The sequence below is a fragment of the Chenopodium album genome, chromosome 3 (genome assembly GCF_948465745.1).
Source record: "Chenopodium album chromosome 3, dcCheAlbu1.1, whole genome shotgun sequence".
Taxonomy (NCBI): Eukaryota; Viridiplantae; Streptophyta; class Magnoliopsida; order Caryophyllales; family Amaranthaceae; genus Chenopodium; species Chenopodium album.
In genome coordinates this window covers 72,551,646-72,659,618 of record NC_137836.1, presented here as the reverse complement: position 1 = coordinate 72,659,618, position 107,973 = coordinate 72,551,646, and the positions used below count along the sequence as shown (strand labels likewise).

Genomic DNA, 107,973 nt, shown 5'->3' with positions numbered 1-107,973 from the left:
TCACTGTGTTCCTAGTAAGACAAAGGTAGGGTATGGTGCTATTTTGTCTACTATCTTTGAAAATGCTGGAGTTGTTCTGAAAGGCAGATTTGGGGCTCTGAATGAGAAGCCAGAGAATGTGATCAATGAGGAAACCCTTGCTGGGTTAAGTTTGGAAGTAGTACAAGGAAAAATTCAGAAGTTAGAGAAAGGAGAGAAAAAAAAAAGAAAAAGTGACAGGGAAGAGGAAGGAAAAGGCTATGTCAGAGCAGCCTGTAAGGAAGAGCAGGAGGATTTCTGCCAGTGGAGTTCCTCAAACCAGCATGGAACAACCACTGGAACTGGATGTCGAGGAGAATATCCTTGAAGGGCAAGTTGCTGAGTTAGCTGATAGAGTGGAGAGGGTAGAGAGTCAAATGAAGGACTCTGCTGGAAAACTTCACAAGGCTCTACAGGAACAAAAGGAGGAGTTCCTGGTACAGCTCAAAGGGGTTGAAGAAAAGTTGGAGGCCTCTGCAAAGCAAACAAAGGAGGACTTCAACAAGATCCTGGAGTTCCTTGAAACCTAGCCTACCCCATCTCAAAATCAGCCTAGCTTTTTCTTTCACTGTCTTAGTTATGAACAAATTTAGTTTTCGTGTTTAAGTACTTGAACAATTGATTTTGATTGTAAATTTTTAAATTGTTCATCTGGATGCTAAATATTTTGGTTTTTAATGAAAAGTTGGAACTTTTGCTTATACTTGTGTGTTGTGTATATTTTGAACGCTTATGCTATAGAGTAGAACTTACTTAAGGTTGTTTAGCAGCGCTGCCTTTAGTTTCCCACACTCGATGAATTGCTTGTGGGGCTGTTGGTAGATGTTTAATAAACTTGAAAATACAGGACTTTTTGATAATGCCAAAAGGGGGAAAAGAAGAAGCAAACATGGAGGCTGAAGTTGTTCTGGGTTCCAGTTGAGAAAGTATCATAACTTTCTCAGTTTAGTTTACTTAGCTTACTTTTTGACTTTTCGTTTTTGTTTTATTTTTGTGTGTTTATTTTCTGTCAATAAATTTAAAATACAAAAATACGACCTTTTATTTTGTTTTAACTTTCTCAAGAGTTTGCTTAAGTTTGTCATCATCAAAAAGGGGGAAATTGTTGATATGTACAGGTTTTGATGATGAGGAACTTGAGTTACAACAAACTCGACTCATAAAGATATTTCAAGTATTTGTGCAGCTTAGGTGAAATTGATCTTGGAGATGGAAGAAGTAACTAAAGCTAAGAAGACTTGAAGGAGTTCTTTATCAAGAAAGTTATCCAATATAAAAGAAGAGTTCCCTAACAGGAACTGAGTTCCCTCACAGGAACGTTCCTTTACAGGAACTTGAAGATTGTTATCTAAGGTCTTTGGAGGAACTTAGTAAACGTGGAGCCCAAGTAATCCTACCAGAACAAGAGTGCAGCGCAACAATATTTTAGTTAAGATTTTATCTTCTAGATTCATTGTTAAATATGTTAAGTAGGATATGCATGAAATCTATTAAAAGCGTGACAATTAGCTTGGCAAATAAATTAAAATCGAAAAATATAAAAGATAGAAATAGGAAAAGATTTTCTTTAGATATTTATCTTTTCTAAATAGTTTGTTAAAAAGATATTATACTTATTAGCTGAATATTTCTATCTTATTTTCTGAAAAGATTTTCTTCAAAAAGATTTATTTAAAAACCGTGTTTTTAAGATAAGGTAAGTTTTACTTATTTATCTTTAACAAAACCTACTTTCTATACAAGTAGTACTTGTATAAATAGTAGAGAAAAATAGGAGTTTAGGTTTTTTGTGAGTTTTATGCGTGAAGAATTTACAGAGCTACAATAGTGTAAGTTTGCCAAGCTTTTCACATTGTCATATTAGTTTCGGGTTTCATGCATAGCTTGCCTATCATATACTAGGTGTTTGTATTTGTACTTGGTTGGGGTTATTTGGGTGAGTGAGTATTTTTATTATTGCATACAGTGAGAGAGCTTCTAGTGTGAAGGGAGAAGATTTGTACTTTGGGAGTGCGAGTGAGTTTGAGTGTGGGACTCAAACTGGGTAGAACAAGGTGTTGTTCTGTAGCAAGTTCATTCTGGAACTTGTGAGTAGAAGCTTAATTATAATAGGTTGTAACTTGGTATTTGCCCTATTATAGTGGAGATATTTGTGGTTGAAATCCCTAAGGTAGGGTCGAGGTTTTACTTCTAGTTGGGCACTAGAAGGTTTCCTCGTAAAATTCTGTGTGCTTTGCAAGTTCCTATTTTGTTATGTTTTATATTTGCAAAATTAGTATTTAGGAACTTAACTACAATTCACCCCCCCTCTTGTAGTGTTCATCTCAATTAACATATATATATATATATATATATATATATACTTGACCTAAGCTAAATACAATTGGGATTGATTTCTTTCTTACAATAAGCTAATTTTAAATAGACCTAGAATTGATCTAATCCGGAAAGACACAACTTGATTCATGTCTGAACAAAAAACTTTTTTATTTAAATATGATTCCTGATTCGTACTTGCTTTGCATTAGAGTCGATAATCTCTTCATCTGAATAGAACTCAACCTGAATTTGAATTGAACAACCATTTACCAACTATAACTACAAGTATATCCTTACAAACTTGACAAGATTTAAGATGTTAGCTTGTATGTTTAGCTTGCCCCGATCAAATTGAAAACAAGTCATACAAGGGTAGTTGTTAAACTAGTCAACATTGACCTAAATTGAGGTTGAAGTAAATGAATATAATATAGTTGTTCTATGTTAAATAAATGGAGAAACATGTTTATCAAACCCCTATCAATCCAACATTGATAAGAGTTATTGATATTTTAAGTTGCAAGCTTGATTAAAAACAATTCAATTAATCTAAAGCAAATGTGTACTCCTTTCTTATAAGGAAAAAGCAAATGTGTATTTTTAAAATAGGAGCAATAGGTGGAGATTTTATGTTACTCTTCATATCATATATAAAGCTGGAAATGCCTAAGTCATACATATGATTGTCATCATCCTTTTACAAAGTAAAAGATCAGTCTTCAACTCTTCATTCTTCAAACAATACCCCAATTTTGCAAATTTGGTCGGTCTTAAACAAAACGCGACTCTAAAGTCACAACAATGCAATTTTGCAAATTGCAACTACCCACTACGGCACTACTAGAGACATTAGCTGTGTTATTGACTAGTTTTTCATGTTGAACCAATATTCGCAAATGGAGTCAACTATATAATATAGCAATATTGAGTGCGATTTCTAAACTACTTTTTTTTTTTTTTTTTTTTTAATCACATAGCAACACACGTGTTGACAATTAGCTGATAGTTGTAGCATATAATATTAGTTGACTTAACTAATTAGTAAAATTATTTTTTTTTTTTTAAAAAAGTCCATTTGTTGTATGCATGTTCTATTACTTTGTATTTTTCTCCGTTTTTTTTTATCCAACTTTTATTCCTAAATGATATTTACAAACTTCAAAAAAAAAAAATATTCCGTGACAAAGAAAATAAAAGGAAGTTTTTCAAAAAAAAAAAAAAAAAAAAAAAAAAGGAAGTGCATAGCCATGTTTAGTAAGGAGTATTATCTTAAATTTATCTTAGTATACGTAGTAATTTTTTAGTTTAACAACTTTTTTGATAGCTAGAAAAACAATAAGCACCGATTTTTATACAACTAACTTTTACATGTAATAAGTGTTCGGTGTTCCATTACATTGTTAATACTCCACTAGCCTACTACTAGGTACAACTACTACTCCGTATTATTTATTTTTGTGTCAAAAAAATTATTAATACTCCTCGACGTATTAACATTTTTTTAATTGAATTAAAATTAATGGTTAATTTTTAAATTACTACCCAAAAATATAACTATTTTCGAACTAACTACCTGTTTAATTTTTTATTTTAAATTACCACCCTTTAAATTAAATAATGTTCACATTACCACCCATTTCAAAAATCCGGTGGATTTTCTGTTAAGTGACCCTTTTGACTGATTTTTCCCCGATTTTTCTCTTTAAAAACGCTCTCTAAACTTTAATTCACATTTCCTTCACTAAATTCTACCAAATTTCAAAAAGAAAAATGTGAACGGAAGTTAGGAGAGCATTTTTAAAGAGAAAAATCGAAAAAAAAAAAAAACAGTCAAAAGGGTCAAGATAAGCGTTAGGTGGGGCCCATAGATGAAAATCCATTGGATTTTTGAAATGGGTGGTAGTCTAAATTAAACGGGTGGTTAGTTAAAAAATAATTATATTTTTTTAGTGGTAATTTAAAAATTTTCCTTTTTATGAATATTAATGAATATTCTAGTTAAAATTATTAATAAAATATAAAAAGTCGATATAATTCACGTATCGCACCATCCGCATGTCCATTGACGAGATAAGTGTGATCGCTAAACGTTTTACAGAGTAGCAGTTTTAAAACTTCTTAAAATCGGGAGTTTAAAAAAAAAAAAATAATAACGTGAAAGATCAAAAAGCACAAACGGCAGCGTAGTTTAATGGAGATTGGAGAGGCAAAGAATTAAACAGTTTCCAATAAATTCCCATTAAACCGGGTAACTGCCATGTGCCAGTTAATTTCCCCGCACGAAATGCTCCTTTTAACCTCCCACTCGCCATTTCAGCGCGTCACATTTAACTGCTTTCTTTTTCATAATCCTACGGCTCTGATTCAATATTTCAGATCGATCCAACGCCTCAGATTAACAGGAGGAGAAGTAGCATGTAATGTGGGACCCACAGGTTAATTTAGCCAGTTGTCGGTTACTGTTTAGAGAGACCTTACTGCTAAAGTGCTAAGCATGTTTTAAGGGAGCTTCTATCACGTGCTTAGCTGCTGCTCCCTAATCATTTTTATTTTTTTAATTTACTAATTTTAGATTTAAATAAATTATTAAGGCAAAAGTTAATGAGCGGATGAAATCTTAAAGCCCTCTACCAAGTGTTTCCTTGCTTTTATGCTTGTTTGTTGTTAGACCTTTATAGATATTGTGTCTTACTTGCATATTAGCTCCCCTCCAACCCAACTTGATGCGCTAAGGACTCGTGGTTCGGACCCGCTTGTGACCGCTTTGAAGTATCGGCCGTCACAAGCCCCGACCACCCGCACTCCGTCGCCCAGATAGACGTGAGTGCTCCTGAGATTCTATTGCCCGCTTGTGTTGCTTTGTGCTCACAAGCCCCTCTTCCGCTCAAGGCTAGCGTTCTTGCCGCCAAAAGGCTAGAGCGCGCCGCACGTTTCGGGGTCCAAACTCCCGGACCGTGACAGCCCCGAGGGCGTTAGATAAGAGAATTAAAGTGTAAATATTAGAGTAAAATTAACATTAATTACACCGAACGACGCGTGATTTTGTCATAAATTCCTAACTTAATAACATTTCAACCAGTATAATTTATCCTAATCTAACGCCCCGGGGCGCTCGTTAGCAAAATCGAATTATTAATACTCGTATTAATTTATTTTGGCTGCGTTTGGTCAAAGCATTTAGAACAACTTTTATGAATATGCTTAAATTGTTTAAATAATTGAAATTGGTGTTAGGTCTTTATTAGTGTGGATTTTTTAATAGGATGGATTATGTGGTCAAATTATCACCAAACTTTTATGTTTATTAATAGAAATTTCATCAAATTTATAATATTGTTTAAAGTGTGTGTTGTCTAGTTAGGAGTGATTGGTCTAAATCTCTAATGCATGGTTTGATTAACTGGTTTCTTCAAGGAGACAGTTGGGATTATGTTATGCAAATCTATGTTTTGATTTTAACAGATCTGATCTTGTCCTTCTTGTTTACATAACATGTTAAAACAAATATGTTTAGGAGCTATACATTCATTGGCCTCCATATAGGAAAGTCTCCTACTAATCTACAATGGTGGAACATCGTCCTTAACTATATTGTCATGTAATTTTATCCCCAATCATTAATGTTACAATATTATTCAATAGTCAATATCACGTATACAAAAAATGATAGGAGCTAAATGAATTTTATTAATACGATATGAATTATTGAAAAGACATGATTGCATTGACACCATGACATGGACATACATTAGGCTCATTTCTAAAATTAAATTGAGAATATACTCGTATATATTACCATCATACATCATCTTTATTAAGAGTGAAAAATCAGCTCAAGTGGTTAGAGTTTTCCTTCTGATTTCAAGATATATTGGAACCAATTGTCATCATACGTCCTTGTAGATCTCGAAATACCAAATAAAATAAAATAAAAACATCACCGCCATTACATTTGCATATTAAACAAATCGTTGAAAAAATACTAATCATATCATATAAATTACATAAATATCACTTGTTATGTCGCATCATATTCGGTAGCATATTAATTTGCTTTTCGCTTCATTCCTTAAAATAAAATTATCCTTTTTTGAAATGTGCCTTTGAATTTTGCCTAGTTTCCTTTTCCTTTAGTTAAAATTGTGTATGTCATAATTTTCATGTATACACTATATAACTTAAAGGAACAACAATAGTAAAAACCTAAGATTAGATAATCAAAGTTGTCAATATTTGAACCAAAAGGTAACCCTTTTTAGACATAGAAAATGACTTTCATATTCTAATAACACCTAAATCCAACTTTTTAGTACCAAAAATTAACCAAATTTAGCAACTAGTACAACAATACCAGCTACCAATTACCATCATCAACAACAAATTTTTTTATCCAAAATATCCTAATATCTAAAATAATTACTCGTATGATTTTCCAACGTGGCCATCCATATTCCAAGTGACCAAGTTCAACATTGGTTCTTGTGGGTCCCATTTGATCACCATTATTCACAAAACAACATTCTCTCAATTTCAAAAGGTCTACCAACAACAAACTCTTATCATTATCTTATTGTTCCTAAATGATAGTAATTAAAAGCTTAATATCGTATTCTGTCTTAAACGATTACATCATTATCTTTCGTGACTTATTGTCGAAATAAAAATAGAGGACACTAATAATAATAATAATAATAAAAAAGTTCTCAATTGCTGAAGTTGAAGTCTTGACCTTTCTATGCTTATTACATCCTTCCATTTTTGTCGACCTTTCCATTACCTCCTTCCCTCTTTCTTTTTTTCTCTCCTTACTTTTTTCCTAGTTTTTCTTCCTATCTGAACTGAATCTTTGTTCAATAATCCTTAACCCTAGTAAACTTCAAAAAGGTATGTCAATTTAAACTTTCCATTTTTGTTAATTTTTTTCCTGGGCAGTTTTTTTTTTTTGTTTCTTCATTTGGCGGGTGTTGTATATGCTGTAATATTTGTTGATTTTAGTGATTAATTTCATAAAATATTTTGTACCCTTTGCAATTTTTGTTCATGTTATTTAAATTTATTGCTTTGAAAAGTTAAATGTCTTGATTTCCTCATATGGGTATGTAGAAAATGACTAGATATATGGATGTTTGATTGGATTTTTATTAGTTTTTGTATATAGTTAATTTTTAATTTTCTGGGTTATGTTGATTTCAATGTTATTTTTAATCTTTGACATACAGGAAATTTGATCGTGAAAGTTACAAAAGGAAGTACAAACTTTTTTGTATACAATTTTTTGTAAAAGTTTGTGTCCAATTTCTGTTTGAGCAGTGATTGGGTTGAAGGATCATTGGAGATACTCGAAAGCGAATCGGCTTTTTTAATTTGGTGGGTCTGTTTATTGCAGAATTGGGCTGCTATAAATCATAGAATTGTTGATTTTGGTTTGGTATAATCTGAAGAGGGGGAGATTTCGATTTGCTGATTTTAATGGTATTGGGTTTTGCCAACTGATATGGTAGTGATGAAGAATTTGGTACATGAATGACGTAGGATGAGCTAAGATTTTAGTGAAATGGAGTTAAAAGGGGATGTTGATGTACCTGAGGAACGACCATCTTCGCCGCTGTGGGTTTTGCACCAGATATCTGAGGAGGCAGTTAGGGTGGCAAATGAATACCTGAGTAGTGCAAACACATCACCAGTTTGGACGGGGCACAAACGAAGTCAGAGTGAAGTTGTAAACCATACACATCGGCGAAGTAATAGTTTCCAAAACTTGAAGTCTCAGATATCAAAAGCTTGGCGGTGGGGTGGGAATACACAGTACGAAAATGGAAAGTTTAGTTTCAATCCTGAGGTGCTGGCAAACCAGAAACGCCAGTGGTATCAACTTCATACCCAAGTATGTTTATACTGTATAATAATTTTTATTATATGAAAAGTCTTTCTGTATGTATATGATAATTATTTGCTTTATAAAATAGATATGGTTGCTATGTGATGCAATATATGAGGCTTTTCTTTGAAGAGGGAACTAAATAGGTGTAGACTCTAAAGATTTTGCTCCAAATGGGAGGGTAAGGGTCAAAGATTGGAAACCGAGGTCTAAAGAATGAAACCACTCTATATTTCCATACCAGCTGTCAATTTGAGGTCGAAGAAAATTGAACCACAGGTGGGGACTCAATCAATGGGGTTACCACACTTGATTTTTATTTCGCAAGTATATATGACTCTTGCCCATTTTTATTCACGCTGCATTTCAATAAGTCCGTGACCACTTAGGATCTAAGAGCATTTATGGTGGACTAGTTGCTATAATGAGCTTATTCTGAAAGCAAGAATACCCATTTAGTTTAGGCTAATATCTGTAAATTATGGTATGAGCTGTATGACAGATTATTATTGGTGCAGATGATTATGCTAGAAATTAATTTAGTTTTAGTGACTTATAAAAAAGTTTTTGTGTTGTGCATTTTCAATTGAATTTGATTTCAGGTTGATGTTTTATGAATTTCGACAGGGAAATTTAAGGTCTATATTATTAGTATTTATAAGTTTATATTGTCATATTACATGTTTGCTTTGGAGTCCTTTTTCTTGTGGATGGTCCTTGTAAATTGTAATTGGGTGTCCATTTCCATATTTGAAGTATTGTAATTGCTGCTAACTAACATTAGCTTTTAATAACATGAAAGTCTGGCTTCTTGTGTCTGCATTGTTGGTTTTTTGAAGACTCAAAATCCCTTGAAGGTTGCTGTATCCTATATCTCATGAAAGTTCTATCTTGTAGCACGTTTTCTAAAAGGATTTCAATGTATCTGTCATCTGAATATAATGCTGTCCCCTCTCTCTTTCTTCAACTTAGAAGCCTTGCTTTGTTTCTCTTCATCTTGAAGTTGCATCTTTATATCTTTCCAAATTCAACTTTCACATTTGCTGAAATAAGAATTAGTACCACTTGTGACAGTCTTGCACGGTTTCAATTAATCTTTCTGCTTGGCCAGAAAAAAGAGGCGTCATCTTTTCAGTTTTGATGAGCTTTCTTGGATTCAAAGCTCACAATTTGTCCTTGCTTACTTCAGCCACATATTGTAATGTGTAACATTTGTGTTGAGCTTGAATAGAATAGCTTAGATTCAAATTATTATCTGATAGCTTTTCTTGTTTAACATTACTGGTATGTCCACAGACCTTGAAATCGAAAGATGAGAATAACCCTTTTGGGCTGAATTGGAAGACAGAATTTGTTGACTTAGGTATATGAGATTACACGTATTGGAGTCCGACAAAGTTTTGTGCAAGTTGTTGGCCTTTTCTTATCCTCAACAACCTATAGTAGTATAGTCTGTAATTATGTTTCCCATGTTTTTTTTTTCTTTTCTCTCCCATGCATAGTTGATTCCTTTGGATTTGCTTCAAACTTTGAGTCGTTCATTGAGCAATGAGCAGAGCTGATTGATTGATTTGTCACTCCCTAGAGTCCCTACCGCAAAACCACTCTTTTTCATGGGGACTGTTTAGTATTTAGTGTTTACCACATTAGCCCCCACCCCACCTCCTCCTCTTCCTGCAATTACCACTGGATTCATTCTGTCATCAGTGTCATGAGGCTGTTCCTGGCTTATTAGACTGACTACAAGATGTTGACATGAATTATGATTTAGTTAGTCTTGTGCTTATCTTTTGCTATGTTATACTTCCCCCATTTGTAGATAATTGCACCATTAAAAACAAAAGTATCAAAAAAGTAGCACCATTTCCCTAGTTGGTAAATATATTATGGAAAAATATCATAGTGTCCATCATAATTTCATTTTATTACCAACTCCCATGCCCCATCTTTATTTCCCCTCTCTCTCTTCAGTCTTTACCGGTCCTCTCCATTCTCTCTAGCCAACAGTTACAACCACAACCTCCACCTTTGTACCACCGTCACCAAGTATATCCTCGATCACATTCAACTATCAGCTGTAAATTCATCCTTTCCCACAGCTCCAACGACCCAAATCCACCACGAAAACCACTCTAAGCTTTTTTGTTTATGTTGCTGGCGTGAGTAATTCAGCAAAATTAGAGTGCTTGGTGTTCGGTTTTGACCTGAGGTCTTATATTTACCTCAACTGCACCACCAAGTACTTAATTTAGATGGTTTCGGTATAATTCATCAGTCATCACTAATTTAGGTGGTATTAGGGCATGAAATTTTGATGAGTGTGTTGGAATGGGGGGTGGTGCGTGGTGCGTGGTGGTGTGATATTGTGGGTATTACCTGTTTATAACAACTTGTTCATTTACATCTCAATTATCATTTGTGATCAACCTGATGACATTTGAGGCGAAGCTTTATAGGTTAGCTTCATAGAAGGAGATCAAGAGATAAATTTGCAATCAATATTATATCTGAGATTTGTTGCATGTGTCTGAATCTGAGTCTGCTTATGTCTAATTTTCTCTATCTTGAGTTTACATGAGCTGTGTTGGTGCAAGTAGCATAGGTGAGTACTGGACTCGTTGGAGATGTATCCGGTGAAAGGGATGGCTCTTTTTATTATTATTGGTTTTCAATATACCTCTTGAATTTTTTACTTTTCTATATGAAATAATATGAATTAGCCATAGTAAAGGCAAAGTTTTTCTGGGCATATAGTTTATGACGGGAATGCTGCTTTCTTGTATTGATTGAAAGTTGTTAAAGATAAAATGATTTGCTCATAGGGTCAGCAAGGTTGAAAAACTAAGTATGCTGCTAGCTTGATGTTTTTGTCCTTAGCTCTAGGTTGTTCCTTCCACTTTCATGGTGTGTAGGGGGAAGGTCAGGGTGGTAGTCAACAGTGTTTTCACTTTTCTGTATTTCTCTTATGCTGTTCATCGACGTATTTTTTAATCGTACTTTTTCATTTGATCTTAAATAACTTGCACCGTGTGGCTTCCACAGGATCGTACCCAATATCAGGAGCCCACTTCATTATTTGAACACTTCATAGTTACAGGTCTACATCCTGATGCTAATCTTGAAGCTGTCGAGGATGCCTTTGCTAGAAAGAAAAGGTGGGAGGCAGGAGTGGCTAAATCAGAAGAATTGGATGGAAGATCCTTGAATTATCGTGGTCCCTCATCTCCCGTGCTGGATCCTCAGGTTTGATCCTGAATAATTATATGTATCATTTCTTATTCTTGTAGAGTATTCAAGGTCTACATATATATATATATATATATATATAAAAAAAAAAATAATTAGGGATAATATTGGGACAATGCTAGTCCGAGACTCCAAGCTACATTTTTTGAATTTGCATGGACTTGTTTAACTCATGATTGTGATTGTATGTAATGATGTACTTTTTGCGTGCAGATAATTTTTAAATATCCACATGGGAAGAGACTGCCTATGCGTGTTAAGGATTTATGTGCATTTACTTTCCCCGGAGGTGTCAAGGTTTTCATGCAACTCATGATTAATATTTTGATTTTGCATTTGAGTTATTTGTGTCAGAATTAGTGCAAGTTGTTTGGTTTCATGAAACGTAACCTTTAGACCTTTAGTTTTGCTTAGAATATTGTATCAGACTTGCAGTATGCTTCTCTATGAAAGTAGTTTCCTTTTATTGATTTTATACAGTATTTTAATTAAAACTTTGCTATAATTAGTCATCTAATGATTTTGATACTTGTTTATGAACCAGTTATCTTTGACCTCTGAACTAAAGTCTTAAAACAAGTTGAATATAGCTCACTCTTGACCTATGATCTTATCAACATTGCCCTTAAAGGACGCCATGTTATAGTTTTATTTGCTATTGCCTAAATTTTTTGTACTTTAAATGCTTTCTTAGACAGAAAATTTTATGGTATGTTTCTGAAAGATCCAATAGCTTAATGTCTATTGATATTATAATTCAAGTGCTTCTAGAATTTCAATATGAAGTAGAGTTTTGGGTAGTTTGCTGAGGGATATAAATGATTAGAAGATGGATACCTGGTCTTAGAGGTTAGTGTGGTTTCCATTTCACTAGGCATATGAGAATGTCATTGCAGGAAGGCAACAAGCCCAACACTATTCTTCTTGCTAGATTGAATTGTTGGCACTGTGATTTGGAGCTGAATATCACCTTCATCTGTAGTTCTGTTGAGCATTAAATTTTGTTTAGCGACCTTAGATTTGTTTTCTTCATGATGTTGTATGATAATTTTTTTTATTAATTTTTTCTTTTGCTATCATCATCAATTCATCATAGTGTCACGATTTGAAAGTCACTATGACTTCTAATTCTAAGCTTTTCTGGTGTATCTTGTACTGATATGGGAATTTCCTTTGCCTTTTATTTAGTACTAGATTAAACCCTTTGCAACGCACAATTGTCAAATAATTGTATTGATTGTAGATTTTACCAAAAAAAAAAGTATGAAATAGACTCGGTATTAAAAAGTATGAAATATAATGTTTCAAAAAAAAAAAAGTATGAAATATATGTGAAAGAAAATAATTAAGTATGTAATACTTATAATGAGCAATTTGATATTTAAAAAAAGTTTATTTTAGATTTTGTACAAATCAAAAGTCATAATTTAGATACAAACCTTATTTTTATGTAAAGATAAGTTTTTTTAGTAAATTATTTTGGAGGGAAAACTTTTTATTTTATGTTGCCAAGTGTCCTTCTAAGTTTCGCCTTTAGTTTAATGTAATTGATTGGTGTGTCTTTTGTAATATATGTTTGTTTGTTAAACTACAGGCTCGGCTAATGGAGAGAAGTCCATCCCTGAGCGATTTGAATTCACTTGTTTATGGGCAGGTAGATTCTGTATTTCTTGCTATTTTGTTACTGAAAATTGGTATCTCATGCACTCATTTATACTCCAAGCCTCCAAGGGCTAATGGTTAATTGGTTATTGCTGAATATATATTATTTCTTGTAGATTTTACATTTTATAAGTTACACAATCTTTCTTTTATTATTTCGTGAAATGAAGTTTAAACAATGTCACCTGTAAAATCCCCATTAGCCTTGCTATTTGAGGACCCATTCTTATGTGTGGAACTTAGGTTAAATTTGCCTTCTGTTTTTTTTCTCATTTCTAACCTCAAATAACCAAAATTTTGAATTATAACATAGGTGGCCTTTAAATACAGTAGAATTATTGTAAAAAAGGTGAATAAATGCACTCAGCACCTGTGATTGCAGTTAGTCTCTTCCTGAGGACTTTAACCACTTTGATATGCAAAAGAGGTGACTCCCAGGCTCATAGCCATGTAAGCACAGGAGACAGACGTCTGGGGAAGTGCATCTGAGGGTTGTTGATTCTGCATTTTATCACTAGTGTAGCCTGTACGAACTACGAATATGTTGTTCATGCAAAGGTCTCCTCTTTGACAGTTTCTATTCCAATTCTATTCCAATTGTAAGTGGCCAAAGGGAAAGGGTGTTGCATGTTTGAGATTGTTGTAAATGATTGGAGATGTTACCAATGAATAAATGCCATACAAATTGCCCAATATGCTATTACTAGGAAAACAAAGTCCCCACCATATCAACGAGTCCATCTCTCTTCTACTCTTATTTCTCATGAAATTGCTTGATAAAGTATGATCCTTCTTTTTGTTGGGCTATGAAGGGGGCTTTATGAAAATTCAAAGATGGTGAAGATGAAGGACAAATGTGAAAAGAGAATACTCTTTTGTCCACAGAGACTTCTATTATGACCTAATTTAACCTGCTAACTCATTTAAAATCTAGCCATTGGGGAAAAATATAGAATATGCTTGGGTTACCAACATCCATGGGCTTGAGTAGGAAGATTTAATATCTGCCATTTTGTCACACCATTTCATGGGTTCTTGTTATTCTTTATCACTCAATTCATGAGTAATCTAAAGGGGATATTGCCAGTATGCCACAATCATTGTGCAATAAAAAAATAGCCTATCTCTTCATAAAATTGTTAGTTCTGAAGACTATCACTTTATTTAGATATCTAGAAGGCAAAAGAAAATGAGGGAAAGAGAAGGATGGGGAGGGGAAAAGTAAGGTAGGAGGAAGTGGAACTTTATTATTCCTTTAAATCTTTCCAATTTCGGAGGGATTGTGTTTATTTAGGAGGAAGGGAAAATGGATCCCTCCCTATTCCTCTCCTTTCTACCCACGACCTCTTATCCAAACAAGGGAACGTGTACCCCTCTTCCCTTGTTTCTTCCCCTTTCTTTCTCTCCATTCCCTCTTATCCTAGCAAATTGTATTTCTTCATTGGAATATTCATATATTCTTGTTAAATGGAGAGAATATTTATGAATTTTGATATTTTAATGGAATGAAAATATTCAGATGGGTGATGACAGTCATGACACAGTATCCTATCTTTACCTTTAGTCACCAACCCATCACCTTTCTCATTTTGTCCTTATAACCTCCTTGGCCACTACTAAGATTTATAGGTAAAAACTAAATCCTTGTTCCACGTACTCTGATTATAATGAAAACCAATTGCCTTATATGAATGACCACCTAACCCTCTAGTTTACTTTGATACAAAATAAATTACACATCCATACCTCAATGCTTAGCATTACCAACCATCTCATTAGCTTGCAATGAGAATTGCATGAAAATAAAACTGTGCCTTCAGATAGATTACTTTTTTCCCACCATTGGAAGTTACCATTTAAGCCTTAGGAATATCACCATGTTAAAGATCGCAAAATAATTGGCTACATTATTTAGTACTAAAATTTAATGCTTGCACATTTTGCTTTAAAATGGCCACAAAGGCTTACTGTGGTAATTGGTGTGATGGCTGATAGAATTACAACTTGATTTATGCTTGTTTAACGTTAATTTATATTGTATTTGCAACTGTTTATGTTATACACCATAGAAAATCTATCCTAGCTAATTTTAATATTTAAATTTTTCAGGAGCATATGGGTAGAGATGATTTGGCATTTGTTTTCTCATTGAAGGTAAACCATTACAGTCTGAAGTAAGACGTGTTTGCAGAGTTGTTTCTAGTTAAAGTACAATGCAATTTACAACTTGGAAATTGAATATATCATTATCTTAACCCCCCCTCCCCTCCCACCAAATAATTTAAAGCGTCATCGTATGTATGCTTGATCAATAATAATATTACTTGTGAAGCAATGATCTGAAAAATGGCGATTATAGTAATTTAACAGGATACCATCGTGTCATGCCTTGTTTATTCATATTACTTCACAAATGGGGCTTGAATCTGTTAATGAGAAGCTGCAAAATATGGTGACAGTTTTTTTTTTTTTTTTTTTTTTTTTTTTGTTTCCAGAGAAATACAACTAACATTCATAAACAGGATTTCCAATAAGGTTTCACAACTTTCAACTGTATAACGACACGGCTTAATTGAAATTATTAGCTGACAAGCTATAGCATTGGTTTGTCTTCGCCACAAATGAACTCAAAATTCTGTTGGTTTTCTTATACTTGCTTGCCTGATGAACCAAATACGAGGTTGAAAAGTGTTAATATTATGGTAAAGCTGTACCAATTGAAATATTTTTTTTGTTATATTGTGTTTAAGATCTTGTATGCAGTTACCATTTCATTAAATTTGAATGTGAGCACCTCCAGTATTATTATTCCATACTGAGCTTTTATTATATATTGCTTATTCTTCTGAACCTTGTGTGTGTGTGTGTGTGTGTGTGTGTGTTTCGATACTGAGTTATCTTATCTTGAATTAGGCTGCAGATAATGGAACACTATATGGTGTTTGCCTGCATGTACCAGAAATTGTTCAGAGGCTACCTGCCATCCTGGGTTCTTCATCACCCCTGTGTAATCCATCTGTTGGAGGCAGCCGGTTTCTGGTCTCCGCACCCCGCTGCTACTGTTTGCTTACTAGAGTTCCTTTCTTCGAGCTGCACTACGAGATGCTCAACAGGTTAGGATATATCTACTGGACTCTGTTGGTTTCTGAATGTGAAAATTGAGAACAATTTCACCTTCCATGTTCTTTTCTATGCATTTTGCTTGTCCAGTTTATGCAATTGAATTCTTTGTCTTTTATGGCAGTATAATTTCACAGGAGCGTTTGAATCGTATAACACAGTTTATTAATGAAATGAGTCTTTGTGGCTACTCTCCTTCCCCCTCCCCTTCAAGGGGACTGTATGGAAATCTTGACTCACCTAGTAAGGAAACAGAGTGGATGTCATCAGCGATTCCTGTTGATAGTGCAATAGCCCTCACTGCTGCTGCTGCTGGTATTATAACTGAAGATGAGATCTCATCTGCGTCTTTGAAAATTGGGGAAACTCTATCTCCATCAAATGCGAGCGAGGCCTCAGATTTTGGTCCTTCTAAAGAGATAGACCAGGAGGGGAAAAGAAATTTACAAGATTCTGATGATCTTGCTTCTGATGCATCTGAATGCTGTGCTAATGGTTTTACTAGACCATTAGAGAATTACGAAAATGGTACTTGCTCACCTGAGGCTATCTTGTCATCCCAGGCTGACAATCTGAAGCTGGAGAGAAGCAATAGCTCTCTGTCTTTGTACAGGTATACCAGCTTACACTGTAATATTGAGTTAGATACTATAAGCCAGGTTGTCCTGATAACATTCATGTACCTCCCAAGGTCTCTCTTGCATCGTGTTTTTAGTCCTTGCATGCATACCCGCTGTGGTAAAATTGCCATAAATTCAGCACAATCTATAATCATACTGGTCTGTTTTGACAGTTCAGTGAGAAGCATGGATGAAGATGATTGTTTTTCAAACCAGGATAGTGATTACTCAGGCGATTTCATGAGTATGGAATGGGCTAAGGTTTGTTTACCTTCTTCATTTTCTAAATGAAGACCTTTACTTGTAATCTGTGGCAGTTGTCCTTTGTTGTTTAAAAGAAGTTTGATCTGTTGTATGTTGTCTTACAGGAGAATAAGAATGATTTGCTACAGATAGTTTGCACTTATGGCTCTCTTCCTATTCCTTCACGGGGGAATGAAGTAGTTTTTCAGCCACTTGAGCACCTGCAGGCCATCCAGTACAGACGCTGTTCCGATTCTGATCTTGGTATAGATGAAGTTTCGTTAGACATAGAGTTGTGTGATCCAGTTAAATCTGCTGAGGTATGCTTTTTTATGGCTCTACTTTATAGTCAGGAGTAGCTTATATCAAGGATTGTTTGTCTTAGTGTTGTTGTGACTTCAGGCCAATGCAAGATTAGCAGCTGCAGAGGAAGCTGTTGCATTATCTGTTTGGACCACTGCAACCATTTGTCGAGTGCTTTCTCTTGATAGTGTATGTATATGCTGACTTATCCTCGCTTGGAGGGCTTTGTTTGATAAATTAAAGTGATAAGTTCTGTATAACTATCCCATGCTTCATTCATTATATTATTTGTCTGTATTACAACGATCTAGAAGATTCCATTTATAATGAGAGACCAAATGAACTCTCATGTAGAGATTTATGTATAGATGAGTAATAGTTACATAAAAGATTTTGTTCTAATTAATACACTATTTAACAAGTGATAAAGCAAGTGATAAGGAAATTTCAAATATTTTTATTATTTTGCATAGAAATAGCATCTCCCTCCTTGCTCTCATTTTGTTTATATTTTAACCTGGCAATTTTTAATCTGCCTGGATTTTTATTTTTGATGTTTCTATTGATTATTATATAAAAACTAAAATTTTGTTGCTTTTTTTTAAAAATAAATTTATGGACATCTTTTTCTGTCGCGCATTGTATTTCTCTGGCTGTATATTGGTATTTATTTATTTTTTATTTTTATCTTATATTTTTTTTAGAATGCCTATATTTTTTTTGACATACTGATACCTTTTATTGCTTTATCCATAAATCTCACCATCTACAATCTGTCTTTCAGATCTTGGCTTTGCTTACTGGAGTATTGTTGGAAAAACAAGTGGTTGTATATGGATCTAATCTGGTAAATTATATTTGTAAATTCTATTTTATAGTTTTTATTTGTTTGAGAATAAAACCTTTCTGATTTCCCTACATTGTCCCCTTTATTTTGGGGTCCATTGAAGTGCCTTTAATGAGTGGTGTCCAATCATTAACCTGATTTTGCAAAAGTCTAGCTCTACTGGTTTGTATCTTGATTCTTGGCTCACTTGGTCTTGAAACTTTGAATGCTATCGTGCAACTTAGGAAATTGTAAGCAACCTTACTGATTAGGATTTTGTTATGAAAGGAGAATATATTGTTTTTAGATAAGAAAAAAAGAGTATTATTTAACTATGGCCGCAAAAGGGAAGTGGATCATTTAATTAATTATGGAGGAAGTATAATACATAGTTTCAGGATTTCTAGAATAGCTTATGTAGTGAAATGAGAAATTGAGAATCTATCCAGGCTTTGTACTGGAAGGGTTAAATGAAGGGGAATAGACTTCCTTTTTCTGAAAACTTGAAAAGAGACGAGTTCAGTGCCTAGAGCGATCTACATCATTTCTCCACACTGACGCTAGAGAACTTTAATCACTGTTCTACCATTACACTTCATCCCTTTTTTTTTTTAAAAGCACCGTTTTGTATGGGCACAAGATTTAAGGAAAAGTGTAAAAAATGGAGAATGTCATATGTGCCCATGTGAAATACAAGGATTTTTCGTAAATTATCACCCTAAAATTTAACATGTGTTGAAATAACCACCCATTTTTGTTGAAATTAAATATAACCACCCATATTTTACAAAAGTGTAGGTTTTACCACCCCTACCTATACTCCGGCCAGTTTTTCGATCATGTGCCCCACAATTTCATTATGAAGAACCCTATTTTCAATTCAAGTTAAATTGAATGAATCAAACAACGATTACATCATTAAATTCCTAATAAAACACATTCCAAACAAAAAATATCGTATAACTTGAATTCTACTGCATTAAACATGCAAAATAACTAAAAAAATAAAAATAAAAATTAAGTGTGATCTTCAATTACCTTGCTGTACAAATTGGTGTAAAAAAATTTAAGTGCGTACTTCAAAGGATTCGCTTGTCAATTTGCAAAACTTGGAGTAAAAATTGGTAGAATTTGTGGAAAAAATGAAGAATTTTAAGTTTGGGAGTAGTTTGTGAAAGAAGGGAGGAAATAAATCGAGAAACAACTTCTATAAAAATAAAAAACAGCCGTTATGTGGGGCCCATGCTCGAAAAACTGGTCGGAGTATAGGTCGGGTGGTAAAACCTACATTTTTTGTAAAATATGGGTGGTTATTTTTAATTTCAAAAAAAATGGGTGGTTATTTCAATACATGGTACATTTTGGGGTGGTAATTTACAAAAAAATCAAAAAACAAATAAGTGAGAAAAAGTTGGGTATAATTGTTGTTATAACATGTGAACAAGGGTAATTGCGGTATTTTGTGTGTGAACACAAGCAAAAAGTGAATAAAACATACCAAATAAAGAAATGGTGCAATTAATATGCAATTTCCCGGAAAGGAAAATGGTGCAATTATTAAAAAACGGAGGAAGTATATTTGTAGCAATAAGGTTTTTTGGAGTATTGATTGCAAACTATAGTCTCATTTCCTGTTTTGGATCCACCGTTCAGGGTTTTATGGATTTGGTCAATTCCTGGGTGGCTGTGTGGGGCAATCTGGGAAGAGACCTCCAGTGAGGTGCTTGTAAGATAGAGTGTGGGCAACAACTTGTTAACTTGAATGGGTTTTCCTGAAAGTGTATCCCTCTCTCTTTTAAGGGCAGGCCTTTACTGAACCTTTCTATTGTATATTTGACTGTAAACATTGCTGGTAGTTTATGGAAATCATATAAGGTGATAAATAACAGAAGGATTTAGGCAAGAGTACAATTTTTGATTCTTAGATGGCTACTTGGCTAGTGTGGTTTATCCTGAGATGTTAAGTGTCTTCTTGAGTTTTGAAGCGTGTTTCCTAGCACTGTACAAAGTGTGTCCTATGTCTCAAGTGCTTTTATCGCTTAGCATTGGCTCGGAGTTTATTACCTTTCTGTTATTTGTGGGATATGAAAAATTGACAGTGCTATCTTAATTTCGTTTATGAATGATAATGAGAGCATATAAAAACTAATCTGCCCTGTTACTCATTTACTCTGGACCTGTTATGCAACATTTTGTATCATACAAATCTAAGACATCACGTAAACGCAAAGAAGTTAGCTCTTTGATATTCTTGTGTTTTTTATTAATTATGTGATGTTTATCTGTTACTGCTTCCTCACCGCTATATTTGAATTTTACAGGGTGTTCTGTCAGCTGTAGTGCTGTCCATCATCCCTATGATTCGTCCATTTGAGTGGCAAAGTCTATTTCTATCAGTAAGTGGTTGATATTTGGAAATCACCCTTCCATTTCACTTCATTTTGTGATTTACAGTGGAATTATTTGTTTTCGTAACATCTTCCTGCATCTGATCTATCCCTGTTCACATATATTTGATCACAATGTTTGTCCAAGGGTAGAAGAGTTGGGCAGGGGAAACATCTGTTGTGCATATGTTTCATGATAGATATATTGACAAGTATCTCATAACAATGGAACTCAAGATGATTTAATTCCAAACTAATTAAATATTTATATAATAGAAATTGCATGGTATCAGATATTAGAATACTTGGCCCAAAAACCTCTCAAACTCTATGGCAATTCTTTCTCTTCAAATTTATATTTCCTGTGTCTTTGCGTTTAGTTATGTTTATATGACAATTATGAAATATGAGTAATTAATGGCACACAAACTGAAATTTTATCATATTTATTGTGGAGTAATAAATATATGGGATTGAAGTTGGTGAACTTTGAACAAAAAAACAATTTGGGAAATCTGTGTCCGTATGTAGATGAGGGCTAAGGCAGATAATCTCATGTCCTTAGCTGTCATGTAACTATGTTGTCTACAAATGAAGCAAAGTCAAGTGCTGTTCAGATCCTGACATTTTATAGCTAACCATTGTTGATTGCTAAAAGTAATAATATCAAGAGCATCTTAATGTAGGTCATGAGATTGTGATTTAATGATTTTATTGTGCTAAGCGTCGTGGGTCACATCTAATTGTTGTTTTTTCTGATATTATCATTGCTGCAGATTCTCCCCGTGAAGATGCTTGATTTTCTTGATGCTCCTGTACCTTACATTGTAAGTCAGTTGCATTTAGCCTTCACATTCTAGTTTTTAAATTAGTCTTGATGCATCTTTTTCAGGATTTTCATTAGAGTGCACAAGTTACAAAAAAAGGTGCTTGTTTGTTGATAATGACTATTGCATTGTCTTGCTTTTATCATTAGATGTATTTACTCATGTGTCTGTTTCACATTAAATTTCCTGCTTACTGACGCTATTGCATATTAAATGTCTTGCTTTAATATTGAGATGGTATTGTTCATCATGACTCAATTTTGAGTTTCTAATAGTGCAGGGGTAATATATATATATATATATATATATATATATATATATATATATATATATATATATATATATATATATATATATATATATATATATATATAACCCTCAAGAGTAGCATCAAGAGTAGCATTAGGGTGTGTTAAAATTTTGTTCCTCTCAGAGTTTATGAGATGATTTAGGAAGTTGTGTGTAGGTCACTTTTCCTATATTTTGATCTGTGCATCTTTCGATTCTCATTTCCAAAAGTTTTCACCTGCCTCTCGTTCTGTAGCTTACTTTGTGGAAAGCCATCGTCCTTAGGAAGATAAAGCCATTGTGAGTACATGTTTAAGTAGGGTTACAACAATCTGTGGACAAATACATGCACACAATGTGTACAGTGCTGTATATGAAACCATCTTTTTCAACATTGTAAGGTGGCTGTGTGTGGTGCATTGTGATCTGGTCTGGTTTCTTCATCACCCATTTTGGTGCATTGGAGGTTACTGAAGTTTTAGTGGGAATAAGGGGAAGTTGATTTTAAAAAATCAGGATGTCTAGCTGTAATTTAAGTTCTGTGGCTAGAGCGAAATGGTAGGATGTTCAGCTATAATTTATAGGCAGTGATATTTGTGGCGCACTTAACTTCAGTTTGGTGCCTTTCTGTGGGGGTTTCCTTAGCTTTTTCCTGAGATAATTTCAAGCATGGTTGGCAGCGGCACACTATTCTTGTATAATATTTCGTGTATTGTCCAGAGTTTTTATTTTATTTTTATATTTTAAATATTTTTATTGGATTGGAGAATGGTTAGGGTCTTTACCTGTAAATGGCTCGACTCAACCCCCTCAATTTCCAGTGTTTTAGGTAGCAAACTTTATATAGAAGGTGAGGGTTCCTTTTAAAGAGAGTGATTTTGTGTGGTCTTTGGCAGTGAATTGGATTAATGCTACTGACATGCTTAGGTTTTTTCCATCAGAAATTTGTATGCTTTGATGGGCTTCCAGTGAGTCATGTTCACATGTACTTCTACATTGTGACATGGCAAGTCACCTCTAGAGGAGATTGTTTGTTTTGCTTGCAAAATCTTGGGTTTTTTTCTTTAGTGGTTGTGGATTGGGCGATTGGCTGCTGATCAGATTTTGAGGGTTTTGTAAGGTTGTGGCTTGTAGAGAAGTTGTGACAGCAATGCTTTTATGGCAGTCATGCGGTCTGTGTAGCTAAAGCAAAGCTCAGGGGTATTTTCAGAACCTTTCAATTATTATGGGACAAAGCCACTTATTTAGCTTCGTTATGAGCTAAGGTGACTGAGGATTCTGAGAGTTACTAAATGGGGACAAATTTTCCTCTTTGTGTTGCACTCCTTACAAAACTAAACATTTATTGCCTTGGTATGGGTTGCTAATCTTGCTATCCTTAGGAAGCCAGAACAGAATGCCATCCTATTTCTTTGGAAGCCTCATCTTTCAATACTCTCCATATTTATTTTGGGTTTGTTTAAGAATTTGATATATTGACTTGTAAGTGAGAGTGTTAGTTTCGTGTGTGGTTATTGATTTTCTGGATCGATGCATTGCTAATTGTCATCCTGATGAAGCTCTATTTAATTTTTGTTTGCAGGTTGGTCTAAAGAATAAACCAGCAGACTTGAAGATTAAGACTTCTAATCTTGTCCTTGTTAATGTGGCAAAGGACCAGGTTTGCACTCTTTTTTAGATGTTAACATATACATTTGTGTTAAGCTTGTCATGGTGTCTGAATGAAAATATATATGTTGGTAAGCCATGAAAATTTTTATGTTGTTGTTAGGGCTGTTTGTTTATAACATTTACTCGTGGCAAGAATGATCTATGGGTTTATATATGTTGGGTGAAAAGCTGCAGGTGGAACTAAAATATTTGATAGAAAGAAAAGAGCTCCTGTGTAGTTTGGCTGAAAAATGTATTAACTAAAACTCAAATCGGAGTAAATTATAATTTTTAGTAATGCCAAACATTGTAGGAAATTAATAACGAAAGGTGGGGTGATGAAATGAAAGGACCTCAACCTCAATTGGATTGATTCTGAAAAGGACCTTTTGAAATTGAACTCTTCTACAAAATTTTTCCCTGCACACTCCTATCCTCTATCCCAAATTCCAGCTTCTGATCCCCAATTCCATGATGCTTGTCAATTCTACTGATGCTAGTGTTGTCAGTTTTTCACTGATATGGGGAGTCAGTGTTGTCAGTTTTTCACTGATATGGGGAGTCCTTTTTCACATTTAAATATGTTGATGCAGGTAAAAATGTGTTCCTTGCCCTTGCTTCCTCGACGAAAGGAGCTCTATTCTGAACTTCGTCCAATTCATACTGCATTGGCCGGTCATTATATGATGGCTGAAAAGCACCCTGTATATAAGTGCAGTGAGGAGCAGGTACTTTCACTTTTTTTTCTAAAATAGCTAGTGTGGTTTTGATATATAATACTTCGTATTTTTTTTATTTAATTATTTTACGAGAGAGATGATTTTTGCTTTTGACTTATGTAAGGTCCGTAATAATAGAAAACACACACATGCCGGGGATCTTTTATCTTGTCTTGTGTTCTATCTTATCTTTTTGTACCTTTATACCTTGCCACATTATCTTTTTAAATAGAATCATTTGTTGTTCACAAATTTTTGTATGTGGCCAGCGACAATTTCTATTTTTTTTTTTATTTTTTTTAAATAGCACTAGTCTTCTCACTCCTCTTTTCTTAACTTGTTCTCCAAGCCAAACTACACCATACATCACCAACAACATATCTCTACTCCACCCATTTTCTCAGCTTCTTTTTCAAGCCACACCACACATCACCAACAACCATATCTTTACTCTACCCATTTTCTCTCTCCTCTTTGCCAAATTGCTGCAATTAAATCCCGAAATTGTAGAAATTGGGTGTCAAATTGTTGTGAAAACTTGCAATCAATTAACCTTAAGATCATCAACAACATTTGAAGTAGTGAAATTATGAGAACCAGAGAAATGTGAGCTTGTTTCCTTCATGAAATCTTAGATCGAACATTCTTCGTCAAAAATTCAGCAACAGAAACAACAATAGTAATAAGAGTAGATTGTAGAATATTTGTAGGGTGCGACTGATTTGGTCATTACTTGTAGGGTGTTACTGGTTTGGTCAGGGGTTACTTGTATGGTATTACTGGTTTTGGTCAGGGGTTACTTGTATGGTGTTAGTGGTTTGGTATAAGTAACCCTTGAATAAGTAACTCATACAAGTAACCCCTGAAACAACTCATATATGTAACCCTCGAATAAGTAACTCATACAAGTAACCCTTGAATAAGTAACTCTTGAATTAACCCATACAAGTGACCCCTGAAAAAAAAAATACAAGTAACCCCTGAAAAATACAAGTAACCCTTGAATAAATAATCCATACTTACAAGTAACCTCTGAAAAAAAAAATACAAGTAACCCCGGGTAATCCATACAAGTAACCCCTGAAAAATACAAGTAACCCCGGAATAAGTAATCCATACAAGTAACCCCTGAAAAAAAAAAATACAAGTAACCCTTGAAAAATACAAGTAACCCTTGAATAAATAATCCATATTTACAAGTAACCTCTGAAAAAAAAAAAAATACAAGTAACCCTTGAAAAATACAAGTAACCCCAGAATAAGTAATCCATACAAGTAACCCCTAAAAAACAAAATACAAGTAACCCCCGAAAAAAAATACAAGTAACCTCTGAAAAATACAAGTAACCCCTAAAAAACAAAATACAAGTAACCCCCGAAAAAAAATACAAGTAACCTCTGAAAAATACAAGTAACCCCTGAAAAAAACAAAATACTAGTAACCCCTGTAAAAAAAATACAAGTAACCTCTGAAAAATACAAGTAACCCTCACAAAACCAGTAACCCCGTTATGCGCGTGAATAATAACTCCGTTATGCATGTCTGGGTCTGTTATTTTCGCTGACTAGGCAGCAGGCCACACTTTACTGTTTAGTTTAAAACAATCTCTCCTAAGTTGCTGATGTGTCAATAATGAGAAGCGATGAGCTAGCAAAGGGAGACTAAAAGAAGCTTTTTAAGAGCACTCTGAATGCTATTCGTTCTGCATTGTTTGATTTGTACCGGTTAATCGAGCTGGTGGATCTTTATTTATCATGAATTAAACTTTTCAAGTTATTTTAATTAATTAGGTTAACATAAACCTGAAACAACATTAGTTGGGCTAAGTTTAGGCCAGGAACCTAATGATAGCTTTTCAAATTTAATATTCTTTAGCTTGAGGATTTTCTTATTTGATACTAGGGAGAAGTTCATGGGAAGCATCGTCCAGCTGTTAACTCCAGCTAATGCCTTGATTTCTTTTCTGGCTCAAAATAAGACTTGGGACTTGTCTCAAATTTGCAAAAAGAATAATTCAAAAAAAAAACCCTGTATTATGGGAATTTTCCGCTTTTATTGTTCATTATGAGCTCATTTCCCCCAATTTGATGGAAAATAATTCTCATAAATTGCTTCCTTTATTATTTTTTTTTATTAAATTAAAGATAAAAATCTCTTAAATGGGCAACATAGGCTTTGTTGGAGTTCCAGTTCTTTTTTCATATCATAGATTCATAGTCCTTGGCCTATTAATTGGGATGAGTATAAGGTTGGAGGGAATATGAACCTAACCTATGAATCGTGTTTTCTAGCTTCATTTTTTACATGTATTCAGTGTTCTGCATGTCTTTAGGCACAGAAGATTAGATTTATGCCCTATACATATGTAATTGCCTAGAATTTTCCGCTCTAAAGCCCTTTCTTGTAAACACATCGACTTAACATGCTACTCCATATCAAGTACATGACCTTTGTCCATAAGGTTCCAAGAATGAAAACCTCTCTACTGGTGTCTTGTTCTTCAGGCTTTTTTAAATTTCTAGATGAATTTGCAGGCTGAAGCTGCCACACGATTTGTAGACGTCATGAAGAGATACATGGAGTCCTTGTGTGCAGATTTAAGGTCCAATACGATCACCAGTGTACAATCAAACAACGATCGAGTGAGTGAAACTCTATTAAATTAATGCAGTTAGGCGGGTGAACAAAAGGGTTGAATTATAATATGAAATAGCAACAAGGATCTTAATTCTCGTGTTGTACTTGCAGGTCTCACTACTTCTAAAGGATAGTTTTATTGATTCCTTTTCTAGCAGAGACAGGCCATTCATTAAGGTTTGTCCTTTTGAGCCCCTTGTATCAAATCAGTTTGCATCTTATACACTTCGGCTTCTTAGTTCTGTCATAACCGTCATTGTTTAGCCTCTCTTCTTCAGGCATTATAAAGGTCAAATTAAATTTAATGTTGACAATTAATTACATCCTTTGCTTATGCTCTTTGGTTTTGCAGCTGTTTGTAGACACACAAATGTTTTCAGTATTATCAGACTCTCGTTTGGCAACCTTTGAGCACGAGACGTCATAATTTAGACGCAGAAAAGCAGGCAAGATAGAAAAATATGCTGAATGCTCCCTTGTCAAGCTATCAGGCAGTTACTTGCAGTTAGATAGGTCTCGTGGTGTTTGTAGGTAGTACATGATTAGGTTTACTCTTTTATTCTCACTTTTTCTTTTTTGATGGGGCGGGGGGTTGCAAACAGCTAGATCTGCATAGTTTCTAGCTGCTGTTATTTGGAAAGAAAGGAAAGAAAATCTGTAACATAGTCTCATAGCCCAAGTAACATATATGCTATTCAGGGAAAGTTAAATCCCTATATTCATTTGGAAAATTGTCTGAGCCGCAATCAAGCGCCTGTGGTTCTACCTAATGTAAATGTTATTTATCCATCCAATAAAATTGGTTTGATCTTTCACATATTGGTGTGTTGTCTTACTGATTGAGCAATACTTTTGGGCATCTTAGTGATTGAATGTGGTGTAATTTGCAATCTTGAGGGTTTTTTTTTTTCTTACACCTGGTTATCAGTTTGACAGAATATGAATATACAGTAACTGCTTGTTCGGTTGCTGCCAATGCCTAGATAATGTTAATCCAACTCGATTTTTTTTTTTTTTATTATTTAAGTTTCTATCATAATATTTTATTACCATCCATCACCACTCTGAGGGGATGGTAATAGAAATAGATGAAGCACAAATTTGGAGTTGGAGTTGCATCACCATGGTCTTGAAAATCATTCATTAACATGATACTCCATTACATTGATATTTATCACTACTGGTCTTCAATACTATAACGACTACCACATGAGCTGTAAAAGTATAATTAAAACATGTCTTCATTAGAATAAACAAGGCATTACTCTTTCTGTATTTAATTAAGTGCATCACTTTAATATTGGAATTTTAATGATAGAGAAAATGAACTTGGTAGAGTTAGTAACAGTGTTTCAACATTTTTTGAATTATACGACATTTAAGATCATAGCATTTTGGAGAGAATAGATTCGCGACTTCATCTAAATGTATCAGGAAAACCGAAAACATAAGTATAACTATAATAGGCAGCTCAAATTTATATGCTTTTATTATACCCTCTGCTTTTCTTCATCACTCTCACAACAAATAAAACATGAACTACAAGGCTGAAAAGTGCAGAAAGACCAACATGTACAATTCACTATGCTAAGCTTCAGAATGTGAATATGTAATCTGTTAATGTGAGAAGTACACGAGCCCTTTTTCACCCCTGTTGTTATGAGCGCCTTGTATTTGCCTTTAAAACTTGGCGATTAACAAAGGTACTCTTTCACGTTCATGTGATGATATAAAACAATACATTAGATCATCACTCTTCATCTTCCTTATCAGAATCTGCAAATACAGTCTTGGGCTGGGTCTCAGCGTAAGCAGGAGCAATAAACTTTGGATCTTTTTCTGCAGCATCTGCATACTTCAGTATAGCTTCTCTAGGGTCTTCATCCATCCATGTTTCTTTCAACATACCTCCTTGCTGCAAATGGAATTCAGGTCAGATTCTCAAAGAGAAATGCCAAGGACTGAAACAATTTAAACTCATAGAAGCCATCCTTACCTTGAGGAGATATTGCGTTAATAAGCTACCCGAAGATGTACCAGTCCTCCCTCCATGGCCAGGTCCTGTCATAGGGAGCTCTGGTTTGTGGGATTTTACTGGGTCCTTCAGTATCTTCTGTCTCTGACGTTTGCGGCTTGGTTGATCTCTGAACATGGGAAGTGCATGAGGGTTGTGTATAGCTGGCTGCACTTCAAAGTCATCCACTGATTTCATCCTTGGGGCACGAGCAACACACACAAGAGCTCCTCTCTCACTCATGTTTGGATCATACAGAACGTGTGTCCCTCCTTGGTTTTTATTTCCAGCAGTAGCGAAAACCTAAAGCACAAATATATGAGGTTTAAAGATAATAGTTTTGCTTTTCATAATGTTTCCTTTTTTTCTTTTTCTTTTCCAAGCAAGCTACTCTCTCAGTAACAAGTGTCAAACTTGATTCTCATAATGCAATTTATATCACACCCTTGGTAATTCCTTCGTAATTAATTAAAGTAACAAGTGTGGGAAAGTGAGCATACCTGATTTAGCTTCGGGTGCCAAGCACACTGTACAACACTGCACGATGGAGAAATGCCAACCTTTGATACTAATTCAAGTTTATCCCTATCATAAAAGCACAGCAACCCTCCAATAGGGCTATCTCTCTCTACAGATGTACCAGTCAAGATAAGTTGCTCATCAGGACTTAAAGTGATGTTCGTTTGAGCATAGTGGTTTGGCAATTCCTCAAACGCCTTCAGAGATTGCTTCATTTGACGCAAGTCCCAAACCTGTAGTTTACGATTGACAAAGTATGAAGATAGGACGAATTGGATATGTAGGCTGCGGGTGAGCATTGATAAAAACAAGTAAAACTTAAATAACCTTTAGTGTGCCATCAAAACTTCTAGAAAACAGATGACGACCATCACTTGAAAATCTCAACCCAGTAATATCATCTGAATGAGCGTTCTCAACACGAATATCTGGTCTGCTTCCCCATCCAGGCTTGAGGTTCCATATCTAAAGGTTACAGAAGCATTAACAATGCTGAAAAAGGAACGTAATTTTTTATAATAAAAATATAATATTTATTAATTTTATTAAATGCAGCAGAAACATAGAGCACAACTATGGACTTAACAAAATGAACAAGCAAGTGACATGTACACCTGAATAGATCCATCTCCTATTCCACCAGCTATGCTATTTCCATCACGTCCCCACGCACATGTAGTTACTGGGACTCTCCCAGGCCTTGTGAGCTTTGGCTTGATTACCTATAAAACAAGAGGGTTAAGAAACTGAAACTAGAAGTTTTGCAGCCAGAACAAGCGGCATTCAAAGCAGCAAAGATAACACTGTCATCAGGCAATGCAAGGTGATAAATATCACTTAACCCAACAGATTTTGATATCGATACACAAGGTTCTGTATTATTTATTTTGCAAATTATACAATATATTATGGTTGAAATACTAATAATGGTTCAATTAATTTTTGAAAGGACAGCCGTCAGAGGAAAGTTTATTCCAGTCAAAAACCAAAATTTTCTAGACTCCAGCGCTTCCACCCACCCCCACCCCCAAAGTTCCAACACCGCATATCTGCTTTCAGTCATAACACAGAAGGGTATGACTTGTTTCAAATGAAAGCTGTAGAATCACAGTCAACATATGATTCAGAAATAATGCATCAGAAAAAAGCCCTTTACTCCTATTTCAGTGTCATTGAAGGAGAACGAGTCATTTGTATTACTGTTGTTTTTCTTAGTCAGATAAAACAATTCATGGGACCAAAAAAAATGTACAAAGGAAGCAAAATTCCCATCTAAAAATACGTTACTTTTGTATATTGAGGTATAATTACAAAATAAAATCTTTCAAAAGGAATAAGCCAAAATCGAATAAAATAGATAGGGGGAATTCTCACCGGTAACCCTTTTCTTTTTACTTTTTTAATTGGAAGACAATTACTATTTCAATTATCTTTGGTAGCTTTGAACTGATAACAATTCTCAACCGTGGATTGAGAAGGTTTTTTCGTCAAAGTTTTGTTAATTTATCATTTAATTAACCATGGTGGACTTTTCAAGCTTTCCTCTTCTTTCTGCTCTTTCTCTTTCATCTCTTTAATTTGATACCCAGGCTTCAACATCACTGAATTCAACTATTTTACTCTCACTTCCACCCCTCTGCGATCAACAACAGAACCCTTGCTGCAAATTCGAAACCACCATCGTCACTAGCCAATTAGCTAGTCAGACCACCCAACAAAAGACAGATTAATTGCAGACTAATGCGTACATCGTATATATATCTTCCTCTCCTTTACAATATCATCACTTTCATCTTTCACAAAAAAAAAACCCTGACAAAAAACCCATATTGAATGATACTACTAGTAAAGTACTACCTAGAAGAGTGATAAAAAAGGAGATCGTTTCTTTCCATTTTTTGTCATTTTGTTGAGGATGTTCTTATCTTGCCTTCTTGAATGACAGTGATCATTCAAAGTTACCCTTGTTATTGATTTTGCATTTGATTTTTGTATAATAGATTCAGAGCTTTTGATTTGACCCAATACATATAAAACAATTGACAAGTTCAGACTCAAAAGCCGATGCCAAAATCTAAGGCAATGCCTTCGACTTCAAGGGCTAGATAGAAGAGATAGGGGTGGGTGGTGACTGGTGAGAATTTAAAGATTGAGGTTTTGAGGAGTGAGGACTTATTTTGGGGTGGAGGTTGATATAGTGGTTGGGAGGGTATTAAGGAAGAAGGGAGGTGAAAATGGTGAGTCAGGTGATGAAACGGGAAAGAGATGATGGTGGACGAGGAAATAATGTATTTCTGCTAGAGTAGAGCGAATGTGAAGGTTAGTTAATGGCAGAAAAGTTGGGCTTTGAGGCGAGAGAGGGGCAGGGATGAGGATGAGTTAACTATAATTAGTTACAGTTCAGTTTAACAGACTTTTAACCAAGAAACAATCATTAATGCTACGATTGAGAAATTTAAAAAGTTCAAGGCTACTGACTAAAATAAAAAATAATGAAAAAAATGGCTACCGATGTAAAAGGTCAAAAGTAATGAGCCAACACTGAGAATTTAAAAAAATAAACATAAAAAAGTACAGTATAATATATCAATGTAAATCATGATTCACAACATTTGATAAAAATTTAGGCACACAAAGCAAAGTGACAGATAAGTGGAAAAGTGTGGATAAAAGGCGATTAGGATATTCATATCATCAAGATGATCAAAAAGTTGGAAACCATATAATATTCTATCATGGTTTCAAAAGACTGGAAAAGTGGAAAATAGTACTTGTATATTTAGCACCCCCCCCCCCCCCCCCAAAGGCCCCACCCAAAAAAAAAAACAACAACTAAACTTTAGCAAGCATTCAAGTAAAACACGTGAATTCACACACACACACAAACACATGGATTCAAGTAAATATTAGCACCTGATTTACATAAACACATGAATTCAAGTATATACACGCACCTGCTTTTGGGATTTGAAGTCATTTACATCCCATATACGAAGTGAACCATCTTCGGATGATGTTAAGACTGTCTCCTTTTTATTTGGGTGCCACTCTCCACAAGTTATACCAGATATGTGACCCTTAGTATTCTTAAGATCACGTATATACATATCACCCTTTACAAACTCGCCAATAGTAAGCCCATCACGGTCATAAATCTGACATAAGAGAATGTATTCTCATTAGAGTTATCAGCATATAAGAAAGTACCAATGACCAAATAATTAAGAGTAAGCAGAGCAAAGTAAAACCTTAGCTTGAGCAGAGCCAGTAACACACAAAAAGAATCCAGCTGTAGGACTCCAACTCAGTGATCGTACTTGGTGACCTTCGGATGGTTCCAGTTGTCTAAATGAAGCTAAATCTCGTTTCATGCCTTGAAAATCGTACATACGTACTGTATAATCATAACTACCAGAAAGAACTCTTGATCCAGAATGATCAACTGCTAAAGCAGAAACAACCTGCCAACAATTTTAAAAAATTCCAATTTCATCAATATATGATCTAATCTAAACCATAACAATTCTTACTCTGCCAATGGAGAATGAAAAAATCTACAATTGAAGTTGAGCAAAGCCAGCAATAGTTTCAGGCTAAAATAGATCCGACTCTAATGACCAGATAGCGGTTCAAATCTCATTAAAGTAATCTTCCGCCTTCACCTCTACCTAACAGGCCACCCACACTTATAATTCTTACAATTTCATGCAGCTACATAAATCAGGAGAGCGCATAAAGATTAATTTTCAAATACGAAATTGGAAACAAAACCTCTCTAAGTACACTTGGAACTTGATGGAACTCTCACCATAAAACAACCTTTTTTCCTTGACAATTTTCAGCAGTAAACTAACCATAAGGCATGATCTTGAAATCACATTCACAAGAAACCCCCACAAACACAACTCAAGATTATAGCAATATGATTACTTATCAATAATTCACGGACTAATTAAAACAGCATCTATCGAAACCCCCTCGAAACACTTACGCTAAGAGGCGACTACACAATAAACCATTTCTAACTACATTTTCAGCTACAATTATAATCCTCAATCTTTGCCAATAATACCAAACAAGCTTAATTTCACATATAACACAACAAAGTAATCAAATTACAAATCTGCTCATTAATCATCATACTACTATAACAATTAGCCAAAATTATAAAAACTAAAATCAATCAAAATAAAAAAAAAAAATTAAACAAACTAAAATTTAAAGAACATAAAATTTGTAATTCAATTACCTTAGTATGTCCCTTCAAAACAATCTCATTACTCAAAGGAATTCGATGACGAGTACCCTCTTCCTCATCATCATCCTCATCTTCAGTATCCTCATCAAAAGTCCTCCCTTTGGACTCAGCGGGCCGCGGCGGCCCAATCAAATCCCCATCATCATCATCAACTGAGCCCACCGAAGGAGGTGGAGGCGGCCCAATCAAATCCCCATCATCATCATCATCCTCCTCAATAGTCGGCGGGCGAGGTGGGCCCACTAATTTCTCATCAGACTCAGAATCATGGGGTTTAGGGTTAGGGTTTGGGCGGACGGAATCAATCCAAGCTTTGGAAGAGGAGGAGAGAGAAGGGAAGGAATCGGCGGCGGGATTATCTGCCGGAGATTGTTGGTCGGAAGTTGATCGGCGAGTAGTGTTGTGAATGGCTTCAAGTGGGGTTTGGGGTTTTGATTTTTTTCCGAATGAAAGGGGAAATTGTGCCCTAATTCCGTCGTAAATCTCTGATTCATCCTCCATTGATGAGAGCTTGAGTTTTGAATTAGAGGAGATGGGTTGTTATGGAGTAGAAATTGTAATATGGTTGTGGTTTATTTTGCCGCCATTAGAGAAGCTTGAAGAAGGAAAGCCAAAATACTCTTGTTTAGAAAAAAACGAATGAAAGAAATGTTGGGCCTTTCCGAGTTAGGCCATGATTTTTTTGAGCTGAACTATGGGCGCTATTAGTCTATGATGGCTAATCGAGTTAAGTAGCTTGCGAGTAATTTGAAATTAATTCAATCTAAATTTGTTAAGGGTCTGTTCTCATATGTTGAAATTCAGTTCATTTCAGTTCAGTTCAGTTTATGTCTAATGATATTGATAATGATATAAAGCCAAATTTCATTCTTTTAAGCTCTTATTACAACGACGATAATAATAATAATAATAATAATAATAATAATAATAATAATAATAATAATAATAATAATAATAATGTGTGTGTTACATTATTCTTGGGATCGTGGTCGCGATGTCTGTGTTGATTTGACAGGATCTTCTCCTTTAACACAGTTAAGGTTATCTGACTTTATTCCTAGACGGGTTGTGGCTGATGCAGCTCAGCGGAAGCGAGATAAGTATGAGGTTCGTTGTCAGGCGATTGGATATGGGTTCATTCCCTTCTCCTTTTCTTCGTTTGGTGAATTAGAGAAGGAGGCTGTTGCGTTGCTTAAGCGAATTCAGAGGTTCTCGACGACGCAAGACATTGGAGCACGTGCTACAGCTCATATTTTTACTAGGGTAGGCTTTGCTATAGCTAGAGTAGTGGGGGTCCAGATTGTATCTCGGCTTCCCACTAATTTATTGTAGGTTGTATGACTTTTTGTTTTTGAGATATAATAATAATAATAATAATAATAATAATAATAATAATAATAACAATAATAATAACAATAACAATAACAATAACAATAACAATAATAATAATAATAATAATAATAATAATAATATTGATACAATTCATTGTTCAAATGGTTCTATTTATTTGATACACATTTTACTGTTAAACTCATTGAGAAAATGAGAATACTACAAAATTTAAACTAATTTTCATAATCGGTTAGTTCTTCGTCTTCTTCTTGTCCACCAAGCTCCTTAATTACCTCGGCATTCCTCTGAACTGACTCCCATATCTGATCAGTTATTTCTTGTCGTACAATATCCATAGCTGCTTTCTTGTTAGGATCGTACATAGTATGATCTTCTCTTCGCTCCATGACTTCAACTTGGTGCGTGAATGGGAATCCCTACTTCATGTAAACGAATCAAATTGTGTAAAGTACAACAAGCAACGATTATTTGCAACTGAAAACGTAATTTTATTTTATTTTTATTTTTATTTTTTATTTAAAAAAAAAAAATTCAAACAACAAAGTGTTTTGTGTTCTTTTGTCATAATACTATTTTATTTTTAAATTATATAGTATATGTGTTTATAATGTTTTGGGGTTTCATGTTTATAATATATTTTCCATCAATATTACAATTGTAAAGTATATTTTTCATAAATATTTTAATATGTACATATGTATATACACATATGTATAGTAATAAATAATCAAAGATCACTAATTAGTAGTTAAAAATCACTAATTACTAAGTTCAGTTCAGTTCGGTTCAGTTCAGTTCAGTTTGGTTCGGTTCAGTTCAGCTCAGTTCAGTTCAGCTCAGCTCATTTCAGTTCAGCTGATTTCAATCAATGAGAACAAACCCTAAAACTTGACATGAGTTGGCTAAGTATCAAACTTGGCTTGATTCGAAGATTTGATAAGCACATGTTGAGTAAGCTCTGACTTGACTCAATAGGGGCCTGTTCTCATTGACTGAACTCAGCTGAACTGAACTGAACTGAATTGAGCTGAACTGAACTGAAATGAATACTCCCTCCGTTTTTTTTATATGCATCACTTTCTTTTTATGGGTGTTTTTTTTAAATACATCACTTCCTTATTTGGAAACTTTATACTATATTTTATAATTTCTCTCTCTTACTTTAAACCACACTTAAATTATTTTATCATTTCTCTCTCCTCTATGGTCCCCACTTATATAATAAAAATATATACTCTCCCTCATATTCTTTCTCTTTCATGGTCTCCATCTTACTTATACTACGTAGTATAATAAATTATTCATCCACACACAATACCCTTCTAAATCTCCGCGCATCACCAAGTGATGCATATAAAAAAAAACGGAGGGAGTATTTTATAAGAGAAGAAAATTAGGAGCTGAGCTGAACTGAACTGAACTGAACTGAGCTGAACTGAACTGAATTTCAACATAAGAGAACAGGAACTCGATAATGTTTTTTTTTTATTTTTTATTTTTTTTTTTTATTATTATTATTATTTATTTTTAATAAATTGCATTTTGTAAAACAAAGGTGTTATCATTTTTTCGATATAAACTTGATATTTTCGATAGCCCGCCATCGGTAATGGATGTCGTATCTAGGATCATCGATAATTCCACATTTATCGATTGTTTTGGCCATCGGAAGCTGATTGGCTTAATCGTTGTATAAGCTTATTTATACATTCATACTACCTTCATACAATCATACCATTTCACAATACATGTACTCTTTTATAATGTACTTTTCAATATGCTACTTTGACCATTGACAATTAATATTATGATAATATACATTGAGATCAATCAAACAATATTTTACATATAGACATTTGATTTAGTTTTATATGTTATTATTAAAAGTATAGTCAAAGTTAGCAAGTGAATACAAAATGCTGCATGTATTGTGAAACGAAGTTTCGAAGATGTAGTACTCCATATGTATTTCGGTGGATACTTGGGTTCTTAAGGCTTTTTTTCCCCTATTATTGCTTTAAAATTATTTCTACAACTTTCTATTTCATTACAAAGTAGTAAATGAGAAATGAAAGGCTACCCACCAATTTCTAATTAGCCAGCTAATTTACTAATCATTGTATAAATAGGGTGCTTATATAATATGTATGACAGGTCATAAGAGACATCAACCCAAATTTCTTTCCCTAAAAATGAAAGACCAACAAATAGTACCTATTTCTCTATATGGTAATTCATCTTTAAAGACTAGATGATGCACATAAAATCGATAAATCAAATGGCAAAAACATCAAAAATTCTTCAAAGCTCAAAACTTTTTGTAACATTTTTATTCTTATTTATATCCAAACAACCATTATTTGTAAAAGGATGGGCTATTGGTCCTGCAAAATATGTATTTAGCATTGAAAATGCAATGGACAATGACATTATGAATGTCCATTGTAATTCAGAGAATGATGATCTTGGTCTTGTTCGCCTTCCAGTAAATAGCAATTATACACACGGATTCACAACTCAAATGTTCAAGACGATATCTTTCTTTTGTGAACTTATGATCCCTAGTCGCGCTTTCAAGGTTTTTGACACATTTAGAGACGTGGTAGAATTTGTGGATAGACAATGTGGAGGAAGGCATTGTTTTTGGAAAGCAACCGAGAAAGGTATATACTTGTATCATATCCAAAAACATAAATACTACAAGAAGTTTGAATGGAGTAAGTATCCACCTAATAAGGAGGATCTTAAGAAGCTTGATGAATTTGATGATAATCATATAGATTTTGTTTCATCTTGATTAATCAATGCATGATTTGCATGACATGAGACTCTATATATCCATCTTCAAGCTAATTAAAATGATGTATATATGTTAATTGTTAATTATGTCATATTTGTATTTATACAAGCATCAAACCAACAATTGTAAAACCTTGAAAGTTTAGAGGAATAATGCTTAGTTTTGTGATCCAAAATCAAATCAAGATGAATAATTTATGAGAGACTTTTTCATTTGAGGCATTTTATATATAAATAATTTAGAGGAATAATGCTTAGTGTTATATATATATATATATATATATATATATATATATATATATATATATATATATATATATATATATATATATATATATATATATATAGCCTTTTTTCGTTGATATATGTAATATAATTTATTACATACTTTTTGTTTAAAAAATTAAAATTATATAAATCCATTTTTGATTAATCAAAATACGTGTGTGGCAATGTATTCATGAAAAAGAGGCCAAGAACTTTAAATTTAGAATGCAAAATACAATTCTATAAACTTTTCATCATCTTATGTCTCAATAACAATATCTTATATTTATGATTTTAATTTATTAAGATTTAAAAATATTGATGGTTAAAATTATTTTTTTGGCAAACATGATAAATGAATTAGGTCAAGTAAAAAAGTATAGAGATAGTACATTATACTAGGTTGATGAAAAGATAGTCAAAGTGTATGGTTGAAACTATACATGATGGTGAAGAGTCTCATAGTTCTATATTGGTTCGTTAAAATTTTCAACAAGATTGCCGAAGTGTGAAATAGAAATAATTAATCTACCTTCTTGTGGGAAAAGGGAGAAAATTGATGGGGAATCGATGAGTTCGTGTTAGAGTCTCACAATAGATCAATGAAAAATTGAAAAGTAGGCGTCTCAAGAAAATGAGATACATTATTTTTTGGTGCGAATGAAAAATGATACTACTATTATTTAAGTAGTATTTATTTTTTAATAGGAAGGGGTGATATCACTATAATAATCTTTTAACAGATTTAAAAATTCCCTATACAAGTACTCCCTCCGTCCCTAAATTATATTCCTCTTTCTAGCATTTATTCCTCACATAATAGAGAGAAAGAGGAATGTAATTTAGGGACGGAGGGAGTATTAAATATTCTAAAATTAATGACATCACTTCTAAACTACTCCTAAATAATTTTAGCTGTTTTTGCATCATTCTTGACGGAGCTTTATTGGTGTATAAAAGTGACCAAATTTGATCCGGCCATTATGGGTTTGTTTACATTTACTGAACTGAGCTGAACTGATTGGAGCTGAAATGAACTGAATTGATTGGAGCTGAACTGAACTGAATTGATTGGAGCTGAAATGAATTTTTTATAAGAGAAGGAAATTAGGAGCTGAACTGAACTGAACTGAACTAAATTGATTGGAGCTAAACTGAACTAAACTGGACCGATTGAAACTGAACTGAACTAAACTGAATTGAAATTAAGCCGAAGGGAACAGGCCCTAAGATTGACAAACGTGCAAAACGAATCTTTAAATTTGTATCCCAACACACACATAAAACAATCAAATAGCAAAAAATCTTCTTGCTTAGATAATGGGAATTGTGAAAATTCTATGAAAGTCATCCTTAAAATGACTACTATTATACTAATTTTTTATTGGTTGATTTTTAATTTATTTTTTATGTCAAAATTAATTATAAATTTTGTTCATATTTTTAAAATTATTTTTTTTATATTTTTACAAATTATAATTAATTTATGAATTATTCTTTTAATTTCAATAATAATAAAAAGTGAATTATGAAAATTAATTCGGAAAATTATGCAAAAAAATTCAAAATTATTTCAAAATTAATAATTAAAATTTTAAAATTAGATAAATGATTTATAATTAATTTTGACATTGAAAATTAGTACTCCCTCCGTTTTTAAATACTTGCTTCACTTTCCTTTTTTGGCCGTTTTTAAATACTTGCTCCATTTTCTTATTTGGAAAGTTTTTACAATATTTAGTTCATTTCTCTCACCTAGTGGACCCAACAAATATCATATTTTTATAATTTCATATTCTCTCTCCTCCAATTTCTCCACTACTTTTGCTTTTTACAATTTTTTATTCTTCCACCAACTTCAATGCCTCCATATTTTATTACTTTCTCCAATTCTCCTAAAACTCCGCACATGGAGAAATGAAGCAGATATTTTAAACGAAGGGAGTATAATGGTAGTCATTTTAAGGTTGACTACCATAGAATCATCTTGAAACTGTTGCATAAGATCGTCTTCATCTAGCCATGCACTTGTATACCTAATAGGTAGAGTTATAACCAATGAGCTTTGATGGCCTGTAGAGGACTCGAACAATCTTCCTGGTTGGATTGTAGTGCCAAAAAGGGGCAAACTTGTTTGTTTGGACTTTGGAGAGCCTTAACATCTATATTTTGACCAACAAGGCCAGATTATTGCTGTTATAAGTGAGTTGATGTAAGAAATAGTTTGTCAAAAGAAGAAATAAAAGGGTGTAATTTATAGAAAGGATGAAACTATAAAGCTTAGAAGTGTTGGAACATTATGTCCATTTTATCAACATTTTAACCATGAAGAGAAGTTGTTGTACCTATTTTCTTATAAAAGTTTGTCTTATAAAAGTTTTGTTGTACCTATTTTGTTGTACCTTATTTGTTTGAATTATCAATAAGATTGTCTTATAAAAGTTTTTATAAACAAATAAAGACACAAGATTTTTAAGACTTGAACTCTTTACCTTATTCAGTAATATTTAATTATATTTTAATTCAGTAAATTTAACTTTAGTTCAACAAGAATGATGTCAATTTAATTTGTAAAAATAAGTTTAAATTAGTTTAATATAAATAATTTAAAGAACAAATTTAAGAGAGACTAAGGGTCGGTTCACATTTACTGAACTGAGCTGAACTGAACTGAACTGATTGGAGCTGAATTGAACTGAAGTGATTGAAGCTGAACTGAACTGAGCTGAAATGAATATTTTATGAGAAAGGGAAATTAGGAGCTGAACTGAACTGAACTGAACTGATTGGAGCTGAACTGAACAACTGAACTGATTAGATCTGAACTGAAATTAAGTAAATGTGAACAGGCCCTAAGTAAAAATAATTTAATTCATTTATTATAATTTTAAATTTTAAAAAATACTTCGTATTTCAATACAGTAAATATAAATTCAATTCAGTAAAAATTAGATTCGATTATACTCTCAAATGTTTTTTATTTTTTTTATTTATTTTTTATTTATTTTTTTCAAAATGAGGTTACAAAAATACTCTCATATGTGACTTAATTCCACGCTTGACATCAACATGATGTTATTTTTCGACTTATCAAGGTCATCCACCAAAACACATACTTTTTTTTTAAAGCAACAAAACATGCACAAACTTAGGCCCTGTTCTCTTACGTTGAAATTCTGTTCAGTTCAGTTCAATTCAGCTCAGTTCAATTCAGTTCAGTTCAGCTCCTAATTTCCTTCTCTTATAAAATATTCATTTCAGTTCAGTTCAGTTCAATTCAGCTCAGCTCAGTTCAGTCAATGAGAACAAGCCCTTAGAGATCTTTAACCAAAATGACTACTTTTACAAAACTATTTACCAAAAGGGCTATTTATCAATACTAATTCCAAAACTAGCTAACTTATTTAACTTGGAAGGAAATTGTTTATTTCTTATTTTCCTTTGAACTAGTTTTTTTTTTTTTTTTTTTTTGAAGGTTATTCCTTAGAACTAGTTTGGTTCACTTTTTTTTTTTTTTATTTACAGAAAAAAAAAATTAGTTTATTTATTTATTTATTTATTTTTGAGAAATTCTAATGCCGTAGTTTAAGATATCCAATGATGAGAGGGTAGCTAGCTTGTTTTTCGTAGGGTGTGCTTTTGTTTTCTATTATGTCTGTTTTCTTTTCTTTGTTTTAAATTCTGTTACTGTGTTTTTCTTTTGTTAGGGGTTCTTTCCTGTTTTGCACCAAAAAAAATATCCCATTAATTTGAAAAATAACATTCAACATATATAATATATTTGCAGTAATTCTCTGCAAACTGTACTTTGTTCAGAGGTGCAAGCATCAGTATTTTTATAAAAAATAAAACAAAAAAAACTCAAAAAATTGTTCCAAATTTCCATTATTTAACCAAAAAAAAAAAAAAAAAAAAAAAAAAACTGAGAACATATTCATTGTCTACCATTATATATCACGTAACTATGTGTAAATTTGGTTTATTATACCCATTAAACTCAAAAATATTCAAATTAGCTAACATTAGCAGAGATTATACAATAAATAGGCATGAAAAAGATGAACAATACCTTAAAAACCCTTATCATTGTATAAATTTATGGCAGTGCTGATAGAACAATACTACTTGAAATTCCAAATTTAAATGATACGATCTAGACGAAAAATTTAGTTTATTTGTACTCCGTAAATCGTTAAATTTCCAACTTTAAAAAAATCCTAAAAACAAAATTAAAATAAAATAAAAAAACTAAATAAAAAAAAAACCAATAAAGTGAACCCCGAACAAAACTGGTGCAAAATAAGGAAAAAGAATAGCTAAATTACTTCCAAGTCAATAATTTAACTAGTTTTGGAATTAAAATTCATAATTAGCCGTTTTGATAAATACTTTTGTCAAATTAGCCGTTTTTGTAAAAAATCCCAAACTTAGTGTCCACTAGATAATTATGAAAAAGATAATAATAAAAAATTAAAATAAACAAAAAGGTACATCATCATATCGTGGAGGATGCACTGTAAATTAATTGTCGTTTATTGCTTCCATTGCATAGTAGTATTGAAATGTTTTGCTAGCATACATAATATGGACATAATGTTGATTTCATACTCCCTCAACCCCTAACAATTTCTTCCATATGCGATACTTGTTACTCCATAATGTATTACTATGAGTCTATGATCATAAATTTCTTTAGTACAGTAGTATATTAGTACAAAAATTCTATTTGACTATTAATAAATTAATTATTGAATTGCATCCAAAAAAAAAAATATTTATTGAAAAAAATCATAAGATCCAACATGACTATACTATACATATATATATTTAATATATTGAGAATTCTCTAATTTTATAAATAGTATCGAGATTTAAATCATAAGAACAAATATGGAAGGAGGGAATGTCATTTTAGAATCCGATCTATTGAAATAATTTTCATTTAATTTGTTTGAACGTAGCAGAAATTATTTCACAGGAATTAACTTATTTTGATGAATTTTGATTAAAATTTAATTTTACCTACCGACTCTAATTTTTACCGTTTAAACTTATTTTATCCTAGCTATTTATTTTATTTACGGTCTTTGAAGCTTTTGATTTTTATTGATTCTAAATGACTTTTATTTGACGCAAACACGTAATCAAGCTATATATTGTAATTAATTAAAACTTGTTTTGCTTATGCTAACTCATAATAACTTCGTAAAATTAATTCTATTTAATATGTTACGGAGTATTATGCTTTAGTTGAAAAAAACAGTCTTGCATGATATGTATGCCATGTGTGAACAGTAGTACAAAATGTCACCATATCCTGGTTTCCCATTTAAAGTCCTTGCTTAAATCAAAGCCTTAAACCACTATAAATAATTCTACATATTCTCAAGTTGTTATATCATTAACTCAAAGAAATCTACAACCAAAAACAAACAATCAATTCAACAATGTCATTATTAAAACTAATAATCGCCATGATACTAACTTTAGGAATCACAAATCAGCCATTTGTGAATTCTTGGGGTTTTTTCCTTCCAGTAGATTATTGGGTGGTAATACAAAATGAATTAAATACCGATGCTATAGATGTACAATGCGCTGGAGGTGGTAAGAAATTTCAAGATTTAGGGCTTCAACATGTTCAAGTGAAGAATAATTTCACATTTACATTCAAAAGTGAAATGTGGAAAGTTGTTACCTATACATGTAACATGACAAGCCCAAGAAAGGGTGGGATAAGTATTGTAGCGTTTGAAGATGATCAATCTTTTGTCGATAAATATTGTGGTGGGCGTCATTGTATCTGGAAAGGGGCCGAGGATGGGATATCCTTGTATCATGATAAGAAGAAGAGGTACAGGTTTATGTGGCCATGGCAAAACCATACTATTGTTTAAAATCGTCTTGTCTATTTGATGGGTACGTAATTTACATGCCCAAAATCAGTAGACATGCAGCAATAATAAGTGGTAACCAACTCAACAACTTTATTTCTATTTTGCCAAAAAATTATTCTAATAAATAAAAATCGATAATGTAAGCAATAATCGAATTTATTTCGAAGTAATAACTCATGAGTAGTCATATCCTTCTCCTTGAGTTTAATTTAGTATTTTGCTATGGTTTCTAGTGGTCTTTTACTCGATCTAATATTAATAAACTGAAGTATTTTCTAATTAAGATGTAGATCATGCTGTGGTTCGATTTTACTATGATTCCAATAATGTAAACGCTAATGAAGATTTTCTTAATTAGAAATTATGATCCTTTTGTAGTACTACCTTTTTCTTTTCTACTAACTCATTATGTTAATGAGGATTTTCTTAATTAGAAATTCTGATCCTTTTGTAGTATTAACTTTTTCTTTTTTGACAACAACTTTACAGTATTTTCATGATTGTTTTATTTTCATTTTATTATCAGACGAAGAAAAAAAACTAACCTTAGGTTAGTTGGGTGTACGATACACACGGATGTATATAACAAATTCTAGCATAATAGGGGTATAAAAAAATTATAAAAAATAGATAGTGAGTTAATATTTTATTAAAGACTACTTACGGAATGTGAGATGAAATGGAATAATAAAAACTACTACTTGGAAATTTTGCATATGACCACCTTTTAAATCTTATTTTTTGCAAAAAAACCACATTTAAAAAAAAAAAATTGTTAAATACCACCAATTTTTTAAAAAATTGTTGCAACTTACCAACAATTGCAGGAAAGTGGATGTTGACCACTTTTTCCGACGTTGACCTAGAATGCGCATGTAGTCCAAGTGGCAAGGCATTAGTTCTTGGAGTGGAACAAGTGCATATATCTTTAAGTCGTTTTACAATAAATAAACGTACACCCGTTGTATACAAGTCTTTGTCAAATTTGCATGTCAATTTATAGATAATAATAATTTTTGATATAAAAGAAGGGTAATACTATACATTTCTTTTTGTTTGTCTCGTATTATTATTCTTATTTGTTTTTTTTTTTTTTAGATTTAGCTTGTTCATTAAAATTTTCAACTTATAGCCCACTTGTGCTCTCCATCTACTTTCTCATCAACTACAAAAGGCACATCATAATTGAACGATTTCCCATAATATTGTTGAAATAAAAATCAATTCCCATAATACATTGATTTAAAAATAAATTCCCTACATAGTGTCCACGTATGATCGTTTTTTTTTTGCTCTTGGTTCAACTTAAAACCGCTAATGGTAATAGCGATTTTAAAAAAGAGACCGCCTCTAACAATAATAGGTCTCTTTGCGTCCTTGGTTAAATCACAAGGCATAGTCTACAGGAAAATTATTTCAAAGAGACCGCCTTTCAATACGACATGTCTCTTTGTGTCCTTGTTAATTCTTAGCCCACAGGCAATTACACTTATAACTTCAAAGAGACCGCCTTTCAATAAAAACAGGTCTCTTTGACTTTATTTTACAAAAATTGCAAAACCGCTAATACCGTTAGCGGTTTTAAGTTGAACCGAAAACCAATCCTATGTGGACACTACTTTGGAATTTGTTTTTAAAACGAAGTGTCAGATAATATAAACTCCTTGATAGAGTGATTTCCATTGATCAATATTTATAGGGTTACAATGAGAAACCTAATCATATTAGGTAACTATAAGATATGTACAGATATCAAAGATAATCTTATACAAAATATATCCTAAACCTAGGATGAGAATATTCTATGGATATTCTCTATCACACCCCCGCAGTCAGAGCGGGAGAAAATCGGATGCTCAGACTGGATCTGAATCACGCATCGAACGGTAAGGATAGTATAGTAACCCATGATCAAAAGAGAAGTAGTAGACGTGTGCTGGTGATGACGATGAGAAGCAACAACCACGACCTACGTATAGTAGAGATATGCGCTTTTAGGCCGAAGGAGAAGAGTCACGCATATACTTGGGCCAAGTTGCAGATCCAGAGAAGAATAAGTTAAGGGATCAAACCATCATCAGGGAGAAGACACTACACTACTACGTGAAATCACAGTTGAAGAAAAACAAATAAAATTGCGCAAGAAAAGATTAAATCCCGCCGCTTGAAATTAATCAATTCTCAAAAGAGAAACCAGGTAGCAAAAATTAATACTCCACAAAGATTCCAAGTGCTGCAACAATAAAAGGAGCTAACTTGATAGCAAAAGAGATGTGCAAAATTTGATCTTATTGTGATATACCACCACCAGAACAAAATCTATGTGACTATGTGTAAAAAAAAACCAATGAGGCAATGTAAGAATCATTGTTGGTCATGGGGAGGTGGAAGTAGAGTGCGGCACATGGAGTAGGTTGGCAGATGTGGTTACTGCCAGTAGTGGGAGGCGGTAGTGTATGCGATTGCCAACAACGATGGAGGAGGCTTTTCGCGATTGCTACTGTTGGTAGAAGGCGCAAGGTTACATAAAGATTCTAAAAAAAAACTTTGAGAAAAGAAAAAAAAATATTCTATATGTGTGTTTGCGGAAGCATAAAAAAACTTTGAATATCCCGCCGGTGGGTTTAAGTTTCTAACCCACCAGCAGGGTGAGAATTTTTGTATAATGGGAATTAATTTCTATTTTAACAATATTAAGGGAAATCGTTCCACCATAATTAATATGAACGGTTATTTTTTTTTTTTTTTTTAAAATAATAATAAAAAAAATTAATATCAAGTCTTTCAAGGTGAAGTATTTGCCGGAAATTGAGGTGGGTGAAACAAGGGGATCAGAATCATCAGATCTTGAGGAGATAATTAAGAGTAAATTGCTGAACAACAACGAAATGAGTAAGCGGAAGAAGGCAATGTATTCGTAATATCAAGCCATCTAACATTTTGATTACAACCAGCAATTCAATAATGTTGTTATAAATAACATAAATACAATACCTTTACAAACAACAAACTTATGATATGCTAATAAGTAGTGTCAAGCAATACAAACTTATACAATCCCAAATAAAAACAAGTGTTATGTATGTACATACTATCAATTAAGTTACATATATATAGGACCAAATCGTCTGACTGGTCAATCGCGATGAAGGGTTGGCACAATTCGCGCAAAGGCGTTAGAGGCATGACAAACTATATCTTTCACTTTCTTACACAATTTAAGATCACGAAGATATCGAAAATACTTACGAGCGGCAGATGTCACAATTGGACCAACAGGTCCAAGAAACTTGACGACAAGATATTTTTGCATGAGTAGCATCAACGATAAGCACATTACTAAAGTGTAGATTGCAATCCAGGGCTTAACATGGATGGTGGTAGCATACACTCCTGCCATGAAAGACACAAGAGTTGTGTAGAATGATATTAAGAGCAGTAAGATGCTAAAATCCATTAATATCACCGACTTGCGTTTACTTCCGGTAGCGAAGATCCAAAGAAGACAAAATAAGACCATGGTTGAAAGGCACATTGTCAATATGTCAAAGAACATAAAAGCTTGGAAAGCTATCGATTTTACAAGAAGTGGAGTCCCAACAGCATGTTTGTCTTTGACATCTTTATCATCTTGGACTGCTCCACCTGGAACGGTGAATGCTGCTGTGTAAGTTATTGTTGTCAAAAGTGCTGCTATCACACCCATTGTGTTCACATAGTCTTTCATCTCTTCCGTAGAAATACCATACACACTTCGGTAACCCATCATTTCTACAGGATTCTCATTCATCAAGAGATTTTCCAACTGCATCAAAGGAAATTGATCCAAGTAATTTTATTTTATCAGGGGAACGAAATTTATTTCTCGGGGGGGAATTTTCGTGAATATATCAACAACTTTTTCATTATTATGGGTTCCATAATTGAATAAAGTTGTTGGTTTATTTACAAAAAAATGCCATGTGAGAAATTGGGACATCCCCTTAGATATATAGTTGATCAAACCAATATATAGGATAAAAAACAAAATAGTATAGATTTACTTACATCTTGCGGAAGATCTGGAATAGATGCTAATCGATCGCCGGAAGTGATACCATCTCCGTCTTTAATATTTAGAAGTTCCTTCGTCCAATTCAATTTTTCTGCAGGTAACCATTTATCATATGAACACTTGAGGATAAGAAATGCATGGGTAAAGCGTCGAGATTCAAGCGCCAGATGTAATGAGGTTTTCCCCTCCTTGTTTTGGATTTTCAACAGATCTATCAAATGCTGTTTATTTCCAATGTCATTAACAAATTCCTCCATCTTGGATGATGGTTGATTCACCAACATGTGCCAGAGTGTTTGGCCATTATTGTCGATAATTTTCGACGCTTCATTGTTAAGATCATCCATTATCTTAACAGTTTGTATGTGACCAACTTGAACAGCTCTCAGGATTGGGGTAAGACCATCTTGGTCTTGGATTAGCGCCGCCTCTACATTATTATCATGTACTTCCTTTATCACATAATGCGGCCACTCCTCTAAATCCATCGTGTTTGATTAGGCCCCAAATGCAAAATAATAAACAAACTCTAATTAATAAAATTTGTATATAAATTAGCAATAAATGGAGGGGAACTTGATTTATGTAAAACATTGATTACTGTATAAATCTAGGCCTATCAATTTTCGACCCGACCCGAACTTGATCCGTTTTTCTGAATCTTGAACAAAGTTTTTTGACCCGTAATCCGATATAATCCAAACCCATTTAACTTGTAATTTTTTAGGTCAAACCCGACCCGACGACCTGATTTTATGGTTTTTTTTTTTTTAAAAAAATTTTGTTTAATAAATACATTTATTTGAAAATTAATATTAGTTTATTGATTAAGTTTGATTGTTTGTCTACCATCGGACATTTATTTTATCCCTTTCTCATTTATCTATTTCATATAACTCTTGTTCAAATTCACACCAATCACCTACACCAATTATCGACCCACACTAATTGCATCATCTGTATAACCCACATCACCATTGTACATAGCACCGATTGACAGATATGTTGATATTATGTCAAGAAATATTATACTCAACAGTCCACACATATAATTATGTTGGTCTCTTCCTTAAATTTTGGGATGTAATTAAAGTTTTACTTGTAACTTTATTTTTTGTAAGTTTGGAATTGATGAGCTTTGGTGAAATGATGACGACTAAAAATAATATGGTGAAAATGTTCGATTAAAAAATTGGGATAAAAATAGCAAAGTAATCTTGAAAAATCGGGAATTTTTTAAAATTAAGGCTAAAAAAAAAATTAAATAAAAAATTGTTGTAAACCCGTTGGGTTGACCCGGACCCAAAACTTTGGGTTAGGGTTGAGCATTTCTGGACCCATTCTACGAAGTGACCCTACCTGAAATGATCTGTGACCCGTAGCGACCCGATCCGAACGACCCGATTGACGACAGGTCTATATAATAAATCCCTTGTTCCATCATTAATTGCTTATATTCCTAATCAGGTTTCCCAAGTTAAGTGCTTATTTAAAAGTTATACATAATATGTAATGGAGGTAGTAATATATAGTTCTAATTTACCTCTTTCATATTGGGTACCCTAACATTCCTATAGATTTTCTTGTAGTTAATTAAATTTTAACATTTTTCATATAAAATAAAACAACCGAATTTCTAAACCTTCATTGAATAAAATCCCATCAACAAGTTTCTCCATGTGGGATGATGGATGATTTACTAACATAAGGTAGATTATCTGACCATTATTGCCAACATTATTCGACACTGCATAGTTAAACTCATCCATAATCTATCTAAGTTGTACTCCCTCCGTTTCAATTTGTTAGTCCCATATACTATTTTGGGCGTTTCAAAAATATCTACCCATATTGAATGTATTCCACTTTTAACTTAGTTTTTATTTTCTATTTTATACATATTAAATTCTGATTGGTTAAATTAATTTATTGTGAATTGATGATATGATTCTAAGTAAAGAAATTACTCCCTTGATTCATGCAATTATGACTAATATTTTCCTTAAAAAAATAAAAAATTTTAAATTAGGCAAAACTATTTATGAATTTTGTTATTAATTTAATGTTAGATTCCAACTATTTCTTCTTTTCTTATTTTATGTGATTGATTCTATATGGGACTATCATATTGAAACAGAGGGAGTATCATATATATGACCAACTTGAACCGCTCTCATGATCGGGGTTAGACCATCCTAGTCTTGGCTGATTGGCCCCCTTAGATATTGATGATTGAAGGAGGAGAAGGCACAATGACATCATACAAGAGGGTTTGGAGAGTTTCATTGGTAGGAAATTTTGATATTTTCAAAAATTACTGCTAGTAAAATAGTAATTTTTTTTTTAAAAAAAAAAAACATTGCAAGTGGTAATTTCTAAGACGACAACAATAATAGGTATTGATTTAAGGTTAAGCAAACATCACAAACATAAACAAGTTTCCCACTTTCCCAAGCATGCGCGAGTGATCAAGACCATTAATAACCCAATTAGATTGGATATTAAACTACATCAATAATCGTTATAAATGATAAATAAAAGGGAAATTGAACATGGTGGCCCAATGATGGAAAATTCTATGTTGAGAAAAAATTATTAAGGCATAGTTTCTAGCAACCTTAAAGATTTACCAAACTCTATTTAATGCACTAATGTCACTTAAAACGGGTTAACCACTAGTTTAGGGTTAAATTATTAACTCTAATATAGTACTTTACTAACCTACCTCCTTTTTAACCCTTTTGTTTCTTCCCCTTCATTATTGCAGGCCAGCCTTCAAGGAGGAATAATACATTAGGGTGCTATAATGGAGGATAGAAAGCTCACGTTAACCGACCTCCCCACCATTGTATCCCCGTTCTTCACATAACTCTTTGGCGTAACCCCTTCTCCCTTACCTGCAATCCCTTTTATCTCAACCACCACAACATGTCTCCTCACCATTGTAGGCCCTTATTCGCCATTCTTACAACGCCATCTCTCCCAACCTCCACAACCATGTCTCACTCGGGCTACGGTGGTTTGGAGAACTCTACTCTAAAACAAAATCCCACAGATCAGACTTTGTTAATCCTTGTAAGAGGACCAACTTAACAAAAAGTTTAAGCTGATGGTTGAAGCCTAAGACTGGTTCATATACTCTATAACGCCCCCTTCCATGAGAGCCCATTGGGCTTAAAATGTGGATGCAACTTGGGCTTGACCTCCTCTTACCCGGTGCAAAATTAATTCTATTTGAAATGAGGGGTGGATGAAATTTGAACCCGTGACCTTTGTGTTGGATCTTGATACCATGTTAAAGAACCAATTCCTAAACCATTAGGTTACGCTTTTGTTTGGTTCTTTGACATGGTATTTGAGCTAGCATGACACAATGGTCACGGGTTCAAATCTCATCACCCCTTCCCCCCTACTATTAAGTCGAATATTAAACACTAGGTATGAGGAGGGCCCATGCCGCATCAACACTTCGAGCCCAACATGCTCTCGTTTAAGGGAATATGATAGAGTATAAAACATATTTTTTGGCTTCAACCATCATCTTACGCTTTTGGTTGAGTTAGTACGTTGACAATCCCAACAAGTTTAGAAGACAAAGAAACATATATATCACTTTGAATATAAAGTTTCTCATCAGGAAAAGAAGAAGCATTTGAGTATTTTTCGACTAGTGAAATAGTGTTGTTTACAGTGGCGGAAAAGGAGGAGAGGACGGAGATGTAGAGGGATTTATAGGAGAAAGAGTGAGAAAAAGCGGATTTGCATTGGAGAATCAACTTGCAGTGGTGGGGTTGAAGGGAGTGGAGTTTATTTTTGATGAGAAATTGCTACATTTAATTTAAAATGGTGGATGTGAGGGTGGTGGTTGGAGAGGAGAGTGGTGAGAAGAGGGGTTGAGAGGAGGAGAAGGTCATCAAGTTCTAGGAAAGCTTCTTTCATATCTTATAATGGTAGTTGTAGAGAGAGAATGAAAGTAGTTTAGTGGTTGTTGGTTTTGGGTTGGCATTGGGTGGAAGGTGGGGATGTGGGTTACCATGTAGAGTTTCCCGAAATCTATACTGCCCTATCTTCTTTTCCAATCCGATGTGCCAAATGTTACCTTATATTTTTTTTAAGTACACTATCTTTCTTAATTCTTTCATTAAACACTTCACCATCTCCCTTAGCTTCTTTAATCCAACCTTTTTCTTTTCTTTTTAATTTTACTCTCTCTACTTTCCATTTTTTAAGCCTCATTTTGACTTAAAGTTCCAAAAATTTAATTTTTATAATCATATTTATGGTTACACATTATACCCATAATGATTTATTTGTATTTCCTCACTCTTCAACCAATGCAATTTTCTATGAACAACACATGCATTGCAAGACCATAAGGCTAGTAAAATATGATATAGAATAAGTTTGATCTGAGAAAAAGGAAAAACAATTAGCTACGGAGTATAAATGATGAAAAATATTAATGTGTGAAAGATTGTTGCTTACCTTTGGAACTTCCAACTAAAAGATGGAGAGGTGTTTCATTACGTTTGTTCGTTAATCCATAAGCGGTTCTGCCGACTCCCAACAATATTACTAGTAGTATTATTGGAAATTTGGTATTTGCTTTGAGTGCTTCATGAATGGGTGTATTCCCTTGTACATTTTGTACCAACCATGGGTCATCATACCTAAATTGACGATCCCCTTGTTTTGTTTTTCCAATATACCCACTGACATTGACACTAACATTGGCCATGGCTCCATCCAGATCTTTAGCCAAATTAAAATAATAGGAACATTGTTCTAGTATCATAAATGAAAGGGATGATTTAGCCAATATTGTGTAGGTAACATGGTCTTTATCATGATTTAAGGATTCCGAAGTGCGACAATGAATCTTTGTATCATAAGAATTTTGCATGAGAATATGAATCGGAGTATCCCCATTAATGTCTGTTTGACCAAGAAGTATTGGATAGCTATCAATAACTCTCCAGATGAAATCCACACATTCATCATACGCTACAGGAGTTCTCCGTTTTAAGCGCATTAAGTTATGAAGCACATTTCTTCTATTGGAGTCTCTAGAGGACAATAAATTTATACCAAATTTGGATATTTTCCTCCTTAAGAAGTGGATATTTACTCCATCGATCACTCCATATTCTTCTAATGTCCTCTTCTCTTTCTTTGTCATCTGCATCGATCGTATTAGTCATCATTCCGTGCAATTTCAATTTAGACTAATAATTCACCAATACATAATAACTTTTGTAACCCAAAAAAACCTAAAAATATAAGATTCAATAGTTTACTCAAAACAATTATAGCAATTTTGGAGAAAAAAAAAAGGAGCTTTTGCAAAGTTGAAACGCTAATACTTAAAAAAGCAAGCTAACCTGATCATAATAAGTTAGTTGTTGAATGTGAGATGTTGAATCCAGTAGTAGTCGTGCCATTTTGAAGTTGAATTTGCAAGCTAAATCTAACGGTGTGTTTCCTTGATTATCCTTGACATCCTTAAGTCGATAAATATCTTGAATTTGCAGCAGATCTTTACCTTGTTGGTAGGTAGATACCCTATCAATCAAAAAATGTAAGATGGTTTTGCCAAAATTTATATCAACCTCTTTTGCAGACTCGGGGCAGTACTCAAGTATCAATTTGATGGCTTTTACGTAATTAAGTATGTTGAGGGAAATTGCTCTATGCAGCGGGGTTAAACCTCCTTCGTCATGCCAACATGCGACACTACTGTCTTTTCTTACCAGCATTTCTATCAAATTCACATCTTCATACCTCTTTTTGATACTATATTTATATAGTTCAAAGCACATGCCCAAGTGTCCATGGAAAAGTGCAACATGAAAGGGCAAGTTGCCATCTGAATTTTTGTCATCACACATCCCGTATTTATCAAATTCAAGGAGCAGCTCCAAAATGCGGGACTTGCCCACCTCTCCTGCAATATGATAAAGGGTGTCACCGTTGCTGTTCTTCTGGTCTATCAACTTATCAATTATTGACGTTGGCAACAACCTCTTTGTAACTTGTTCTATGATCTCATATTGCTCAAATCGGAAAGCAATTTGAAGGATATTGTCTCCACGAGAGTTTTGCCCCAAAAAATAGTTGCCATTTTCTATTTCTCTGTTTCGTATTTCCTTAACGGAGCCTACATCTCCATTCTTTGCCGCATTCTCAAGATCCGGCTCCAGAATTATCCGTGATGACCCTTGAATTTTGTTGTCCTCTGTATTTTGTAGCCCTTGAAAAGGAGAAGAAAAAAAAAAACCAACAGCAAAAGAACTGTCACCCCTCTCTCATATGATAATTCACAAGTACCTAATTGAACAACATTATCACCCTTCGATTTTTAACTAGCCTTTTGGCTTCTTCGATGTACTGGTATATATATACACTAGTACAAAATTGGACTTAAGTAACACCCATTGGTAACACTTTAAAAAATTTAGGATTGTTTGATTTTTACGTAACACTTTTGTAACATTGTCGTATTAAGTACCATTTTTTGTAACACATTAATAATACGTAATACTTTACGGTAACACTTTGATATTAGGTATCAATTAATTTGATATATATGCTCAATCCTTTTATTTTCTTATTAAATATATTTTTTCCTAATCTCATTTTAGAAAAAACTGATCAGTGTCCTTTATTTTATTTTATTTTAATTTTTTCATTCTAATCTATCTCATCCTCTTATTCTCGCTCAAATATCTGTTCTCTCTGAATGAGTTTAGATTCTAAAATCCATGAAGTCACCTTCATCATCATCTTCTAAATCATCATCATCAATACCATCACAACATATGGTACTACTACAGTGTTCAACACTTCAATAGAATTAGGGTTTATGTTCATCTGCATAATTTCTCTCTCCTATACGTCCGGCTTCTTCGCTTTACTCTTCTCCAATTTCTCAATTCCTCCTATTTTTGTTCCTTCTCAATGCAAAATCGTTTCCAACAATAAGTTTTCACTTCCTTCCCTCTTCTTTTTCCTCTAATTTAGGGTTTTCATGATGTTTGTTTTAGTGATTTTAACTTTATCACTACTAGAAAACTAGAAAACAGTCGTTTTGTTTTCGACAGAAAAATTCCGTCGGAAAACGTGTTTTTGACGGAATTCCATCGGAAAGTGTCGTCGGAAAAGCATAGGAAAAACGACCTTTTTCGATGGAATTTCTGCCGGAAACACTTTTTTGACGAATATCATGCACCGGAAAAGATATTCCGGCCTAGAAAAGTCCGTCGGAAAATGCTTTAAAAAAACAAAAAAAAAAAGCCTACACCACCCATACCAGCCCACTTAACCCGTACCACCACCCCATCAAACACCCAACACCACCCACAACCCGACCTCAACACCCACCAAAACCCTTAAACCACCACCATACACCACCACCAGCACCTACTTCTCACTATCAAACCAAACCCTCAATACATCCATCCAAACAGACAAAACATAAATCGAAAAAAAAAACCCAAAACGTACCCAACCTCACCAACCAGATACCGGAAATAAACACCCAAATCGCACTGAAGCGCACAACCCAAAAATTTGAACCGAACAAAAAAAAAGAAACGAAATCAGGTTGATCCCCAAATAGATCCACTCAAACCACACCCAATTAGATCCACTAAAATACTACAACAACAACAACAATAACAATAGCTCAAAACGAAAAAAAAAAATAAAAAAAACGAAAAACATACCTTAATAGAAACTTGTTTGAATTCTATCTTGAATTTGGTTTAGTAAGACCTAATTCGACCATGAAAAAAGTCTAGATCTAGAGTTTTCATGGTCGAATTTAACCTTAAAACCCTTGAAAACAAAAATAAAAGGGCATTAACCCCGTGTGCAACAATATTAGAGGTGCTTGCAGAGAACTTGGGGTTAAAACTATATAAAATAAAATAAGGAGAAGAAGAAGAGAAGAGGAACGAGAAGAGAAAATGAAGATTCCAACGAGAAAAGAACGAGAAAAGGAGATGGAGTTGAGAACAGAAGAAGGGGGCAGGAGGAGAGGAGAGGGGAACGAAAGAGAGGAGGAAAGCTGAGAAGAGGAGAGAGAAAGAGAAAGAGAAAGAGAGAGAAAAAAGAGGCGGAGTGAAAGAGGGATTGGGGTAGGTTAAAATAGAGTTTAGGGATTGGTTTTTATTTTTTTAATTAAATATTGATGGAAATTTCGTCGTAAATTTGACTTTCCAACAGAATATTCCGTTGCAAAGTACATAAATTCCAACGGATTATTTAAATTCGTTGGAAATATCTCACGGAATATAAATCTGTCGAAAATTTTGGTTTTTCCGACAGAATTATTTGTTATTCGGAAGCTGTTTGTCATAATTTCCAACGGATTTGTATTCAGGCGGAAATTTCCGACAGACTTTTCCGGGCTGGAATATCTCTTCCGATGCATGATTTCCGTCGAAAAAGTGTTTCCGACGAAAATTCCGTTGGAAAAGGTCATTTTTTCTACAATCGGTTTTAAGACGACAGTTTTTGATGGAAAAATTTCGTCAGAAAATGCCTGTGTTCTAGTAGTGAATAGTTCATAGAAAAATAAACCTAGCTTTTCAGAACATACTTTTAATTCACTACTACAAAAACTAGAATAAGAAACGCAAGATACAAAACGGTTAACTTAGATAGGCGATCTCTTGGATTATACAGAACACCTATCTAAGTTAATCGTTCTATTTGATTTTTTTTTTTAAAATTGTAATTTTATTTTATAGAACGTATTTCTTAGTTAACCGTTCTATTTGATATACCCAAATTTTACACTTAAGATATAGATCGCCCCTCTTAATTAGCTGTTCTATATGCTTAACATTATTTTTTTGAAAAAAAAAAACCTAACATATGAAAAGGCCCAAATGAATTCTAACCCTAACTCTTCTTTCCTTAAGATAGCCGTCAATCCCTTATTCTCCTAATTTATATCTTCTCCTCTTCATTTCATCTTCTTTTACTTCTTCTCTCCTCTGAAACGTTAACTCCATTCTATTCTTCCATCTTCCCTCAATGTCTTAAAAACTTTGAGCTGAGACATCCGATTAACCTCCTCACCACCATAGTGGTCTTATCCGTACCACCACTAATGTTACAAATAATTTAGAAAGACAACGAGCCTTGTTTTCCAACCCCAACTCTGATGTAGTGCGGTGCGTGAAAGTCCAGCACGAAAGATCGAACCATTGATTTTTATAGTCGAATAATGTTATATTTTGCTCTGTTTATGGTCTCAAGTTATTGCGGGTTTATTAGTGTTTAACTCTCAATTATTTATTCTAGACCTATAACTTTTATCAATTGATTTTTATGTTATGATTTGGATTAAATTCTTGTTTCTCATCTTTGATTGGTGTTTGGTACAACATCAATATTTGCGTGCACTGGTGGAGGCTCTGTGGTGGTTGAGATTGGTGCGAGTCCGATATTGAATAGGAGTGTGTCTCGCAATAGTTGGTTGCCACCGGCTCTAGGGGCTGTCAACGTTAAAACTAATGCAGCTTTAATGGGTTGTATAGGTGTGGAGCTTAGTCTGGTGGCCAGAAATAGCAGAGGGGAGTTGGTGGCTGTTGGGGTCCGAAGTGTTGTACGGGGGGTCTCGGTGAAACTAGTCGAAGTGTTGGCTGTGAGGTACGGGTTGCTGCTTGCTCGACATCTGGGATATGAGTGAGAAGATCGAGCTTGAATGGGACGCCTTAACTTAGTCTTCCTCCTTTTGATTTGGTAGTAAGTGATATTATTGTAGCAGGGGAGAAATGTCATGATTTTGTTTATTAATTACATTAGACGGTATTTTTTTTTAATTTCTTAGGCATGCGATGTAATTAATTGAATATAAAGGATAATAAAGTTTGTTTTAATTTGGTATTTAATTTTGACTTTTACAATTTCAATTCAATTTGTTTTATTGATTGATGATGTAGATTAGTATGTATGCAACCTCCCTGATGCAAAAATTAATATTTTTTTTAAAAAATATTTTTTCAAAAAAAAAATCAACTAAGAGAACTGTTATCTTTGCTAACCGTTCTCTATTATTCATTTTTTGTAAGCATATGAAACAGAATAGAGAACGGTTGTCTCTTCCATATAGAACGCCTCTTGTACCCGTTCTCTTTTCCTTTGCATATAGAACGCCTCTTGTACCTGTTCTGTAAACTTTACACATCGCTTAGCAGAAGAACGCCTCTGAGGCGTTCTATAAAGCCTATTTAACAGTTCACGTACTATTCCACTTTTTGTTGTAGTGATTGGAACATAATACTTAGGTTTTTTGACCTTGAACTCAAAAAAAATTTGAACATATGCAATATTTGTAAGAACATATGCAACATATTTTAGAAGTTATGTAACATGTTTTACAACTTACGTAAAATTCGAATATAGAACACGAATAGAAATTTAATTTTTACAAAGAATTAATTCGAAATCAGTTTATTCTTGATTTTCAATGTAATATAAAATAATTTTATTGTTGTTTTGTTTCTTAAATTCAAAAAAAGTTCCTTAAAATTTCAATCTCTATATATATATATAATTCCTTAAAATTGATTGGGATGAAAAAAAAAAAAAAATGATTTCACATATTTAATTGTCAATTAAGCTTGGTACACCTTACCTTGAGCTTGCAGTGGAGGTGGTTGTGGTTGGAGAGGAGAGAGAGTGGTGGCTATGTTAAATACGGGTCTGGGTCGCACCCGTCACGGAAGAGTGCAAGTCCACTACTTACAAGACCAAGGAGGTTTCACCTCAAAACCATATGGCAATGAGGGGAGTAGCCCCTTAGCCTTATATTGTGGTGGTAACTCTTGAATTCTTTCAATGCGGAATTTCATTACCACTACACTCCCCCTTTTTAGTGTTTAGTGTTTTTAGTGTGGGATAAGAAGAATGCTCACATGTGGGTTGTTCATGGGCTCAACAGGCTATGATGGCGGGGAGAAGAGAAAGAGTGATGGTGGTGGAGGTGGTGGCAGAAAGGCTTTGGAACATATATGTAGTGGTGGTGATGGAGGTTGAAGATGATGGGTTGGGTTTAATTTCAGAACATCTACCTTAATATTGTATTTTTTGTCCAAATTCTTTATGCATATGCGTAATGTTTGAGTGTAGCATGTGGATGTAACATAAAATTTTCAAATTAAGTGTGGGAATAACTACATATGTACATATGACAAAGTTATAGTACTACAGTAGTAATTACGTCAAAAAAATATTAGTATTAGAGAGATTAAGTAGTTACCACAAGTTGATAGTTTGATGATTGCGAGATGAAGAGGCGTCTCTATTGAATTGTTGATAACGCGAGCAAGCTCAGAATCTTGGTCCAGCAACAATTTAGGAATCTCATTCCAATTGTAATTGATGATTGCAACATGTAACGGCGTGTTGCCTTCTTTATTCTTCACCCTCCATGTCGGCTGCCATTGTACATTATCATCACGGAGCACCTTGAAAAAGCCCGCGGCGTCCACCTCTGCGGCAACATGAAGAGGGGTGTTCCCATCATTGTTGGTTACACCAGCCACCTTAGGTTGCTGCTTTACCAACCATTCAGCAACCTCAAAATTGCATCTGAGAAGTGCAACATGCAAGGGCGTGTTGCCATCTTTATTCCTGACACTCCAATCCAGCGGTTTTGCCTCCTTGTTGGCCTCCTGCTGCCCCTTCCCATATTCAAGGAGCTTTTCGAATGCCTCGATGTGGCCTTCTTCTGCCGCAGCATGAAGAGGGGTATTCCCGTCATTATCCCGCTGATTAATCAGCTTATCAGTTACTGCTCTTGGCAATAACTCATCTACAAATACTTTCTGAATAAACTCATATTGCCGATATTTGATCGCAATATGAAGAATATTGTACTTATCAGACGAGGTTTGCCTCAAAAAGTAGCCTTCATCACAATTTTCTAACTCTTTTTCTCGTGCATCCTCGAAGAAGCCTACGTCGCCATCCATAGCGGCTACGAAAAGCTTCCGGCTATCTTCCATGGATGACATGATGAATTATCAGTTTGTAATTGTTTGCTTGGTTTTTTTTTTAGGGAAAAAAAAAAAAGCATTTAAAAAGGTTAATTAGTAAATTGGTTTCACCTTCGCATCATTATATATACTACTAGCTTAGCTTGCTGGAGATCTTAATTAACTTGCTCATATTCTTTACTTAATGATCGAGTAAGATATGTTTCTTTTTCAAGGAAGATTGTATGAATTCCTTTTAACAAATTACTTTGTAACTTTATTTTACTCCTCAATATAAATCTACTTTTCATTTTTCTTTTGTATTTTTTCATCAATCATGTTGTTTATAAGTTATAACTCTACATATTAATTCAATATCATCATTAATATATGGTGTGGATTACGTTTACATTTAAATATCATTATGTATACTTCCTATTTGTCGTGCCAAAGAAAACCTGGATAACGCAAGAGTAAGACATTATAAAACGGAGTTTCTTTTAATATATAATACTCCCTCTACACGTATTAAATAGTTGCATGTGTACAATTTTGGACGATTTCTAAATAATTGTTTTATTAACTGCTTACCTTAAGAAAATTTTCATTCAATCTAAAATAACTCTAATAGTTATATTTAGGGAGTTGTTTGCAATATTAATTAGTCTCTAATTATGAAAGTGACCATGAGATCGATTAGTCAATCAAAGCCTTAATCCCATAAGTAGGGTCGGCTAACATGAACCAAATTTAATTTGATTATTCCGTCTAGTCATCGACATAAATCTTCCTCCTTTATCCCTTACGATCCAATGCTTCATCATCATGCAAATCCATATACTTCATATCCTTCCTAACCCCTTCCAACAAGTCATTTTAAAGTGACCATTAGAGCTAACAATAAAAGTAAGGTTCTCAAACTAATTTACTTGAGAAAAATAAAATTTCTGAAATATAGGAGATTGATATACTAATATCCAATCTGAATTTTTAATTCAATTTGGATTGGATTTGGATTTTAATTATCAGACATGTGAACACTCTAAGACAGTACTGATGAAGATTTTTTTGGTTAGTATAAGTAGTTGTGGTTTTGTGACAATTTTATTATTACACAATATATAGCACTATCAATTGTGTGGTGAAGCAAACAACAAAAAAATAAAAAAATAAATAATAAAAAAAATAAATAAATAAATTAGAAGATTAATTAGATTAATACTTCCTCTATTTTTATTAGTTGCCACATTTCATTTAGGAACATTTGCAAGCACATACGTATTAGAAAAAATTATAAAATTTTGATATTTGGAAAATAGAAATTGAGATAAGATGAATCTAAGAAAATCTCACATGATTATGTGTTTATCTAATACTAAAACGAAGCCAAAATAGATAATGTGAATAATGCAAAAAGTCAAAACATGTCAACTTAAAAAAAGGAGGTAATATATATATGGTATTTTAATTTTTAAGCTCATTAATTAACAAGCATGTGAAAGGAAGCCGGCCATACAATCATTATTCAGTCTTTCAAACATGCTTTTTACTTTTGCTGATGCCAAACTTACCAAGGTGAAAAGCTTAGAGAGAGACCTCATTTAAGTTTTGGCTTTTAATTGAAAGCTTCTAGCATGCCTTGCCATCCTTTTACACTCTTTTAATAATGTTCTTTGCTGCATTAACAATTATTGAATATTAACTTCAGGATGCTCACGTTTCTTTATTTTACTTGTCTTAGTCCATTTTATTATTCCAAGCTAAGTCATGTGACACACATTCCCTATACTTTAGTGTTGCCAACAAAAAAGAAAAAAATGGACTTTAAATTGCATGATCTACAAAAATATTTTTTTTTGAAATTGAAATTAAAATTACTCAAAACAAATCAACAAAAATAATTTTTTAAATGAAATTACTCAAATACCCTTACTCAAGATATCATAAACACAATAAATCATCAATTACATACTACTAAAAGTGAATCCAGAACGATACTTGGTAAAATACTATTAAAAAATTTCTCTCCCAAAATAACTAACTGTTACAAAAAAAAAAGTTTAATTTGTATCTAACTATAACTTTATACAAAACTTCCAAAATTATCAACTTGCACATTATAACTATTACTCCCTCCGTCCTTTTATTTGAGTCCACTATTCCTTTTTTTGCAAATCAAAATTTAATTCTCATTCTTAGAATATTTCTCTTTTTAGTAAGTGGTTTTTTTAAAAAAAATTTAACCTTATTCCTAATTTAATCCCAAAATTTCCTCAATTTTTACTGATTTTGTTTGCCAAATATTTTTGGCATTTATTAATTAATCCAACAACATATGTTCTCTCTCCTCATTCTTCTTCTTCTTTTTGGGATTTATTAACCTTTTTTTTTTCTTTTTCTCTCACTTGTTATTTAATGCACTTAATATACTTTGATACTTTCAATCACATGGTTTAAGGAATTTACAAAAATTTTAATTCCTGTGAAAAATGAGAAATGAGACTCTAATAAAAGGACGAAGGGATTACATACAAGTATTTAAATATTTTCTTACGTGTTTTTATGGTGTTAATATATTTCATGCATTATGTTTTATATTCATTTATATAATAAAATTATCATTATAATTATTTAATATTCGTGTATTGCACGGGGTTTAACCTAGTTAAACAACTAAATCAGAATTCATCAGTATAATAATTTAACTTTATAAAAAATAGATAATGAGTTAATATTTTAGAAAAAATTGCCATTAATTATACAACATTGTCCCGTTTTTTTTTTTTTTTTTTAAATAATACAACCTTTTGATAATACCTTAATATTACAACCTTTGGGGGGTCTTTATTTAAAACAAGAAAAAAAAAACTTGTAACCGGTTAAACAAGTTGTCTATGACACGTGTCTTTATATAATTGGTCTAAATTAATAATTTTTGATTTTTTTAAAAATAAATATTTTTTATTTAAAAAAAAAAAAAACCAAAGCCCCAACTAGCAGCACATTTTGCCGGCTACCATCCTCCCTGTCGAACACCAGCCCCTTCCCCCGGCGACCTCCTCCCGATGAATACCACACACCTAACCCCGGCGAACGCCACGACGGCGGCACTAACGCAAGTAAACGGTGACCTGAGCTCGGCCTCGACTTGTTTTGAGGGGGTTTGATAATGGTGGAAGTCGTTTTGGGTTCGTGGCCTGGAGGGGTAGGGGGACTGTGAACAGTGGGGTGAAGCAGTGGCTAGGAAAAGGGTGGGGTTTTTGGGGGCTGGGTGCATGGTTTTCGAGGCTGGGTTTTAGGCTAATTTTATGGTTTTCGGGGCTGGGTTTCAGGCAGGTGGTGGTCATGCAAAGGAGAAGGACGATTAAAGGGCTAGGTCGGCGGCACATTTTCCATGGTTTGGTGAGGAAGACAGGTCACCGGAGGTGGTGCATCACTGCAGTCGTGGTGTTGGTGGGGAGGAGAGAAATATTTCAAAAAAAAAAAAAAACCAATCATAGGGAAACATGTGGCATAGTTAACAGGTTACAACTGGTTTTTGTCTGTTTAAAATTAAAACCCCCCAAAGGTTGTAATATTCAGGTATAATTCAAAGGTTTTATTATTTAAATTACGGGCAAGATATTGTATTATTAATTGCAATTTTTCCAATATTGTATTAAAGAGTTCTTACGGAATATGATGAGATGAAATGGAATAATAAAAACTACTATTAGGAAATTTTGCATATAACCACATTTTAAATCTTATTTTTTTTGGAAATTTTGACAATTACTACCTTCTGTTATGTCCATTGTAGCAATTACCATATTTTTTTTTTTGAAAATTACCACCTTCGATTTTCAAAAAATCAAAAGTTACCACCTTTTTGCCTCCCAACTACCACATGACGTCATTTTAGGCCCATTCTTTCCCTTCCCTCCCTATTTCCCTCACATTTCTCATTCCTAACTCGATTCTCATCCCCCTTTTCACCTTTATTTTTCCCCCAAAAAATCAGAAACACTTCAATTCACTCCTCCAAATCAAAATTGACGAAAAATTATTCGTGGTTTGGGGGAAAAAAAGTGAAAGGGGAGATGAGAATCCAAATAGGAATGAGAAATGGGAGGAAAATAGGGAGGTAAGGTAAAGAATGAGCCCAAAATGACATCATGTGGTAGTTGGGAGGCAAGAAGGTGGTAACCCTGATTTTTTTTTAAAATAGAAGGTGGTAATTTTCAAAAAAAAAAAAAAATATATAGAAGGTGGTAATTGCTAAAATGGACATAATAGAATGTGGTAATTGTCAAAATTTCCTTTTTTTTTTTTTTTTTTTTTTTTTTGCAAAAAACCACATTTTAAAAAAATGTTGTTAAAAACCACCAATTTTTTAAAAATTGTTGCAACTTACCACCAATTGCTGGAAAAGTGGATGTTGACCACTTTTTCCGGCATTGACCTAGACTGCGCATGTAGTCTAAGTGGCAAGCCATTAGTTTTTGGAGTGGAACAAGTGCACATAACTTTAACCCGTTTTACAATAAATAAACGACACCAGTTGTATACAAGTCTTTGTCAAATTTGCATGCCAATTTATAGATAATAATAATTTTTGATATAAAAGAAGGGTAGTACTATATATTTCTTTTTGTTTGTCTTGTATTATTCTTAGTTGGGTTTTTTTTTTTTTTTTTTAGATTTAGCTTGTTCATTAAAATTTTCAACTTATAGCGTGTGCTCTCCCTCTACTTTCTTGAAAATACATATATATATGTATATGTATATGTATATGTATATGTATATATATCACAAATAAAAGTACATTACAGTGACAATTAAATATATATATATATATATATATGTATATATATATATGTATATATATATATGTATATATATATGTATATATATATATATATGTATATATCACAAATAAAAGTACATTACAGTGACAATTAAACAACACGGACATATGTTTTTTTCACTTTTTTTTAGTGCAAATATATTCTTTTTTACTTTAGGTATATGTTCTTTGCATTTTAATAATATGTTCTTTTCACTATATCTGTATGTTCTTTACATGTATATAAAATGCTCTTTATGCGAAATGTTGTACCATGCAAGGTACCCACGCCTATAGCAACCACACATTAATCAAGTCTTTCAAGGTGAAGTATTTGCCGGAAGTTGTATTGAGGTGGGTGAAAAAAGGGGATCAGATCATGAGGAGATAATTAAGAGTAAATTGCTGAACAACAACAACGAGAAAGAGTAAGCGGAAGAAAGCAATGTAATCGTAATATCAAGCCATCTAACATTTTGATTACAACCAACAATTCAATAATGTTGTTATAAGTAACATAAATACAATACTTTACAAACAACAAACTTATTATATGCTAAAAAATAGTGTCGAGCAATACAAACTTATACAATCCCAAATAAAAACAAGTGTTATGCATGTACATACTATCAAGTTACATATATATAGGACCAAATCGTCTGACTGTCAATCGCGATGAAGGGTTGGCACAATCCGCGCAAAGGCGTTAGAGGCATGACAAACTATATCTTTCACTTTCTTACACAATTTAAGATCACGAAGATATCGAAAATACATACGAGCGGCAGATGTCACAATTGGACCAACAGGTCCAAGAAACTTGATGACAAGATATTTTTGCATGAGCACCATCAACGACAAGCACATTACCAAAGTGTAGATAGCAATCCAGGGTTTAACATGGATGGTTGTAGCATACACTCCTGCCATGAAAGACACAAGAGTTGTGTAGAATGATATTAAGAGCAGTAAGATGCTAAAATCCATTAATATCACCGACTTGCGTTTACTTCCCGTAGCAAAGATCCAAAGAAGACAAAACAAGACCATTGTTGAGAGGCACATTGTCAATATGTCAAAGAACATAAAAGCTTGGAATGCTACTGATTTTACAAGAAGTGGAGTCCCTACAGCATGTTTGTCTTTGACATCTTTATCATCTTGGACTGCTCCACCTGGAACGGTGAATGCTGTTGTGTAAGTTATTGTTGTCAAAAGTGCTGCTATTACACCCATCGTGTTCACATAGTCTTTCATCTCTACCGTAGAAATACCATACACACTTCGGAAACCCATCAACTCTATAGGATCCTCACTTAAAAGCTTTTCCATCTGCATTAAATGTACGTAATTGATCCAAGTTATTCTTTTAAATGATCAAAGTATATAGGTGAAGTGAAGGGAGAGATTGTGGTTTGCGCCTAAAAAGATATAAACATCCCTTTCCTTAAAATATATATAAAAAAAACATCAATCAATCAATAAAGCATAAATATACTTAAATAAAAGTAGCAAACAATTACTTCAATTATATAAAAAAAAAAAAAATTTGATAAGATACTTTTTTTTTTTTTTTTGAGGGGATACTTCATTTAATTTATGTCCTTCAATACAATCAACCAATTAATACACAAACAAAAAAAATAAGTTTTCAATTAATCAAATCCATTATACCTATACTCTTTATTTAAAATTCAGTACAAAAATACTACTCCGTACTATTTAAACCATAATCACTTGCTACCATTGTTAGTAAAGGTACACTACCTGTCTTCACCCTTTTAAATTTGCAAATCCATATATTTATTTTCAATTAAAATTATACTAGTATTAGATAAATAAAGCTATTTTAATAAACATATTTTTTAATCATATCGATCACACATAATACATTGCATATAGTGATAGTATTACATAAATAAAGCTATGAATAATTGCAAGTAGTATGCATGACTTCATGCACAATATGGAAAACTCTTAACACACAAGGCCGTCTAAAAAAGTACGTACGAGTAATTTTGGATTTACTAGTTGATCACAGCGATAGGCTAAAACAACAACATATAGTATAGATTTACTTACATCTTGCGGAAGATCTGAAATAGATGCTAACCGATCGCCGGAAGTGATACCATCTCCGTCTTGAATTTCTAGAAGTTCCTTCATCCATTTTATTTTTTTTGCATGGGACCATTCATCATATGAGCACTTGAGAAAAAGACGTGCATGGGTAAAGCGTCGAGATTCAAATGCCAGATGTAATGGCGTTTTCCCATCATTGTCTCTGATTTTCAACATATCTATCAAATGATGTTTTTTTCCAATGCCATTAACGAATTCCTGTGTCTTGGATGATGGTTGATTCACCAACATGTGCCAGAGTGTCTGACCATTATTGTCAGCTTTTTTCGACGCTTCTGGGTTAAGATGATACAATGTCTTAACTGCATCTATGTGACCAACTTGAACCGCTCTCATGATCGGGGTTAGTCCATCCTGGTCTTGGCTGTTCGCCGCCTCTTTATTTTGATCTTGCACATGCTTTATCACATCACGCCGCTACTCCACTAAATACAAGACGGAGATGGTATCACTTCCATATATAATCAAATATAAATTTTAATAATTATGTAATTAGGCATTTTCAAAATATTTTAGAGTCACATAGAAAATCAACAACTTTTAGCCAACGAAGATGAAGGTTGTTATTTATTTTATAATTACATAATTCAATTGCCACACTATTAAAATTAACAAATGATGAATAAGAGTTAAAATTAATGTGCCACATATGTAGAAATAACTATGAACAATGTCTACAATGATCAGAGAGTTTAAATCAAGTAAAAAAAAATGTTTCTTATGTATTTAACGATTTCATCTAAATATTTAACAAATGAAATTGGGTAATTCCAAGTTTCTCTTCTTGAGAAACAAGGAGTGTTTCTCATAGGCATAAACTTGTCTTTTTAGCTAGTAAATCAGGGATAAAAATGTAATTCTCTAATTTTTTTTTCTCCTTTTCAACAATTACTGACATTTTAGATGTACCATTGAAGCAACTTCTCTCCTCCATTGAAGCACCTTTCTCTCCACCATTGAAGCAGCTTTTGAGGTTAAAAAAACACTTACCCTCTAGGGTTAACAATGCCCTTTCTTTCTCCACTTTTCTTAGGGTTTTCGTAGAACTCGGCGGCGAAGCCGCCGGAAGAAACTGCCGAAAATGGCTGTCGAGATGGTGGGTTGGGGTTGGTCTATGCTGTGGTGGTGGGTTGCTGTCTAATCTGGGTAACAATTCCACCATTGTTACGTTAATAAGTTCAAAAGAAGGAAGCAGGAGAGAGAAGGGAATGAGGGACATGAGTGAATCAGCAACCAAAAAATAATAAAATATTATTAAAGTTGCTTTTATTTACAGTTCTTGCCATTTTGAGAAACATTAAATGTTTCTCAAGAAGAGAAACTGGGGCTCCACCAATGAAATCACAAACAATATAATACTCATCTTATGAGAATAAATCTAGAGCTTGAATAATTAATAACTTTTACTGCGATTTAAAAAAAAAAAAAATTGATAGTAAACAAAAGAACTAAAAATCAAGCATCAAACAAGTTGTATCTATTTGGCAATATAATAGGAGGGCAGGTTGATTTTTGTAAGAACATCAATTACTGTAATTCTGTAAATATGGAAGAAAAGTTAAATGTGCAATAATAGTGAGAATTTGAGAATCTCACAGATTTGGTAGAAAATTTTTGATAGTTTCTTTTATCTATTTTTTAATTCATTCCAAAAAAAAAAGAACTCAATAATAATCAGTCAAAACATTTAATTTTAGACATTAATAATTAGTCAAACATTTTCCTTTAAAAAAAGGTAAAAAAATCAACGTACCTAATTAAGTATTAAATATCAATGGTCATGATCAAAATATTATAATGATCATGAAATTATTGTAGCCATTGTAAAACTATCTAGTAATTAGTACAAAAATGGATTAAAAAAACAAGCAGTAACTTCTAACCTATGCTACATGCACGGACTAGTTTTTCATTTCACCTCAATAACCCGGATGTTTCTACAACGATCGTTTGAAATATGACTACCTTATTATTTTAATGATAAACAATATGAGCGATTCATTTTTTCACACTTTAAATTGGACACAATTAGTATTCTAATTTCTACCATGCAAGTATAATTTTTGAAAATTTTAATCCAACATAAAATAAATATTTTTCAAGAAACTATAAAATAAGAGTAAAAATTACATAACTAAAACTAAAAATTTGATAAATTAAAAAAATGTTGATTTGATAATAGTAATTAATAGCAAAAATAGAGTAAATAATTAATTACTTGGATAAAAATACGTTAATTATGAACCATATAATCATTAAAATATTATAATAGTCATATTTCAAACGACCACTATAGAATTTCCACAATAACCTATTTCGAAACCTTGACACTCAGATATTGTTATGACATTTGGGCGCTTCACTTTTGGTATAAAATCTTGATTTTTTTCCCCTCAAAATATCCAATTCAGATGCTTAATTAGACGTATGATTAGCTTGTGACAGACATGGGTGCAAGAGTCCAAGTAACATAGCCTGTAACTGTGGTGGCTAGCAAGTAGCTAGTGGAGCACAGAAAGAGATAGATGGATTTTTGTGGGGTGATCTGAGAGGTTTTTCCTTAAAGATGGCCTGGTGGATCGGACGTCACTTAATTACACAATCTGAAGAGCTAGCTTGCTAGGGAGAGCGATCAAGACAACCAATAATAATTAAGTTTGAGGATTAAGAATAACTATTCTCTGGGCTCATTTGATGCACGGGCTATTAGTTAGTTATTTTTATATGTATGCATGTATATATGCTTTTTAATGGTTGGAACTTTTGATATAATACGAAGAAATTGTTTTATGACCATTGAGGGGAATGAAGTTCATTGCTAAAACTTAAAAGAATAAAAGAATGATAGTGAAACTGTAGAAGAAGATGAAGGAATTTAGGTAGGTATATACAAGAATATTTTTTTGATCAATTTTATTTTATTATGGTGGAAATAAAATACTTCATTTACTTACTTTAATTTGCAATTTATGGATTGCATAAAGACTTTAACAATATAAAATATATTTATTTTAATTTTATTTTATATTAAAAAGGGAATACAAAAATTGAAAGATTAAGAGAGGTGACATTTGGCATATGGATAATTTGTAATGACATGTGTCATATGAATGATTTGTGGTTTGCATTTTTAAATATTAAGAAGAAAATAGAGTCAGATTATTATTGAGTATATATTATGAAGAATATTAATAGGCGAGAGATTGGAATAGAAAATTACCCAAGGGGCTTCCTACTAGAAGATGGAGAATTGTTTCTTTACGTTTGTTACCCTTTCCAAAAGTTGTTCTGCTAAGCTTTTCACCAGCAATAATAGCACCTATTGTTAACAAAGCAGGTAAAAAATGATTTGCTTTGAGTGCTTCGTGAATGACTGTATTTCCTTCCATGTTCCGTACCGCCAAAGGTTTATCATACTTAATATCATAAACCTTTTCTTTGGCCACCCTACCAAAAGAATATCCACATGACATTAGTAACTCAAATGTAAGAGATGATTTAGTCAATAATGTATCAGGAGAATTTAAGGATTGGGTAGTGCTAGGATGAATCTTTGTATCAGGAGAATTTTGCATGAGAATATGAAATGGAGTGTCTCCGTTAATGTCTGTTTGAGCACTAAGTATCGGATGTGTATTAACAACTTGAATGATGAAATCCAAATATTCATCAAATTCGATAGGAGTTCTCCGTTCTAATTGCATCAAGTTATGAAGCACATTTCTTCTCTTGGAATCTCGTGAGGACAAAAAATTTATTCCAAACTTTGATATTTTCTCCCTTATTAACTTGATATTTATCCCATCTATTACTCCATATTCTTCCAACGTCCTCTTCTTTTTCTTTTTCATCTGCATTGAATAAGTAATCACCATTCCATATGCTATTTCAATTTAGACTACCAATAAATATATTTCCTTTAAAAAATATCTAAAATGTAAGCTCTAATAATTTTATGAAAACAATTATACGGAGTACCAATGATTAATGGAGTATTACAAAAAAAACCTTATACTTCGTATTCATTTTTCACGAAGTTGAAACAATAAGAGAAATTATACTCAGAAAAGCCAGCTAACCTGATCAAAATGAATCCGTTCCTGAGCGTGAGATGTTGAAGTGGAGGAATGGAATAGAAGTCGCGCCATTTTAAAGTTGGATATCCAAGCTAAATCTAATGGTGTGTTTCCTTCATTATCCTTGACATCCTTCAGGAGGCTAATTTCTGGAATTTGCAGCAGCCCTTTGCCTTGTTGGTAAGTATATACCCTATTTATCAAATAATGTAAGATGGTTTTGCCAGAATTTCTATCAGCCACCTTTGCAGACTCCGGGCAGCATTCAAGTATCTTTTTAATGACACTCATATAAATAGAAATGTCGAGGGAAGCAGCTCTATGCAGAGGGGTCAAACCTCCTTCGTCAAGCCAACATGCCACACTACTGTCTTTTTCTACAAGCCTTGTTATTAAATCCTCATCTATGATACCACTAATATCCTTCATAAGATAATCAGTGATATTATCGCTTTCCTGGTAACGCCAATTATTTAACATCTGATAGCTATTTAACATAGCAACCTGATAGGGCAAGTTGCCATCTGAATTTCTGACATACCACTTCCCACTTTCATCAAATTCAAGGAGCAGCTTGAAAATGCGTTCGTTGCCAACCTCAGCTGCAACATGAAAAAGGGTGTCACCGTGGTTGTTCCTCTGATTTATCAGCTTATCAATTATTGATGTTGGCAACTTCTTTGTAACTTGTTCTATAAATTCATATTGCTGAAAACTGATTGCAATGTGAAGGATATTGTCTCCACTAGAGTCGTTTCGCCTCACAAAATATTCGCCATTTTCAATTTCATTGTTTCGTGCTTCGTTAAGGAACTCTACATTTCCCTCCTTTGCAGCATTCTCAAGGTGCACCTCCATAGTAGATATCCTCGAGTATCTTGGATTGTTCTTGTCTTGCACATTTCGAAATATTCCCACTCCTTGAAAAAATTTAAAAATGAATTATCATTCCTCACTTCAATCATATGGCACGGGCAATTTAAAAGTGGCTATTTCAGCAACAAAGTCACCCTTCATTTTTTATTTAACTAAACATGGAATAATTGGTGCTCTACTAAATAATCTATACCTAATATATAATTTATTCATTATGTGATACCTTGTTAGATTTGTTTTGATTTTTAGTTTTCATATATATGTAGTACATAATATGTATACTTTTTTTTTTTTTGGGTAATACTACCTCCATTAAAAATCATATTAGTTGCAACTTTGAAGTATTATTTGTGAGATACTCCCTCCGTTTTTAAATGCTTGCTCCACTTTTCTTTTCCGGCCGTTTTTAAATACTTGCTCCATTTCCTTTTATGGAAAACTTTTACAATATTTAATTCATTTCTCATACTTAGTGGACCCAACATAATACTCTCTCTCCTCCTATTTGTTGCACTGCTTTTGCTTTTTATAATTTTTTATTTTCTCAACTACTCCACTACCTCCATATTTGTATTACTTTCTCCAATTTCTCCTAAAACTCAGCGCATGGACAAATGGAGCAAGTATTTAAAAACGGAGGGAGTATAAAGTATTCCAAGATTGCAAGTTTGCTACTAATATTTAATGGAGGTATAGCTTTGAGATATATATTTCAGTTCAAATATTGCATCTAAAAATGTCAAAGAAATAGAGACAATATGACCTTTAAATAGAAACATATGAAGTAGACTTGTCAATCGGGTCAAGTTGCTCTAGGCCGGGTCACGGGTCATTTCGGGTTAGGTCGTCACTTATTTGGGTCACGAATCAAGAAATGGACAATAACCCTAGCTCAAAGTTTCAGCTGTGAGTTGACCTCACGAGTTTAGAATAATTAATTATTTAATTATATTTTGCCTATTTTTACAATTTTCTAATTTTCAAGTTTACTTTGCTATACTATTTTTTAATCAAACTTTTTCCAATTTTTTAATCAAACTTTTTCACTACATTAATTTTAGCCATTACATAGTACATAATTTAAATTGTCACCATTTCACCAAAGCACATCAATGCCTAAATAAAACTTTAAACATATGAAAATATTAGGAATAGACCAACATAATTATATATGTGGACTATATATAATATTTCTTGACATAGTATTAGTACTTAGTAGACCTATTAATCAGTGGTATGACACGACAGTGACGTGAGTTATACAGATGCAATTAATGTGGGTTGATATATTTGGTGTAGGAGGTGATTGGTGTGGATTTGAGCAAGAGTTATATGAAACGGATAAATGGGCAAGAGATAAAATGTATGTTTCATGGTAGACAAACAATCAAACTTAATCAATAACCTAATTTTAATTTTAAATAAATATATTAACTAAAAAAAACCCATAAAATCGAGACCACGGGTCGAGTTCGTGTTGGGTTTAACCCCGCAAATTATAGGTTAAACGAGTTCGGGTTAAATCGGATTACGAGCAAAAAAAACTTTGTTCAAGACCCACACAAAATGGGTCGGGTTTGGGTCGGGTCGGAAATTGATAGGTCTAATATGGAGTATATATTTCTTATTTAATCTACCTAGAAAATTTAAATAACCACCCCTTAAAACACTTTATTAGAATAAACTAACCATCCTTTTTATTTTTTACGTAATTATAAAACCACCCCTTAATTAAATTTTAAAATGTTAGATTTCACCAGGGAAGTTGAGTCTTGAAGTTTCAAGACTTTACTTCAGATTTTATTAAGACCAAAATTCATAAATACTTAAAAATAATATAGTCTTTTAAGACCGCAAAATTAGAAATTGATGATGACATCTAGAATCTTAAAACCTAGGGTTAATTTTGCTCTTAACAAATAGTTCCAATTTTAAAAATAAGTACATCGATTTTTATGCCAAAATTTGCCCTATTAAGGTTTGTAGGGTCATTTTTATGCCAAAAACTTTATCCAAAATGTCTCAATTTGAATGTATCATGTAAGACATGTAATCATTAGCATGTAACACTATTTAATTATTAGCACGTAAAACAAGAGATAATATTTGGTAACATTTTTCCAATTGTAACCCCAAATCAAACCTAAAGGACTAAAACACTATCTAAATAGTGTGTTTTGAAGAGACAAGAGAGGTTGTTTACAAAACTTTTATTAATATAATATGTACGACAAATTATATTAGGGAGAGTAGAGAGATTGAGTAGTTACCCATAAATGGATATTTGATAATTGCAAGATGAAGAGGCGTCTGCTTGGAATTGTTGGTAACACTAGCAAACGCAGGATACAGTTCCAGCAGCAATTTAGCAGTTTTCCAATTGTAATTGATAATTGCAACATGTAGCGGCGTGTTGCCTTCTTTATTCTTCAACCTCCATGTCGGCTGCCATTTTACAATATCTTTATCAAGAAAGAGCACCCTGAAAATGCTCACATCGTCCACTGCTGTCGAAACATGAAGAGGAGTGTTCCCATCTTCGTTGGTTAGAGCAACCAGCTCAGGATACTCTTCCACCAACCATACAGCAACCTCAAACTTGAGTTTGAGAAGTGCAACATGCAAGGGCGTGTTGCCATCTTTATTCTGGGCACTCCAATCCATCGGCTTCGCCTCCTTGTTGGCCTCCGGCTGCCCCTTTCCATATTTAAGAAGCTTCTCGAATGCCTCGATGTGGCCTTCTTCTGCCGCAGCATGAAGAGGGGTATTCCCGTCATTGTCCCGCTGATAAATCAGCTTATCAGTTACTGCTCTTGGCAACAACCCCTCTACAAACACTTTCTCAATAAACTCATATTGCCGATACTTGATCGCAATATGAAGAATATTGTACTTATCAGATGAGGTTTGCCTCAAAAAGTAGTCTTCATCACAATTTTCTAACTCGTTGTTTCGTGCTTCCTCGAAGAAGCCTACGTCGCCTTCCATAGCGGCTACGAAAAGCTTCCGCCTATCAATCACCCCGGAGTCTTCCATGGATGACATGATGAATTATCAGTTTATAATTGTTTGTTTGTTTATTTGGTTTTTTTAAGGGAAAAAAAAGCAATTAAATTGGTTGATTAGTAAATTGATTTCACCTTCGCATGTTTATATATACTACTACCTTAGCTTGCTGGGGATCTTAGCATGCATGCTCATATTCTTTACGTAATGATCCAGTAAGATATGTTTCTTTTTCAGGGAAGATAGTATGAATTCCTTTTAACAAATTAGTTTGTAACTTTATTTTATTCCTCAATATAATCTACTTTTCATTTTTCTTTTGTATATTTTCATCAATTATGGTGTTTATAACTCTACATATTAATTCAATATCATCATTAATATATGGTGTGGATTACGTTCACATTTAAATATCAATATATATACTTCCTATTTGTCGTGCCAAAGAAAACCTGGATAACGCAAGAGTAAAACATTAAAAAACGTGGTTTCTTTCTTTTAATATATAAACTCCCTCTACACGTATTAAATAATTGTTTTATTACCTGCTGGCCTTAAGAAAATTTTCATTCAATCTAAAGTAACTCTAATGGTTATAGTTAGGGTGTTGTTTGCAATATTTAAAAGTCTCTAATTATGAAAGTGACTATTAGATCGATTAATTAATCAAAGCCTTAATCCCATAAGTGGGATCTGCTAACATGAACCAAATTTAATTTGATTATCCTATGTACTCATCGACATAAATCTTCCTGCTTTATCACTTACAATCCAATGCTTCATCATCATGCAAACCCAAAAAAAAAAGTGAACCGAACAGGTTCAAAGGAATATAAAAAATAAATAATATCTTTTCAAATCATTAAATTTATCTAGTTTGAGAATTAAATTTTATAATTAGCCGTTTTGGTAAATACTTTTGTCAAAATAGCCATTTTGGTAAAAGATCCCATGTGAACACTCTAAGACAGTACTGATGAAGATTTTTTTGGTTAATATAAGTAGTTGTGGTTTTGTGACAATTTTAGTAATACACAATATATAGCACTATCAATTGTGTGGTGAAGCCAACAAAAAAAGAGAAAAAAAATTAGAAGAATAATTAGATTAATACTTCCTCTATTTTTATTAGTTGCCACATTTCATTTAGGAACATTTGCAAGCACATAGTTTTAAATGTAACTATCTTTAGTTACGTATTAGAAAAAATTATGAAATTTTAATATTTGGAAAATAGACATTGAGATAAGATGAATCTAACAAGATCTCACATGATTATGTGTTTATCTAATACTAAAACGAAGTCAAAATAGATTATGTGAATAGTGTAAAACGTCAAAACGTGTCAATTTTTTTTTAAAAAAAAAAAAAAATTAGAGGTAGTATATGGTATTTTAATTTTTAAGATCATTAATTAACAAGCATGTGAAAGGAAGTGGTATTTTATGAAGCCGGCCATACAATCATTCAGTCTTTCAAACATGCTTTTCACTTTTGCTGATGCCAAACTTACCAAGGTGAAAAGCTTATAGAGACCTCATTTAAGTTTTGGCTTTTAATTGAAAGTATATATCTAACATGCCTTGCCATCCTTTTACTCTTTTAATAATGTTCTTTGCTGCATTAACAATTATTGAATATTACTTCACGATGCTCACGTTTCTTTATTTTACTTGTCCTAGTCCATTTTATTATTCCATGTCATGTGACACACATTTACTTTAGTCTTGCCACAAAAAAAAAAAAAAAAAAAAAAAAAACAAAAAAAAAAAACAGAGAAAAAATCATTGGACTTTAATTGCATGATCAACAAAAATAAAATTATACTTGTACTTGTCATATACTTTCTAATTCCTACAGTCTCCTAATATTGCAACATAGGAGTGAACACTGATTTTAAGAAGAGGGGAAAGATAGAAATGAATGTAATAAGGTTAAAATATGAAAAGAAAAAAAAAAAAAGTTTTGATGTACTTTTTAGCTTTATTGCACTTACCATATGTATTGGCGGATCTATGAAGGGGCCAGGGTGGCACCGGCGGCCCCCCAATTTTTTTTTTTTTTTTTTTTATTAAGTGTGTATAAATTTATAGGTTAAATACAATTTTAATGCAATAAATAACATCAAATTAGTTTTGTCATAATAGTAATGCATTGAATTTGGACTAAAAGTCTAAGGTTCAAGCCCTTATACAAGCATTTTATTTATTTTTTTATTTAGTGCCCCTCCACACTAAAAATACTACATCCGTCACTGTCCATATGTGTGGTTCTTACTGTAAGAATAGTTTGCAGTCTTCGCACCATATACATGGTTTTCACATGAACCTAAATCATATGTGCAAATAGGTAATTTTGCAATATCCGTCAAGCAAAATAAATATAAATTTTATTGGATGAAATTAATGAAAGGGAAAAATGGAAAAGTAATAGAATGTTTTGTTTTCTTATACTCTTCTGTGAAAATATTATAGTAGATGCATGGTACACTGGAAGTACATTACATATAAATAAAAAAAAAAGCATTGGGACAAATTTCATGTTCTTCTATTTTTATGCAATAATGTTATTTTATTTTTATGTAATGTTTTTTATTTTATATATAATGTTTTTTTCAAAAAACATGATGTACACCATGTCCGTTTGTAATGTATAATAAATTGTTATAACTTCGATTTTATTTAATGTTCTTTTATTTATATTTAATGTTTTTTATTTTATATGTATTGTTTTTTTTTTCGTAGCCATTCGGCACTTACAATCATCCCTTAAGAGATCTAAATTCTCAATACAAGAATTAAATACCCCTAAACTACATCGCTTCTGAACTGCTCTGAATAATTTTAGATATCTTTGCATCGTTCTTCACGGAGCTCCATTGATGTATAGTCGCAAAAGAGATATAACTTGATTGGTCATCAAGATCTGCAAATTTGCAAGACGAATCTTCTAAATCTGCATCCCCTATACCAACAAACGCGCAATTCCACAAATTTGCAAGACAAATCTTCCAAATTTGTATCCCTGCACACACTAAAACAAAACAAACAAACAATATTAAACCCTACATGAAGGGACTGACTAAACCCTACATGAAGGAACTGACTAAAATTACCATATTGATGGTGATCTTTATTGGCCAAAAACATTAAATTAAAGAAGAATTTGGGGCTTACCATCGATAAATATCGATGGCAGCCCCTAAGTTTCAATATGGTGGCTAGGTTTGAAGAGAGTGAACAGAAAAAAATTTTAGGGGTTTTTATTTTTTATTTTTGTTCTTGTACTTTGTTCATTTAATTTAATATTAATTTTTCTACTCTATGTTTGTTTGTATGTATAATAAATTATTTTCCTCAAAAAAAAATGTATAATAAATTATTATAACTACGATTTTTATACATGTCCATTATTATATGAAGTCAAAGAATATATTTATATGTAATGTTCTTTTATTATTATATTATTTTATTTATAGGTAATGTTATTTTATTTATATGTAATGTTCTTTTATTTATATGATATTTTCTTTTATTTTAATAAATTTTATAGCAACGATTTTCTTATATTCCCATTATTATATATAAAGGGACTTTTGACTTTTACCACCTTCAAATAATCACTTAATTGAATTTACCACCTCCAAAAAAAGATTTACTTTACCACCACCAAAATTTCCAAATATTCGATTTTACCACCAACTAACGGATTCCGTCCATGAATCCGTTAGTAGGGCCCACATTTTTGACGTTTCTTCTTCATCTTCCCCGATCTTCCATGTCGACCAACCAGCAACGAAATCAACTACCTCGGTTGGTCGGAATTTCAATTCGTGTGGGTTTCGCGCCTGGGTGGTGGTGGTTTCGGGTCGCGATGGTTTCGCGTCTGGGTGGCGTGGTTTCTGGTTAGGTTGGCTGGGGTGGATTGCGGTGGATTCACGTCTGGGTGGTGGTGGTGGTTTCGGGTCGCGGTGGTTTCACGTCTGGGTTTGGATGGTGGTGGGGTTGGTCGTAGCTGTTGGGTGTTGGATAGGGTTTTGAGGTCGGAAATTGGTAGAAAGGGGGTAGAAATCGGTGAGGCTGTGGTGTGCGATGCGGTGGTAGCGGTTAGGTGGTGGGGTTGGTCGTAGCTGTTAGGTGGTGGCTAGGGTTTTGAGGTCGGAAATTGGTGGAAGGGGGTCGAAATCGATGCGGTGGCTGTGGGTCCCAACGGTGGCTGGTAGCGGTTTAGGATTTAGGTGGGTCCTGACGGTGGCTGGTAGCGGTTAGGTGGTGGAGCTGAATCCGTTAGTTGGAGGTAATTGGTGGTAAAACTGATGTTTTATTTTTTTATGAGGTGGTAAAGTAAATCTTTTTTTTTGGAGGTGGTAAATTCAATAAAGTCGTTATTGAAGGTGGTAAAAATCAAATTTTCCTTATATAAATTCAAAGATTATATTTATATGCAATGTTCTTTGATTTAGGTAATGTTCTTTTATTTATAAGTTATGTTCTTTTATTTATAGGCGAATGTACCATGCGTATAGTACACCCGCTTGTACAAATCACGAACTGCTTTTGTGTGTGTGCGAGTGAGTGAAAAAGGAAGAGAGATACATAGAGTGACATTTGTAGCATGAAACAATCTTTGAATACCAACTAAAAAGAGAGCATGAAACTATTTCTTCATGAATAGAGCAAACAAATCAGGTCATAGGGAACATGAAACTATATTTCTTCATTATTGTTTCAACCAAAGAGAATTGCAAAAGACAAATCATAAATCAAATTCAACTTGCTAAGATTAGTGATGTAAGATAGCCTGTTAAGCATAAACAATGTCCAGAAAAATCACAGTAGGAAAATATGTATGCGTGCGTCAACTATTACTCCGTACTCCGTAGTATGCATCAATGCATGCCTACATATTAGCCATTGTTGAGAGCTAAAAACTAAGTTCACATCTTCTACTTGATGCGTTGGGTTTGATTCAATTAAGTTACACTGATTAAGGTACTTGTACGGGATATACCGGTAGTATCATAATATGCCGGTAAAAGAGTGCCGTGCAGTTTAAAGCCCTCGTTAATCATTGAATAATTCATGTCCTTACCGGCATTAGTCTCTACCACGTGGAGAGCTGCTTCTTGAAACGTGGCATGTCCCACTGACACGTGGAGAGCTGCTTAGTGCAGCGTAAGCACCTGCTAGTATCAAGGTCGGTGTGCCACCTATCTGTATAGGTGGCACCTGCTTGGTTGCGTTCCTATAAATACCCAAACAAATCCTTATTTCAAAGGTAGAATCTCTCCCTCTCTCTCTAAAACACTTTCTCTCTCTTCTTTCACTTTCTTCACTTTCTTCTCACAAAGGTACTAACTTTAGCATCGGAGTGGTTATTCCCGGATAACCCCCGGGCTAGCTAATCTGTATTGGCTGTGTAGGCGAGCAATTGGACGGTAAACCATTACCAGCCCTCAGACATTACCGGAAGCAGAATCCAGCAGGAACAATTGGCGCTAGAAGGAGGGGATAGTAATAACTTCTATCGTCCAACATGACCTCTCACAGTCATGGAAGGAAGTAAGGGAACTTCAGTACCGGTGCTAGAAGTTGATAACCGGCAATACAATAACAATGTCCTTAATGCTAACACGAATAAAATCATAGTACCAGAAATCATGGTCGAAGATGAAACTCATCTCCTTCACGGTAACACAATGAACAGGCCCATAACACCTGACCGTAGCAGAGCAGTGACCCCAGATCCCTTGGAGGGGTTTACCCCGGAGGAGCTGGAGATAACGACCAAGGTCATACGGGCTATGTCTAAGAAAAGAAAGGAAGCCGAGTTAACGGCAGGGGGAATACGGGATGAGGTACCGACAAAGCCGTTGATAGTCAACTTGGAGAGTCAATTCAACCAGGCGGGACAACAACAACCGTCAAGAAGCCGTGGCCAAGAGACCACACCGACCGAGCGCCAACTCACACAAGGCGCCCAGGTGGGGGATTCAGGTTCTTATCGGCATGAGATCTCTAGTGGCCCGGAAAGGCGGGCAGTCAGGGCAATCATCAGGCCCAAAATATCTCCGTTCACACAAGTGGTACTCGACCAGCAAATGGAGAAAATAAAGATGTCGTCCTGTACGTATGACGGTAAGGGCGATCCAAAGCGGTATGTGGCCGCGTTTGAGAGTCATATGTTGCTGTATACAGACACCGATGCTGTGTGGTGTAAAGTTTTCCCTACGACTCTTACCGGCGCAGCCTCGGATTGGTTCTCCAACTTAGAGCCGGGATCAATTGACTGCTTTGAGACCCTGGTGGAGTTGTTCACAGGTCAGTACATAAGTAATAGTGCGAGACAAAGGACATCTGGCGAGCTCATGGCTATTCAACAACGAAAGGATGAGTCGCTCAGAGATTTCATTAGATGCTTCAATAACGAGGCTAACACTATACCAAAATTACAGCAAGAAATTGCCGTAATGGCATTGATGAATGGACTAGGTGACAACGACTTCAAAAAATATATGTCGCGGAAGTCTTTCCCAAACTTAGGGGTAGCATTTGCCAAAGCTCACGAATACATAAAAAGTGAGGAGCTGCTGAAAACGAGCCGTCAGATATCGTCGGCAGAGCCCCCCAGAAGGCAACGTGATAATAGCTCGAATTCCCAGATGGGTGGGGTAAGCAGGGCGCTGTCGCAAGGCCAGCAGAGACCCGGAAGGCCGACAAGGGGATTGGGTCGTTACAGCAGTTATACACAGTTAAACACCCCGAGAGCGGCAATATATTCAATAAACCAGAATAGAGAAGATTGGAGTCGACGACACCGATGATAACGAAGAGTCGGGACGTGAAGAAATATTGCATGTTTCATAGAGATGTTGGTCATTACACCGAAGAATGTGTTCAGTTAAAAGAGAACATTGAAGATCTCATAAGGAAGGGACGATTATCCCAATATCGTACTCAGGCAGGTCCCAGCCGACAGCAAAATTCACAGCCTAGGCAAATCGAGTACCGAAAGCAGGGGGAACAATCAATGCAAGATGATACTTACAGGCAGAATCATGCGAAAACATCTAGACAAGGAGGTAATCCGACAAGACGCAAAATAACAATCGACGTTATCACGGGAGGGCCGGTATACGGAGGTTCCGTAAGCGGGGCCAAGAAGAGTTTGTCGGAATACCGGCACCTAGTGAACGCTTTGAGCGTAGAGGAACGACCTCGGCCTTCTTCCATGCTTTCGATATCTTTTTTGGAGGAGGATGCTAAGGGAATAGTTTACCCTCATGATGATCCGTTAGTGCTGATACTGACGGTAAATGGAGCAGATATCAAGCGGGCACTCGTTGACGGCGGAAGTTCTGCAAATATTCTGTTTGCTAGGGCTTTTGATGTCATGAGGATTGGCCGAAAATACTTGACGCCAGTGTCCTATCCCGTGATAGGCTTCAACGGATCGACGGTACGACCTGAAGGTAGCATTGTTCTTCAGGTTCGAATGGGAGAGGGTCCGGCAATAAGAGACGTCATGGCAGAGTTTTTGGTGATTGATGTGCCATCCGCTTACAACGCCATTGTCGGTAGGCCTTTAATTCATGACATGCAAGCTGTGGTGTCAACGTACCACTTAACCATGGTATACGTATCTAACGCGGGAACAACAGAGCGCGTACGGGGTAGTCAGACTATGGCAAGGGAGTGTTATGTATCGGCACTGAAGCAACCAGGCCGACAACCAGCTTGTGAACGGACCCCAGCCAAGCGAGAACAAATTCCTTCCACGCATGACTTGGCTATGGAAAATTTTGATACTAGGCCGGTAACTGCTCCGCGTCCTTCCCCGGGAGGCGAGACTGTCGAGATCGAGTTGTAGCCCGGAGTGACCGGTAGGGTAGTGCGTGTGGGATCCGATATGGATGTCGACACGCGCTGCCATTTGGTGGAATTGTTGCAAGAAAGTGCTGACGTATTCGCTTTCTCGGCGGACGAGATGCCCGGGATACATCCGAACGTCATAGTACACAAGCTCAATGTCGACAGGAGAGCAAGACCCGTTCGACAGAAAAAAAGGAATTTCTCAACAGAGAAAATGGAGGCTATTCAATCAGAGGTGAACAAATTGCTAGCGGACGGTTTTATCGAACCCTGCACATATCCCAAATGGTTAGCGAATGTGGTCATGGTAAAGAAGCCGTCAGGGAAGTGGAGAATGTGCGTGGACTTTACGGACTTGAACAGAGCCTTTCCGAAAGATTGTTATCCTTTGCCGAGGATAGATAGATTGGTAGATTCAACTTCCGGTCACGCTCTACTGAGCTTCATGGACGCTTTCTCTGGGTATCACCAGGTCAGCTTATATGAGCCGGATCGAACCAAGGCGGCATTCATTACCGATTCCGAAGTTTTTTGTTACAGGGCTATGCCGTTTGGATTGAGAAATGCAGGGGCCACATATCAGAAACTGGTCGACAAGGTATTTGCGAACCAGAAAGGAAGGAATGTAGAAGTGTATGTGGACGATTCAATTGTGAAAAGCCGTTTGGCTACGGATCACGTCGCTGATCTGAGAGAAAATTTTGAAACCCTTCGACGCTACCGGATGAAGTTAAACCCGGAGAAATGTGTGTTCGGCGTCCGGTCAGGAAAGTTTCTCGGTTTCATGGTGAGCGAAAGGGGTATAGACGCTAACCCTAATAAGATTGAGGCGATTCTTAGCTTACCAGAACCAAAATGTATAAAAGATGTACAAAAGCTCACCGGTCGAATGGCTGCGTTAACAAGATTCATCAGCAAGTCAGCTGATAAAGCCCTACCATTCTTTGTAATTTTACGACAAAACAAGCTGTTTGAATGGGGGAAGGACCAATCTAAGGCGTTCCAGGCTGTAAAAAATCATTTGAGGTCCTTACCCACCATCGCAAGGCCGGAACAAGGAGAAACATTACAGCTTTATATCTCCGCCTCAGCAAAGACGGTAGCAGCGGTGCTCCTAGTAGAGCGGCAAAAAATCCAACTGCCAATTTACTTCGTGAGCCACGTTTTAAATGCTGCCGAGAGAAGGTATCCGGTAGTAGAGAAGATCGCGTATGCAGTAGTTGTGGTTGCACGAAAATTGCGTCCTTACTTTGATGCGCATGCAATTGATATCTTAACGAATCAGTCGTTAGAGAAATCCTTGCAAAAGATGGAAACGTCTGGCCGCTTGCTTAAATGGGCGATTGAATTATCTGAATATGTTATTACATATAAGCCAAGGGTATCAATCAAAGCCCAGGCTTTGTCTGACTTCATTGTCGAAACATCATATTATGAAGAGGAGGATGATGTCGGCACATGGAAGGTATCAGTTGACGGCTCATCTGCTTCAACCGGCTCAGGAGCAGGGGTAATTATGATCTCTCCCCAGGGAGATGTGTTCGAGTATGCCGTTAAGTTCAAGTTCAAGGCCTCGAACAATGAGGCAAAATATGAAGCAGCGTTAGCAGGGATACAACTGTGCATATCTGCGGAAGCAAAGCGCATTAAGATGACGACTGACTCACAGTTAGTGGCAAATCAGTTTAACGGAACTTACGAAACTCGAGAGCCAAGTATGACGGCATATTTGGCAAAACTCAAGAGTGTTACTTCTGGTCTAGAATACTTCGAAATTAAGTTGGTTCCTCGGGCAATGAACACACAGGCAGACGCCTTGGCTAAACTCGCAAGTTCAAGCTTCAATGACTTGGAGAGGACAGTTATGGTAGAGGTTTTGAAAGAAAGAAGTATTGACGAACAACCTCCTAAGGACATATGTTGCACAACTGCGGGACGAGAATGGTATGATGATATCTTGGCCTACAAGGTACATATTGTTCTTCCTGCCGACAAGACGGAGGCAAGAAAGGTTCAGAAAGACAGTGTCTGGTTTATCATGTTCCGAGGTTTGTTGTATAAGCGGGGGTTTTCGTTACCACTGCGAAGGTGTATAACGGCTTATGAGTCGGCAAGGCTGATAGAAGAAATACACGAGGGTGATTGCGGTAATCACGCGGGGGGTCGGTCAATGTCCTTGGAAGCAATGAAACGGGGCTACTATTGGCCGACAATGAACGCGGATACCATGGAATATGCTAAAAAATGTGACAAGTGCCAGAAGTACGGGCCTGTGATTAACCAACCTCCAAATGATTTAACACCCATTCTTAACCCAATCCCATTTGCTCAGTGGGGGATGGACATTATCGGGCCGTTCACGTAAGCAACAGGTGGCCGTAAGTTCTTGATTGTGGGGATAGACTACTTCACCAAATGGATAGAGGCAGAACCGGTAGCAAAGATTACAGCGAATGAGGTAAAAAAGTTTATCTGGAAAAGCATCTTTACGCGGTTCGGATTGCCGACAGCAATGGTGTTTGATCACGGTTCACAATTTGACTGTAGCCCGGTAAAAAACTTTCTAAGCATATACAAAGTCAAGTTTGCGTATGCGGCGATATGTCACTCGCAGTCAAACGGCCAAGCTGAGGCCGCTAACAAGCAGATACTAGGGGCAGTTAAGAAAAAGGTAGAAGACGCTAAAAGCTTGTGGGCAGATCTGATACCTGAGATTTTATGGGCAAATCGTACGACAACAAGGGAAACTATGGGGGAATCTCCTTTTAACCTCGCTTTCGGCTTAGAGGCTGTGGTTTCGGCGGAAGTGGGATTACCTTCTTTTCGGGTACAACACTTCTGCGAAAGTCAGAATGATTTGCTGCTTCGACAGCAATTGGATTTCCTACCGGAAGTAAGGTTGACGTCTGCCATAAAGTCTGCGGCATACAAAAACCGAATGAGCCATGCTTATAATCGGCGCGTCAATTATCGGCCCATGGAAGATGGTGATTTTGTTCTGCGTAGAACAGCCGCGACCGGTAAAGGGAACGCAGAGGGTAAATTCACTGCAACTTGGGAGGGGCCTTACCAAATATATGAAACACTTAGGCAAGGGTCTTATCGGCTAATGACCCTTGAAGGTGTTCCCCTGAAGAATGTTTGGAACGCTAGTGTGTTAAAGAAATATTTCATGTGAAACGTAAATATGTTCTATTTTATGTAGTATAAATTTTGATGACATGTTGTCACACGTATGTTCTCGGCATTTGTTAGTATTGTAATCTATTTCAACACTTATGAAATACAATCGAATTACCTACTTTCGATACGATCTGACCACAGCCTAGCTAGCTGACTCGGTCGTTCAAGTGAGGGAAAATTAAAAAAAATAAAATAATATAATAATCATGATAATGGACCTCAAGGGGAGTTGAAAGTGCGGTCTGATCCACTGCCTTTGCTCAGCCTGACAAAGGTTGGATACTTTATCTCGATATGTTTTGTATCCGATATTCAGCACAGGCAATCCAGAGTTTTCCCAGAATTTGTTTACGAATAAATTCTGCCGAAAAACTCGGGGAGTATTATCGATAGGGTATATCTCGGAAATACCGATAATAAAGTATTATTGATAAGATGTATTATGAAGATACCGATAACAAGGTTGAGTGCATTCTTAGGTTTTTTCAAAAAAATTTTAAATCACGAATACAATACCGAGAAGTGTAATTTTGAAAGCCGAAAACGCAAATTCATTTTAAAAATCAGGGAGTAACTAAAACATGATTCAAGGAAGGCAATAATTAAATATTAGTTAAAGGGTAAGTAACGGCCATAGCATAAACAAAATTAGCATGACAGTGAGGATCATGGTAAAGAAGTAAATAAACTAACTGATTAGAAATAAATTGTAACGAATACAGACATACATAGATAAAATATTCAAACGATTAAAAGACAAAATGTGACATAATACAGACGGATATAATTGTTTGAAGCATAGAACAGATACAGACAAGCATAAACATTATAGCCCAAAGATGAGTGCCCTCCTGGTTAATTCTTGTCGGCCTCCTTTGTTGATTCAGCCGCGTTAACGGGCTCTTTCTCAGCTTCTTTGTTGGAGGGACCGGCAAACCCATCTTTACCAGCATGAGTGGCAATAGGGCTACTGATAAGGGCGTCATCAAACTCCACTTCCGGCAACTCGCGTGGGTCTAAATTGGTTATCACAGCATGCGGGGGGAGCTCGTCAAAGTACTCACTCTCATAGCTGGTAGGAGAGTGGTTCATTTCTTCGTTAAAAGCCTTCTCAACGGCCTGCCATTTCGTCGAATCCCACCCCTCCGCTTTGCACACACAGCGATGCGCAGAGACCCAGCCGGCAGTGTACCGGTCAACCAGCAAGTTGGCATAGAGGTCGGTCTGCAGGAACCGATTAACGGCTCGGCGCCTGATTCTCGGCTTGTCGCGCTCCATCTCCTCAACTTGGCTGGCCAGCTTTGCCTTAGCATCCCTCTCGTTCTTCAGGCTCTGCTCAAGGCTGGCTACCTTCTTTTGTAGCAGCTCCTGATCCGTCAGCTTCCTGTTTAGCTCGGACACTTGCTTTTGCAAGGTCTTCATGTCGGATTTAACCTTGTCCCGCTCTTTGATGACGAGCTTACAAGCGTCGTCAGCCTTCTTCAGCTTGGTCTCAGCATTATCGGTGACGCACTGATAATGTTGGTACATGTGTACCACCTCGACAGCAGAGTTGACGGTCTAGTAGACGATAACAGAAATTGCCGTTAGTAAGCATATATAATAATAAATATAAACAGCAATATAGAGAACACAAATATGTTACGCAGAAATGATACATATCTAACAGGTAAGAATGCTATATTACCCGGAGCATGTTGTTCATTAGCTGACCGCAGGGAGCAGCAGCCCGGTTGGCAGGCCTGTCGGCTGGCGTCGCCAAGTCCTTGAGTACCCTCCACCCCATGCTTCCGCCGGTCGCAGGGTCGTCACAGAGAACAGACTCTCCGCGATTGACGTTGATCCGGGGATGCCATGGGTCACCGGCAGCACCAGAGGGCACAGCGAGCCCGTCAATGACTTCTGTCGGGATTTTGACGTGAGGAATCTCGATAAAATCACTGACGCCAGCCGGGACGAAAGCATTCTGGCTTAGGCCGCCAGTGCGCCCCGAGATGATTGTCGTCTCCTTGCTTGGAGGCTTTTCAACGCTGGCCATCTGGCCGGTTCTGACCTCGGTGCTGACCCCAAGACCTTTTGGATCTCTTAGGGTGACCGTCAGCTTCTTTTCCGGTTGGGGTTCGGTCTCGTCCTCCAGGTTGACGACTCCATCCGGCCAAGATTCCTGTGCCTCCGGACGGAGAGGGACCGTATCGCTATCATGTCTTTTCTGTTGCTTCTGTGGCTCTCGGTCGGAGGGCTCGGAAGTCCTCTTAGACGCATTCCCGCCACCCCTTTTCACAGCTAGGGTGCGGGGCTTAGTAGTGCGTTCGGTAGGGGCCATATCTTGTCGTCTTTTTCTTTTTCTTGTGGAGGCTCTGGTAGCGAAAGAGGGCAGGGTGTCGTATGACTTCTTTGGCCGATCCGGGCACTGTTGCTTCACTCTCCCGTCAGAATGCAACCCTAATCGGCTAAAGTCAAGCTTGTCAAGACCTGGTGAAAGACAAACCGATAATAAACGTCAATAAACCGATATGGTAAAGGTAAGCTTGGGCGTAAAAACAAGTGTATGTAAATACACACAGGCAGATACGAGAATAAGCAGGCAACACATAAATTATTTAGAAATCACGAATACAGTGAAGGTAAGTATAAGCAAATTTATATAATACTTAAATGCATCCATACCAAAAGCATCGGTATGGCAGAGACCGACATGAGAAAGAGGGGCGTTGCCCAGTATATAATTACAATGGGGCAATCACACCCCCGGAACAACTTTATTCTTCTTACCAGCCCTAACATATGTACAATTAAACCATTTAAAAGCCTTTTTCTCCATCGGTCCTAACTTTCTCGACCGTATGGTCTCGAACATGCTGTGTGGGTGATGAAACGTCCTACGGACGGTAAAATCGTTAGGCACACTCATAAAGTAAAACTCATTCTTCCAGTTCTTGCAACTGGTCAATTTCGGCCACACCGTACATTTACCGGGAGCGGTAAAAAGAGACCACCATCCGGGTGACTGACTATCTCTTTTTATCCAATGTAACCTCCGAAATAAGTTCATGGTAAGGGGAAAGTCCATAAATATCATAACCCAGACAAGAGAGACAATATTTCGGATGGTCGGAGGCGTTAACTGTGCAATTGCAACGTTCCAAGCCCTGAATATTTTTTCGATGTAATGATGGAGTGGAAACCGTAAACCAAACTCTAAATGTTTTGCATATACAACAATGTGGCTAGCAGGACAGTCCAAAGCCGTTTGACCGTTATTCGGTAGTCTCAGTTCGTAACCATCCGGGAGACGGTAGAATCGTTTGCCATGTTGGCAATAATCTTTTTCGGTGGCTGTCTGCAACCATACCGGATCCACAACTGCCTCAGTTATTTCATAGCCGCTGGGAATTTCTTGAGGTTCTGGATACTTCGGATCATCTTGATCTGAGTCATATTCCTCGTCGAGACGTTCCTCTTCTGCAATCTGAGCAGCAAGGTTGAAATCTGTAACAATTTCTTCGTCGGTCTCGTCGTTTTCTTCCTCTTCACCTTCTCCCTGCCCACCCTCTTCTGACCCACCTGCATCGTCTTCGTTACCGATGCTTTCACCCCCGCTTTCCTGCCGTTCTAGGCTATCTTCGACTGACCGGATATCTTCTTCTCGGATATCCGAAGCTTCAGGCTCAGGGTCAACCATTTCTTCATCAACAGAGGGTCTACTGCTTTCACCAACCTCACGTTGGTAACTTGTATGTTTTGTTCTCGGCATCCTGTCAATATTAGTGCCGTATTGATTAAATAAATCCAAATTTGACCTTAAATGATATTGAACGCTAATAGGCTCAACATCGGCAATCTCTATGTCCTCTGGAATATCGGGGTTGGTAGGACGCAAAGCCTTCTCGATGTCAGCCAGAAACTTATGACGGTAATAAGCTTCTCTTTCTTCTACAGAAGTTAAGGGTGTACAGAGTTCAGCCTCATTGGCTTTACTCGTATTTGCATGCATTCCAGAACCATACATTCACAAATAATGAAATAAACGCAAAATCTACTTAACCACAAACCAGTGAGAAATCGAAAAGAAAGTTAGGGTTTTTTACCTCTTTTTGAACTCAACTCTTGAAGCGTAACTCGGAAATTAAGTGTCCTCCGTTTATAAACACCGGTCGCAACACAACTGAACAAACCCTTGACAAATTGAGCCTTGAATCGCAGAAATATAAGCGCAGTACGAGCGAAGTGAAGTAGAAATTTTTCAAAATTTTTTCGCAAAGGAAATGAAGGGTAAAAGTGCGAAATAAGCTATTTATACTGTCCAAATGAAGCGGTTGATGTGACATTTACTGCATGCAATCCAACGGCTGTAATAAAACGCCTTTTCAAAATTAACCTGCTTCGATGACTGACACGTGCCCCATTACTTTATTACATTTTCCCGCCAAATCCTGGGGGATAAATTTTTAAATAAACAACAATTCGTTTTACCTCCTATTTTCAGTTTCATGTTTAATTCACCATAACCATGTCGGCATTCTGCTAGTTTATTGAGCAAAGTTACTACCGTCAATTTGCTCTCTTGGGGGTCAAATCGTAGATTTTTTCCATGTTTTATTGAGCAAAGTTACTACCGTCAATTTGCTCACTTGGGAGGCAAATCGTAGATTTTTTACATGTTTTATTGAGCAAAGTTACTACCGTCAATTTGCTCACTTGGGGGGCAAATCGTAGATTTTTTTACATGTTTTATTGAGCAAAGTTACTACCGTCAATTTGCTCACTTGGGGGGCAAATCGTAGATTTTCTTTTCGTTTTCTAAGCATTCTTGTATGCTGCATTGTACATACCACCACCGTGTTCCATCACAAGTGAGCACGTCAGTTTTACTAACGTCCTGATCACTTGGGGGGCTAGTTGTAAGGGATATACCGGTAGTATCATAATATGCCGGTAAAAGAGTGTCGTGCAGTTTAAAGCCCTCGTTAATCATTGAATAATTCATGTCCTTACCGGCATTAGTCTCTACCACGTGGAGAGCTGCTTCTCGAAACGTGGCATGTCCCACTGACACGTGGAGAGCTGCTTAGTGCCGCGTAAGCACCTGCTAGTACCAAGGTCGGTGTGCCACCTATCTGTATAGGTGACACCTGCTTGGTTGCGTTCCTATAAATACCCAAACAAATCCTCATTTCAAAGGTAGAATCTCTCTCTCTCTCTAAAACACTTTCTCTCTCTTCTTTCACTTTCTTCACTTTCTTCTCACAAAAGTACTAACTTTAGCATCGGAGTGGTTATTCCCGGATAACCCCCGGGCTAGCTAATCTGTATTGGCTGTGTAGGCGACAATTGGACGGTAAACCATTACCAGCCCTCAGACATTACCGGAAGCAGAATCCAGCAGGAACAGTACTAATGTTGAATCTTCGACGTTAGGAGAAAGCTCGATTGTTGTCCATTTCCGAAGTCGAGTAATAAGGAAAAGTGGACCATTTTGAGCTGTCAGCCCACATACCAAGCCTACCCAAAGACCCTAAAAAAAAAAAAAAAACTTGTTCAGTTTACAATGATTCTAAAAATATATTTCACACCTCATAATAATCAATCACAAATTAAAAAGTTCATTCTATAATAATGATTCATATTTTTATTTTATATTATTTTTTTATATATATTGTACAGGTATCGTAATATGTTGTTGCATACTTGCATGCATCAATCACGAATCAAAAAGTTCATTCTATATAGTTAGCTATTTATCCATTCACTTATATAAACGAATGTATACACAGATATGTCCTTGTTCAAGCCCTTTATTAGCTACTAGGTTAGAACCCGTGCAATGCACGGTTTATATAAAACCTATTATTAATTTGTATATTTTAAATATAAATGACTATTATACATGAATATAAATAAGAATTATCTACCTTTTTAATTTTAAAATTTTTTATTTTCATCAAAATTATGATATAATATATGTTCAACGTCGTCTAATTCATAGTTCAATGTAAGAGGTCATTTATTAGTGTGCTATTTAAAATTGTTTCAATTTCTTACAATAAATTGATAGCTTTTAGTTGTAAACTTGTAATGTAGAAGCTTCTACTATTTAAATTTCAAAAATGTTAAATATTATAGCTATAATAAAAAAAATAAAAAGAGATGACATCATCATTGCATTTAGGCGGGAAAATTTTTAACAAGAGAGTGACACGTGGACAATGGTTATGTCATCATCTTCTGTTTTAGTAATAGTTAATAGATTAGAGATTTCAAATAATTTAGTGCACAATGAGAGAATTGAATACATTACCTTGACATACAAATCAAACTTGAAGGCAAGTAAGCATGCGATGGGCATGCCAATGAAGTAGAAAGTACCCAAATTTATGTAGACCACCAAATGTTGCCAACCACATCCCCTACACACCGCTATTCATCGCCGAAAACACAATGCAATATCAAAAACAAACCATTAATTCATAATTGATGAAGGTATGTAAATTTTTTTGTAAGCAAACTATATGCGAGTTTTTAGGAGAAATATAGATGATTTAGTACATACCTGATAAAATGCCTTGAATTGAGTCCAGAAATATCGTAATGCAAACAAAAGGTGTCATGGAAGCAAATAAATGCATTAAATCAGTGTTGTCACTGAAGAAACCCGCCCACGCATCATGTCCAAAACCAAGAGCTAGAAGAATTATAGCAGTCAACAAGACTGATAGCTTCAATGTTACACCCATTGCGTGTTTCGCTACACTCGACCTCCCTGCTCCTAGCTCATTCGATACCCTCGTGCTACAACAAAGATTCAAAGACTATGTTTAAGTTATATTGTTAACACGTACTTACAATTACTATCAACATTATGGTACTGTTATATAATGTATATGAAGTACTTTGTAATGTTAATAAAGGGAGTACCTTGCTGCTGCACTTAAGCCGTAAGTAAAATTGAATGCAATTGCTTCTGTGTTAACACTGGTAATCATAAAAGGAAATTACATTGGATTAATTATTATTGTAAACATATAATCGAGCAAAAAGGGTGTACTAAATTTGATTTTTTTTTTTTTTTTTTTTTTTTTTTTTACCACATTGCGATTAGAGAAGTTGTTATTTCCGAATTTGGAAATAGGCCAGCCAACAACACCAAGATCTCGAATGCCCAATACTCTAAACTGATGAGAAATCGGGTATATAATTGATAAAATGTATGTTAGTCATGAAAAAAATGGATGAGAACAATAACAAATAGTTGTCAATTAAATTAAGCAATAATGGTATGTATGTACCACGTACCAAACCATAGCAGCAGAGGGTAACGCTAACTTCAAATTGCCAACAACATAACAAATCGAGTCCTTAGAAAAGCCGGTCCATGTATGCTCGCAATCTTTACTATAATTGACATAAAGAAGCAACATAATAACGGAAATCCAAAATGTGATGGAAGTAGCCAATGCCGCGCCACCAAGGCCAAGGGTGGTGTAATAGACCAACAAATAGTTGATAACAAAGTGCATTAGCAAAGGTACAACGGAACAAACAACAGTAGGCCAAACAATAGATTGTGTTTGAAGGTATCTTAAGATGTTTTGAATTATTCCAAATGCGAAAATTCCTGGTATTTGAAATCTAAGGAAAATAGCTGCTTGTTTTGTGATTCCAGGGTTTTGTTGTAAGGAATTTAGAATTGGTTCAGTAAACCACCATATTATTGATATAATTATGGCGAAAAAGAATGTTATTATGCATGATGCTTGAAGATAAATTCCCATCATTTTGTATAGTTTTGCACCGTAACCTTGTCCACATAGTGTCTCAAGTGCACCACTTAAGCCAAGCTACAATAATTCATAAAATGGTCGCAATTAGTAATTAATTAACATTTTAACCAAAGAAATTAAGCAAATATACATATTGATCACGGATTTTCTACAAATAATTAAATAAATATTAATTTATCAAGGGTTACTAGAACAGTCATCATACTCTTAGTTTAGGAAAAACAAGTTTAGACTAGTCTTAATAAAGTAGATGCATATAATTAAGTCTCAATTGAAATACCTCATATAGATTTTAATTTTATAAGCATTTAATAGGTAAACTCGTAAAACAAATAATTATAAGTGGGGGTAGGTATAATTCTAAAGTCATATTGATAGAGTATAAAACAAAACATATTCCTGGGCCTCAACCATAAGCTTAAGCTTTTGGTTGAGTTGGTCCACTAACATGGTATTAGAGCCAGCGTGACACAAAGGTCACGGGTTCGAATCTCATCCACCCCCCACTTTCAAGTGGAATATTAAGCGCTGGGTATGAGGAGGGCCCATGCTGCATCCACACTTCTAGCCCAAACGGGCTCTCGTGTGTGGGGGAGTGATAGAGTATAAAACATATTACTGGGCCTCAACCATTAGTTTAACCTTTTGGTTGAGATGGTCCTTTAACATGGTATCGGAGCCAGCGTGGCATAAAGGTCACGGGTTCGAATCTCATCCACCCCCCACTTTCAAGTGGAATATTAAGCGCTGGGTATGAGGAGGGCCCATGCTGCATCCACACTTCTAGCCCAAACGGGCTCTCCGACCCGATTTGAATCTGACCCGAAAAGAAACTGTAATAAAAATAAACCAAACCGAACCGACCCGAAATTATTTAAAATCGACCCGAACTGACCCGTTAATAATTCCAACCCGTTACAAACTGAAAATCGATAAATTGAAATTGAACCGAAAACTCGATTGACATCCCTACATGATAATAATTTGAGAAATAATTTAGATGTTCTTAATTCCTACTTGGTTTTTTTAGGAAGACAAACATTCTTCCTAAATATCCAAACTCAATTACTTCAGCTGAAAGATAATCTTAAACCAATTCTAACTAATTAGAACTTTTTTACTAGTATGTAAACGATGTTAAAAAAAAATTAAAAATTAAAAGAAAAAGAAAAAATAAATATTAAGGGATTGCTCCAAAGAGTTAAAGTTAACGTTGTCCTAAAGGTCCAAAATTGAAAATGTACCTGATCAATTTCTCAAATCTTCGAATAAAAACACCAAAGTCGATCAATTAACATCATTAAATTTTATATATATCCCCTAATTTTTCCAATGCACATTTATTTATTTTTTTTTTATTTTTTTTTTGAGAATTAAACCTTCAAGGATCTGCCTGATTATAAGATACAAGTATGCAATAATGTTACATACTAAGTATATTGTCAGATTTTGTGTAAATGATTTTCCTTACTTTGTATTGCTCATTAACAGGGTATATATAATACAACTTAAGTTAACCTAAAGCCCAACTATACAACTATACAATAAATAGCCCAACTCCACCCCCCTCAAGTTGGAGCATGAAGATCATAATGCCCAACTTGCGAAGTAGATACAAAAATTTCCGCTTCCCTTGGTAAAAATATCAGCTAGTTGCTCATCCGTCGAAACATGACTGAGAGATATAATCCCCTCTTGAACAACATCTCGAACATAGTGACAATCTATCTCATTATGCTTAGTACGTTCATGAAACACATGATTTTGAGCAATGTGAAGAGTCGACTTACTATCGCAGAATAAGTCCATCGCACGTGGGTGTGCCACTCTCAGACTACCAAGTAGTGCTTACTTTCAACCATTTCAACTCTAAAGTGGTGTCTGACATTGATCTATACTCAGCCTCTACGGAAGATTTTGAAACGGTAGGTTGTTTCTTTGTTTTCCAAGACACCCTTTTAAGTAGCGCACAAGCCGAATGGCTGCGTGCATCCATATGGTCTTTCCGAGGGACTTGCATAAATTGCGCCAAAATATGGATGGTGTAAGCCAAATCCGGGTGAGTAAAAGACAAGTATATTAGACGACCCACAAGCCGCCTATACCGTTCAGGATCATAAAAATTCCACCCTTGGCGAGAGCAAGTGTGTGATTTTGCTCGATAGGAAAACCTGAAGGCTTTGAGGCCAAAAGACCCGCCTCTGCAATGATGTCTAGTGTGTACTTACGCTGGCATAAATAAATACCCTCGGGGTTTTGGGCCACCTCAACCCCCAGAAAATACTTCAAAACCCCCAAATCCTTCATATGAAAACATTCACTCAAATGTCACTTAAAAGATATAACCGCGGAAGAGTCATTAACAGAGATGATCAGATCGTCAATGTACACAAGGACATTAAGCTGAATTTTGTTGTTAGAGTAAAGAGGGTGTAATTGGGATAAGGCTGAAGGAAACAATATTTTTTAAAGGAAGCAGCTAACTTAACAAACCAACATCTTGGGGCTTGTTTAAGACAGTACAATGACGTCTTCAAGCGACATACCATTCTCGGTTTTGCCACCATGAATCCAGGAGGTAATTTCATCTAAACCTCCTCATCTAAGTCACCATGTAAGAAGGCATTGTGAACATCCATTTGATGCAATTTCCAATTCTTAGCGGTGGCAACCGCCAAAAAGGTACGAACAGTAACCATTTTTGCTTTAGGAGCAAATGTCTCATTGTAGTCAATCCCTTCAACTTGATGATTACAAAAAATAACCAAACGAGCACTCAACCTCTCAATAGAACGATTAACATGATATTTGACTTTGTACACCCATCGATAACCAAGTGCCCTTTTGCCTGGCAGTAATTTCTCCATTTTCCATGTCTCATTTGCCTCAAGAGCACCTATCTCCTTTCGCATTGCTTCACGCCTACCAACATCCTTCATAGCCTCATTGAAAGAACGAGGCTCATGATCGTCAAGAATAGCTGCAACAAAATTACAAAGTCGCATAGAAAAATGACTATAATTCACAAAATGTGCAATAGGATAGGGAGAATCTGAAGAGACGGGAGGAGGCGATAAACTTGGGGATGAACTCTTAGTGTGTATAATGGGTATGACATAATTTTTCAGCAATACTGAAGGTCGCTTTACACGTAAACCATGACCCAAATTAGTTTTAGGAGCACCACCTACTGTAGTTGGCTGGTTAGGGGGTTGTTTTGGCTTTGTCTAGGGTTGTTGTACCTGCTGCTGGTCTGGCAGCAGCTCTGGTGCAGAGGCAGCAGGGGTAGCTGGGTTGCTCTATGGCTGTGGCAGCAAGGGGGCTGCTCTATGGCAGGTGTAGACACCCATTTGTTTCTCCCCAAAACCAAACCCAATGATGAGTACCTTTCACGTCGAACCATAATCGAATGAAGTGAAAGTGTGGAAAGTCTAGTGTTGCGGATAGTTTTAATTTCTTTTCTCTTCTCTATGTTTTTGAAAACTTATTTTAAGAAAACATCCCATCCAGTTTGGTTGGTGTATGATATGGGTCCAATAGTAGTGTAGTCGGATGGGGCTTGACAAGAGCTTTCCAACAATATATTATAAGCCCAATTCCGATGAATATTGAGGAAGTTATGGCCAATTTACTGAACTGGGTCCGGTTTGAGCCTTATATGCGGCCCAATGATCTAAGGGAGGGCCTAATATAGATTTATCATTCCTAATGCAATTAGGAATGATTTTAGTCTTCTAGATTCTTCTAGAAGGTTCTTTTCTTTCCTAATTCAATTAGCATTGATAAATTGACTTTTGTTGACTTTTCAGAGTTTTAATTAAAATCAAAGAGCATTTTTGAAGGAAATACGATTTTATCCTCCTGTACGACAATATTTATCTGATTTTAAGAAAACGCGTAATTTTCCAGATCAGCGCCAAACGCCAGCTGTAGCACCTGGCGCTACGCTTGGCGCCTGGCGCCAGGTTCGATTTTTTGTGCGCCAGACTCTATTTTGATATTTTATCTTTTTGGCTAATTTTCTCTATAAATAACGTATTAAAATCTCCGTTTTCGATAACCAGATTTCATCTAAAACCAGTTCTCGTTTTGTTTCACCTACAACCAGTTTTCATTCATCGATTCTCTCATTCTCTTCTCATTCACCATCTCTCTCTCTCTTTTTTTAAACTCGCTTTTTACATACAAAATTCCGCATACATTAGCACTAGGTACACCTAGCCATATTTGAAGTTTTTTTCGCCCTAGACGTGAAAGGTTTAATTTCTGAGGGTTTGGTCTCAAATCTCTTTTTCAATTATTTAATTTAATTGTTTGTTTCTTATTTTCCTTGAATTTACTAACGTGTGTATTTTGTTATTAGAAAGAGGTACGAGGCATCAAAGTAAATACTTTAATGGTTTTATTGATGTTATGATGTAGATATCATGCTTAGGTTGTTATTTTAATTCCTAGTATCATGTCTAGGGTATTTTTAATATTAAATATGATTGCTACGATGCTTCCTATGTTCTTCCTAATATTTATGATTGTTAGTATCATGTTAGGGTTAAAGATTTGATTTTTATTGTTTAATGACATGCTAGGGTTTTTTATTAATCTTGTTAGTATCATGCCTAGGATCTTGCTATTTTCATTATATTATGCTTTAACATGAATATCATGATTGTTATAATTATTGTTATGATGATTATTTTTATGATTGATGATTATTTATAATTATTGTGAACATGATTATTTTAATTATAATTTGTTATAATAATTGTTTTGATGATTTATTTATTATGTTGCTTGATATTATTTATTGTTATTGCTTGATCACACCTTCTATGCATGTTTAACGGGAATTGGTACTTGTAATCACGCTTAATAAGATAATTGTTAATCTTGTTAGGGTTAATATGATTATAATTCAAGTGATCGCCGATAATAGATTTATTTGTGCATTAATATTCAACCAACATAGATTAAACAGGTTTAGGGTAATCCTATTGATTGTATGTTAAAGTAGAGGCCTATTATTAGGGCAGGTTCAACCTCTTTTAGGTTGAATTTGTATCTTCATCCCCGAACCCTATTTGGTTCAAGACCTTATGGAGTTGACGATCTCTTGGATCGTTAAGGGGTGTAACCTTCACCCTGTGAACGGTTTACAAGTTCCTAAAACTTGTTGGCGACTCTATTACTCTATCTTCTTCCCTTTTGGACGCCACCATACTTTAGTGTATGATCACAATGGGGTTCAAGCAAGGGGATTAACACTTGAAATTATTCCCTACAGCAGGCAACTGCTCTGTGGCAGGCAGCTCCACAGGCTGGTCGAGGCCCTCAACTGCAAGCCGCAACCCAGCTATGGCAGTTGTTGCATCCTCATGGAGGGGGGCTTACAATACCTCCTCCATGTCTTCTAAGAAGCCAATATCAACCCCATCTTGACCTTCACAAGGTGGCGAAATGTCACTCATCGAGTCACCTTTGTCATCCTCAAACGGAAATTCATTTCATGAAATTTAACATCACGAGAAACAAATAGATCACCCTTATCAAGATCATACAACTTCCACCCTTTCTTTCCATTGGGATAGCCAATAAAAACACACATTTTCTACTCCGGGGAGCAAATTTATTGCTTTTTGATTTTTGATTGTGAGCAAAGCAAAGTGAACCAAAAATCCGCAAATAATCAAAGCTAGGTTCCTTACCACACAAAACTACATAAGGTGTTTTATTTTGTAGCAAACCCGAAGGAGTCCGATTAATTAAATATACGGCCCCTAAAATACACTCTCCCCAAAAAAGAAATAGGTAAATTACCTTGAAACATCAAGGCATGACCTACATTTAGTATGTGTTGGTGTTTACGCTCAACTCTACCATTTTGTTGGGGTGTCCCAACGCAAGAAGTTTGAAAAATCATGTCATTCTCATCAAAATAATCACACATGCATTTAAACTCTGTCCCATTATTACTTCTCACAATTTTGACATGTTTATCAAATTGACACTCAATCATAGCAAGAAAAGAACGAAAGGCTTTATAAACTTCAGTTTTTAAATGCAACAAATACACCCAAACGACACGAGAAAAATCATCCACTATTGCCAAAAAATAATGTGCAACACTAGAGGACGGTATACTATTCCGACCTCATAACTCACAATGGATTAATTCAAAAATGCTACTAGCTTTGCTATCACTAACAGGGAAACTATCACGAGTTTGCTTCTAGCCAACATATATGTCAAGTTTAGCTTTTTTATAATTAGTAATTCGTAACAACTAGAAAGAAAAAAAAAAGTAAGGGAAGAGTATAATATGAACCATGAAAGCGAAACCTATAACATAAGCCCAGAAAATAGCAAGAGTAGCACCAGCAAGTTGAAGCTGACCAAGATGACCCGCGAACATAACCGAAACTAATGGAATGAGATAGTAACACACATTTGTTAGCACCAAATGGCAACGAATACAATATTTGCTCCTTTCCTTATTTGCATTGCAATCCATCATCTTCTCCAACCATTTCTTCTTGCCTCCTCTTTCAATCTTCAGCAATGGCGCCGCGCTATTATTGACATTGCTTCTACTCTTCCTCATGTACACAAATAGTTTCTAACTCTCTCTAACTCTAATTCAGGGTTTTGTTATTACTGTTTTAGTTTTGGCTTTGTGAAGTGGTGAAAGATGCTTACTTTTCTTATGTGCATCAGTATAAAGTTTTTTTTTTTTTTTAAAAAAAAGGTGAATAAAGTGTACTTCCTCTGTTTATTTTATAGTTGTAACACTTCTCTTTTCACGCTTGCCGATGCATGTTTTGAATCGTTAATATCTTTAATTATCAATATGTAAAAATTATAAAATTTTAATATCTTTAATTATCAATATGCAAAAATTGAGACGAATCTAACAAGATCCCACATGACTATATTTTTACTTATGTATAAATCGTCAAAACTAGTCAAAGTGAAATACATGAATAGTGTTCCACTTTTATATGATAAAATGTTCCACTTGTAAGTCATACAATGACTATTGCATTATTGCATACAACTATACAAGTGTTTGTTATAAGTAGATATAATAAAATTAATTAGTAGCAATTGAAGTAGCTAGCCTATTACTAGGGTTAGTTATAAGCCATCGTCTCCGGTTTTATTATTCAAAGTGGATTACTTATAGATCCTAATTGTGTGTGGTGTCAAGAAAAATAGATTGAAACTTAAAGTGACATGTTTGATCTCTTTAGTTTTTATTTTATAATATTACAATAAAACAGATCACAATTAATAGAACAAATAAAAAAAACCTCAAAAAATTTATTGCCCTTGTTTTCAAGATGAACAGTGATTAGAATCCTTGGCAGCCAGTAGCGGATGGAACCATAATTTTTAAGTAAGGGGGCCAAGATCATATCTATGTATGTGTAATTTCGCAACTATTACTGTTGACATTGATAGGCGTGTCGCGTACCTAACAAAACCAATACTATGTAGATAGGCAAGTAAGGATCGAATCCCAAGAGACTATGGTTGACTAATTAAACAGACTCAAATAAATACTAATTAGTAAGTAACCAAAGTAATAGTGAAAATTTATAACTAATTTTTTTTAAAATCGATTAAATCTTAGTAATATGACAAATCAAATGCTAAAAACATCCGAGATCAAGTGGTACGACTGTCGCGTGTCTACCAAAAATAAACCTAACTCTAACCTCCTAAAATGTAGTAGGGTAAGCTAGGGTCGATCCCACAGAGAATTGGGTTATTAAACTATAACTTGTGTATGTTAGAAACCCCTGTTTTGAAGAAATAATACTACGGTCTAACAAATAAACTACTACGAACTATAGGACAAATAAAATACAAAATATAATAAATAAACTACTAAAATTTAAATACAATAAAAATCAAGGATAATAAAATAGGGATCGGAAGATATATATTAGTATTGGACTATGAATTGATCACCGAATCAAATAAATCATGCATATGTCTTAATGTTAACCGATGAACACAAATAAGCACTCAACCTCCCTCAAGTGCAAATAAACCAAACAAGCTCTTGGGTTATTGTCTAACTAACTAATCTAGAACAAGCTCTCTAGACTCGAGTAATTAGCAGCATTAAAACAAGGAGATAGTTAACTTAAACCACAAATCTCACAAGCTCGGATTTGTGCAACTCAAAGGGTTGATAATCTTAGGTATTATAAAAGGTTTTAGTCACCAATCACACACCTAATTGCTACCAAAGGAAACTAACAAAGACAATTACGTATCACAAGTTAATACTTTAGCAATCAAACTCGTAAACTATACAAAAGATGGCCGGTCTAAAATATAATTCGACTAGTTCATATCAATAAACCAAATTATCAATACAATCAAGACATAAACATAATACCCAATAATTATAACAATTCTATTCTCACAATACAATAATCCAATGCATAATTTATCTCCCTACCCCTATTTAATCTAGCCTGACATACTAATAGTATAGAATAGAAAAGGAGAAATCATGAAATACATAATATAGCTAATTAACAAAGCTTAATCAATAATGACTTATCAAACAAAACTAATTATCCAACCTCCAATACCAACTACAAAACTAGTGCATATAAATAGTAATAAGCAAAATTGTAATACCACTAAAAGTAGACAAGGTACTGACAAAGTGACAATTAGATTCACTTAGCTAATTCCACGAAGAGAACAAATTTAGTGCTATTAATTGTTCTTCACCCTTGTTTCAGTCCTTCAATTGCAGTAGGTACTGGTTGTCTCCTCGCCGATGTACTGCCACCCACAAAACTTAGACCCCCAATTAAAACCACCTATCCGAATTTTTCGCCCCCATAATTAACCGATTTCATCCCTATCATCTATTGTTTGATGATCTGTTACCCGCGAGAATCGGTCAAGATTTCCTATAGCAGCTTCCTAGAGAAGATGAACGTGTTTGCCTCTTTTGGGGTTTCTCTGCTTCTTTCAGGGCTGCTGGACATCAAGTCTCTCTTGATGGGCTTCACTTACATCATTAACTTTGGGCTTGATACAAATATGAGTAATCCCAATTTGTGGGGTTTCGTTTCCTTGAATCCCGAGCAGCAATTGAATCCATTTTGATGTCAAAATTCTCTTTCCTATAAACAAACAAATAAAATAGTAGTAACTCATGTCTATGGAAGAATATTAAATAAAACACCCTTAAACAATGAAATTTTAATTATAATATCAAGAGCTTAATAAATGTAATATCATACTTTTATGACCCTATCATCAAGCATCACCACGAATACAATCAAGCATTAATCATATTCGAGTTTTGCTAGATCTTAGAATAAGGAAACTACTCACACATATTAATAAAAACAATAACAAGAATAAAAGAAAACATAATTAATAATAATAGGAATTAAAGAGAATAAGAAAATATAAAATCTTGAATTACGAGAGATAAACGAAGAACCTTGAATGCATAATCTTGGAGTAATATATAATTGAGAGTACTAATGTTTGATAAAAGTTGCAAAAAAGGTACTCAAGTTTCAAAAGTTGTAGGGAGGGTACTTTACCCCTTATTGTAGGTAAAGAATCCAGTTTGACTTGCTGAAACCGATTGCCACCATTTTTCAATTAAAAAAAAAGGAAACTTAAAAAAAAAACAAAGTAAACAACAAAATCATCATTATTCAACACATTTTCATCAATCCAAAAATATCACAATATTTCATCAATTTATTCAATTAGCACAATTCTCATATTCATAAATTCAAACTGATAAATTACCTCTATCTAAAAAATCAAATCAGTTAAACGCATAAAACAACAGATTTTCAACATTATTCTCATAATGAATCAACAAAATAAAAAATCATTCAAGTCAAAAATGGAAAAAATCAAATCAATTGAACATAAAAACGACGAAATCTAAACCCCACGAGTTGATATGAGAGATTTTTTTACAGGAAATTGAGAGATTAAGCAGAGTTGGGCAGCGTTTTCTTGAGCTAATGGTGTAGGAGAATTAAGGGTTTCAGTGAGGAGAGAGATTGTTGCACCGTCGTCTTCTTCAACGATTATGAGTCGAATTACTACATCTTTTTGGTGAGTAATCGGAGCGCACAAAGTGTTGCGATTTGACCTGAACTTTGTTTTCTTCAGCGAATAGATCAAATTTTTGGGGTGAATCATGGAGAGGAAGGCAAGGAATTTGGAGTTTTTGGTGGCAATGGTGTTTGTCATTGGAGTTGACGATGAAATTGGTGGTGGTACTGTCTAGTGTTTGTTTTTAAGTGAAGAATAAGATGTGAAGGGAGGAGAAAGAAGGTGAATTAATTAAAAAGGTTGTGAAGTTATAATTGGAGTAAATACAAATGGACACTACAAGAAAATAACCTTTTCGTGGCGATTATTTTAACCTTTAGTATCGATTGTAATTGCAACAAAAAGCTTTCCCAATGAATGGTCATTCGATACAATATCCCCCGTTGCCTTAGCCTTTAGTAGTGGTTTTCATTATCGCAGGGGTTGACCTCAATAATCGATACAAAAAACTACATCCAATCGTGGTGATTATTGTAGCGATTACAATCGCTATAAATGTTTAACTCATTTTCTTCAAAAAAAAAAACATGCGTATGTGTAGACACCTAAATGTGTCTCCCAAAACCAAACTCAGTGATAAATACCTTTCACGTCATTTGATTATCAAACGAAGCAAAAGTGTGAAAAAGTCTAGTGATGAGGATTTTTTATTAAAATATCTCTTCTTTCTGTTTTTGAAAATATTTCTTTTCTTACCTTATTTTTGAAAAACTTGCATTCATTTTAATTTGGTCCATGATAAGGGTCTAATAATGGTGTATTTGGATGGGGCTTGAAATTAACTTTACAACGATATATTATAAGCCCAATTCCAATGAATAATGAGGAAGTTATGGCCAAAATACTAAACTGGGCCCGATTTGGTTTTTATATGCGGCCCAATGATCTAGGGGAGGGCCTATTATTAATTATGATTCTAAAGCAATTAGGATTGATTATAGTCTTCTAGAATATTCTAGAAGGTTCTCTTAAATCCTAATGGAGTTAGGATTGATAATTATGTTTTAAAGAGTTTGAAATTGAATAAAACTACTCCTTTTTAGAATCCTTGTTTTGTACAAAGTGGAATAAATTCAGATTTTTTTTCGTGCCTCATAATCTTTATCCAAATTTTATATGGTTGGATAGATCTTGAAATTATCTTTCCAATTATATATTAAAATATTAATTCCGAGGTATAACGAAAAAGATATGGAATGAGATACAAAACTCTATCCAAAACTGACACCCTTCCACTATTTCGGCCATATCTTTTTATCTAAAAAGTATTTTAATATTATTTTAATTGGGTTGGAAATTAGACTTCAATAGATTTCCAACGACATATTATATGCCTTATTTGGACTTCTGGATCAAAAGATATGATAAAAACAAAAACGCGTGAAACTGATCATTAGCGCCTGATCACGACAAGCATTAGTGCCTGACGCTAACCTTCAGCGCCTGACGCTAATGTCCAGTGTCTGGCGCTAATCGAGTTTTATTCTCGTTGAAACTCTGATTTGTTTTTTTATCCATCCGACTGATTTTCTCTATGAATAGCCTCTTAAAATCCTGTTTTCAATCATCAATTCTCAACAATCATCAATTCTTATTCTTTCTAATTCTTTCTTCTCATCAACTTCCATCAAGAATTTCTTGATTCTCTCTCCCTCTTTTCTAAACCTAGCCTTTTACAAACACAATTCCTCATACATTAGCACTAGACATACCTAGTCAAGTTCGAAGTTGCCTTCGCCCTAGACATGAAAGGTTTTAATTTCTGAGGGTTTGGTCCCTAATCTTTATTTCAATTATTTAATTTAATTCTTTGATTTTATATTTTACTTGAAGTTACTAACATGTGTATTTTGTTATTAGAAAGAGATATGAGGCATCCAAGTAAGTGCTTTTAATTGATTTGTTGATATTATGATATAGAAATAATGCTTAGGTTGTTATTTTGATTCCTATTATCATGTTAGGATGTTTTATTTCTTCCTAGTATCATGTTTAGGGTAACAACTAAAAATTCCTAATATCAAGTATGATTAAAAGAATGCTTCCTATTTTCTTTCCTAATATCATGTTAGTATCATGTTAGAGTTGAAGCTTTGATTTTTGATGTTTAGTGACATGCTAGGGTTTGTTATTAATCTTGTTAGTATCATGCCTAGGATCTTGCTATTTTTATGCTTTAACATGATTAATTTAATTATTATGATGACTACAATTATTTGGATTATTATTTTGTTGCTTGATATTTATTGTTATTGCTTGATCACACTTTTTATGCATGTTTAAAGGGAATTTGTACTTGTAATCACGCTTTATAAGATAATTAATAATCTTGTTTAGGGTTAATTTGATTCTAATTCAAGTGATCGCCAATAATAGATTTATTTGTGCATTAAATTCAACCAACATAGATTAAATAGGTTTAGGGTTACACCTATTGATTGCATGTTAGTTAGAAAGCGCACATGAATACGATCAGAATAAAGTAGAGGCATATTATTAGGGCAGGTTCAATCTCTTTTAGGTTGGATTTGTACCTTCATCCCCGAATTACCAGTCATGGTTCAAGACCTATTGGATTTGACGATCTCCTGGATCGTTAAGGGGTGTAACGCAACCTTCACCTCGTGAACAGTTTACAAGTTCCTAGACGCCACCGTACTTTAGTGAATGATCATAGTGGGGTTCATGTTTGGGATAATGCTTGAAATATTCCCTACAGTATGATATTTACAAGATTCGAACATGCAACCTTAAACTCTTATATTAAATGTTTTACCAATAAGCTATGACATACTTTATGTATTCTTTGTCAAACAATATTTATATATCTAGTGTTTAAAAGGCTTTTCGTATCGAGTTTTAGGATTTAGTGGCGATTGTAAATGATACGATTTCACAAAATTATATAAATGTATAGAAATAGTATGGATATGTATTATTATATTTTCCGTATCGATTTTATATGGGAAAACCATGGTGATTGTAAAATGATACGACTTCCTTAATTATTTCACAAACATACTTGCATATTGTATCGAATGTACAATCGCTACGAAAAGACATTTTTCTTGTAGTGGGAGAGTACTAATGTTCGGGGGAAGTTATGTCAGAATTTTTATTTTCCTTTTCGCCACTAGAAAACATTCAAATAACGACGGAATTTTTCTGTCGAAAACACCCTAAATTCCGCCGGAAATGGGGTTTCCAACGGAATTTCCGTCGGAAATGGGGTTTCCAACGGAATTTCCGTCGTAACAGGTCGTCGGAATACATGTTGTAGGAAAACCACCTTTTTTCGACGGAATTCAACTTGTCGGCAGGGATTTTCAGGCCAGAGAAAATCCGACGGAATGTAATCCGCCGGAAATTTCGTCGAAAAATTCTTTAAAAAAAACAAAAAAAAAGCCTCCCACCATCCCACACCACCAGTCCCCCCCATCCAGACCCAACCACAACCATACACCACCACCACACACCACCAGTCCCCCCCATCCAGACCCAACCACAACCACACACCACCACCCCACACCACCAGTCCCCCCATCCAGACCCAACCACAACCACACACCACCACCCCACACCACCAGTCCCCCCTATCTAGGCCCAACCACAACCATACACCACCACTGACCCTATCCCACCACCATACACCACCATCGACACCACCACAACCAAAATTTAGCCCAAAAAACCGTAAATTAACCCCAAAAAACCGTAAAATAACCCAAAAAAACAAAAATTTTGCACGACAAAAGCAAGAAATAACACACAAAACTCAAAACCAATAGATCTTCATATTTAATTTAATCAAAATTTCATAAAATAAAATGATGATTAATCAACAAAAATTAAATCAAATATATAAATATACAATTATTTATTTAAATTTACAATTTATCATTACAATTACATATAAAATTAACTAGATCTACGAATCTATCCTAAATTAAAACAAGATCCACCACAAAAATACGGTGGTTGTTGGGTTTAATGTTGATGCCCGGTTGTTGGTGTTGCGCCGTTGTTGCAGTTGATGTTGGTGGTGGTTGAAGGAGCTTCATGTTGCGGTTGGTGTTGTATCGTTGTTGTTGCCAGTGTTTGATGCAGGTGAAGAGAAAAGAAACAAAGGAGAGAGAAAGGGCGGTGAAAAGAAGAAGAAAGGAAAGAGAAGGAGAAGAGAAGAGGGGAGAACGAAGGACAAG

At 34.7% G+C, this 107,973-nt stretch overlaps 8 protein-coding genes across 8 annotated transcripts; 3 read left to right on the top strand and 5 right to left on the bottom strand.

Annotated features, from left to right (window-relative positions):
* The first annotated feature begins 7,050 nt into the window (after window positions 1-7,050).
* Window positions 7,051-27,561, top strand: LOC145624155 (uncharacterized). Its single transcript, XM_081677123.1, has 19 exons — window positions 7,051-7,221; window positions 7,557-8,221; window positions 11,258-11,458; window positions 11,675-11,758; window positions 13,056-13,115; window positions 15,233-15,277; window positions 16,037-16,236; window positions 16,368-16,856; window positions 17,037-17,124; window positions 17,232-17,426; window positions 17,509-17,598; window positions 18,194-18,256; window positions 20,557-20,631; window positions 21,399-21,449; window positions 23,320-23,397; window positions 23,981-24,115; window positions 26,642-26,749; window positions 26,856-26,921; window positions 27,097-27,561. The coding sequence occupies exons 2-19, from the start codon at window positions 7,892-7,894 to the stop codon at window positions 27,169-27,171; spliced, it is 2,433 nt and encodes an 810-aa protein (XP_081533249.1). The 5' UTR covers window positions 7,051-7,221; window positions 7,557-7,891; the 3' UTR covers window positions 27,172-27,561.
* A 551-nt stretch (window positions 27,562-28,112) lies between these two features.
* LOC145624156 (uncharacterized) lies at window positions 28,113-34,222 on the bottom strand. The gene is made up of 8 exons (XM_081677124.1): window positions 33,527-34,222; window positions 32,526-32,738; window positions 32,232-32,432; window positions 29,892-29,999; window positions 29,605-29,742; window positions 29,259-29,510; window positions 28,741-29,061; window positions 28,113-28,659 (listed from the first exon to the last, which is right to left on the bottom strand). The coding sequence occupies exons 1-8, from the start codon at window positions 34,034-34,036 to the stop codon at window positions 28,495-28,497; spliced, it is 1,908 nt and encodes a 635-aa protein (XP_081533250.1). The 5' UTR covers window positions 34,037-34,222; the 3' UTR covers window positions 28,113-28,494.
* A 12,574-nt stretch (window positions 34,223-46,796) lies between these two features.
* On the bottom strand, window positions 46,797-60,035 carry LOC145616314 (uncharacterized). The gene is made up of 5 exons (XM_081671016.1): window positions 59,178-60,035; window positions 53,287-54,155; window positions 52,391-53,084; window positions 47,899-48,383; window positions 46,797-47,656 (listed from the first exon to the last, which is right to left on the bottom strand). Exons 1-5 carry the CDS (start codon window positions 59,932-59,934, stop codon window positions 46,988-46,990), a joined length of 3,474 nt encoding a protein of 1,157 aa, XP_081527142.1. The 5' UTR covers window positions 59,935-60,035; the 3' UTR covers window positions 46,797-46,987.
* A 5,146-nt stretch (window positions 60,036-65,181) lies between these two features.
* Window positions 65,182-74,923, bottom strand: LOC145616305 (uncharacterized). Its single transcript, XM_081671008.1, has 5 exons — window positions 74,085-74,923; window positions 70,942-71,858; window positions 70,083-70,713; window positions 66,803-67,287; window positions 65,182-66,052 (listed from the first exon to the last, which is right to left on the bottom strand). The coding sequence occupies exons 1-4, from the start codon at window positions 74,857-74,859 to the stop codon at window positions 67,280-67,282; spliced, it is 2,331 nt and encodes a 776-aa protein (XP_081527134.1). The 5' UTR covers window positions 74,860-74,923; the 3' UTR covers window positions 65,182-66,052; window positions 66,803-67,279.
* Window positions 65,387-67,198, bottom strand: LOC145625332 (protein ACCELERATED CELL DEATH 6-like). The gene is made up of 2 exons (XM_081678391.1): window positions 66,803-67,198; window positions 65,387-66,052 (listed from the first exon to the last, which is right to left on the bottom strand). Exons 1-2 carry the CDS (start codon window positions 67,196-67,198, stop codon window positions 65,387-65,389), a joined length of 1,062 nt encoding a protein of 353 aa, XP_081534517.1.
* A 6,716-nt stretch (window positions 74,924-81,639) lies between the features above and the next one.
* LOC145625331 (uncharacterized) lies at window positions 81,640-82,689 on the top strand. Its single transcript, XM_081678390.1, has one exon. The coding sequence runs from the start codon at window positions 81,640-81,642 to the stop codon at window positions 82,687-82,689; it is 1,050 nt and encodes a 349-aa protein (XP_081534516.1).
* A 2,514-nt stretch (window positions 82,690-85,203) lies between these two features.
* LOC145625330 (uncharacterized) lies at window positions 85,204-85,869 on the top strand. The gene has a single exon (XM_081678389.1). It carries the CDS (start codon window positions 85,204-85,206, stop codon window positions 85,867-85,869), a length of 666 nt encoding a protein of 221 aa, XP_081534515.1.
* A 5,217-nt stretch (window positions 85,870-91,086) lies between these two features.
* On the bottom strand, window positions 91,087-100,253 carry LOC145625329 (protein DETOXIFICATION 19-like). Its single transcript, XM_081678388.1, has 7 exons — window positions 99,978-100,253; window positions 93,168-93,712; window positions 92,960-93,046; window positions 92,790-92,846; window positions 92,425-92,663; window positions 92,173-92,291; window positions 91,087-91,389 (listed from the first exon to the last, which is right to left on the bottom strand). Exons 1-7 carry the CDS (start codon window positions 100,251-100,253, stop codon window positions 91,231-91,233), a joined length of 1,482 nt encoding a protein of 493 aa, XP_081534514.1. The 3' UTR covers window positions 91,087-91,230.
* Window positions 100,254-107,973: the final 7,720 nt, after the last annotated feature.

Bases quoted from the DNA above. Each gene is read 5' to 3' on its own strand.
- LOC145624155 (XM_081677123.1), top strand. From the start codon at position 7,892: ATGGAGTTAAAAGGGGATGTTGATGTACCTGAGGAACGACCATCTTCG. The intron at 23,398-23,980 runs GTTTGCACTCTT...ATGTTGATGCAG, and splicing joins TTAATGTGGCAAAGGACCAG to GTAAAAATGTGTTCCTTGCC. The intron at 26,750-26,855 runs GTGAGTGAAACT...TTGTACTTGCAG, and splicing joins TACAATCAAACAACGATCGA to GTCTCACTACTTCTAAAGGA.
- LOC145624156 (XM_081677124.1), bottom strand. From the start codon at position 34,036: ATGGAGGATGAATCAGAGATTTACGACGGAATTAGGGCACAATTTCCC. The intron at 32,433-32,525 runs GTTTTACTTTGC...CTCTTATGTCAG, and splicing joins CTGGCTCTGCTCAAGCTAAG to ATTTATGACCGTGATGGGCT. The intron at 28,660-28,740 runs GTAAGGATGGCT...TTCCATTTGCAG, and splicing joins TAACGCAATATCTCCTCAAG to CAAGGAGGTATGTTGAAAGA.
- LOC145616314 (XM_081671016.1), bottom strand. From the start codon at position 59,934: ATGTCATCCATGGAAGATAGCCGGAAGCTTTTCGTAGCCGCTATGGAT. The intron at 53,085-53,286 runs GTTAGCTTGCTT...CGATCGATGCAG, and splicing joins AACTAACTTATTATGATCAG to ATGACAAAGAAAGAGAAGAG. The intron at 47,657-47,898 runs GTAAGTAAATCT...CCTTTGATGCAG, and splicing joins TTCCAGATCTTCCGCAAGAT to TTGGAAAATCTCTTGATGAA.
- LOC145625332 (XM_081678391.1), bottom strand. From the start codon at position 67,198: ATGAGAGCGGTTCAAGTTGGTCACATAGATGCAGTTAAGACATTGTAT. The intron at 66,053-66,802 runs GTAAGTAAATCT...CATTTAATGCAG, and splicing joins TTTCAGATCTTCCGCAAGAT to ATGGAAAAGCTTTTAAGTGA.
- LOC145616305 (XM_081671008.1), bottom strand. From the start codon at position 74,859: ATGTCATCCATGGAAGACTCCGGGGTGATTGATAGGCGGAAGCTTTTC. The intron at 71,859-74,084 runs GTAACTACTCAA...AATTTTTTCAAG, and splicing joins TATCAAATATCCATTTATGG to GAGTGGGAATATTTCGAAAT. The intron at 70,714-70,941 runs GTTAGCTGGCTT...TATTCAATGCAG, and splicing joins AACGGATTCATTTTGATCAG to ATGAAAAAGAAAAAGAAGAG.
- LOC145625331 (XM_081678390.1), top strand. From the start codon at position 81,640: ATGATAACGAAGAGTCGGGACGTGAAGAAATATTGCATGTTTCATAGA.
- LOC145625330 (XM_081678389.1), top strand. From the start codon at position 85,204: ATGGTGTTTGATCACGGTTCACAATTTGACTGTAGCCCGGTAAAAAAC.
- LOC145625329 (XM_081678388.1), bottom strand. From the start codon at position 100,253: ATGAGGAAGAGTAGAAGCAATGTCAATAATAGCGCGGCGCCATTGCTG. The intron at 93,713-99,977 runs GTTCATATTATA...GAATTATTGTAG, and splicing joins TTATAGGTTTCGCTTTCATG to CTTGGCTTAAGTGGTGCACT. The intron at 92,292-92,424 runs GTATGTACTAAA...GGCGATGAATAG, and splicing joins AATTCAAGGCATTTTATCAG to CGGTGTGTAGGGGATGTGGT.